General features: G+C 39.5%; 2 protein-coding genes, 2 non-coding genes and 1 pseudogene across 4 annotated transcripts; 3 read left to right on the top strand and 2 right to left on the bottom strand.

The window, feature by feature from the left end:
* The first annotated feature begins 18,131 nt into the window (after window positions 1-18,131).
* STBD1 (starch binding domain 1) lies at window positions 18,132-22,539 on the top strand. Its single transcript, XM_023222569.2, has 2 exons — window positions 18,132-18,463; window positions 20,600-22,539. Exons 1-2 carry the CDS (start codon window positions 18,244-18,246, stop codon window positions 21,454-21,456), a joined length of 1,077 nt encoding a protein of 358 aa, XP_023078337.1. The 5' UTR covers window positions 18,132-18,243; the 3' UTR covers window positions 21,457-22,539.
* Window positions 22,540-24,472: 1,933 nt separating this feature from the next.
* On the bottom strand, window positions 24,473-126,337 carry CCDC158 (coiled-coil domain containing 158). The gene is made up of 24 exons (XM_023222577.1): window positions 126,146-126,337; window positions 123,992-124,134; window positions 116,714-116,931; window positions 104,388-104,497; window positions 103,920-104,247; window positions 103,498-103,574; window positions 102,460-102,570; window positions 99,155-99,269; window positions 90,740-90,859; window positions 88,772-88,969; window positions 86,294-86,776; window positions 81,055-81,244; window positions 76,308-76,460; window positions 74,275-74,387; window positions 64,566-64,724; window positions 63,187-63,279; window positions 62,495-62,620; window positions 45,528-45,673; window positions 43,934-43,993; window positions 42,845-42,904; window positions 40,456-40,523; window positions 37,425-37,583; window positions 34,927-35,034; window positions 24,473-24,675 (listed from the first exon to the last, which is right to left on the bottom strand). The coding sequence occupies exons 2-24, from the start codon at window positions 124,059-124,061 to the stop codon at window positions 24,599-24,601; spliced, it is 3,342 nt and encodes a 1,113-aa protein (XP_023078345.1). The 5' UTR covers window positions 124,062-124,134; window positions 126,146-126,337; the 3' UTR covers window positions 24,473-24,598.
* On the top strand, window positions 54,115-57,180 carry LOC111549356 (annotated as a pseudogene).
* LOC111549415 lies at window positions 75,537-75,648 on the bottom strand. The gene has a single exon (XR_002733724.1). It is a non-coding gene; the product is annotated as a U6 spliceosomal RNA (small nuclear RNA).
* Window positions 122,933-123,007, top strand: LOC111549418. The gene has a single exon (XR_002733726.1). It is a non-coding gene; the product is annotated as a small nucleolar RNA SNORD50 (small nucleolar RNA).
* Window positions 126,338-136,722: the final 10,385 nt, after the last annotated feature.

Raw genomic sequence — 136,722 nt, 5'->3', positions numbered from 1 at the left:
GACTGTCAGCGGGGTCGGACAGAATAGAGCCATATTTTTCTTCCTGCAGGGAGTCTATAAACGGATGTGTGAGTAGGAGAAATATCGCTGAATTCTTTTCCCAGCAAAGAATTTTTTTTTTAATTTAATTTTATCATTATACTTTAAGTTCTAGGGTACATGTGCATAACATGCAGGTTTGTTACATATGTATACTTGTGCCATGTTGGTGTGCTGCACCCATCAACTCGTCAGCACCCATCAATTCGTCATTTATATCAGGTATAACTCCCATTGCAATCCCTCTCCCCTCCCCCCGCCATGATAGGCCCCGATGTGTGATGTTCCCCTTCCCGAGTCCAAGTGATGTCATTGTTCAGTTCCCACCTATGAGTGAGAACATGCAGTGTTTGGTTTTCTGTTCTTGTGATAGTTTGCTAAGAATGATGGTTTCCAGCTGCATCCATGTCCCTACAAAGGACGCAAACTCATCCTTTTTTATGGCTGCATAATATTCCATGGTGTATATGTGCCACATTTTCTTAATCCAGTCTGTCACAGATGGACATTTGGGTTGATTCCAAGTCTTTGCTATTGCGAATAGTGCCGCAATAAACATACGTGTGCATGTGTCTTTATAGCAGCATGATTTATAATCCTTTGGGTATATACCCAGTAGTGGGATGGCTGGGTCATATGGTACATCTAGATCTAGATCCTTGAGGAATTGCCATACTGTTTTCCATAATGGTTGAACTAGTTTACAATCCCAGCAACAGTGTAAAAGTGTTCCTATTTCTCCACATCCTCTCCAACACCTGTTGTTTCCTGACTTTTTAATGATTGCCATTCTAACTGGTGTGAGATGGTATCTCATTGTGGTTTTGATTTGCATTTCTCTGATGGCCAGTGATGATGAGCATTTTTTCATGTGTCTGTTGGCTATATGAATGTCTTCTTTTGAGAAATGTCTGTTCATATCCTTTGCCCACTTTTTGATGGGGTTGTTTGTTTTTTTCTTGTCAATTTGTTTGAGTTCTTTGTAGATTCTGGATATTAGCCCTTTGTCAGATGAGTAGATTGCAAAAATTTTCTCCCATTCTGTAGGTTGCCTGTTCACTCTGATGGTAGTTTCTTTTGCTGTGCAGAAGCTCTTTAGTTTAATCATATCCCATTTGTCAATTTTGGCTTTTGCTGCCATTGCTTTTGGTGTTTTTGCCCATGCCTATGTCCTGAATGGTCCCACCTAGGTTTTCTTCTAGGGTTTTTATGGTTTTAGGTCTAACATTTAAGTCTCTAATCCATCTTGAATTAATTTTCGTATAAGGAGTAAGCAGTTTCAGCTTTCTACTTATGACTAGCCAATTTTCCCAGCACCATTTATTAAATAGGGAGTCCTTTCCCCATTTCTTGTTTTTGTCAGGTTTGTCAAAGATCAGATGGCTGTAGATGTGTGGTATTATTTCTGAGGGCTCTGTTCTGTTCCATTGGTCTATATCTCTGTTTTGGTACCAGTACCATGCTGTTTTGGTTACTGTAGCCTTGTAGTATAGTTTGAAGTCAGGTAGCGTGATGCCTCCAGCTTTGTTCTTTTGACTTAGGATTGTCTTGGAAATGCGGGCTCCTTTTGGTTCCATATGAACTTTAAAGCCGTTTTTTCCAATTCTGTGAAGAAACTCATTGGTAGCTTGATGGGGATGGCATTGAATCTATAAATAACTTTGGGCAGTATGGCCATTTTCACGATATTGATTCTTCCTATCCATGAGCATGGTATGTTCTTCCATTTGTTAGTGTCCTCTTTTATTTCACTGAGCAGTGGTTTGTAGTTCTCCTTGAAGAGGTCCTTTACATCCCTTGTAAGTTGGGTTCCTAGGTATTTATTCTCTCTGAAGCAATTGTGAATGGAAGTTCATTCATGATTTGGCTCTCTGTTTGTCTGTTACTGGTGTATAAGAATGCTTGTGATTTTTGCACATTAATTTTGTATCCTGAGACTTCCAGCAAAGAATTTTAACAATTGATAACCCTGGGGAAGGAATGCATTCCCAGGGGTAGGCCTATAGATGACTGCTCTGGGAGTGTCTGTCTTATGCGGTTGAGATAAGGGACGAAATATGCCCTGGTCTCCTGCAGTGCCCTCAGGCTTACTAGGATTGAGAAATTCCAGCCTGGTAAATTCTAGTCAGACCGGTTGTCTGCTCGCAAACCCTGTTTCCTGTTAAGACGTTTATCAAGACAATGCATGCACAGTGCGACATAGGCCCTCATCAGTAATTCTAATTTTGCCCTTGCCTTGTGATCCTGCTCTGCCCTTTTGCCTTGTGATCTTTTATTACCCTTTGAACCATGTGATCTCTGTGACCCACTCTCTATTTCTTTTGAAATCCCTAATAAAAACTTGCTGGTTTTGCAGCTCAGGATCACCATCACAGTCCTACCAATATGTGATGACATCCCCGGAGGCCCAGCTGTAAAATTTCTCTCTTTGTACTATTTCTCTTTATTTCTCAGACTGGCTGACACTTAGGGAAAATAGAAAAGGACCTACGTTGAAATATTGGGGGCTGGTTCCCCAATACATAGATACAACACTAGTGTCAGCACCTTAACCAGCAGCAGCATCCATGTCCAGTGTGGGTTCTGCCTACTCATCTCAGGGTCTCCGATGAGGCACTTGACTGGTGGAGCCAGATCCATGCCTATGAGTGAGGTAGGCAGAGAAAAGTAGTATATGGCATTTCCAGCTCCTACAGTGTAAGGGGACTCTGCCCCTATAGGTCAGGGAGTTCAGGTGCCTCTTAGAATATGGAGTTCAGATTACTAGCCTTTTGAATGCCCAATATCAGTATCTACTTTTTTTTTCATAAAGAAAAAAAGCATAAGAAACAAACAAACAAAAAACACTTTTCTTCTACTGAGTACAACCATCTCTCTTGCAGAAGAGGACACAATCATGTTCTCAAAAGTGATGAGTTCAAAGTTTTATCCATTACTCCATCTGCCTTCAAATACAAAATCCCTGGGGGATGGCCTTTCATCCTCTGGGTCTATCATGACCTCATCTCAGTAATCTGTATGCTGAACTGACTACCTAGTAAATTTGACCACTGACAACACACCCTTAGTGGAGAAAGAGACAAGAGAAGAGGAAAAAACTTAAAAAAAAATGACATATACATGACATGGCAAGAAAGAAAATGCAGATAGATGCAACAGTATTCATTCATTTCTACAAATGATCAAGAGGCCATAGTTGCTATATATAATTTCCCTTCTCCACTTCCCATTTCACATTCTTTTCACCTTTGGCCAGTCCCTTAACTGTTAGGAAATATTTACTTAAGAGAATGACCTAAACCTTTATTCACAAAGGGCCTGAGCCTTGGTGGTCCTAACCAGCCAGGACATTTTTATTAGAAGACATGACAACACTAGGTGGAACTCCAAGGGGTCCTTTGATTTCCATGACTCTATTGTCAATCAATTTCCACTTGTTATTGATGATTCATATAGCTCTCTGTTTTTCTTGTTCTTTAGGGATCATGAGGAGTCCATACAATGACCATGTGGCAGTCTCAGATTCTAATTCAATGGAACTATTATTTGTTTTCTACTGATAGACACCTTGTCTCAAATTTTTAAATCACCAGAACCCAGTTCATGGGGCTAAGAAGTAACAATTTTGCAAGTGGTTCTGAAGGAGGTGCTCCTCCTGATGCTATACCCATGTATGCTGAATATGGGAAAAACAGCATGTATTGGTTGCTGGTACAGAATAAATAATGAATGTTGGTGTCAGCAGAAATTTGTTAGGCAGGGTCAGCAAATCCCAATCCAGAATAAGTTACTATTCCAGTAAAGATAAATTACTGCCCCTTTCATGATAATAGAAGCAGTCTGGGACATTCTTTGAACCCACTCTGTCAACAACCATTATGTCCCCCTTCTAGCTTGCCTTTCTACTGTAGAGGCTGGAAAACTAATGGCTGCATTTCCCAAACTCTCTTAATGTTTCAACTCATTAAAGTGCCCACATGTTTGGAAGTCCAAGGGAGCACCAAGGAGAGAGCTGATCCTCTGCAAGCCAGTCTGGCTTTCAGGTGCTGAGCAGCAGAGGCTACTGGAAGTGGTGGTCTGGAAAGAATTCACTTCTTTCTCCAAGCACATTGTTCCTGGCTTTGTTCCATTCAAGCCTAATTCAGATCAGGGACTTTAGTTTTATTTCCTGGACAAATAAATATCATACAGAGGCAGTGGCCAGATCAGGTTTGAGAGGGAAATCCAAGTTGCTGAACCCCTGCGCAGCCTGTGTTTCTGCTACTATGCCTACTTTGCTCATTGGGCAACACTGGAGTGCCTGCAGAAAGGAGAGGGTTGCAGGGGCCAGGTCAACCTCTTCTCTTGACTGTTGAGCACTTCCTCTCCAGTGGAGGCCTTTGGGTGGCATTCACAAAGAACCAAATATCCTCATACTCTGGATTCATTCTCAGAGATCCCATAGATACCTCTTCCTCCAAACATCCTTGGCGCCGGACTTGCATTCTTGATCCTTCCATGTCTTGGCTGCTGAGCTACACCGTCAGCTAATGACCATTAACTGGTGATATCTGTACCTCATACCAGTTCTCCTTTCAGACAAGGTGGTCAGCAAGATGAAATGCTTAAAATTCTGCCTTCTGGAAGATTCCCCTTTGTTGATCTTCAGGGCCACCCTCAAGTTGGGCTATAATGTTGCCGTCGTCCACTTGTGGCTGGTACTGTCATATTGTGCTGGTTGCTGTCTAGTCAGTTGGACTTAGAGAACATACCATGAAGTCAGAGGTGTAGGCTGAGGAAGAAATGGTAATGTGGTAGGAGTGGGAACACCTTGCAATTTGTTGTGTCTGCAATTTCTGCTCAAGCCCAATCTTATATAGGAAACTTTCACTTGATCATAAGAAGCAATACAATTTGGTAATTTAATATGTGTACTTTGAAGCCAGAGAGCCTGTGTTCTAACCAAGTCCTGCCACTTATTAGATATATGGCTATGGTCAAATTGCTTTTATCCTCTCTCTGCTTCAATTTTCTCATCTAAAATAGGAATGATTACAATAACAGTACTATTTCCCAGAAATGTGGTGAGGATTAAAGGAAATGTTACAAGTAAAGTACTTAGAGCAGAGTTTGGCACGCTGTGCACACACACTAAATGTTAGCTGACTTTATGGCGTGGTGGATCAGGTAGCCCCCAGCTTATGATGAGCACTAGCCATGAGATTAGGCTGCTGTATTTACCAGTGCCCAGCAACAAGCCAAGATCTGTTTCTCAAAAGAAGAAAAGTTACATGCCACAGAATCCGTGGCTTGCCTGCAAAACTCTGAGAGCCTGTGCTGAATGTTCCAAAGCTCTGTTCCAAAGCTGCATTCAGCAGCCCTATCTGCCACAGGCATTTCAATAACATCGGATCCACTGGATCAGAAGACAGAGCTTCCTGGAACAGCGAGAAAGCATACTCTTGCTTCAGGCTGCACTCAAAATTGGCAACCTCTCAGATTATTGAAAAAACGAGCTGAAATAGCATGTCTAAATCTGGCCTCCAAAATTCAAAGACAAGTGCAAGCAGCACACCGTTACAGCGTATTTCCAACACCCAGTTATAATATATATAAATAATCTGAGGAGCATAGATAATAATAAAAAGTTGTCAACTAGGAAGTGATGAGTTTGTAATTATCTTTGTTTTTCACATCATTTATTTAACTGTAAGTATATATAATTTGTTTTAATAACGGTTGTGTTTGGCAGTCAGCTCACTAAATTCTTGAAAATTTGTCAGTTGACCTTTGTGAGTTGGTACAACCTGTCTCTAGTACCTTGTTGACTGTAGAATTCAAGGCAATGAGGGAAGTTAGGAGCAAAGAATGAAGATAATTGGTTTCCCCTACCTCCAGTAAGGTTACTCCCACAAAGAATAACATTACAGAGTCTTCATGAAAGATGGAAAAAGCCTCATCATGAAGGGAGATTTTCTCTGATGAGGAAGGCTGCATTAATTCAGGTGTTCCAAGAAGCAGATGGCAAGATGGGAATAGATGTTCATGAGCTTTACTGAGGGAAGGAATGGGAAAAGATAGAGAGAGGCTTTAGACTATAATGCCTGTCTGATATCCGTGGAAGGAATAAGGAAAGAGGATTGGTATAAGAAGAATCTTGGACTGCAGTACAATTAAAATAAAGGTTTCACCAGTCCAGTGAGAAGTCCTCAAGCTGAAGTTGCCTAGAGGAGGAGTTTCACATATTGCCAGAATGGGACTACCTTGGTGCTTCTGGTATGCTCAGTCATTGGCTAGGGGTAGCCATTGAGAAGCATGGCCTCAGTGTGAGGGTGGAGGATCCAGGAAGGCAGCAATTTGGTCCACCAGCCAACGATGCTCTCTGCAGCAGATGATCTGAGTAGCATATTTTCATAGGGTTGGGAGTTTAGGGTACTTGGAGCCCGCCATACCTTCCCATATGTTCCCATTTCAGGATTCAGGGTCTCATTTTTTCCAAACAATGTTCTGTCTTCACATAAGGTATCCTACAAAGCTGTGAATTCAAATGATGTCTTAACTTGGCAAACTAAACAGTCAATTATCTCTCTCTCTCCCAGTTCAACAGTTTCAAGACATGATATTTCTTTAGAAAATTCCAAAGAGCCCCTGATTTGGGGATTTGTGTTTGTTTTAAAGTATGTCCATAAATTGGCTGGGCCCGGTGGCTCACGCCTGTAATCCCAGCATTTTGGGAGGCCAAGGCAGGTGGATCACGAGGTCAGGAAATCGAGACCATCCTGGCTAACATGGTGAAACCCTGTCTCTACTAAAAATGCAAAAAATTAGCCGGGCATGGTGGTGGGTGCCTATAGTCCCAGCTACTCGGGAGGCTGAGGCAGGAGAATGGTGTGAACCCTGGAGGTGGAGCTTGCAGTGAGCCAAGATCACCAGCCTGGGCGACAGAGCAAGACTCTGTAAAAACAAACAAACAAACAAAAAAAAAACTCCACAAATTATTTGATGCTTTTTCAAAATGTGGTGTCTAATTCCCTCCACTCAAGTGTAGTTAGTGACTGTAGTTAGTGGGCTGTACTTAGTGACTTGCTTCTAATGAAGACAATGTGGGAAAGGTGATGATGCCTGATTTCTAAGTCCCGATCACATCAGGTGAAATTGTGGCTTCCTTCTTGTTCTCACTTGGATCATCTGCTCTGGGAGTGCCTAGCTGCCATGTTGTGAGGACACTAAAGTTGTCTATGGGGAGGCCCACATAGCAAGGAGCTAAAGCCTTCTTCTAGCAGCCATGGGGCAAGCCATCTAGGAAGTGGATTCTCCAGTTCCTAGTAAGTCTTCAGATGAGACTGCAACCCCTGCTGACATCCTGGCTGCAGTCTTATGGGAGATCCTGAGCCAGAACCACTAAATTGTTCTTGAATTCTTAAATCACAGAAACCACTATAGTATTTGTTGTTTCAAGCCATTAAGTTTAAGATTTATTTGTTAAGCAGTAATAGGTAACTAATATTTTGTTACCTGGAAGTGGAGTGCTGCTATAACAGGAACCTAAAGTGTGGGAGGGAGAAGAACTGGGTAGTGGGGTGGAAGCTGGAAAATTTTGAGAAGAGTGTTAGTAAAAGCTTCAAGGGCCTTAGAAACACTGTTAGTAGAAGCCTTTGAGGAGGTGACAGCTTGTCGGAAAATGAGGTAAATGTTATTGGGAAGTGGGAGAAATGGTCTCCTTGTTATGAAATAGCATAAAGTTTAGCCGCATGGAATGTAGAAAAGGCAGCTGATGAGCTGGATGATCTAAGGAAGGAGATTTTTATACAGAATGTTGAAGATACTGCCTGGTTTCCATTTGCTGCTTACAGCAAAATGCAAGAAGAAATAGATAAGCTAAAGCAGGACAAATTAAAAAGAGGAACCAGGATTTTGTGGTTTTGAAAATGTCTAGCCTCTTGGATAGCAGATAATGTTTAAATGAAGGAATAGTTTGGGGCAAAGATAAAATCCAGGACATTGCCAGGAAAACATGGTCTAAAGAAGAATCCAAGGATGTAAGGATGTAACTGTTAAATCATTTGTTAAGACCTCAGAAAGATAAAAGTTGGTGCCTCAGCATACTGTTCAACTAGACAAAAGGCTCCCTAAAATTTTCTTAAATGTGCTACAGTTTCTCTTGATCAAACAAATAAAGCTTCCAAGAAGCTGAAGATGATTTTCTTCACCAGAAGCCCTGGTAGAGAAGGGCTTATCTTGAATTGATTTGTAGATTTGGCTTTTGAAAAATGGTGTGGACCCAATAAGAGTCACTGGAAATCTGTAAAGTTTTTCAAAGAATTGTATTGGCATAAAAACTGCCAGCTTGGACTAAAAGGGACAAAGACAGTATGAAATGAAAAGAGGCCTCTGGATCTCCATAATTCTATTGGCAGAAAGCAGACTGAGAGAACTTCTCAGCTACACATATGTGTTTCCATTATAGAACAGATGACTCAGAGGACAGAACCAAGAAGGTGGAAACAAAGGCCATGGAGAATTATTCCTAGTTGAACAAAGTTCTAATTGAGGAACTTCTGCAATTTCCTTGGCTGCTTTTCAGAATTGCCACAGAGCAGTGACTCCTATATGCCTCTATTTTCTCCTATTTTTGGAATAGGATTGTATATGGTGATTATATTGTGTCTGTTCTACCATTATATGTTGGGTGGTGTTACGGGGGTGGGGGTGGGAGGGATAGGCATGTACCTTTCTGTCTTCAGATTGAAAAGAAAGGTATTAGAATAATTGTACTTAGGAAGTACATGTAAGCAGTCTCATCTGTACCTGTGCCTGGTTTAGATTCTAACATTCTGGATTCCAAGCTGATGCTGTAAAGGAGTTATGGGAGGATTTTGTAAGGGTGGGGCTGTGGGGTAAGTATATTTTGCATATGAAAAGAATGTAAATAATTTGTGGCTAGAGGACAGATTGGTCTTGTCGTAAAATATGTTCACAAATTCTGTGATACTCTTTTCTTCAAAAGATGAAGCTTAATTCTGCTTCTCTTGAGTGTGGGCTGTACTTAATGGCTTGTTTCTAATGAATAGAATGTAGCAGAAGTAGCAATGTGTGATTCCAAAACTAGACTATAAAAGGCATTGTGTACCTTCTTTGCTTTCCCTGGCATCACACGCTCTGGTGCAGATTTTCTCAGCCCAGGCAATATTGATGTTTTGGATAGAATTAGTCTTATTATTCTTTGTTGTGAGGGGCTGTTCTGTGCTTTGTAGAATATTTAATATTATCTCTGGCTTCTACTCAACCAAAATTCCCAGAAGTTGAATTGCTGTGTCAAAGGGTATATGTACATGCAGCTACACACACACACACAACAGAAAACTGACTTAGCCCAGTTATCTCCTGGGGGACGAGCAATGGTGTGCTCACAGGGCCTGCTTTCAGTATGGGCAGAATAGGCAGTATTACACATTCTGGTGACAAGAGGTGGGGAAGCCCTTCTTTCCTCCATCACCCTCCAAGGTAGGTGTGCAGGATATAACATTCTTACATTAGAAATGCATTATTTGCCCACTTTTTAGTGGGATTATTAGTTCTTTTGCTGTTGAGTTACTTGTATAGTTTGGATATTTGTCCCTTGTTGGATGAATAGTTTGCAAATCCATAATGAAATCTAAGTTGGTCGTAGAATGAAATCCTATCATTTGCAGCAACAGATGAAACTGGAGGATACTATATTATGTGAAATAAGCCAAGCAAGGAAGACAAATATTGCATGTTCTCATTCATATCTAGGAGCTAAAAAAGTTGACCTCACGGAGGTAGAGGGCAAAATGATAGTTACTAGAGGCAGGGAAGGGTGTGTAGGGGTTGGGGGAGGAATAAAGAGAGAGGTTGGTTGGTTAATAAATACAGACAGTTAGAAGGAATTAATTGTAATATTTGATACCAGAGTAACAAAGTATTATATATTTCAAAATACCTAGAAGAGAGGACTTGAAATGTTCCCAACACATAGAATGCTGGATACTCTAAATATCCTGACTTGATCATTACACATTCTATGCATGTAACAAATACCACATGTACCCCATAAAAATGTACAAATATGACATATCAATAAAAAATGTATTCTTTTAGTTTGTCCTCCCTCTAGACTGATTTTATTTATTTATTTATTGAGACGGAGTCTTGCTCTGTTGCCCAGGCTGGAGTGCAGTGGCCGGATCTCAGCTCACTGCAAGCTCCGCCTCCCGGGTTCATGCCATTCTCCTGCCTCAGCCTCCTGAGTAGCTGGGATTACAGGCACCCACCACCACACCAGGCTAATTTTTGTATTTTTAGTAGAGACGGGGTTTTGCTGTGTTAGCCAGGATGGTCTCGATCTCCTGACCTCGTGATCCGCCCGTCTCGGCCTTCCAAAGTGCTGGGATTACAGGCTTGAGCCACCGCGCCCGGCCTCTAGACTGATTTTAAAATATCAAACAAATTCACTGTAAGGTATTGGTGACATATCAACTTTCTTTTTGACAAATGTTCACAGATAACAATATTTACAGTGCCATGGTTTTGGGTGGATGGGTGGAATCAGAAAGCAGTTAAAGAATAATACTGAGGCCGGGCATGGTGGCTCACACCTGTAATCCCAGCACTTTGAGAGGCTGAGGTGGGTGGGTCACAAGGTCAGGAGTTCGAGGTCAGCCTGACCAACATGGTGAAACCCCCGTCTCTACTAAAAAAAAAAAAAAATACAAAAATTAGCCAGGTGTGGTAGCAGGTGTCCTACCAGGTGTGGTAGCTACTCAGGAGGCAGAAGCAGGAGAATCACTTGAACCTGGAAGGCAGACATTGCAGTGAGCCGAGATTGTGCCACTGCACTCCAGTGTGGGTGATAGAGTGAGACTCTGTCTCACACACAAAAAAGAATAATACCGAAGAGGAAGAAGACAAGAAATGAGATAAAGGGACACCCCAAACTTTGCCCTCATGGTGGCTTTACTAGATCTGTCCTGGTCTAATCTACCTCATTCTCTCCCAAGAAGATAACTGTGAATTCTTTTAAAAAAAATCTCTTGCACATTTACATCCTATATTTTGGTAGTACATGCTAGTGCTTGACCATTCTCGATATTTGTTTATTCATTCACTGAACAAATACATATTTGAGCCTCTACCGTGTAGGACACTAGGCACCCTATAGTCACTGGGAGAAACCTATACATTCCCTGCCCTTGTGAGCTTACATTCCAGGGAGGGAAACACAACTTTAATCAAAGAAGATAATATGGAGAGTGACATGGGCAATTAATGGGGTGCAGGGATGGAGAATAGCAGGGGGCAGGCCTGCGAGAATGAGGGCGAGGGCCAACTTTGCTTGGGGAGGATCTCTCTGAGGAGAAATCTGGCCTACATTCTCTCCAGTAACAGTGTGCACCTGGTGGGAATTGGGAGTCTTTCACTCATTATTACAATTATTTGAATTGTATCTAATTGTGTGAGGAGCTGGAGTGCATGGCATGGCCCGGGAGGTCTGACTGGAGGAAGCAGAGATTGCCAATGGCACCCATAGGCTCTTCCCTTTTCTGTGTGCTGGGCCCACTGCCCTTGCCTTGGACGCTCCCTGACTCCACCCTTCAAAAATTGCCTGTTCTCCTCTTCCTTCCTCTCTCGTATTTCCCTCCATTCTTCCTCACTTCCTCTTTAAGCCTGCAAGGTTTGAGTTCACCTTATTCCTTAGTCTCCTTGCTACTTACAGTGAGGCCAACAGACCAATATCAACTGGCAGCTTGTTAGGAAAGCCGAATCCAGGCCCCACCCTGGACCTCTTTATTTATTCATTCATTCTTCTTTTATCCCAACTCCTATTCCTATGCTTTTGCTCACCAAAGCCACTTCCTTTAATGTGGTAAGAATTGTCCCTAAATATGCATGTATCTTTGAAGCCTCAGTGGTGCTATTTTGAGTGTTTATGTATTTTCAACTTGCATAAATATTATTGTACTGTAAGTCATTGTTTCTTGCCTTTCTAGTCACCATTATGTATTTAAGATTTAATTACATTGTGTGTAGATCTTGTTCATTGTTCTAACTACTGCATAGTATTTCATAGGCATCTACTGCATTTTACTTAGTTAATAACCTATGATGAACAGCAAGGGGGCCTCGAACTTGCCGTTGGCCCAAGTAACACTGTATGTCCCTTATAGTCTTGTGCACATTTTTCCCTGGGCCTACATGTTGAGGCATGGGATTGCACAGCCATCGGCTCTATGCATACTTAGCTTCACAACACTCTTCCAGAGCGTTTGTACCTGTTGACTCTCCCAACAGCAGCACCACGCATTTTCTTTCTAATATTTGTCTCTCTGGTGGATGTAAAATGGCATATCATTGTTTTAATTTGTATTTATCTGACTATCAATGAGTTTAAACATTTTTGTGTCTAATTTTATTCAGCCAAAAATTACTGTGCCTATTATGTTCCAGACATTGTTCTGGGCACTGAGGAAAGAGCGTCCCTCATCCATTTTTTATATTGGATCTTGTGTCTTTTTCTTGCCAATTTGTAAGAGTTTGTTGTAGAGCTAGGTATTAATCTCTTGTCAGTTTTAGACAACACAAATATCTTCCCGCAGTTTGGCTCTATCTGATAAGTGTATGGCACCCTTCATTGACCAGGTAGCATCATTTTGATGAAATCAAAAAAGTTTTTTTGGCCTCCTATGTTAGGCAATGTCACATTGCCAGTTTCCTGGATTTTGTTCTATTCATAGTTTTGCCATTTACATTTAGGACTTTATTTCATCTGGAGTTCATCATTTATGTGGTACAAAGTAGTAATCCAGCTTTATTTTTCTGTAGATAGTGAGCTAGTTGCCTAACACAGATCTCCTTTTCTAAAGTATTCATGACTTAACATGACTGATGTCAGCCTTGAGTCTATTCTGGAACTAAGATGAGTCAGAGGTTTGCAGACAGTTTCAGTTAGAAAATGTCTCTGTGAAACCCGAAACTGGGCAGCTCCAATGTGACTGCTTTGCAGAGAGGTTGTACTTGGGGTTAATGTTATGTAGTTTCCTAGGAGCCAGACATCTGACAGCAATGGACAGGTGCTGCGGGTGATAAGTGCATTCCCCTAATGGAGAGAGGGGTTGCAGAGAGTTATTACAGACCAAGAACAAGTCTGAAAGTCACCACAAACACTGAAACACTCCCATAAGGGTTCTCTAGTGTCACACATCCAAATTGGCACACTCACTTCTAAAACCTATGCTTTGAAATTTGACATAGTTTAAGAATCCTCAGATTTCAGTGAAGCTAGGGTTTCAGAGCATGGGTCCTGGGGGTCAGAACACCAGGTTCAAAATCCCAGCTTGGTCACTTATTAACTGTATGACCTTGGACAGATTACTTCCCTCCAAGCATTCCATTCATAAGGATGAGATAATCTTTATAAAGCACTTAGCCTGGTGCTGGCATATTTTAGTTATTCAATGAACAAAAACAATAAAAAGAAGGCCTATTAGATGATAGACTTGACATTCCAGGGAATACAAAGATGACCAAGCTGTGACCAGCAAGGGATTTATGATCTAAAGTGGGGATGAGACAAACCTCAAAAATACTGATACCATAAGGGAAAACCTGGTGTGATTGAAACTGTCCCATTAGGAATAACAAATCCCAAGGGTTCTAGGTTTTCTGTGCCAGCAACAAAAGGACAAGACCAAATCTCTTTCTTATTATAACCCACTGTGGAGAGGCAACAGGACTCCAGCAGAGACAGCTCTTCTACTGGCCATGTCTTCTCCCAGTGGTCATTATCTACTTTCTCTGCTTTTCTGAAAACTCCAGCCAGATTTCCTTTCTCACACTCAGCTGATAACCTCACTGACTACTTCCTTTATAGCACAAAATGTCCCTTATTTTCATTCTTTACTTTTTTCATGCCCTTCTCCTCTCTTTCCTTCATCCAAGGCCAGTTCTTCCACTGGCATTCCTGACCCATCTCCCTCTTGTGCCTTATGAAAGTCCCATGAAAAAAATATTTCCTCTGCTTCTCATGTCTTCAAGCTCAGTCTCCACTGGCTCTTTCCTGCTTCCACTCGTGCTTAAGTCTCTCTTGGTTTATAGGAACTGCCCTGAGTCCTGGTCTATTTTTTTTTAGGCTGGTGGGTGGGGGGGGGGGTCTCCCTCTGTTGCCCGGGTTGGTCTCAAACTCCTGGCCTCGAGAGATCCTCCCACCTCAGCCTCCCAAAGCGCTGGGTATCCTGTTCTATTCTTAAGCAACCCTTCTGTTTCTCTCCAACCTTTTGCCTCCACATTTCTCAAGAGAGAGATAACTCAATTCAGGACTTCTTATCCTTTCACAACATTTATACCTTAGCATTCTGAAATCCAACTCTCACCCCCACAAACACTGCAGAGCTACTGATGGCCTCTTATGTGCCAAATGCAACCATTTTCCCTTCAGTTCTCTATCCACTTAAGTTCCGCTAAGCAATGCCTCCATTCCCCCTCCCCCTCCCCGCTACCTTCTTGAACTGCTTTCCTTATCTGATTTTCGTTCTCCCTCTTCTCTGGTTCTTCCATCCCAGTCTTTAGTCTCTTTGACTTTGCAAACAGAGTTGCTTTTCATTGTTCTGTCCTCATCCCTCTAAGCCAGGATTAAGCAATCTTTTCTGGCATAAGTTTAAAGGAAAAAATATATAATAAAATAAACTTTAAAATATCCATCTATATCTATTCATACTTTATTAAATAGAATAATATCAATTAGAAAATGGGTTCTACATTATGGCCCATAAAATATAATCTCAAGACAGAATTGCAATATAAGTAGCAACACGGAGGCAACTTCCCAATCTTTCTTCTTGCAATTGTGCCAAGGGCTCATCCATCCTTCATTTCTCTTTATAACATTAATCTTTACTATGGATTTAATTACCACCTCTCTATGCAGAATTTCCAATATCTCCAGCCTTGATCCTCTTCTTAAACGAAAGAAACCCAGTTCCAACTTCCTGCTTGTGCCTCCAATTTAACACATCCCAGCAGAACTCATCATCTTCCTCCTTTGTCTGCACAAACGTGCTAGCTTTTTTGCTCCCTGACAACACTATCTTCCTAGGCGCTCTCAGTTTTCTCTATGGAGGCAAAAATGATTATTCTGCAATTGTATAGTGATAAGCATGGGTATCATCAGTGCGGCAAGAATGTTTTTAGGATATGTGGCTATGAACCTTTAATATATACATATGACTATGATTGGAGCATTTTTTTAAAAGAGCAGCAACACAGAAATCAACGAGCCAACACTTAAGTTTGGAAAAGCCAAAAGGAAGGCCAAATAATGTTCTTTAAAACTGTTGCATTTGCTTCTTGGGATTCCCAAAGAAAAAAGTAAATAAAAAAAAAATGTTGCATCATCCATATGATACAACATATTATGTAAAATAATTCTATAATTATTTTATAAAATTCTATAATTATTCTATAAAAATTATGTAAAAATAATTCTAATGGGTTGAGAAAATAATTTTTGGTATTATTTTAAATAAATGAATAGAAACTGGTGACAACATAAATATTAAGAACCTTTTAGGTATTATAAGTGAATAGCGGGGCTCACATCTGAAGGATTTTAGATTCTCTGGGATTTTATCCCTTAGACAGGAGTCCCCAAACCTTGGTCTGAGGCCTGTTAGGAAGCAGGCTGCACAGTAGGAGGTGAGTGGTGGGCAAGCGAGCATTACTGCCTGAGTTGCACCTCCTATCAGATCAGTAGCGGCATTAGATTCTCACAGGAGCACAAACTCTATGTGAACTGCGCGTGCGAGGGATCTTTTATTTTTAGCGGATTTTTTGAGATGGTCTCCCTCTGTCAACCAGGCTGGAGTGCAGTGGCATGATCACGGCTCACTGCAGCCTCCACCTCCCAGGCTTAAGTGATCCTCAGCCTCCCGAGTAGCTGGGACTACAAGCGCCACCGCCTTGCTCAGCTCATTTTTGTATTTTTCCATAGAGACAGGGTTTTGCTATGCTGCCCAGGCTGGAAGAATCTTATTTTATACAGTGACATTCATTCTCTTAAAAATACAGCTTTATGGTCACTTTTTATTATACATAAAATGAAATTTCAAGGAAAGGTAATATCCACGTGGACTAAAAATGCATATGGAATCTATGTAAGGAAAATACCAATAATGCTCTAGAGTGAAAGTATGTGGGGCTTTCCATTCATTCATTCAACCTGTACTTCTAAGCGCTCACTCTGGGAAGGTTACAGGTGCTAAGAAGTTAGCAGAGAACAAAGGACAATAATCCCTGCTGTCATTTACACTCTGAAGGGAGGAAAGAGAAATTAAACCACAGACATGCGGATTATAGAGTGTATTAGAAATGATACCCTAAGTGCTAATGAGAACAATGGAGCAAGGGAAGGATATAGGAAGTAGGATTGTAATCAAAACTGGGATTGTCAAGGAAGGGCTGGCTGGGGAGGGGGCAGTGGGGGCGCAGATAACACTTGTGCCAAGACCTGAAGGGGATGAGAGAGAGAGGATGTCTGCAGGAAGGATGACTCTAGGCAAGGAAGCCAGTGTGGCTGGAGGTGGCAAGATGGAGGTGAACGCACAGTGGTCACGGGGAACAGATCCTGCAGGGTCTTAAAGGTTTTTCTGTGTGATCTGGAGCAACTGGAGGGTCTGGAGCAGAGAACTGGGGTGTTTTAACAGGATCACGCTGACTGGTGGTTTGAAAGTGGCCTGTAGGAGCTTGCTGTGTTTTGTTTTGCAGCAATGGGAAGGATGTAGTTGCCACTTCCTGAGATGGGGAAAGTGAGGAGAGTAGTAGGTTTGGGGAGTTAGGTGGGGAGTTCAGGTCCGGATGAGTTGGGCTTGAGATGTCTATTAGACATCCACAAGGAGATGCCCAGTAGGCAGTCTTCACCCTCATCTCTCCTCTACCCTCCTCTCTTATGATTACAGAAGTTGTGGCCGCATCAAGGCGTGCATCAGCCTTCCAGTAACCCAAGTGGCAGAACCTTGCACCCCGTTAAGGGCTACTGTCCATTCGGAGCAAGGGGCACATTTGATAATTTGTCCTACCAGAGAGAGCAATTATAGTAATTACTCCAAGGCAGGTGTTTGGCATCTGTGGCCTTTAGCAGTTGAATATTGGAGTCCAAGGGAAAGATGGGAGCTGCAGACACAGACGTGGGGACCATCAGCTTGAAGCTGTTGTGCAAAGTCATCAGATCAGCAGAGGAATGAATGTACAAAGAAATGTATGTAACACCCCACAGGGTTATTGTCTTGTGAGGATTAAATTAAATACACACATAAAACATCTGGAATACAGACAGTGCTTAATAGAGAGCTGCTGCTTTTATTAACAAACTTATCTGTAGGAGCTTGTCCATGGACAACATCCAGTTCACACAGATGGGCGCGCATTTCAGTAGCCATACACGCCCAAAGAGGATGAGACTGGATGAGGTTGAGCTGACTGGCATCTTTAGATGGATGGTCCTCAGTCCAATCCTTTCATTTTCCAGGCGGGGAGGCGGAGGCTTGGGGAGGCTAAGCGCGGTGAGCTGGCGGCAAAGCGGAGCTTCCACTAGGGCTCCCAGTTTCCCTGCACCGTGCCCGCTGTCCTCCGGGCCAACCGTCCCACCCGAACGCGCCACAACTCTAGCCTGCGCTCCAGCCCGCGCGTCACCGACGCCCGCGGCCTCTCCCACCTCTAAGTTCCAGGAAGCTCTCGGCCTCTAGCTGACCGTTTGCTGCTGAGCTTCCCTGGGGAGAAGGCGCCGAGGTGCCCGGCGCTGGCCGAGGCAGGGCTAGGCCTCGCGGGCAGCAGGCGGGAGAAGGAAGGGCTGTGGGACAGGTCCCGGCTGCGCGCGGCAGTTGTGCGCACTTCGGTTCTTCACGCGGGACACACGTGGAACGCCGACCCCTGCGCCCCGGCCGCTGGCAACTGGCAGGGCCGGGAACAGAAAGTGTAGGGACAGAAGAGCGCTGGAGTCTTCCTCCGGAGGGAGCCCGGGGCCGCAGCCCAGGGGCGGGGAGCGGGGCGGGGCTGGGAAAGTTGAGTACTGGTCGCGCAGGGCCGGGCTCAGCCGGAGCGCCCGGCGCAGAAACCGTAAAAGGCTGGAGCGGGCGGGGTAGGTGTGGCTCTGCCTGCGTGACCTGAGCCCCGGCCCCAGTCTCTGTCGTCTCCCGCGGCCGCAGCCTCTCAGCCATGGGCGCCGTCTGGTCCGCCCTGCTGGTTGGAGGGGGTCTGGCCGGAGCACTTTTCGTTTGGTTGCTGCGGGGCGACCCTGGAGACACCGGGAAGGACGGGGACGCGCAGCAAGAGAAGGACGCCCCTCTTGGGGGAGCTGCGGTTCCGGGAGGCCATCAGAGTGGCAGCGGCGGACTGAGCCCTGGACCTTCCGGGCAGGAGCTGGTCACCAAACCAGGTATTCTTCCCCCCGTGACTCCAGGGCACATCTGCCAGAGCTTTGAGGTTAATCGAGGAAGGGAGGAAAGAGACAAACCCACCTGGAGCTTTCCTCCTGAGGACGGGCTTCCCTAAGGGAACTGGGCCGTCCCCACGCCCCTCGGTTTCCCAGGCTGTTTGGTATGCGCGGGCAGGTTTCTTGGCTGGTCCTCCAAGGGCCGCGCCCTTGCCGAGTGCCTCAGCGCCCGCGCCTGAGGACTCGGTCCTGCCCCTCCGGCGGGGATGAGCTCCCCCGCTTGGCGGCGCTTGGTGCAGTGCGGGTGGCTGCAGTGGCGGCGCCCCTTCCCGACCTTTGGAAAGGAGGGCTTAGGTTTAGGGGATCCTACAAGCCTCTTCGATCTCTGCCCAAGCAGGGACATTTTCTCAGTCCCAATCCTGGTAGTCTCACATCCTACCATCGCACAGCCCATGAAGAGCTGGGTTTGGGAACAACCGAGCTGCGGGCGCCTCCTGCTATCTGGACGCTTCTTTCGGAATGCAAAGTTCAGGTTGGACTCTGGCCATGAAGGCTGTGGCTGAGGCCCTGGGGCTGTGCCTTAGTCGCCCGTTTCAGCACTGTGGGCAGTCCCCCCCCCCACGCTGCCCCAGAATAGGGCCGGACGGTCATCCCTAGGGACTACTTAAATAGGGGACCCAACCCTGATGAGTAGAATTGACATCTGAGTTTAAATTTGTATATGTTAGGCACTATTTGCTAAGCAGAGAGCGAACACTGGCAGAAAACATTACCGTCCAGTGCCTTCCCTTGGCAAGCTGCCCATGCCTGGACAGAAGCCTAATGGTGAAAATGACATCTGTGAACTTTATTTTTAGCCCAGTGGTGTTCATGTGCAGCCACATGAAAATCTGCCCATGTGCCTTTACTGTGATTGGTCTGGGATGCCTAGACAGTTCACTTATCTTTTTTCTGAAGACCAATCTCATGCTTTAGGTTGAAAAGTTGGGAATCCAGAATAATATTTGTTCATTCTCACTTCCAACTCACCATCATCGAGGCGGGCAAATCACAAGGTCAGGAGTTCGAGACCAGCCTGGCCAATATGGTGAAACCCTGTCTCTACTAAAAATACAAAAATTAGCTGGGCGTGGTGGCAGGCACCGGTAGTCCCAGCTACTTGAGAGGTTAAGGCAGGAGAATCGCTTGAACCCGGGAGGCAGAGGTTGCAGTGAGCCGAGATCCCACCACTGTACTCCAGCCTGGGCGACAGAGCGAGACTCCATCTCAAAAAAAAAAAAAAAAAAAAGGATACAATGAAACAAGACTGTTGTCCCCATACCACCACCCCTCCCCCCACATAAAACCGCAGCTGTGCTGATTTTATGTATGATTTGGAGATTTCAATCTTGTAGGGAGCTATTTGGACTACCACTGGCCTGGCCAAGAAGGAAACTGCATTTTTAGAGGACTTGGATTTTGTATTTTTAAGAACATTTTTTAAAAAGTGCTTACTATGGAAGGGGGTACAAAACACCGTTTTGTTGAGGAGGTTCCTAATGCATATGGGATTGGCAAGGAGAAACCAGCCCCTTCCCCCAGTTCTCCCTCCACTCCTGCCCGGGGATGCACTACTGTTCTTTGTATCTCCCCACAGCGATGGCTTCTGCTGATCTGCCCGCAGATCTGCAAGAGCCAATCCCTGCCCTGCACACCTCCCCTGGGAGTACAAGTGTACTCTTCTGGTTTGTAAGGTAGCCACGCAGCCCTTTGCCCCACAGCCTGGACAACATTCTTTGATGATAGGAGCCAAGCAACTTAACTTGGCTGCATGCCAGTATGGCCTGGACTGTGGAGACTGGGGACTGTGATGGGGTTACATGTCTGCCTCTACAGCTTACCACTTCATTTACACTTGTGTTAGCACATTGATACTCCTGGATGTCCCTTTTATTGTCAGATATACATGTGTATTCTTAGAGCACAGTGTTGGGAGCATAAGTAGTTAATTAAGTAGTACTTTATTTTAATAGAGGCAGACTTTGTGAATTGCAGATTGATTAGTAGTAAAGCTTTCAGTAACTAAATCTATTTTCTCAGCCTAACTTTTTTCTTAAATGAACTACCTGACTCTATTACATTTTTCCTTTGATTTCTTAGAGCATCTTCAAGAAAGCAATGGACATTTGATTTCTAAGACCAAAGACCTTGGTAACCTGCAAGCAGCATCACGGAGATTGCAGAATCCTTCCAGGGAAGTCTGTGACAATTCAAGAGAATATGTTTCTTCTGGACAGTTTCCAGACACAGAAGCTTCAGCTACCTCTGAGACCAGTAATTCTAGGAGTTACTCTGAAGTTTCAAGAAATGAAAGCCTCAAATCTCCTATGGGAGAATGGGGATTCCAAAAAGGACAAGAGATATCTGCTAAAGCAGCTACATGTTTTGCAGAGAAGTTGCCTTCTAGCAACCTGCTCATGAACAGAGCTAAAGAAGCAGCGAGCCTCTCTCATTTGAACAGTCAGGACCGGGTTGACCACAAGGAGTGGGAAATGGTGTCTAGGCACTCATCTTGGGGGGATGTTGGTGTGGGTGGCAGTCTTAAGGCTCCAGTGTTAAGCCTAAACCAGGGAATGGACAATGGAAGAAGCACTCTGGTGGAAGCAAGAGGTCAGCAAGTGCATGGGAAAACAGAAAGGGTAGCAGTGATGCCTGCAGGGTCTCAGCAAGTTAGTGTCAGGTTCCAGGTCCATTATGTCACAAGCACTGATGTGCAATTCATTGCAGTAACTGGAGACCATGAGTGTCTTGGGAGATGGAACACTTACATCCCACTCCACTATAACAAGGATGGGTTCTGGTCTCATTCCATTTTCCTGCCTGCAGATACAGTGGTGGAGTGGAAGTTTGTGTTGGTAGAGAATGGGGGAGTTACCCGCTGGGAAGAATGCAGCAATAGATTCCTAGAAACTGGCCATGAGGATAAAGTGGTTCACGCATGGTGGGGGATTCACTGATTCAGTTTGCAAAGTATTGGAGAAGCTGTAGAACAATGTGGAAGAGGCTGAGGTTGTGGAACACACTGAATAAAATAAAGGCAGTGTGACTCCAAATTCAGCCATCTGAATTGTTTCAGATTTGCTAGTGGCCTTTGTCTCATGTGCAGAAATATATATGTGTGTGTGTATAACGCTTCCAGTGAGTGTGAACTTTTCTTCCCTGTGGCACGGACTGACGGACTTGTGCTGATCCATTATTACTTTAGGGCTTGATTCTCTTGGGGAGTGACTTGGCTAAGCTTCAGGCGTGAACTGTGGTCATGGAGCAAAAAAATTAACCAGCTGCCCAGGGTTCAAACTTGAGCCTTTAGGTGATCTTTAAACCATGGTAGCAAAATAAGCCTCACTCAAACATAGCTGACTTCCTATTGGTACAGCTTGAGAAGCACTTTTTACTACATACATATTTTATGCTTAAAAAGTTAACATGATACAAAACTGTGATTAGAAAATATCTGGTCTGGATGTGATTAGTGAGGGTACAAGATAATGCTGTAAGACTGCCTAATGCTTTTTGTTTGATTTTCCTCTGCCAGGCGTGGTTATGTGCTATGAGGGTAGCAAGTATGTCTTTGTCTTAATGATCTAAGGCTGGTGTAGAAACAAGGGGCCTAATGAGAACCAGTCGTCATGGAAGTCAGTCGCGGGGGCAGCCCATGAGGAAAGGGAACATGAGTGGGGGTGGGGGTAGGCTGAGTGAAGTAGCCTGAATGACACCTCTTAGAGGACTGAAGTACAGGCACAGCCCGACTACAGGGACAGACACAGCCATCATTTACCCATGGGAGCATCTGTAGGACCATCTCTCTTCCACTTCTCCTCCCCTCCCCCACCACATGCGGCTAGATGGACTGTCCTACAGTAACCGTTTCCACCTGTCGCCCTCTTCCCTCTCCTTTCATAGCACTCACTATCTTGGGTAACACATTTATACAGGACAGTGGTACAGAAGTACATCTTTGCCCTAAGAAGACAGCAAATATTTAAACTTTAAGTTATTATAACTGAACAAATAATAAAACCTGAATTTTAATATCTTCATTCGATGTCTGAACTATTTGTCTAAATTTTAGTATCATAATAGCCTAGATGTAAAATAAAATACAAATATTTTCCTCCACTAATAACAGACACATACAGAAAAGCAAATATCAAAAGGTACAGAAGACATGAAGATTCTGTTTTTCTCCTCTCTTTGGAGAAAAAGTTTACAATATTTATTTTCAAAGTTCACCTTTGACTGGAGGGAAATTCAGCATGCCTGTACTTGAAAATGAATTCTTACATGTTAAAATAACTTTTGATAAGTTTAACATCTATTAGTGAAATAATGTTTAATCCTGTTAAAAAGATGGTTTTTGCTGAAAAGAATAAATCCAACTGAAAATAGCATAAGAAAGGGCTTAAAAGAACTATGTTTAACAGTTTTTGGCTCATGGTACTTTTACGTTAAATTCATGTGTACTGTTTACAGACTTCATAATGAATTTTATATTGTACTAATAAGCTCTGCAGAAGGCATTCACCATTACTGCGTGGAATGCCCAAACATGCCCATGAGGAAAATTAAAGGTAAAACAATTTAAGTAAAAGTCTCTCTAGAATTCTATTACTGGCTATTTTATCACTACCTGGTAACATTATAATTAATCTTTCAGTAAAGCCAACTGATCTAAGAGATAAATACTACACTTTATATTTTAAAAATTCACTTAAAATTGGATGTGCTTACAGTTCTAACATTGCCCTTGAGAGCAGAAGCGTGAGGATCTTCTGGTGACAGCATGTATGCCCTACTCCATTTGTTGTCTGCATAGGTTAGGGCTGTTGCTAGCTGCTGTAACAGACACCATCCATTTAAGAAGGCTACAGCACCAGAGGCCGATTTCTTGCTCATGTAACTGTCAGCAGTGAGTCTTCCTGGCAGGAGGGCAGCTCCCCTCCTTGCAGAGATTCAGTTACCCAGACTCCCTTCTGCCCTGTGGCTCTACCATCCCCTATAACCCTCCTGTCTTCTGCATCCAGCCCATGGAGGGGAAAATAAAGTGAGGAAGAACACCCATGCATGTTAATACTTTGATCTGAAAGTGCCACATATTGCTCTGTCCACATTCTGTTAATGAGAACCCTCAGGCCACACCCACATACAAGGGGAGGCAGGATTGGGAAATAGAGACTCTTGCTGGGCAGCTGTTTCTCAGTGACAATTCCAGATTATACTACAGGAACATAAGATTTGTTTTGGACAGCTAGCCATCTGCCACATTGTCCCTAATGTTTTGACACAACGGATTCATTTTTGTATCTGTTCTTCTCTCATTTTATTTGGTTCACATATAAACCCCCCTAATTTATTAAAATATAATTAAAGCAGACTGAATAGATATAATCTAGAAGTTACCAACTTGCTAAAGAGTAACAAAATCGTTTTCTTTCTTTACTATTATTAATAAGCAAAAAAGGGAAACTTTTGTAAAAGTTTTGACTGGGGGCCCTGATGTTTGGTTATCTGTTTACCCTCACTGATATTGACAGAACAGTGAGTTCATAGTCACAAAATGAGTCCCTGTTAGTATGCTAAAGTTTGTCCTCTGTCCTTGGTATTACACCACATCTTTCACTTTCATGTGAAAGTAGTTTTTCCCCCAGCAATTTTTTAAAGCTACATTAGATTGAATAAAACACTTAAATTAAATTAAAATTTAAGTAGAATAAAATAAAATAAAATAAAATAAAATAAAATAGATTCTATTGTCTTGGGACCAGTAACAACAATAAAAAACTACAATTATTCCAGCATATTTGAATAAGCACAAATTATATCTTATGATTAATTACCTTATAAGGTAATTATAATACTTTATTACATAAGAATACTTTATAGGTATTAACTGTTATAATGTATAAATACTAGCTAGTAGATGTTTGAAGTTTTACCATGAGGGATTCAAGAATAGTTTATTTAAAAATAGAGTTTACAAGACAGGGCATCTTTTATTAAATTTTCACATAAAAAGAAAAAGTACACAGGGCACTAATTACAAGTAACACCACAATTAATTGGGCCTCATTCCTCTGTAAAGAATAGGCAAGCAACGAGTCATTTTAGTAACATTTTTTCCTGGTCTTTTACTTTCTGTATCCTCTTTTCTTGATTTCTGATCATTGAAGACATCACTGAAAATGTTGATAAAACAGTTAGAATAACAAAATCCACTCAGGCTGTAATTCTATAATGTGCTACTTAAAAGATTAGCTTGTTAATATAGAATAGACATGTTCTGAGCTCAAGACATTCTTAAAAAATCGTGATGTAGCATATTTTTGAAAAGGTTGGTGTTATGGAAGAGAGCTAAGGGTGAATCTTTAGTGGTTCAGATGTTTTATTTACTTATTTATTTTGTAGAGACAGGGCCTCTCTATGTTGCCCAGGGTGGTCTCAGACTCCTGGCCTCACGCAATCCTCCTGCCTCAGTCTCCCAAAGTGTCAGGATTACAGGCATACGCCACTGTGCCCAGCCTCAGTTGTTTTAAATGGGCATGAGAATTGTAAAAGTAATACTAATTATAAATAATTCAAACACCTCAGAAGGACACAAAGAAAGATGAAGGTCAGTCTTTGCCTCTGCTCCCTCCATCTGCTGGAATCTGCCTCCGCCTGAGAGGTCATTACCAGCAATTTGTTGAATATCTGCACATATACATGCATGTGCATATGTTTTATTCTTTACACAAATGAAAATATATGGTATAGATTGTTCAGTAGCTTCCTTTTTTCATATAACAAAATGTCAATAATTTTCCAGTTCAGCTTATGTTGTGTTGTAACTGCATAGTATTTACTAATATTTCATTATGCAAATTATTAGAATGTTAGTAAACAGACTAAAAAAGGTTACATCCTTTTCCTTCCTTCCTTCCTTTCCTTCCTTCCTTCCTTCCTCTCTCTCTCTCTCTTTCTTTCTTTCTTTCTTTTTCTTTCTTATAATAAATGCTTTTGTATAAACACTTCTGTGCATTTGTACAATCATTTTTTATAGAATAAATTGCCAGAAGTGAAATTTCTGGGTCAAAGCGTAAATGCACTTCAAGTTTTGACAGTCCTCCCAAAATTCCCCCTAAAAATACTTGTTTTAGAATTTTCAAGAGGTGTCCCATCCAGACACTGCATTCAGCAAAAAGGTCTTTTTATTTTGTAAACAAATATATGTCTTCCATGTGGATTATTATTTGGTGGCATACATCGGATAAACTCAGAAACATATGTCATGGTGCGAATAAAAATATGATCAATAAGATAATGCATCTTCCTTCAAAAAACTCACAATAGATGTGGAGAGGAAGATGGCAGATAGGAGACAGGGCTGACATGCAGCCCCAACTTGGATGGACAGAGAAACGTGTGGAGACCGTTGACTTTTGCTCCAAGAGCCACTGCAGGAACATAACAGGAAAACCAAAAGAATTTACAGATCCTTTAAAAGAAGCAGCATGCCACTGCCAATTCCACAAGACAGGTAAAAAACTGTGAGTTTCCAAAGTGTGAGAGGGGGAAATCCTGCCTCTCAACATATACCCCATTGGGGAACCTGAAAATCCAGATTACGGGAGAAGGATTTAACCTTACCTAGAACTGGAACAAATTTAGTGCAAAATATAAAAGTAGAAGGAGCAGTGGGAGGGGCCTTAGAGGCACTCCCATTCTCCAGCTTGAGCCCAGGGAAGCCATCCCTAACTATATCTCACAGGGGCCCTTGGGGAAGGTGGCTGGCAGAATTTGGGAGTGGTCACAGAGTGAAAGAAGCTTCCAACTGAACTCTGTAATAATTTCAACTGGGCACAAACTCTTTTGAGCAGAATCTGGGTGGTGAAAGGGAAATGCTACAGAAAGGAACACAGAAGCCACTGCTGACAGTGTGGGCAGAGAAGAAGGTGCAGGTGAGACCTGAAAGCCATACTTGCTTTCTCAGTGGGGAAGTTTATAACAGGGGGAAGGTCTGATCTGCCTGCAACCCCCAACCACTGCCCTGCACTGGCTGCCTGGAGACACTGGCGCTGTTAGAAGGGCATGGTGGGAGCAAGATTGGCCTTGCCAACTGTGTGGGAGGCTAGGTGAGGCCTACTGCACAGGCTTTCCCCAACTTCCTTGGCAAAAGAGGCAGCCAATTCACCTCTGGAACATAACCCCACTGGCCCAAGAACCACCACGCATACCCCACAGTGGCCACAGCAGGCCTCACCCAAGGAGAGTCTGAGCTCAGACCCACCTAACTCTGCCCTAATCCGATGGTATTTTTTAACCTGCACTGGTAGCTGATCACAAAACACACAAACTATTGAGAGCTTGATGGCCCCACACATTACCTGACAAACCCAAATACTTATCCTGGCCGACTTAGGGCAGGCTTATATTCCCCTGTCTACTATCACAGCTTGTGCTCTCTTGAAAGTGCCACCTCCTGGCTGGAGGCCAGCGAACTCAGGACATTATAGTAACTCATGATAGAAATGATAGAATAACCCTGTACGAAGGAAGGAGAAAGCGGCAGCTAATTCCACTGCCTGCAACATTCTGGCTACCCAGAGGTCCTGAGTCTGTCCATGTGAATATACCACTGCTAGCAAAACCAGTATTTGATAAAGCCAGGACACTAAATATATCTATAACCAAGGACTCTCACAGAGTATACTTTACTCCCCTACATCCTCTACCAGATGAGGTGCTGGTATCCACGACTGGGAGACCTGAAGATGAATCACATCACAGGACTCTTTGCAGACATTTCCCAGCACCAACCCTGAGCCTGGTAGACCCATTCAGTGGCTAGAAGCACAAGAACAATAACGATCATTGCAGTCCAGCTCTCAGGAAGGCCTATCCCTTGGGCCTTGGGGAGGATACCACATTAAGGGGTCACCCTGTGGGACAAAAGAATCTGAACCTTGAGTTCCAGGTTTTTCCACTGAAATAGTTTACTCAAATCAGAAGGAATCAGAAAAGCAATTCTGGAAATATGACAAAACAAGGTTCGATAACATCCCTGAAAGGTCATACTAGCTTGCCAGCAATGTAGCCAAACCAAGAAGAAATCTCTGAATTGCCAGATGAAGAATTCACAAGGTTGATTAAGCTACTCATGGAGATACCAGAGAAAGGTAAAAACCAACTTAAAGAAATTTAAAAAACAATACAGAATATGGATGAAAAATTCTCCAGAGAAATAAATATAAAGAAAAACAATCACAATTTCTGGAAATGAAAGACACACTTATAGAAATATAAAATGCATTGGAAAATGTCAACAATAGACTAGAACAAGTAGAAGAGAAACCTTCAGAGCTCGAAGACAAGGCTTTCAAATTAGCCTAATCAGACAAAGAAAAAATAATTTAATAAAATTGAACAAAGCCTCCAAGAAGTCTGGGATTATGTTAAACAGCCAAACCCAAGAATAATTGGTGTTCATAAGGAAGAAAATGAATCTAAAAGTCTAGAAAAATTATTTGAGGGAACAATTGAGGAAAATTTCCCTGGTCTCACTAGTGATCTAGACATTCAAATACAAGAAGCTCAAAGAATAGCCGTGAAATTCACTGCAAAAAGATCTTCACCTAGGCACATGGTCATCAGGTTATCTAATGTCAAGATGATGGAAAGAATCTTAAGAGCTGCAAGGCAAAAGTATCAGGTAACCTATAAAGGAAAACCTATCAGATTAACAGCAGATTTGTCAGCAGAAACCCTACAAGTCAGAAGGAATTGGGGTCATATTTTTAGCCTCCTCAAACAAAGTAATTGCCAGCCAAGAATTTTGTACCCAGCAAAACTAAGCTTCATGAATGAAGGACAGATTAAGTATTTTGCAGAGAAAAAAAAAGAAAAAAAAAAGTGCTGAGAGAATTCCCCAGTACCAAGCCATCACTAAAAAAATGCTAAAAGGAATTCTAAATCTTGAAACAAAACCTCCAAACACACCAAAATAGAACCATCTTAAAGCATAAATCTCACAGTGCCTATAAAACAATAACACAAAGAAAAAAAAACCCAAGGTATTCAGGCACCAACTAGTAGGATGAACAAAACAGTACCTCATATCTCAATACTAACATTGAATGTAAATGGCCTAAATGTGCCACTTAAAAGATACAGAATGGCAGAAAGGATAAAAATCCACCAACCAAGTATCTGCTGTCTTCAAGAGACTCACCTAATACACAAGGACTCACATAAACTTAGGTAAAGGGATGGAAAAAGATATTCCATGCAAATGGATACCACAAACGAACAGGGGTAGCTAGTCTTATATCAGACAAAACATACTTTAAAGCAACAATAGTTCAGAAAGACAAAGAGGGATATTATATAATGATAAAGGATCAGTCCAACAGGAAAATATCACAATCCTAAATATATATGTACTTAACACTGGAATTCCCAAATTTATAAAATGATTACTACCAGACCTAAGAATGTGATAGATGCTAACACAATAATAGTGGAGGACTTCAATATTCCACTGATAGCACTAGACAGGTCATCAAGACAGAAAGTCAACAACAGCAAAAAAAAAACATAAAACAAAAACAAAATGCACTTAATGCAATGAACTTAAACTATACCCTAGAACAAACAGACTTAACAGATATTTACAGAACATTCTACCCAACAACCAATGAAAAGAACAACAATACATTCTTTTCATTAGCCCATGGAACATTCTCCAAGATAAATCATATGATAGGCCACAAAACAAGTCTAAATAAATTTAAGAAAATCAAAATGATATGAAGTACTCTCTCAGACCACAGAGGAATAAAACTGAAAATTAACTCCAAAAGGAACCCTTAAACTATATAAATACATGGAAATTGAATAATCTCTCTAAGGTCACACCCAAGGAACTAGAGAAACAAGAACAAACCAAACCCAAACCCAGCAGAAGAAAAGAAATAACAAAGATCACAGCAGAATTAAATGAAATTGAAATAAACAAATAAAAAACAATACAAAAGACAAATGAAATAAAAAGTTTGTTCTTTAAAAAGATAGAATTATTAGACCATTAGTGATATTAACTAAGAAAGGAAGATAGAAGATCCAAATAAGCTCAATTAGAAATGAAATCAGAGATTTTACAACTTATACCACAGAAATACAAAAGATCATTTAGGGCTACTACGAACACCTTTATATGCACAAACTAGAGAATCTACAGGAGATGGATAAATTCTTGGAGACATATAACCCTCCTGATTAAGCCAGGAAAAAAACAGAAACTCTGAAGAGACTAATAACAAGTAGTGAGATTGAAACAGTACTTTAAAGAATGTCAGCAAAAAGAAGTCCAAGACCAGATGGATTCACAGCTGAATTCTATCAGGCATTCAAAAATAACTGGTACCAATCTTACTGAAACTGTTTCAAACATAGAGAAATACGGAATCTTCCCTAAATCATTGTATGAAGTCAGTATCACCCTAATACTAAAACCAGGAAAGGACATAACAAAAAAAGAAAACTACAGAGCAATATCCATGATGAACATAGATGCAAAAATCCACACATTCTATGAAGTCAGTATCACCCTAATACTAAAACCAGGAAAGGACATAACAAAAAAAGAAAACTACAGACCAATATCCATGATGATGCCAGACACAGTGGGTCACACCTGTAATCCCAGCACTTTGGGAGGCCAAGGTGGGCATATCACAAGGTCAAGAGTTCGAGACCAGCCTGGCCAACATGATGAAACCCCCATCTCTACTAAGAATACAAAAATGAGCCGGACATGGCTGGGCATAGTGGCTTACACCTGTAATTCCAGCACTTTGGGAGGCCGGGGTGGGCGGATCACGAGGTCAGGAGATCAAGACCATCCTGGCTAACACGGTGAAACCCTGTCTCTACTAAAAAATACAAAAAAGTAGCCGGGCATGGTGGCGGGTGCCTGTAGTCCCAGCCACTTGGGAAGCTGAGGCAGGAGAATGGCGTGAATCCGGGAGGCGGAGCTGGCAGTGAGCTGAGATTGCACCACTACACTACATATAAATATGTTAAACATAGATGCAAAAATCCACAACAAAATACTAGCTAACTGAATACAGTACCATATCAAAAAGATAAAACACCATGATTAAGTGGGTTTCATATCAGGGATACAGGGATGGTTTAACATACTCAAGTCAATAAATGTGATACATCACACAAACAGAATTGAAAACAATGATCGGCCGGGCGCGGTGGCTCAAGCCTGTAATCCCAGCACTTTGGGAGGCCGAGACGGGCGGATCACGAGGTCAGGAGATCGAGACCATCCTGGCTAACACAGTGAAACCCCGTCTCTACTAAAAATACAAAAAACTAGCCAGGCGAGGTGGCGGGCGCCTGTAGTCCCAGCTACTTGGGAGGCTGAGGCAGGAGAATGGTGTAAACCCAGGAGGCGGAGCTTGCAGTGAGCTGAGATCCGGCCACTGCACTCCAGCCCGGGCGACAGAGCAAGACTCCGTCCCAAAAAAAAAAAAAAGAAAACAATAATCATATGATCATCTCAAAAAATGCAGAGAAAGCATTTGACAAAATCCAACATTGCTTTATAATGAAAACCCTTGGCAAAATCGGCACAGATGGGACATACCTCAAGGTAACCAAAACCATCTATGACAAACTCACAGCCAACATTATACTGAAAGGGGAAAAGTTGAAAGCATTCTCCGTGAGAACTTGTACAAAACAAGGATGCCCACTTTCACCACTGCTATTCAACATTGTACTGGAAGTCCTAGTGAGAGCAGTCAGACAAGAGAAAGAAATAAAGGGCATCCTTCATTGAAGAGGAAGTCAAACTATTGCTGTTTGCCGATGACATGATCCTATGCCTAGAAAACCTTAAAGACTCATCCACAAAGCTCCTAGATCTGATAAATGAATTCCGTAAAGTTTCAGGATACAAAATCAACGTACACAAATCAGTAGCATTGCTATACACCAACAATGACCAAGCTTAGAATCAAATCAAGAACCCAGCCCCTTTTACAACAGCTGCAAGAAAAATAAAATACTTGGGAATATATCTAACCAAGGAGATGAACAATCTCTACAGGAAAAACTACAAATGCTGCTGAAGGAAATCATGGATAACACACACAAATGGAAACACATTTCATGCTCGTGGATAGGTAGAATCAGTATTGCGGAAATGATCATACTGTCAAAAGCAATCTACAAATTCAATGCAATTCCCATCAAAACACCATTATCATTCTTCACAGAACTGGAAAAAACATTCCTAAAATTCATATGGAACAAAAAAAAAGATCCCACATAACCAAAGCAAGACTATGCAAAAAGAAGAAATCTGAAGACATCACATTACTTGACTTCAAACTATACTACAAGGCTATCATCACCAAAACAGCACAGTACTGGTATAAAAATAGGCACATAGACCAATGGAACAGAATAGAGAACCCAGGAAGAAAGCCAAATATTTACAGTCAACTGATCGTTGACAAAGCAAACAAAACATGAAGTAGGGAAAGGACACCCTATTCAACAAGTGGTGCTGGAATAATTGGCAAGTGGCATGTAGAAGAATGAAACTTCAACTCAAGATGGGTCAAAGACTTAAATCTAAGACCTGAAACCACAAAAATTCTAGAAGATAACATCAGAAAAACTCTTCTAGATATTGGGTTAGACAAGAGTTCATGACCAAGAACCCAAAAGCAAATGCAACAAACACAAAGATAAATAGATGGGACCTAATTAAATTTAAAAGCTTCTGCATAGCAAAAGAAATAAGCAGCAGAGTAAACAGACAACCCACAGAGTGGGAGAAAATATCTGCAAACTGTGCATCTGACAAAGGACTAATATCCAGAATCTACAAGGAACTCAATCGAATCAGTAAGAAAAAAACAAACAAATAATCCCATTAAAAAGTGGGTTAAGTATATGAATAGACAATTCTCAAAGGAAGGAAGATATACAAATGGCCAACAAACATATGAAGAAATGCTCAACAACAGTAATGATCAGGGAAATGCAAATCAAAACAATGTGATACTACCTTACTCCTGCAAGAATGGTCATAATTTAAAAATATGACATAAGTGAAAAATATGACCAACAGATGTTGGTTGTGGATGTGGTAAAAAGGGAACACTTTTACAATGCTGGTGGGAATGTAAACTAGTACAACAACTATGGAAAGCAGTACAGAGATTTCTTAATGAACTAAAAGTAGAACTACCATTTGATGCTGCAATCCCACTACTGGAGGAAAAGAAGTCATAATGTGTAAAAGACACTTGTACACACACGTTTATAGCAGCAAAATTCACAATCTCCAAAATATGGAACCAGCCTAAACGCTCATCAACCAACTAGTGGATAAATAAAATTAGGCTGGGCGCTATGGCTCATGCCTGTAATCCCAGCACTTCAGAGGACAAGGCGGGTGGCTCATTAGGTCAGGAGATCGAGACCATCCTGGCTAACACGGTGAAACACCAGCTCTACTAAAAATACAAAAAATTAGCTGGGCATGGTGGCGGGTGCCTGTAGTCCCAGCTACTTGGGAGGCTGAGGCAGGAGAATGGTGTGAACCCGGGAAGTGGAGCTTGCAGTGAGCCAAGATCACGCCACTGCACTCCAGCCTGGGCGACAGAGCCAGACTCTGTCTCAAAAAAAAAAAAAGAACGAAAATTATTATCTATCTATCTATCTATAGAGAGTATTACATGGTGTGTGTGTGTGTATATATATATAGTATTACGTTATATATATATATATATATATATACACATACCTCACCCATCTCATCCTTCCCCCATACACACACACACACACACACACACACACCCCATGTATATTTACATGGTATATATATATATTTACATGGTGTGTGTGTGTATATATATGTGTATACAACCATGTAATACTACTCAGCCACAAAAAGGAATAAAATAATGGCATTTGTAGCAATCTGCATGGAGTTGGAGACCATTATTCTAAGTAAGGTAACTCAGGAAAAGAAAAACAAACATTGTATGTTCTCACTCATACGTGGCAGCTAAGCTATGAGGATGCAAAGGCATAAGAATAATATGATGGACTTTGAGGACTTGGGGGGAAGGATGGGAGGCGGGTAAGGGAAAAAAGATACATTGTATACTGCTTGGGTGATGGGTGCACCAAATCTCAGAAATCACCACTGAAGAACTTTTCCCTGCAACTAAACACCACATGCTCCCTACAAACTATTGAAATTTTAAAAAATAATGCTAAAACCCCACAAATTCACAATAAACTTAAAACCAAATATTTTTCCTAATGTTTATATACATAGGAATCTTGGGTTATCACAGGGACCTGGGATTTTCTTCAACAACAATTCGCTAAAGCCTTACTATATTAAAAACACGTGGATTGTGGAGTCAGAAATTGCAGAGGCCAAGTCCTTGCTCTACTCTTCACTGTGACTTGGAATTTACTGACTATTCTTTTATCTTCAGTTTCCCCATTTTCAAATGCTGTAATAACAGTACCCATTTCCCAATGTTGTTGTGAAGATCACATGAAAAAAACGTAAGTGAAGCTCTGAGTACAAGGCCTGGCACACAGTTGGGAAGTGCTCAATTAAGTGTTAATAGCAACTATTATTACTAACAAAGTTGTTTATTTTATGAAGATTTGTTCTTAGAAATGTATTTTCCTTTGCCCAGCAATTTATTGTTTTCTAGGGATAGAAAAGATAGAATAACAAATGTACTTCAAAATTCATTTCTCTCTGATAAAGGCCCCTAGAGTCATGAATGTGGGTTAGAAAAGTATGAACCATGAAGGCTCCCCCATATTCATGGTACTTAGAACTTACGCCCAAAAAGCTGCCAGTCTTCTGCAGATTAGAACAGTTTCTTATTCAAACAGTTTTAGCATTTTTAGAAGTGGATTCTTTTTATTTTGTGATTCATTGGGTGCCATAGTGTCTTATAGTGCTATGCTAATTTAAATCCTGTGTAAGAATAAATACCATTATTTTGCTTCCTTGCTATTGACTATACTCTTGCCTAGGCTATTATCGTATAAATGCTTGTCTACAGACCTAATAGCAACAAGAAAGACAGTGTGTGGGAAAGTCCCATGTGAAAAACCACTCAGAACCTCAAAACCACTCCTAAGGCATGGCCAGCAGGATTGTCATCCCCATTAGACAAGAGAGTACAGCAGGGCAAGAGTGACCTACCCATGGTCACACAATTAATCCAGGGGCTATTAATGGTTAAGACCCTTATATTTAGACTTCAGTTTATAGTTGCTAACTCAATACCCTTTCAGTAGGTCTATAGACAGGAGGCTTAATCTGAAAGGAAGGTGAACATGCTAATGAGCAAGGCAGATCTCTTCAAAAACACACACTGTACCTTGGTTCTTCATCTGTAAATCTTCCACCAGAGTTTGCAAGCTTTCTAGTCTGTTCTGAAGCTTCCTGCATGTTTTTCCTGTTGTTTCTATTGGCGGAGACTGTGAATCTATTAGAAAATTGCTTAGATGTGATATTGAAAGTCTATTCAACATTTCCTTTTAGAAATCTTTCAATTAAAGGCTAAACAATTTTTCTTTAAAATAAAGAGATCTTTTTTCATGACAAATTCTAAAAGAGCTATAACACTTAAAGGAAACTCTAAAACATGATTTTAAAACAGAGAAAAATGAGTTTTATCTAAATATTGCAATGCTAGCCTATTTGATTTTGTTCAAACCAATCTGATGTATCATTATTTAACTACATAATATTAAATAAGATGGGTAAAAAGAACACTTCAAGTTTCATGATACATTCTGCAATATAAATGACAGCTTTTCGTACCAAGCCTGAGTAGTTCCACTAACTACTCAGCGGGACTGCTGATTATACAGAAACTGCACCATTTTCAAGGTATGCGAGGCCAGTGCCCATGTCAGTTCTGTCACCTAACGGGAATGTATTATATGATGGCAGAGGGTGGCATGGATGCCAACATGATCACACTGAACCCAGAACGAATGTGGCAGCGGCAACTAAAGAGGGCCTAGGAGCATGTAAGCTATTCTCTTACCAGTGTGCTGTTTTGTCAACCTCTAAAAGTACTTAATTGGCAATCTGAAGACTTAAATTTTGATCTTAATCCCTGCCTAGCTGCATAATTTTGATAATATTTTTAATGGCTAATTTTCCTATCAAAAAATACCCTTTTCATTCAAGGCAATTATCTAGGAATTACTTCAGTTTAAGAGAATGAGAAACATTTTCTTGGAGAGTTTTTTTTTTTTTTTTGAGACAGAGTTTCGCTCTTGTTGCCCAGGCTGGAGTGCAATCATGGGATCTCGGCTCATCGCAACCTCTGCCTCCCGATTCAAGCGATTCTCCTGCCTCAGCCTCCTGAGTAGCTGGGATTACAGGCATGTGCCACCACACCTGGTTAATTTTGTATTTTTAATAGAGATGGGGTTTCTCCATGTTGGTCAGGCTGGTCTCAAACTCCTGACCTCAGGTGAGCTGCCCGCCTCAGCCTCCCCAAGTGTTGGGATTACAGACATGAGCCACAGCACCCGGCCAGAGGTTTTTAACATAAATAATACAAAATATATGTTTGATGAGTATGACAATAAGCGGGGGGTTGGGGGTGAGAAGAAGTGTCAAGCAGTATTGCTCTATTCCTGCAATAACCACAGCTTTAAAAGGTAATATGGAGGCCAAAGCAACTCCATCTTGGATGCTAATCTGCTAAGTTGACTTCTGATTAATCCCAGAACCAGGAAGGCATCCAAGATTTCCAGTTTCCTTGTATGGTAGGTAGCAAGTACCTGCCATAAATTCTACCCTTCAGCAACTGTCCTGTTCATCCTTTCTGAGGCATGTATACCCTTTACCTATGGTATACAGGCCCTGCGTCTGGGGGGATAGTGGTACAAGGATCCACCACCTTGTGTGACTGTTGCAAAGGCACAGACATGGCTCCATTCTTAAGTCCCTATTAAATGTTTCTTTCTGAGAAATTGGATTTGTCAGCCTCTTTCTTCAGCCTCTCAGCTTCCTCAGTCTTTGTGGGGAGGTTTGCACAGACTTGCCCACCACAGAACAGGAAAGTAATTCTATACTTAAAATTTAAAAAGACAGTAAATGAATAGCTTAGAAACATAAGAGATGAAAGAGGACACAAGTACAGAAAAAAAGATGTAAAAAATGTACTAATGTGTGATTAGGTATTTTTTAGGATCTAGAAATGTGTAAGGTATAGAATTTCAAAAGACTAAGAAATAACTTGATGATAATACAACTTTGTCTAGTTTCTCTCTTACAAAAGGGAATGATGTCATAGAACACCGGGGTTGTTTGGTCACTGTCATACATGATGGGAAATATTTCAAGTTCATTCAACACATATTTAACTCTCACGTACTTACCAGGCATTTATTCTAAATCAAACATTTTTTTCCATTTGTCTTATCAAACAACAAACTAACTTAAAATATTAAAAATGAGAAAATTTTGAAAAGTTTGTATGGTATGCACTTATAGTGACTAAAGCAGAGACTGAAGAAGAGTTATGATTTTAAAGAATGTAAATAAGAAAAGTAACTCACAGCATTTAAAAGACGATCCAAAATCTTTTAATAAAACAGAGGCAAAGACGTTCATTATTCATTTAGAGAAAAAGAGAGATAATGTTTACATATAATATCAATGTACATTTACTAAGGCTCGTATGGTACACAATAGCTGTTCTATTTAAATAAGACCTGTTTAAGTTACACAGAATCAGTTAGAGCTTACACATAAGAGCAGCACACAAAATCTTAATTCTGAGTCAAAAGAACTTAAGAGTTCAGTAGTGTAGGAAATCAATTAATCACATCAATGATATCAGATCTTTCTTACCTTTAACAGAATCAGATGAATGAATAGGCTTGGCGGACCTATACTGTGATGCGGAACCTATTGAACCTTCAACTGAACTAGTTAGGAGCGAGTGCACTGGAGACTTTTTAGGAGAAGAATTGAATGAACGAGAAGCTGAGTTTTTCACAGATGGACTTGCTAAAAGTTTGCAAGAACAAAAGTAAAAGGACAGAATTAATTAAAAATAGTACACTGCACTTCTCAAAAAGTCAAGCTTTCATGAGAAAATGTTCCCAATGGTGGAGGGACAGGCAGACATTCTTCTAAATACCCAAGATTTGGGGTTGGAACTGAAAAGGGTTATGCCTCAGGAATAAGGGTGAACAGGAAGGAGACCTGCCCTTGGGATCCTGAGGTCTAGCTTCAAATCTTCTTTCTAATGTGATTAAATTGACCTGGATGCCTTAGTTGTCTACCAAATGCAAGCATGAATGCTCTCTAGAGGAAGGTAATCTCATTCATAGCATCACTATGTACATCATCTGTACAACTTTTCATATATAACATGTCATACAATAAAAATAACCAGGCATATAAGGAGACAAGATGATATGGCAGAAAACCAAGAGGAAAAAAATACAAATAATGGCATAGATCTACAGGGTCCAGACAATGGGCTTATCAGGCATAGACTCCCATAGATTCAAGCAGCATTACTTCAGACTCCAAGTGAATTCTTACATGCATAAAAAAATAATATTTGCAGAAATGAATAAAAACTGCTAAAACAAACCAATCAAAAACAAAAACAATCTTAAAGCAAAAGGGGAAAAAAAGGAACAGACTGTGTTTAAATAAACAATAAACTTACAGCTGACTTCTTAGTAGAAACAATGAAAGAAAGAAAACAATGGGAAGTGATATCTTCAAAGTGAAGAAAAAAATGCCAATTTAGAATTCTATACTCAGCAAAAATATTCTTCAAAAATCAGGATGAAATAAACACATTTCAGAAAAACAAAAATGGAGAGAATTTATCACCAGCAGGTTTACATTAAAAGAAGCCTTAAAGGCATAAGTAAAATGATACCAGAAAGTTAAGTGTAAGTATGTGGGTACATCTAAATGAATATTAACTGTAGAAAACAATAAAAATAATTAAATGTGGTATTTATATTTTTATAATTCATATTTTTAATTAAAATATGTGATAATTGTATGAAAGTTGGAAGGATAGTGAATGGAGTTAATATATTCGAAGGTACTGCCAATGTATGAGAAAAGGTAAAAGCATTCATTTATATCAATCTAATAAGGCAAGGATAAATGTTTTACTGTCCTGAGTAATCATTGAAACAATAGTAAAAAACATATAAATGAAGTAAACCTGAAGGAATTAAGTTTACATAAATGTTCTTTTATTCAAAATGTTAGTTCCTGAAAGATTTCCCCCAACCCAAAGATGATTTAAAAATTAAGAATTTGCAATTATTTTATTTAAGAATATTACATTTTGATTATAAATATACAATCATAATTAACAATGGGGATATGTTCTGAGAATTGTGCTGTTAGTTAATTTTGTCATTGTGCGACCATCATAGAATACACTTTCACAAACCTAGATGGTATACAGGCTATATGGTATAGCTTATTGCTTCTAGGCTACAAACCTGTAGAGCATGTCACTGTACTAAATACTGTAGGCAACTGTAACATAATGGTAAGTATTTATTTATCTAAATATGTCTAAACATAGAAAAGGTAACACACTGTGGTATGACATTATCATAGCTACAACATCACTAGGTAACAAGAATTTTTCAGCTCTATTATAATCTTATGGGACCTCTGTTGTTTACATCATGGTCATTGACCAAAACATCATGCAGCACGTGACTGTATACTGACATTAAGAAAAAAAATGAAAATTTATCTTTTTCCCATCTCTTTTCAGCTTACCTCAAATTTCTCTATTTACAATACGGTCCAGATTTATAACTACATTTTTGTTGAATAATCATCGCAGTTTCATTCTTTCTCATTTATTTTGTTCTCTTCCATAGGAAGACCAATTATGTATCTGTTGGTTTGCCTCTGCCTTCCAAATATAACATATTCTGTGTAATTATTTTTGGTACTTATTTTTAAAAATTCCTTTTGTGTAATTTTCTCCATGGCTATAATTTCAGTCACATCTATTTTATTTTTCATTTTCTAAAGCTTTTCCCTGTGATGTTTTTAATCTTTCTCTTCCATTTCTAGTTTGAGTTATGCCACTTTGCTTGTCAACAAATTGTGTTGACTTTCAATCTCTTCTTTCTGGAGCTTTTTAAAAATGAGATCATCTTATCTATAATTCTTTGGAAATTTTATGGAGAACTGTCCATCTCGATTATTCTCCTTTTCCTTTCGTCTATTCAATATTTATTCAGTACCTGCTATGTGCCAGGAAGTCTCCAGGAACCTGGGATATATCCAGGAACCAAATGGCTAAAGACATCTGCCCTTGCACAGCTCTTGTCTCACAGGGGTGACACAGTATGTGAGAAGATACTAAGAGTAACTGATAAAAGGAAGAAGGAGCACTTGGAAGTGTGGGAAAATTGTGATTTTTATTTTATTTTAATTTTCTTTTAGAGACAGGGTTTCGCCATGTTGTCCAGACTGATCTCGAACTCCTAGGCTCAAGCAATCCACTCACCTTGGCCTCCCAAAGTGCTGGAATAACAGGCATGAGCCATCACACTGGCTGGTTGTGATCTTTAAATGTGGTGATGACAATTAAGTCCCACTGGGAAAGTGACACCTGGGCAAAGGCTTTAAAGGAGCTGAGGTTTTAGCAACACAAGTTAACACGGCATAAAAGCCCTAACATGGAAGCTGCCTGACATGTTCAAGGAACAGTTTGAGGGTGGATAAAACAAAATGCATGAAAGAGGGAGTAGCAGGAAATGACGCCAGAGAGTTAACAAGGAGTTGGAAGATCCTGCAATGACTTTGGCTTTTACCCTCGTGGAAATGGGGAGACATTGTAGGCTCTATTTCTGTGCTTTCGTTGGAAACTCACCTGCAGATGCGAATGTGAAACAACCAGAGGGATCTTCCATGTCTCCTGCATTCAATGTGACCGGCTCTCTGGAAGCATAAGAATGGTAATGTAAGCATTCCATTTCACAAACACAGTACTAAGATTCATAGATAGAAGCAAGCGAACACAGGCAAATGTGATGGCTTAAAATATAACCTCAAGATGGCAATCATAACCCTAAAGTCCTAAAATACTCTAAGAGGTAGGTTCAAAGTTGCATTATCTTTTTGTATTCAGAATCCATGAATATTTTACAGAATGAAAATATATAATCTTCATTAGAAAATCCATTTTTGTGTACTAATAGCTATAAAATCCACAACATCTGTTCATGGATTCTAAGAGTTGCAATCTTAATGACTCATTTAGAAATAAAGAAATCTGACCGGGCATGGTGGCTCACACCTATAATCCCAGCACTTTGGGAGGCTGAGGCTGGTGGATCACGAAGTTAAGAGATCGAGACCATTTGGCCAACTTTGTGAAACTCCGTTTCTACTAAAAATACAAAAATTAGCTGGGTGTGGTGGCATGCACCTGTAGTCCCAGCTACTCGGGAGGCTGAGTCAGGGAAATCACTTGAACCCAGAAGGCAGAGGTTGCAGTGAGCCGATATCACGCCTTTGCACTCCAGCCTGGGTGACAGAGAGAGACTCTGTCTCAAATAAATAAATAAATAATGATAACAACTCATAACATTAGTAGTATCAGTGTACAAAACTATAAGTTGAAGTAAACTACATAGTTCTCTGTGAGTTGGGTACCAATATGAGAATAATATGGCAGCAGTTCTCAAGGTGGTTCCCTTTCAGGAGGTTTGTGAGGTCAAAATTATTTTCATTATGATATTAAGTTGTTATTTGCTTCGTAACTTTCAGTCTCTCACAAATGTACAGTGGAGTTCCCCAGAAGCTCCATGATAGTTGATATGCATATGAGAATCTAGCTGTATTTTATTAACCCAGTTACTGAAATGTAAAACATGTTTTCTCAATGACTTTTTGGAGCATATAGTTATTTTTTATAATAAAGAAAAAGTTATTTTTCATAATTTCAGAACAAAGAAGTATTACAGTACTTTCATTGCTGAAGGAAGCAGATTTTTCTAGTCATGAAGAAACTACTGCAGAGCTTTAATTATCTCAGGGAAGTAGCTTCTTTTTTTCCCATGCCTAGGACTGGGCTCCAACTCCAGTAGCTCAGTGTGGGTACCCAGAGGCAGTACACAGTGGTCATAAACACGGGCTCAGGAACCAGCTAAACCTGAGTTCAAATCTGACCTCCATTGTTTTCAAGCAGTATGACTTTGACAAGTTGCTAAGCAATCTGAGTCTTCATTTCTATGGGAAAATAATGCTTGCCTCATACATGAGATTAGACTAATAAGACAAGTCTAAATCAACTGGAAAATAAGAATTTTTATTAAGAATAATAAGAATAAAACATATGCAGTTGATAGTTGTGGTTATTAATAGGTATGATGTAGTATCATATACCCAGGTGAGAAGGAAATAAAAACATCATTTCTCTTAGGCTATAAGAAAGATTTACACTTGGTCAGTCTGCATCCTGGGTTCTGCAATCACAGATTCAACCAAATGAGAATTGAAAATACTTGGGGAAAAAGAAGATGGTTGTATCTGTACTGAACATGTACAGGCTTTTTTTTCTTGTCATTATTCCCTAAACTATACAATATGACAACTATTTACATAGCATTTACATTGTATTAGGTATTATAAGTAATCTAAGGATGGTTTAAAGAATATGGGAAGATGTGTGTAGGTCATATGCAAATACTATGCCATTTTATATAATGGACTTGAGCATCTGTAAATTTTAGTCTCTGTAGGGATCGTGGAACAAATGCCCCCATGGATACCAAGGGACAACTGTGTTTAGAAAGATTCAAATTCACTGTATTTTGATCAAGTAGCAGAGACAGTAAGAAAATATTTATAATACTATCTTAATCCATTCACTAAACAAATATTTACTGAATGGCTACTAGGTGGCAGGCATTACACTTGGTGCTGAAGACACAGCAATGAATTAGTCCCTACTCTAACTAGATCTTAACATAGAATTCACGTTCATAATTTTTAATATATACAGAGGGCTCGGATATCTCTGTTTATTTAGGTGGTGAAAATAGAAAAGATAAAAATAAATTTTTCCAGGCAGTCCGTCAAAAGACAGACCTCATGATTGTAAGTAACTTGAGGACAGGGCCCATATCTGTCTTGCTCACTATATTCTAAGGGTCTACTGCAGTGCATGGCACATTACAAACAGTTAAAGATCTTTTCAATTAATAACGAATAATCGTAAAAGGGACATTTTGAAAATAGGGGCTGGTGTTTCCTACCTACTAAGAGTTTCACTTGATTTGCTTCCTTCAGTGGAGTCCCTCAACGAGTTGTTGCTTCTGTTGGTAGAGGGATGGGAGAAATCACAGTTTACACAATGTTATTTTCTTACCAATGTAACAAAAGTTTGTGAGAAAAATAATGTATTCTTATGTAGGGTGAAATGATATCATTTGACAGCTGGATAAATAAATCATAAACATTAACTTAATGATAAAATTGCTTCTCTCAACATTACTTTTAGATAGATATGGATTCAAAAGAGTGAGACTGGGGCATTGGCTCTTCCAGGTGGAGGAAACAGAATGGAGAAAAAGCTTGAAGACAAAAATAAATGAACTTTTGGGAATCAGGAGGAGTCTGGTTTGATTAGAGGATAATACAGGAGTGAAAGCAGAGTGGTCACAAGGCAGATTTGTGTGACCACTCTGGGAGATTCTTCAGTGTCAGACTGAGGGACATGCACTTAATGTAGTAGGCAGTGAGGAGCTACTGAAGATTTTCGAGTAATGGCCATAGTGTCTTATACCATGATAAATAATGAATTAACATTAGCCTTTTGTCTTTTTTGGCTAAAGTCAATTTTTGAAAGCTGTCTTTGATTACAGTCTTATTTGGAGGTATGGATTTCATTTCTTTTTGCTTTAAAAATTTTTCATTTAAGAATTCAGCTATTCCATTATTGATGAAAATAGGATTGTTTTCGATAAGGTGCTTATAGTCCTAAACCGAAGTTTTTATAGTTTCCTTCTGAACCATACTTTTCTCAAAAGTTATGTAAGCCATTGTAAATATGTGTAAATGTAGAAAAAATCTTCCATTTTTTGGTATGGCATACCATATTAATAGCTTCATATGGATAAATATCAGCAAATTTTAAAGAAAAAATGTCTATTGAGTTGATTTCTAGAAACTAAATTACTTCAGTACATTTCACTGAAATCTTTCTTAAAGTCAGTTAAACAATGAACCCAATATGCCCATTAAGTGTCATGTAAACTTATGTCCAAACAGACTTCTCAAATTACAAAGCCACATATAAAACAGGTGGACAATTAATTTGATCCAGAATCTCAGATTCTTCTTACCTATGGCACATGTCTGATCTCAGGCTGGATTCAGTGATGCAATCTCTTACCCTATCCTCTCTGTATAGAAAATACAACTCTCAGTTAATCATATAAAGCACAATTTCATCCATGTCTTTTTAGACTAATCAATTGCTTACATATATTCAATTTTTCTTTTAGTGACAGCTGTGGATTTTAGGCCTCCAAGCAAATTTTGCAAAGGGCTCTGGAGTTTATCAACTGAGAAATGCTTTCCTCCCATGAATTCTTAAAAGCTTTAGGCTGAGTTTAGGCTTTAGTGACAAGGTCATTTATAGGATTATAGCAAATTAACATAAACTCTCTAAAGGTAGGGACCAAATATATTCATGTTCAATACTACAGTCCAATAGTGTCCAAGCCCATCATTAGTGGCTAGAGTGGTGGAAGCTGATCAGGGAAGACCTGGTAATCCCTCAGAATGATCAGTGCTGGGAGCGGGGTCTCCAACTTTTACTTCTGGCTTTTCCTCTGCTTTGTAGGAGGAGGAATGTTAATCTATGCCTAAATTTACAAATCTGTCAAATAAGTGTAATAATACTGCCCTGGATTGGAAGGCATATTATAGTTATGACAAAAATGGAAGTGCTCTGAAAATGAAAATGTTCATTGGAGTTGCTAGTGGAACAGTTCCAACGTTATGTGCTTCAGATAATGTAATGTTATACTAAGGCAACTGGGCTGTTACTAATGTTTTACTATTATTACTAATAATTAACTATTAGATAAACTCAGCTAATATTTTGCTACCTCAGGTAAATATATACAAATTGAACATCATAAGAAGCTGGAGATTATTTATATATAGGTATTATTTCAGGAACTATTACTTTTAGGTATTTGTCATATAATCAGAAAATGAATATTACAATAATGGGCTATTATAACTCTAAAATATATATACCATATCAAAATGCTGTAAGATAAGCTAAGCTAAATGATAACACACAAAAGTAAAACCCACTCTCTGAAAGAATAGGAGACTCTCATTGATGTCTGTAGCTGTGTGCAAGGAAGGGCTGCTGAACTGGCTGAATCCTTTTTGGATCTAATCTTTTACTAGTATGATATAATCAAATCAAGTCATTGGCATGAATGCAGAGAAAACGAAGTATTTCCTATTATCTTCTACTTGGAGAGTATGTAGTTCTCAATGTTCTAGTTTTATCTTCACCATTGAACTGTGTGGCTACAGACATGTCGACCTTTTGAGATGTGTTTTTCTCATTTACAAAATGGGATAAATAAACCCTGCTCTGCCTTGTCTCAACCAATAAGATTATGGTTATAAAATCTTTTGAGAATTAAAATTTACAAACATAACTTTCGGTGACACCTTGCACTAAGTATTTTCTGAATAGAATGACTGTATTGTTTTCTCTTAATGTCAAGTTGTTTTACATTTGCTTAACTCCTCCATTTTCATATTGTTTTATGTGGTAACTTCAGATACCTTTTAAAGTTATTTAAATCTCACCCTCCCAGAGAGTAACATGTGAATAACTCAATGGCAAACCATTCAAGAGATGAGCTTTCCCATTCTGTGTGCACACAGCCTTACACAGCCACATACAAGGCTCCCAGAGATGTTCTTCCATCTTCCTCTGTCTTGCTCAGAGACACAGCTGGCTCCTCATTGATCACGCTTCTCAACTCTTGGAGAAGCTGTTTCAGGTCCCTTGTTGGATCTTCCTTCAGTGTGTTAGCTTTCGTAGAGTGCTGAATTAAAACAATTTACAAACAAAGACACTTATTTTTTCAGATTGCTATGCTATTTCCTATCACAAAATTAATACAACTGGTAAACAGAAATTATGGAAAAGCAAGAAAAGGAAAACAAAAACATCACCCATAAGTTTATTACACAGAGATAATCAATAATAACCAGGAAATAATCAATAGAGTACTATATCTAATTTATATGTGCGTGGACACATATACACATGTGGGGCCAAACTACATACGTTTATTTTTAAACTACTTTTGTTTTAAAACGTTAACAATTTAGTATGAACATCCTTACTATGTCATTAAATATTTTCAAATATTTACACATGGACAAAATAATTTTCAATACTTTGTTTAAAGCTAAGCTGATTTGATAGAGCAGTGGAACTTGAGAAGTAAGAAGCTCTTTAGAGATGAGTTAATCTACCCCCCACATTTTACTGATGAGGAAAGAAACATCCAATATTTTCTAACTGTGTTAGTTGGTGTTTAAGAATAATATGAGATTTTCAGAATGATAGTGTTCCCCAATAAATCTTTATAATATAATAAGGAATACAGACATTTTTAACAGGCACATCAAGAGGGGAAACCAAATGATCAGAGTGCACTGAGGAGCAGGTAGACTCAGGCTATCCCTGAGCTATTCTAGCTGAAGGAGTCCATCCCACTGAAAAGTTACACCTGTCACACAGATTGGCTGCTGAGGGATGAACACTGCAGATTTTTTATCCGTTGGGCTTTAATTTTCTAGGGTTTATGCCAACGAAGAGCTGATGTTACTGGTATAATATAATCCTCATATTCTCCTCTTCTCAACTCCACTAACAAACCAATATAATGTCCAACTGAAGATACGAAGAGTTCTGACTAACTGAATGTGTACTAAGTATGTCTTCCCAGTTTACTGATGGCTATCTTACCTGGAAATTGTCATGATGAGGCAGTCTAAAGTTTCATAAATTACACTCCACTCAAATATTAAATTTGACTCCATTTGCTTAAAAATATAAGGATGTGAATCACTTTCTCAATTGTGAATAAAAACATTTGTCTCTAAAAAGATGATCCAATTTTACCAAACACTGGTTTTGTTCTTGCCCTCACCGTAATATGCATAATACCCAATATGGGATAAAACCTCATAAAGTTTATAAAGAAAATCTTACCCTATGGCAATATTCACTCACCTTAGTTATAACCTGGACTTCTTATCTTCCCATCTTCTGCCCACCAGAAAGTTTATCAAATAAGCTTTGGCAATTACTGTTAAAATTTTTGAGCCATTGACATTTATTATAAATGAGCAATGTAAAACCCATAAACATATATAAACATGTTGTTCTCCCCTGTCATTGTGACACCTAGGTTCTTTGAGAGTAACTGATGCTTTACAATATGTAAGTTTTGTTTGTTTGTTTTTGAGACAGAGTCCCACTCTGTCACCTAGGCTGGAGTGCAGTGACATGATCTCAGTTTACTGCAACTTCCATCTCCCAGGCTCAAGCAATCCTTCTGCCTCAGCACCTCCAGTAGCTGAGGACTACAGGCATGCACCACCATGACCAGCTAACTTTTTTGTAGAATGGGGTTTTGCCATATTGCCCTGGATGAGCTCAAACTCCTGGACTCAGGCGATCCATGCATCTCGGTTTACCAAAGTGCTGGGATCACAGGCGTGAGCCACTGTGCTGGCTGACATGAGGTTTGAAAAAGCATTCAAATGGCCAGGTACAGTGGCTCACACCTATAATCCCAGCACTTCGGCAGGCCGAGGCGGGCGGATCACAAGGTCATGAGATTGAGACCATCCTGGCTAACATGGTGAAACCCCGTCTCTACTAAAAATATAAAAAATTAGCCAGGTGTGGTGGCAAGTGCCTGTAGTCCCAGCTACTTGGGAGGCTGAGGCAGGAGAATGGTGTGAACCTGGGAGGCGGAGATTGCAGTGAGCCACGATTGTGCCACTGCACTCCAGCCTGGGAGACAGAGTGAGACTCCGTCATAAAAAAAAAAAAAGCATTTCAATTTACCATTCACTTAGAAATTAATTATAATTAGTCCTATGACATTCTTTTATTGACTTTATCCCAATACTTACCTTTCAAACTTCTATGTGTGTTTCCCCTCCAATGAAAATGTAAGCTCCACAGAGGCAAGGACTTGATTTGATCATCATTGTCTTTATATATTCCATTACATATAACCCATACTTTGGTTGGGTATAAAAATCACAAAAATATCAAGGCTGGAGGGGTCCTGAAAATCATTTGGTTCTAGTCCAACTCCCATATCAGAAGCGATGAAGAATTCTCTTTATGGCATTCCAGTAATATGCTTATCTGGCCTTTGCTTGATCACCAAAGATCAAGGAAGGCAGTTTAATTTTTATATAGTTTCACATCTTTTAAAGAAAAGCTTCCCTCCATACCCATACACTTTCCAACCCTTGTCACAGTTCTAACACCTAGGATCATAAGAAATGAGCATAACATAACCCTTTAAAATTGATACTTATTTTATCATACACTCATACACCCCCTCCTTACTTCCCAACACACACCTCAGGCTAAATTTACTCAGGAAAAGTCTGAGCAGAGCAGAGAGCTGTCCCCCTTGCTTGATCTGGATGCTATCATTAAAACCTTTTTTGGTTGCCACACAATAACACCAACTGAGACTGAGCAGGCAGTCAACTGAGAATCCTTATGTCTTTTCCAGAAGTTCTCAATAAGCTTCCTCTTCTGTGTCTTATACCTTGTACTTTGGGGTATTTACTATAACAATAGAAATGTCTTTCTTTCCTCTCTCTGAGACAGAGTTTCATTCTTTCACCCAAGCTGGAGTGTGGTGATGCGATCATGGATCACTGCCGCCTTGACCTCTCAGGTTCAATTGATCATTCTGCCTCAGTCTCCTGAGTAGCTGGGACTATAGGTGCACGCCACCACACCCGGCTATTTTTTTTTTTTGTTTGTATTTTTTTTAGGGATGGGGTTTTGCCATGTTGGCCAGGCTAGTCTCCAATTCCTGGGCTCAAGCAATCTGCCTGCCTCGGCCTCCCAAAGTGCTCCCATGTGAACCACCATGCCTGGCCGATTTACGTTTTATTTAGTCAAAATTATCAATCTTTCTTTTTAATGTTTGTATAGCTTATAATAGTTTTATTAATTCATGTTAAATACTTCATTGGTTAATTCATAGGAAATACACTTTGATTTATAACATGAGCAAAATACACTTTTTAAAATTAGAAAATAGCACTGCTGGGTGCGGTGGCTCATGCCTGTAATCCTTGCACTCTGGGAGGCCAAGGCGGGTGGATCACCCAGGTCAGGAGTTTGAGACCAGCCTGGCCAACATGGTGAAACCCCATCTTTACTAAAAATACAAAAAATTAGCTGGATGTTGTAGTGCACACCTGTAATTCCAGCTACGTAGGAAGCTGAGGGAGGAGAATTGCTTGAAACCGGGAGGCGGAGGTTGCAGTGAGCCGAGATCGTGCCATGGCACTCCAGCCTGGGCAACAAGAGCAAAACTCCATCTCAAGAAAAAAAAAAAGAGAAGAAAAGAAAACAGTTAGGAAATAGTTCTAAAATATAGTTACATACAACTCTTATCAGGCTTGTAAAGAAATAAACACATGCTCTTCCTGAAGTTACCAGAGCCCAACAAAGGATCCTGCTCTCCCCCACCCCAGTCCTTTGACCCTTAGAACAAGGGTCCCCAAGCCCTGGACCGGTACCGGCCCATGGTCTGTGAGGAATGGGGCCGCACACAGGAGGTGAGTGACGGGACAGTGGGTGAAGCTTCATCTGTATCGGTAGCTGCTCTCCGTCACTCACATTACTGCCTGAGCTCCGCCTCCTGTCAGATCAGGGGTGGCATTAGATTCTCATAGGAGTGCGAACCCTCTTGTGAACTACACAAGCAGGAGATCTAGGTTGCACACTCCTTATGGGAATCTAATGCCTGATGATCTGAGGTGGAGCTAAGGCAGTGATGCTAGTGCTGAGGAGTGGCTGCAAATACAGATTAATATTAGCAGAAGCCGGGTGCAGTGGCTCACACATGTAATCCCAGCATTTTGGGAGGCTGAGGTGGGTGGATCACGAGGTGAGGAGTTCGAGACCAGCCTGGCCAACATAGCAAAACCCCGTCTCTACTAAAAATACAAAAATTAGCTGGGCATGGTGGCATATGTCTGTAGTCCCAGCTACTCGGGGGGCTGAGGCAGAAGAATCGCTTGAACCTGGGAGGCAGAGGTTGTGGTGGGCCAAGATCATGCCACTGCACTCCAGCCTGAGCAACAGAGTGAGACTCCGTCTCAAAAAAACAAAAACAAAACAAAAAACATTAGCAGAGAGGGTTGACTGCACAAAGACCATAATAAATCAATTGCTTGCAGACTTATCAAAACCCTATCAGTATGTGGCAAGTAACAATTAAGCTGCATCTGGTGGCTGGTTTTATAGTGGTAAGTGAGTTGATGTACTTCAACTGTACAGCTGCACCTGGTGGCAGGCTTTAAGTCAGAACTAGACACTGATTTTAGTCCATGTGTGTCCTGCCCATTATTTGATTTACCACTTTGCCTGCACCTCTTTCCTGCACTGTACACTCGTCTCAGTCAGTTTTGGTAAGCCCACAAGCTAACCCTAGCCAAAATGGATAAAAACAATCATCACTGGAAAGCTTCTTTGAAAAGGGGGAAAGACCGAATGATGAGACAGCAGAAGGCTCTAAGACTGCCAACAAAAAGAAAGCTGCATTGAAAAGAAAGCTGCATTTAAAAGAAAATACCAAGAGTCCTACTTAAATTACAGGTTCATTGCAATACGTGATTCACATTCTCCAAGCCCTTTTTTAATAATATGTGGTGACCGGCTATCCAATGAAACCATGAAACCTTCAAAACTGCTTTATCACATGGAGACAAATCACCCTACATTAAAAGACAAGCCTTTGGAGTTTTTCAAAAAAAAGAAAAAAAGAAAAACAAATGGCGAACATGAAGAACAGAAGCATTTATTGAACACCACCACTCCGTCAAATGTGTCTGCACTGAGAGCATCATTCTTAGTGGCTAAACGCATCGAGAAAGTGAAGAAGCCCCTTACTATTGGCGAAGAGATGATCCTGCCTACTGCTAAGCACGTTTGTCGTGAACTCTCAGGAGAAGCTGCAGTTCAAAAGGTGACATGTGTTCCTCTTTCAGCTAGCACCATAACTAGACATATAGATGAAATAGCAGAGGAAAGTGAGGCACAATTGTTAGAGGGTTAACGAATCACCATGGTACACAATCCAGATTGACAAGTCTATTGATTTTGACAACAAGGCAACAATGCTTGTTTTTGTGCTACATATTTTTCAGGAGGATGTGCAGGAGCACATGTTATATGTGCTTTTGCTGCCAAACAACACCACAGCTGCAGAACTATTCAAGTCTTTGAATGATTACATATCAGGGAAACTAGTCATTTTGTGTTGGTATATGCATGGACAGAGTGGTTGCCATGACTGGACAGCTTTCTGGTTTCACTACTCAGGTCAAAGAGGTTGATTCTGAATGTGAGTCTATGCACTGTGTCATCCATAGAGAGATGCTGGCTAACTGGAAAATGTCACCTGAACTTAACAATGTTTTGCAGGATGTGATTACAATTATTAACCACAGTAAAGTACATGCCTTTAACTCGTCTGTTCACACAGCTCTGTGAGGAGATGGACACAGAGCATATACGTCTTCTCTTTATATGCAGAAGTGAGATGGCTTTCTAAAGGTAGATCACTGACTAGAGTTTTTGGGTTATGAGAGCCACTCCAGAGATTTCTTTTAGGAAAAAGTCACCACTGGCAGCACATTTCAGTGACACAGAATGGGTCACAAAACTTGCTTACTTGTGTGACATATTCAACTTACTCAACGAAATCTGTCACGTCAGGGGAGAATAACAACTGTGTCCAAGTTGGCAGATAAAGGGGCTGCATTCAAAGTCAAACTGGAATTATGGAAGCAACGAGTTAACACTGGAATTTTTGACATGTGTCAAAATTATCAGAGATTTTGAAAGAGGCTCTGCCAAGGCCTCCTTTCTCCCAGCTAGTGCATGATCACCTATCTCGGCTTTCGAAAGAGTGTAAGCATTACTTCCCAACCACAAAAGACCCCCAAACTGGAAAGGAATGGATCCGTCACCCATTTGTCAATAAACCAGGTGCTTTGGCTTTGTCCATGCTAGAAGAGGATCAACTGCTTGAGATTGCAAATGACAGTGGCTTTAAAAGTATGTTTGAGACAACTTCAAATCTCCCTATGTTCTGGATTAAAGTCAAGGCAGAATATCCTGAGATTGCTACAAAAGCATGGAAAAGCCTGCTTCCATTTCCAACATCCTATCTTTGTGAAGCAGCGTTTTCGGTCGTGACAGCAACCAGACGAGATTAGGGAGTAGACTGGACATAAGCAACACACTTCGGGTGTCACTGTCTCCCATCACCTCCAGATGGGACCATCTAGTTGCAGGAAAACAAGCTCAGGGATACCACTGATTCCACAATATGGTGAGCTGTATAATTATTTCATTATATATTACAATGTAATAATAATAGAAATAAAGTGCACAATAAATGTAATGCACTTGAATCATCCCAAAATCATTCCCCACCTCAACCTGTTCCATGGAAAAACTGTCTTTCATGAAACTGGTCACTGGTGCCAAAAAGGTTGGGAACTGCTGCCTTAGGATACACATTAAGGCTATTTCTAGGGCACATATATTTGCAGGGTAAAACTTATACAAGCTTTTTGTGCTATGGGAAGAATATAAGCTTATACATTAAGTTGTGAAGCTTAAGGTTTATTTTGTGGTTTGGTTAGTTTCCTATTACATTCTGACTCTGAAATCATTGACTTTGAAATCATTTTATGTTAGACTTGTTTCTAAAATTTTTCATAAATTATATCTTTAATGTACTTCTATCTTCTCCAATACTGCTTTTTCTAATGGCCTTAAGTCTATTACAGGCAAACTTACAAGTCATGATGTAAGATAAGTAAGGCCTAGGGAGAGTGTACTCCTCAACAGTTCTGTCTCCATTCTCCAAAGACAAAAGATAAATGAAAAAGCTAAAAATAACAGCTTGATCTCATTCAGTTTGAATTCAACCACTCTATTTTGAGAATGTCTACCCCAAACCCATCTCTTATATTTATATTCCTTTTAGAGTATAGTTATAAAATGGAATATAAGTACACTATTTACATAATATATTAGGAATAGATGGGCAGGAAACAGGAAAAAGGTTATGAAGCGTTGCTAAAAATCTTGCCCACATCATGTGTATTCCATTGGCAAAGATCAAGCGCAGCAATAACAAATGGTAGTGCATAGGAATAGAATCTGATACACAACCAAAATCAATTCTAGCATCCTAGATATATTTTACTTATGTTAAAATAGCCACTATTTGAAATATTAATCTAAAATGCTCCTATATCAAACTATCAGTTATATATATGTGTATATGTATGTATATGTCTATGTGTGTACACACACAAAGATACAGTACATACATGTTCTAGGTGTTTGAGTTTGGGCCAAATTACACAATATTACTTTTCTGGTTTTCCTACTTTCTTACTTTTAACACAGGAAAATCACCTGGATAATTTCAACTGCCTTTGAATCTTTAAAACTGTGTGATCCTCATTCACAAAGACTAATGAAACACAATAATAGTTCATATAGGGTATCTATTTACATCATCAACTTAAAATTATTTTTATAAACATCAATCTTCTGTATAATGTAGAGAAATAGTACAGTATAACAGTTAAGGACATAAGTTCTGGACTCAGGCTGTCTGGGTAAGTCTTGCCGAAATTATTATTACTATTATTATTATTATTTTTTTTTTGAGAGAGAGAGTCTTACTCTGCTGCCCAGGTACTGCAACCTTGTACTCATGGGCTCAAGCAATCCTTCTGCCTTGGTCTCCTGACTAGGACTACAAGCAAATGCCAATATGCCTGATTAATTTTTTTTAACTTTGTAGAGACGAGGTCTCACTACTTTGCCCAGGCTAGTCTCAAACTCCTGGTCTCAAGCAACCCTCCATCCTCAGTCCCCACAAAGTGTTGGAATTTCAAGCATTAACCACAGTGCCCAAACTCAAGTGTATTTTTGCTGTGTAAACCATGTGTAAGTCACTTAGCTTCTTCAAGCCTCAGTTTCCCTGTCTGTAAAATAGGGATAATAATAGCACTTACCTCATGTTAAGTAGTTGTGAGAAATGAACTAATCTCCATAAGTACTTTGCACAGTGCCTGGCAAAGGAGTTTTCAGTAAATCTAAGCTATTATTAGAGTTGTAAAATAAAGAGACTAAAATCAAGATAAATAATAAATGAAGGGGCAATGTAGAACAATGCAAACAGTAATATTCTGCTTCTAAACTTGGCATTAACTTCTGTACTATCCTAAGCCCCATTTTAATGACACTAAAGGAATTAAGAAGGATAAAGAGGAAAGGACAGATAACATTAGATTAGTAATGTTAACAAAATTTTGGGAGGTGGCAGGCAAATGGATAATTCATAATTAATTTAGCAAAACAAAGTTAAAACTTAAAGTACCTGCACAGAAGCTGCCAATGTGAAGCAAGCTACTCTGCCTCTCAGTATTCCAGGAAGGCTCAGGAATTGGAGGTCTCATGTATTTAAAAGTCCAGGGTAAGAAATAGGGCAGAAAAATTGGAGAATTGGCTAAGTCTATAGCAGAAGCCGTTAGAATCCCAGAAGCTGTCTCCATATACTCAGGTGATTACTCATTCTTTCCCCCAAATGAATTTAGAGGCTTAACCTTTGGGTAAGGTTGAACCAAAGGACTTTGGACTCCATAGAGATATCTATCTTGTATAGCAGGAGTAAGGTTGCAAATGTTAAATATGAGTATTAAGTGAGACTGCATAGATAGATATATATTAATAGTTACCCTAGACTTCCTCTCCCACTCACTTAACAGAATTCTGACAGACTTATACCTCTAAGTCAGGAATAAGAGATCCCTCTTTGGGGAAACTGATCAGCCCAAGACTAAAGACCTATAGATAACTTTTGGGTCCCTCAATAAAAAAGCAATACCTAACCATCTACCAGTTGAAAAGCCCCGACAATCTTACACAAAGCTTTCAATAGCTTTTTACAGCCTCAGTCTTAAATATGAATGGATATCCAAGAGTCACCAAGCATTAAAAGAAAGTCTCTACAAAAACAAAACAATGAATTCCAAGAAACATTGATAATTCAGGTAATACAAAAAATTATTTAAAAACCAAAGTTAATATCCTTAAAGAGAAACAAGAAAGTATTGACTGGACATGGTGGCTCATGCTTGTAATTCGAATAGTTTGGGAGGCTGAGGTAGGCAGATCACTTGAGGTCAGGAGTTCAAGACCAACCTGGCCAACATGGCGAAACCCCATCTCTACTAAAAATACAAAAATTAGCCAGATGTGGTGGAGGTGCCTGTAATCCCAGCTGCTCAGGAGGCTAAGGCATGAGAATTGCTTGAACCCAGGAGATGGAGGTTGTAGTGAACCGAGATCGCGCAACTGTACTCCAACCTGGGTGACAGAGTAAGGCTACATCTCAAAAAACAAAACAAACAAACAAACAAACAAAGTGTTGTATTCATGAAAGAACAGAAAGCTACATAAAGAGAAGACTTTAGAAAACAACAACAAAAAAAAATGAGCAAAAGCTGGAAACATTCCCTTTGAAAACTGGCACAAGACAAGGATTCCCTCTCTCACCACTCGTATTCAACATAGTATTGGAAGTTCTGGCCAGGGCAATCAGGCAAGAGAAAGAAATAAAGGATATTCAAATAGGAAGAGAGGAAGTCAAACTGTCCCTGTTTGCAGATGACATGATTGTATATTTAGAAAACCTCACTGCCTCAGTCCAAAATCTCCTTAAGCTGATAAGCAACTTCAGCAAAGTCTCAGGATACAAAATCATTGTGCAAAAATCACAAGCATTCCTATACACCAATAACACACAAACAGAGAGCCAAACCATGAGTGAACTCCCATTCACAATTACTTCAAAGATAATAAATTACCTAGGAATACAACTTACAAGGGACGTGAAGGACCTCTTCAAGGAGAACTACAAACCACTGCTTGAGGAAATAAGAGAGGACACAAACATGTAACCCATTAAACCTTTTGAAGAGGCAGCTTTGCTGGTGGTATTGTCTTGTGCCACAGTGAGTCGTAAGTGAAATCTGAACCAAAAGTGAGTTTATGAAGACCGGTGGGCAGGAGCTCAAGAACTGCAGGGTTGTCCTGCAGCCAGTGCCTGATGTGCCCCAGCTGGGAAGCTGATGAATAGCTGAGATCTGTATCTGTGGACCTGAATGTTGATCCCTCGCTTCAGATTGACATACCTGATGCACTCAGTGAGAGAGATAAAGTCACATTTACAGTGCACACAAAGACCACACTGCCCACGTTTCAGAGCCCAGAATTTTATGTTACAAGGCAACATGAAGACTTTGTGTGGCTACATGACAGTCTTATTGAAACAACAGACTATGCTGGGCTTATTATTCCACCTGCTCCTATGAAGCCTAACTTCAGTGGTCCTTGAGAGAAGATGCAGAAACTGGGAGAAGATGAAGGGTCTATGACCAAAGAAGAATTTGCCAAGATGAAACAAGAACTGGAAGCCTACGTGTTGGGCGGAAAAATACTAAAGAGATGTTTGGTGGCTTCTGTAAAAGTGTGGTGAAAAGTGCTGATGAAGTCCTTTTTACTGGAGTCAGGGAGGTAGATGACTTCTTTGACCAAAAGAAGAACTTCCTTATTAACTATTACAATAGGATCAAATATTCTTGTGTGAAAGCTGACAAAATGACCAGATCTCATAAAAATGTTGCCGATGTCTATATCCACACTGCAGTCTGCTTACATAGCCTGGCTTTAGAAGAGCCCACAGTCATCAAAAAGTACCTATTGAAGGTTGCTGAGCTATTTGAAAAACTTAGGAAAGTAGAGGATCAAGTTTCATCAGATGAAGATTTGAAGCTAAGAGAGCTCCTCTGATACTACATGCTCAACATCGAAGCTGCTAAGGATCTCTCATACAGATGCACCAAAGCCCTCATTGATTATGAGAACTCAAACAAAGCTCTGGATAACACCCGGTTAGAGAGCAAAGATGTCAAGTTGGCTGAGGCACACCAGCAGGAGTGCTGCCAGAAATTTGAACAGCTTTCCGAATCTGCAAAAGAAGAACTGATACATTTCAAACCGAAGAGAGTGGCAGCATTTAGGAAGATTCTAATTGAAATGTCTGAACTGGAAATAAAACATGCTAGGAACAATGTCTCCCTTTTGCAGAGCTGTATTGACTTGTTCAAGAATAACTGATATGCCTTCACTCAGAAGAAAAGAAATGAATGTGAAAGAAAACCAAGCATCACTTGCACTTAAGGCATTACCATGGAAGATATATTAGCTTTAACTTTAGTTTAAAATTATGTGAATAAATATTTTGATTTCTACAAATCTTAAAAAAAAAGAGGACACAAACAAATGGAAAAACATTTGACGCTCATGGATAGGAAGAATTAATATCGTAAAAATGGCCATATTGCCCAAAGTAATTGGTAGATTCAATGATATCCCCATCAAGCTACCATTCACTTTCTTCACAAAATTAGAAAAAACTACTTTAAATTTCATATGGAACCAAAAAGGAGCCCACATTGTCAAAACAATCCTAAACAAAAAGAACAAAGCTGGAGGCATCACGCTACCTGATTTCAAACTATATTACAAGTCTACAGTAACCAAAACAGCATGGTACTGATACTAAAACAGATATATAGACCAATGGAACAGAACAGAGGCTTCAGAAATAATGCCACACATCTACAACCATCTGATCTTTGACAAACCTGACAAAAACAAGCAATAGGGAAAGGATTCCCTATTTAATAAATGACATTGGGAAAACCGGCTAGCCATATGCAAAAAACTGAAACTGGACCCTTTTCTTACACTTTATACAAAAATTAACTCAAGACGGATTAAAGACTTAAACATAAGATCTAAAACCTTAAAAACCCTAGAAGAGAACCTAGGCAATACCATTCAGGACGCAGGCATGGGCAAAGACTTCACGACTGAAACACCAAAAGCAATGACAACAAAAGCCAAAATTGACAAATGGGATCTAATTAAACTAAAGAGCTTCTGCACAACAAAATAAACTAGGCTGGACGCAGTGGCTCACACCTGTAATCCCAGCATTTTGGGAGGCCAAGCTGGATGGATCACAAGGTCAAGCGATTGAGACCATCCTGGCCAACACGGTGAAACTCTGTCTCTCCTAAAAATACAAAAATTAGCTGGGCATGGGGGCACACGCCTGTAGTCCCAGCTACTTGGGAGGCTGAGGCAGGAGAATCACTTGAACCCAGGAGACGGAGGTTGTAGTGGGCATGTAGAGATCATGTCGCTGCACTCTAGCCTGGTGACAGAACAAGACTCTGTCTCAAAAAAAAAAAAAAAAAAAAAAAAGAAAAGAAACTATCATCAGGGTGAACAGGCAACACACAGAATGGGAGAAAATTTTTGCAATCTATCTATCTGACAAAGGGCTAATCTCCAGAATCTACAAAAAGCTTCAACAAATTTACAAGAAAAAAACAACTCCATCAAAAGGTGGGTGAAGGATATGAACAGACATTTCTCAAAAGAAGACATTTATGCAGCCAACAAACATGAAAAGAAGCTCATCATCATTGGTCATTAGAGAAATGCAAATCAAAACCACAATGAGATACCATCTCATGCCAGTTAGAATGGTGATTATTAAAAAGTCAGGAAACAACAGATGCTGGAGAGGATGTGGAGAAATAGGAATGCTTTTACACTGGTGGTGGGAGTGCAAATTAGTTCAACCATTATGGAAGACAGTGAGGCAATTCCTCAGGGATCTAGAACCAGAAATACCACTTGATCTAGCAATCCCATTATTGGGTATATACCCAAAGGATCATAAATCATTCTACTACAAAGACACATGCACACGTATGTTTATTGCAGCACAATTCACAATAGCAAAGACTTGGAACCAACCCAAATGCCCAGTAATGATAGACTGGATAAAGAAAATATGGCACATGCACACCATGGAATACTATGCAGCCATAAAAAAGGATGAGTTCATGTCCTTTGCAGGGACATGAATGAAGCTGGAAACCATCATTCTCAGCAAACTAACACAAGAACAGAAAACCAAACACCACATGTTCTCACTCATAAGTGGGAGTTGAACAATGGAAACACGTGGACACAGGGAGGGGAACATTACACACTAGGGCCTGTCCAGGGGTAGGGGTCTAGGGGAGGGATAGCATTAGGAGAAATACCTAGTGTAGATGGCAGGTTGATGGGTGCAGCAAACCACCATGGCACATGTATACCTATGTAACAAACCTGCACATTCTGCACATGTATCCCAGAAGTTAAAGTATAATTTTAAAAAATTAAAAGAAGAAAGAAAATTGTCTAGAACCCAAAATTATCCTGTAATTTTTTCACAGACAGTGTCCAGACTCAATTATTTAAAGAGGAAGCAGAGACCAAACAACAACGTGACTAGAAACCAAGGGAAAAAATCGACACAGGCTCAGAGGGGATTCAAATAATATAATCATCATGTGCCAATTTTTAAAACAGCTATTTTCTTACTCTGGGTTGTTATAGGGAAGTATCTTAGACTGGGTAATTTATAAACAGAAATTTATTGTTCACAGTTCAGGCTGGGAAGTGCAAGATCAAGATGCCAGCAGATTCAGCATTTGGTGAGGAGCTCTTCCTCATAGATGGCATCTTCTATGTGTACTCACATGGGAGAAGGGGCAAACAAGCTCTCTCAAGCCTCTTTCATAAAAGTGCACTAATGCCAGGCATGGTGGCTCATGCCTGTAATCCCAGCACTTTGGGAGGCTGAAGTAGGCAGATCACGACGTCGGGAAATTGAGACCATCCTGGCTAACACGGTGAAACCCCGTCTCTACTAAAAAAAAAAAAAAAATTAGCTGGGTGAGGTGGTGGGTACCTGTAGTCCCAGCTGCTCAGGAGGCTGAGGCAGGAGAATGGCATGAACCCAGAAGGCAGAGCTTGCGGTGAGCCAAAATCGCACCACTGTACTCCAGCCTGGGCAACAGAGCGATACTCTGTCTCAAAAAAAAAAAAGACACTAATACCATTTGTGAGGGCAAAGCCCTTATGACCCAATCACCTCCCACAGGTTCCACCCTGGGGTTTAGATTTCAACATATGAATCTATGGGAAAACACAAACATTTGGACCATAACATATACTTAACAATACAAAAAAGTAAAAGATAATATTGAGAATTTCTGTAAGGATCTTGTTAAAAAACATGAATTAAATGGAAACCTAGTACTAAATACCACAATTTCTAAAATGAAGAACTTAATTGATAGGTTTAATACATTAGACTCAGGTGAAGGGAGAATTAATTATCTGGAAAATAGGCCAGAAAAGCACAGAGACAAAAGGATGGGCAAAAGTGAAAAGAATATAAAGACATAGAAGGAATGATGAAAAAACAATTAATACATGGGATTAGAGTCCCAGAGGGAAAAAAGAAAGTAGAGAAAACAAACTGAGTAGATAAGTGATGAAAATTTTCTCAAATTGATGGAAATTTCAATCCATGCATCAGGAAAACCACCACCCTTAAGAAAGATAGATACAAAGACCAGCACATCTAGGCACATGATAGGCAAACTGTTATACACCAAAACAAAGAGAAAATCTACCTCCAAAACAGTCAGAGAAAAAACTACCTCCAAAACAGCAACAAGATTTACGATTGACTTATCAGTGGAAATAATGGAAACCTGAAGACAATGTTCTACAGTGAATTCATTCATCCATGAGATAAATATTTATTGAATATATGCTAGACACTGTTACAGGTACTCAGCAAACATCAGTGAACAAAACAAAGAATGAATATTACTTTTATTGTGTAAAATTATATAATAAACATTTTTAAGAGAAGGAATTAATTGTATAAAGCATGTCTGATGGTACATTTTTTAAATCTAGTTCATTTTTGCTGTTAGAATTATTGTTTAAAAACTTAGGTTGAGGCCAAGAGCAGTGGCCCCCACCTGTAATCCCAGCACTTTGGGAAGCCAAGGTGGGAGGATTGCTTGAGCCCAGGAGTTTGAGACAAGCCTGGGCAACATGGTGAAACTCTGTCTCTATAAGAAATACAAAAATTAGCCAGAAGTGGTGGCATGCACCTGTAGTCCCAGCTACTAGGGAGGCTAAGGTAGGAGGATTGCTTGAGCCTGGCTGGTTCAAGCTGCAGTGAGCATGATTGCACCATTGCACTCCAGAATGAGTGACAGAGCAAGACTCTGACTCAGGAAAAAATAAATAAATAAACCAGTAAATATTTAAGTTGAAATTTAAAGTTAAACAAGCTAATGACTAGTACTTTTTCAGTGATGGATGACATTCTTTATAATCAAGCACAATCTATATATTAAGCTGCTAGGAAAAATCTAATAGATTTTGGGTAATTAAAAATCACAGAATTTCATAGCTAATCTTTCTTGGTGACCCTAGAGGTCATCTTGTCCAGACTGCTCATTAGAGAGGAAAAGATAAAGATGCAATATGTTTAACTGACTTGCCCAAGGTCACACAAAGAGTTAAAAACATGGTTCCAATGACTCCCGGTCAAATGTTCTTTGTTGTTGTTTGATTTGCAAAATTAATTTTGGAAAGGGGAGGGTAATTTAATTTTTATCAATGGAACATGTACATATTTTAAAAAATAAAATGATTTCATAACACTTAAAAAGCAGCAGTCTCCTGCCCTTGCCCTGCGCATCTCTGAATTCCAGTCTCCAGAGAGAAACATGCTTAACTTCTAACACTAATATTATTATTCTATTGTTTGATAGACTACTCTTTGTTGTATGATAGCTTATTTTTCAGTGCACACATCTTAAGTGTGTGAGAGGACTCCATTTTAGTCATTTAAACAGTATACAATTTTCATGTAAATGGTACAGGTGAAACAATAGATTACTGGTGATCCGGTTGCCATATGTAAGATAGGACTTTTAACTAATTTAATTGATTTTCATGTGTGATTTATGGAATATCTTATTTCTTTACAGTTGAATACTGGTTGCAAGGGATTTGTGATTTCATAAATACATATCTTCAGGGAAGACAAGGCTTGAATTTTACATTGCACATATTTTTTATGAGCATTAAAAGCATAAAAGGTTAAACTAAAAAATTTCCAAAGTTTCTAATATTTTAATGAAAGGGAATAAAAGTGTCTTATAATTAATAAAACTGTCATAAATAAGTTAACAAAGAAACTACATATAGCAAATAATTTTCATTTTGGTAGAATATTAAATATACTACCAACTTGCCTTTGCCTTTTGAAGTGATGTTTATTTTAGCCATCTCACTATTTGCTTTGTAATTTGGAAATTCTTGTGATGGAAACAGCCAAAGAATTGAAGATAAGAAAACACTAAATAGTGAAGAAAATATTTTTATTCACCTGGACTCCACTGAATTTATAGGAAAATGTATAAATCTAAAATCTAGTAATTGAAAATGCTATGGATATAGAGATATTATTTTTAGTGTAATTCTTTCCAATTTAAAATTACTTACATATATGTCATTTGCATAATGGATCATAAGACTGGTTACTTACATGAGACAAGAAGCTGGCTGTAGACTGGGAAGATGGTACATTAGAATGAGAACGAGTAACAGATGCTGGCTGGAGAAGGCGTGGTTTCAATGAAGAATTTGAGGTGTATCCAGGGCCCTGAAGTTCCTGGAAAACAATATAGAGGTGAGCAAAATAACTGCCAGCCTACAATTATAAAGAATTGTGAAATCGAAATGTATTTTTTGATTTCACAAACAAAATCCATTATTGAGATTTTAAACTATGTCTGTAGCTTTAAACTATACTTCTTAAAATAAACACATAGTTCAGTGTAAAATGTATGATTCAAAAAAAACATGTTTTGTCATGTAGATTACATCACTTTTGCTATTCCCCAAACAAGCAAATATATTTGCACTTAGGGTTTTGTACTCGCTTGACTCCTGGGCATGGAAAACTCTTGCTTTGGGTATTCCCACGCAGATACTAGTAAACTTGTTTGTATTTTACTCACTTATTTTAAACTAAGGATAGTGGTGCTTCTATCTGTTACCATATATGAAAAGGATAGGTATGGTATATAACAATGCACAGAGCTTATCATTGCTATTAATACTATCAGGTAATGCTGAAATATACTTTAATGTGTATCTATGGTACACGAGAGAATATAAAAGCATATCAAAGAAAGGCATTATTTTTGCTTGAACTACTATTTATGATGACCTTACTTTTATATCCAAAGTATGTTGAAGTTTTAAGCGCACTGATTCTTGCTCCTGACGCTGTATTATATCTTGACATTCTGCAAACTGCAAAGATGCCTACAAAGGAGCAATCATAAATGGCTTATCTTCCATTCTTTATGCACTTATATTTTATTAACCTATAAATGCAGAGCTGCCATCTCTTCAAGAAATCTTCCTGCCCTTCCACCAAACTATATTACAATGATCTATTTATCTGTTTTATTCAATGAACTGTGAGCAACTGGAGGCCACATTTTTATCCTCTATACCCCCAGAAAATACATAGCTTTTAGTATGTGAAGGGCAAATAATGAATGAACTAAGGATGAAATGAGCAAACAGTTTTACCAAAGTATACAAATTTATATTAAAATAACCACAACTGGCTGGGCATGGTGGCTCACGCCTGTAATCCCAGCACTTTGGGAGGCCGAGGCAGGCAGATCTTGAGGTCAGGAGATCGAGACCATCTTGGCTAACACAGTGAAACTGCCTCTCTACTAAAAAGACAAAAATTAGCTGGGCGTGGTGGTGCACACCTGTAGTCCCAGCTACTTGGGAGGCTGAGGCAGGAGAATCGTTTGAACCCGGGAGGCAGAGGTTGCAGTGAGCTGAGATCGTGCCACTGCACTCTATCCTGGCAACAGAGCAAGACTCTGTCTCAAAATAAAATAAAATAAAATAACCACAACTGAAATTCACAGAGTCAATACAGCATGTTTTAAGAAACAAAGGCAGCAGAGGTGAGATTGCAAATTGTTGTATCTAACCATAAAGGCGCTGCTTTCTTAGCAATCAAGGATGGTTTTGGAACAATTTTAGGCTTCCAGACTTTCTAGGTGACAGGAAGAGATATTTATTTTTCTACAGTAAATGGCAATGAAAAACAGTATCACTGATCCTTCTCATTCTTTAAGCTATGTTTCCTAAATGTACTTTCTGGACCCCACGAAGTGCCAGCCATTAGCATTACTGTATCATTTTATTGACATTGTTAAGAGACTGTCTTCTACCAAGTGCCCAAGTCACTTTTTGGTGGTAAGTCAGGTGCTCATGGAGACATTTTTACTTATTCAGATCACTAAGGGTATCAGGAACATCTTACATCTTTGATCTTACTGCCCTGTGACTATGTTAGCCTGAAAAAGAAAACTTGGCAAAAAGCATGCATTATGATGACATTTTAAAATTCAGAAACGCCTTCACTATAGGATAGGTATTTCCTTTGTGCTAGGTGATTGGGATACAACACCAATTGATACATTCAGTTCCTGTCTACACAGAGCTTTTGTTCAGAACAATTCTATTTGGTTAATAACTATTTGGTTGATAATTACTTTATATGTTTAGTTAATAATTACCTTATCCAGAGCAACTTCCATATTAGTAACCTTTTCTTTCAAACGGCGTTCCTGAGATCGCAGAACTTCCAACTCCCCAGCCATCTTGTTTTTTTCTGTGGCAACAGTACTCAATTCCTGACTGAGTTTACTCTTCTCTTCTTTCAGAAAATGTTTCTCCTACAATTATATGAGAGAAAAATATCAGAAATCATCTGCTGATGTAGATGCTGAAAGGTAACAGAAATATAAAATTTTTGTTTAAAGGACCCTGGACTAGATAAGTTTAATTTATATGCCATTTAATTGCTTCTGAGTTGTGGTTGGGAGCTGATGGGAGTATGTTATTACGTACTCTCTCCTATTTTAATCATTGCTGGTATTATTACTTCTTTCTAGTCTTAATACATCTTTGATAAAATCTACAAAATATGAAACTATATTGTCCTAAAAAGACAGTGTTTTAGTGAATTGGGATCAAATACTCGTATATTGAATTTTACTAAAATTTATTTTAAACAACAGAGATTTTTAAAATATACATTACTTGAAAGTTTTATGGATTTCTATTTTGTTTCAAGGTTGAATATTCATTTCACAAATACCTACCGCAGACCCTGTGACAGAAAAACAAATGAGACATATAGTTCCTGCCCACAAGTCACTTAACAGCCCAATGATGACAGTGAGCTTACTGATCTAATAGTCTCTGCTATTAAACAACATTTCATTAAAATTAGTTCATCCCTCCAAAAAAGCACCATGGAATATGCATACAAAAATAATAAATGTATAGTTGTCAAGTTAAAATACAGACATCAGTTTGTTGAGTCTACATTTATTTAAATATGTATTTTTTCATAGCGAAAAACGTTTATTGTAAATAAGGTAGAAGGTGTTGCTACTCTAAAATGCAAAACAGTTTTCCTTTTCTGATTAGATTAGGTAGAAAAGGCTTCAGAAGGAAAGAGGGATTAATTGTATAGGCTTTGTCCTTTTCGTTTGGAGGGAATATCATAGAGCTATGATGAATATTTTCTTTTCGGCAGGGCAGGCATCTTTGTCGACAGCAGGCAGTAACCTCTTAAAGCCTTAAGTGCCATCAGGAAGGATAAGCACTGCTTTAGGTTCCCAAAGGCAAAAAAAAAAAAAAAAGGAGAAAGAAAAAAAATGAATTCAGGATAAGAGAAAGGAAGGGAAGAAAAAATTGGAAAGAAGAAATAGAGAAAGAGGAAGTAAGTCTACATGATAAGGGGTATGCACAAATGTAGGTTTATACCTGTTAATATTTAGTTGCAAATACTCTGAAGTATTTTGATAGCTCATCATGGATAGTAAATTAGCAATTACTTTGGTTGCACTTATTTTCTACTTGTTATTTACTTTATCACCTCTGTTATAGTCTGTTCTGTTATAAATCTTCTTCCAAAATACACACTTTTTCCAAAGTAATGGATATACCAGGGAACATTTGAGTATTAGGCAAATTTCATGGTTGCTTATTCGTGAATGAGTCTCATTCATGACAAACACCAAGTCAATGCAGAAAACTCAACCTAGCTAAACACAGTTGCACAGGAATACACAAGAAGCATACATGCACACCAACACCCACCTACTGGCTACCTCAGTTTTACCATGTGTTACGAACCACATCCATGCACATGCGGTGTTACAGGAAACTCTCCTTCTACTCCTCCACAATAACATACAAGCTGCATATACACTTAAGAAAACTTCTGGTCATTTTCAAGACAAAGAGCTATACTTATTGTTGTATTTATATATTTCTTAACAATTTAGTATGTGTAAAACTGCTATTGTTTTTATTAGGTTCCTATTTTTTTATGCATCACAAATGAAATTTGTTAGTGTGGTGCTCCTGATCCCATTGTTCCCATAAGCCCTGTGGTTTTTATTACACAATTTTGCATAGCACAGCAATTTTAGAAACATGTATGTCACATTATAATGGAACTCACTGTATTTTGTTTATAATCATTTCTTGCCTCTACCAAGAATGTTCTTTTTCCCATTTCCCATGTTTTTTTTTTTATTTTGTTTTGTTTTGTTTTGAATTCTGTCGTTCTTTTATCCAATAAAGAGAATATTCAATACATGGAATAGTTATTATATAAACACTGTGTGCCCAGATTTGAACTAGATTCCATGGAATCTGACAGTGTCTCATATTTACTTTATTTTGCATTTTATAATTAAGCAGCTAGCAATGTTAACAGATTTTCACATGTATATTGATATATTTGTATTTCTTCTTTTATAAACTTTCCATTCATGTTTTTTGATCATTTGCATTATTAGTCTTTTTTTAAATTGATTTTTAAGGCCAAATCAAATGCTGATTTGATCCTGATTCAAGTATAAGAATATTCTGAGAGCTTTAAAATATTATACAAGTGTTGATTCTGGTTGGTTCTTATTTGAACTGATTCACTAATTGTTTTATTCATCCACTTAGCCACCATTCATCAGGCCTCTATTACATGTTCAAAATCAAACATTCTCATAGGCACCGGGAGATATAACAATAAGCTGCTGTTTCTACTGTCAAGTTGATCACAGACCTGTAGCAGAGAAAAATAATGAGACAAGCGATTGTAGACAGGATCATTTTGCCATTAAACAGATGTAGATTTTTTTTTCTATTTGGCATTCATTAACTTGCCTTTCCTAGTAAATAATGCTTTCCTTTTATTTTTTTTTTTTTATACTTTAAGTTCTAGGGTACACATATGTGCACAATGTGCAGGTTTGTTACATATGTATATATGTGCCACGTTGATGTGGTGCACCCATTAACTCGTCATTTACATTAGGTATATCTTCTAATGCTATCCTTCCCCCCACCCCCTCCCCACAATACGACCTGGTGTGTGATGTTCCCCTTCTTGTATCCAAGTGATCTCATTGTTCAATTCCCACCTATGAGTGAGAACATGCGGTATTTGGTTTTCTGTTCTCGCAATAGTTTGCTGAGAATGATGGCTTCCAGCTGCATCCATGTCCCTACAAAGGACATGAACTCATCCTTTTTTATGGCTGCATAGTATTCCATAGTATATGTGCCACATTTTCTTAATCCAATCTGTCACTGATGGACATTTGAGTTGATTCCAAGTCTTTGCTATTGTGAATAGTGCTGCAATAAACATATGTGTGCATGTGTCTTTATAGCAGCATGACTTATAATCCTTTGGGTATATCTCCAGTAACGGGATGGCTGGGTCAAATGGTATTTCTAGTTCTAAATCCTTGAGGAATTGCCACACTGTTTTCTTTTTTTTTTTTTTTTTTGCTTTGACACCTCTTCAATATTTTTTTTTTTTTTTTTTATTATACTTTAAGTTCTAGGGTACATGTGCATAACGTGCAGGTTACATATGTATACATGTGCCATGTTGGTGTGCTGCACCCATCAACTCGTCAGCACCCATCAATTCATCATTTATATCAGGTATAACTCCCCAATGCAATCCCTCCCCCCTCCCCCCTCCCCATGATAGGCCCCAGTGTGTGATGTTCCCCTTCCCGAGTCCAAGTGAGCTCATTGTTCAGTTCCCACCTATGAGTGAGAACATGCGGTGTTTGGTTTTCTCTTCTTGTGATAATTTGCTAAGAATGATGGTTTCCAGCTGCATCCATGTCTCTACAAAGGACGCAAACTCATCCTTTTTTATGGCTGCATAGTATTCCATGGTGTATATGTGCCACATTTTCTTAATCCAGTCTGTCACTGATGGACATTTGGGTTGATTCCAAGTCTTTGCTATTGTGAATAGTGCCGCAATAAACATACGTGTGCATGTGTCTTTGTAGTAGCATAATTTATAATCCTTTGGGTATATACCCAGTAGTGGGATGGCTGGGTCATATGGTACATCTAGTTCTAGATCCTTGAGGAATCGCCATACTGTTTTCCATAATGGTTGAACTAGTTTACAATGCCACACTGTTTTCCACAATGGTTGAACTAGTTTACAGTCCCACCAACAGTGTAAGAGTGTTCCTATTTCTCCACATCCTCTCCAGCACCTGTTGTTCCCTGATTTTTTAATGATTGCCATTCTAACTGGTGTAAGATGGTATCTCATTGTGGTTTTGATTTGCATTTCTCTGATGGCAAGTGACGATGAGCATTTTTTCATTTGCCTGTTGGCTGTATGAATGTCTTCTTTTGAGAAGTGTCTGTTCATATCCTTTGCCCACTTTTTGATGGGGTTGTTTTTTTCTTGTCAATTTGATTGAGTTCTTTGTAGGTTCTGGATATTAGCCCTTTGTCAGATGAGTAGATTGCAAAAATCTTCTCCCATTCTGTAGGTTGCCTGTTCACTCTGATGGTAGTTTCTTTTGCTGTGCAGAAGCTCTTTAGTTTAATTAGATGCCATTTGTCAATTTTGGCTTCTGTTGCTGTTGCTTTTGGTGTTTTAGACATGAAGTCCTTGCCCATGCCTGTGTCCTGAATGGTATTACCTAGGTTTTCTTCTAGGGTTTTTATGGTTTTAGGTCTAACATTTAAGTCTCCAATCCATCTTGAATTAATTTTCGCATAAGGAGTAAGGAAAGGATCCAGTTTCAGCTTTCTACTTATGGCTAACCAATTTTCCCAGCACCATTTATTAAATAGGGAATCCTTTCCCCATTTCTTGTTTTTGTCAGGTTTGTCAAAGATCAGATGGCTGTAGATGGGTGGTATTATTTCTGAGGACTCTGTTCTGTTCCATTGGTCTATATCTCTGTTTTGGTACCAGTACCATGCTGTTTTGGTTACTGTAGCCTTGTAGTATAGTTTGAAGTCAGGTAGCATGATGCCTCCAGCTTGGTTCTTTTGGCTTAGGATTGTCTTGGCAATGCGGGGTCTTTTTTGGTTCCATATGAACTTTAAAGCAGTTTTTTCCAATTCTGTGAAGAAAGTCATTGGTAGCTTAATGCGGATGGCATTGAATCTATAAATTACCTTGGGTAGTATGGCCATTTTCACAATATTGATTCTTCCTATCCATGAGCATGGTATGTTCTTCCATTTGTTTGTGTCCTCTTTTATTTCACTGAGCAGTGGTTTGTAGTTCTCCTTGAAGAGGTCCTTTACTTCCCTTGTAAGTTGGATTCCTAGGTATTCTATTCTCTTTCAAGCTATTGTGAATGGGAGTTCATTCATGATTTGGCTCTCTGTTTGTCTGTTACTGGTGTATAGGAATGCTTGTGATTTTTGCTGAAGTTGCTTATCAGCTTAAGGAGATTTTGGGCTGAGATAATGGGGTTTTCTAAATATACAATCATGTCATCTGCAAACAGGGACAATTTGACATCTTCTTTTCCTAACTGAATACCCTTGATTTCTTTCTCTTGCCTGATTGCCCTAGCCAGAACTTCCAATACTATGTTGAACAGGAGTGGTGAGAGAGGGCATCCCTGTCTTGTGCCAGTTTTCAAAGGGAATGCTTCCAGTTTTTGCCCATTCAGTATGATATTGGCTGTGGGTTTGTCATAAATAGCTCTTATTATTTTGAGATATGTTCCATCAGTACCGAATTTATTGAGAGTTTTTAGCATGAAGGGCTGTTGAATTTTGTCAAAGGCCTTTTCTGCATCTATTGAGATAATCATGTGGTTTTTGTCTTTGGTTCTGTTTATATGCTAGATTACGTTTATTGATTTGCATATGTTGAACCAGCCTTGCATCCCAGGGATGAAGCCCACTTGATCATGGTGGATAAGCTTTTTGATGTGCTGCTGGATTTGGTTTGCCAGTATTTTATTGAGGATTTTTGCATCAATGTTCATCAGGGATATTGGTCTAAAATTCTCTTTTTTTGTTGTATCTCTGCCAGGCTTTGGTATCAGGATGATGTTGGCCTTGTAAAATGAGTTAGGGAGGATTCCCATTTTTTCTATTGATTGGAATAGTTTCAGAAGGAATGGTATCAACTCCTCCTTGTACCTCTGGTAGAATTCGCCTGTGAATCCGTCTGGTCCTGGACTTTTTTTGGTTGGTAGACTATTAATTATTGCCTCAGTTTCAGAGCCTGCTATTGGTCTATTCATGGATTCAACTGCTTCCTGGTTTAGTCTTGGGAGAGTGTAAGTGTCCAGGAAATTATCCATTTCTCCTAGGTTTTCTAGTTTATTTGCATAGAGGTGTTTACAGTATTCTCTAATGGTAGTTTGTATTTCTGTGGGGTCGGTGGTGATATCCTCTTTATCACTTTTTATTGCATCTATTTGATTCTTCTCTCTTTTCTTCCTTATTAGTCTTGCTAGCGGTCTATCCATTTTGTTGATGTTTTCAAAAATCCAGCTCCTGGATTCATTGATTTTTTGGAGGGTTTTTTTGTGTCTCCGTCTCCTTCAGTTCTGCTCTGATCTTAGTTATTTCTTGCCTTCTGCTAGCTTTTGAATGTGTTTGCTCTTGCTTCTCCAGTTCTTTTAATTGTGATGTTAGGGTGCCAATTTTAGATCTTTCCTGCTTTCTCTTGTGGGCATTTAGTGCTATAGATTTCCCTCTACACACTGCTTTAAATGTGTCCCAGAGATTCTGGTATGTTGTATCTTTGTTCTCATTAGTTTCAAAGAACATCTTTATTTCTGCCTTCATTTCGTTATGTACCTAGTAGTCATTCAGGAGCAGGTTGTTCAGTTTCCATGTAGTTGAGCAGTTTTGATTGAGTTTCTTAGTCCTGAGTTCTAGTTTGATTGCACTGTGGTCTGAGAGACAGTTTGTTATAATTTCTGTTCTTGTACATTTGCTGAGGAGTGCTTTACTTCCAACTATGTGGTCAATTTTGGAATAAGTGTGATGTGGTGCTGAGAAGAATGTATACTCTGTTGCTTTGGGGTGGAGAGTTCTGTAGATGTCTATTAGGTCCGCTTGGTGCAGAGTTGAGCTCAATTCCTGGATATCCTTGTTAACTTTCTGTCTCATTGATCTGTCTAATGTTGACAGTGGGCTGTTAAAGTCTCCCATTATTATTGTATGGGAGTCTAAGTCTCTTTGTAAGTCTTAAGGACATGCTCTATGAATCTGGGTGCTCCTGTATTGGGTGCATATATATTTAGGATAGTTAGCTCTTCCTGATGAATTGATCCCTTTACCATTATGTAATGGCCTTGTCTCTTTTGATCTTTGATGGTTTAAAGTCTGTTTTATCAGAGACTAGGATTGCAACCCTTGCTTTTTTTTTTTTTTTTTTTTTTTGTTCTCCATTTGCTTGGTAGATCTTCCTCCATCCCTTTATTTTGAGCCTATGTGTGTCTCTGCATGTGAGATGGGTCTCCTGAATACAGCAAACTGATGGGTCTTGACTCTTTACCTAATTTGCCAGTCTGTGTCTTTTAATTGGACCATTTAGTCCATTTACATTTAAGATTAATATTGTTACATGTGAACTTAATGCTGTCATTATGACATTAGCTGGTTATTTTGCTCCTTAATTGATGCAATTTCTTCCTAGAATCGATGGACTTTACATTTTGGCATATTTTTGCAATGGCTGGTACCTGCTGTTCCTTTCCATGTTTAGTGCTTCCTTCAGGATCTCTTGTAGGGCAGGCCTGGTGGTGACAAAATAAGCATTTGCTTGTCTGTAAAGGATTTTATTTCTCCTTCACTGATGAAACTTAGTTTGGCTGGATATGAAATTCTGGGTTTAAAATTCTTTTCTTTAAGAATGTTGAATATTGGCCCCCACTCTCTTCTGGCTTGGAGAGTTTCTGCTGAGAGATCTGCTGTAGTCTGATGGGCTTCCCTTTGTGGGTAGCCCGACCTTTCTCTCTGGCTGCCCTTAACATTTTTTCCTTCATTTCAACTTTGGTGAATCTGACAGTTACGTGTCTTGGAGTTGCTCTTCTCCAGGAGTAGCTTTGTGGTATTCTCCGTATTTCCTGAATTTGAATGTTGGCCTGCCTTACTAGGTTGGGGAAGTTCTCCTGGATGATATCCTGCAGAGTGTTTTCCAACTTGGTTCCATTTTCCGTCACTTTCAGGCACACCGATCAGATGTAGATTTGGTCTTTTCACATAGTCCCATATTTCTTGGAGGCTTTGTTCATTTTTTTTTCTCTTTTTTCTCTATGCTTCTCTTCTCACTTCATTTCATTCATTTGATCTTCAATCTCTGATACTCTTCCTTCCAGTTGATCAAGTCAGTTACTGAAGCTTGTGCATTTGTCACAAAGTTCTCGTGTTATGGTTTTCATCTCTATCAGTTCTTTTAAGGACTTCTCTACATTGGTTATTCTACTTAGCCATTTGTCAAATCTTTTTTCAAGTTTTTTAATTTCTTTGCGCTGGTTACATAGGTCCTCCTTTAGCTCTGAGAAGTTTGATCGACTGAAGCTTTCTTCTCTCAACTTGTCAAAGTCATTCTCCATCCAGCTTTGTTCCGTTGCTGGCGATGAGCTGCATTCCTTTGGAGGGGGAGATGCGCTCTGATTTTTTGAATTTACAGCTTTTCTGCACTGCTTTTTCCCCATCTTTGTGGTTTTATCTGCCTTTGGTCTTTCATGATGCTGACGTACTGATGGGGTTTTGGTGTGTTTGTCCTTTCTGTTTGTTAGTTTTCCTTCTAACAGTCAGGACCCTCAGCTGCAGGTCTGTTGGAGTTTGCTTGAGGTTTACTCCAGACCCTGTTTGCCTGGGTATCAGCAGCGGAGGCTGCAGAAGATAGAATATTGCTGAACAGGAAGTGTTGCTGTCTGATTCTTGCTCTGGAAGCTTCGTCTCAGGGATGTACCCAGCCATGTGAGGTGTGAGGTGTCGGTCTGCACCTAGTGGGGGATGTCTCCCAGATAGGCTACTCAGGGGTAAGGGACCCACTTGAGCAGGCAGTCTGTCCATTCTCATATCTCAACTTCTGTGCTGGGAGATCCACTGCTCTCTTCAAAGCTGTCAGACAGGGACGTTTACCTCTGCTGAGCTTTCTGCTACTTTTTGTTTAGCTATGCTCTGTCCCCAGAGGTGGAGTCTACAGAGGCAGGCAGGCCTCCTTGAGCTGTGGTGGGCTCCACCCAATTCGAGCTTCCCAGTGGCTTTGTTTACCTACTTAAGCCTCAGCAATGGTGGGCACCCCTCGCCCAGCCTCGCTGCTGCCTTGCAGTTAGATTTCAGACTGCTGTGCTAGCAATGAGGGAGGCTCCGTGGGCGTGGGACCCTCCGGGCCAGATGTGAGATATGATCTCCTGGTGTGCCATTTGCTAAGACCCTTGGTAAAGTGCAGTATTAGGGTGGGAGTTACCCAATTTTCCAGGTGTTGTGTGTCTCACTTTCCTTTTGCTAGGAAAAGGAATTCCTTTCCCCCTTGCACTTCCCAGATGAGGTGATGCCTCACCCTGCTTCAGCTCTCGCTGGTCAGGCGGCACCCGCAGACCAGCACCTACTGTCCGACATACCCCAGTGAGATGAACCCGGTACCTCAGTTGAAAATGCAGAAATCACCCGTCTTCTGTGTTGCTCACGCTGGGAGCTGGAGGCTGGAGCTGTTCCTATTCGGGCATCTTGGGCGCGACCCCCCCCCCAACTGCCACGTTTAAAATAGTAGCTGTCTTTCAACATTCTGCTCAAATGCTTTTCTAGGAACTTTTCCCTTGTTCTCTCACCTAGAAATAAGCTTTCCTTTTCCCCTTGCACTTTGCATCTCTGCTTCATCTTATTCTGCCTTGTGGTCTGTCCGTGAGTGAACATGTTGGTTTCCCCATTCTGAGGACAGTGACCCACCTTATTTGCATTTGTCATTGCCTCTTCCAAAAACTGTATCTTGCTCTGAAGGGCATCTATCTGACCTCTTTTGGCTGTGATTTGCTTTTGCATCCCCATTGCCACTTTCATAGCTGGAAAAAAAAAAAAGAGGCAAACTATGCCTTAGGTTCTTAAGTTTGAGAGACTATGGTAATTTGATGGTTAAACTTTATGAGAAGGTAACAAGTAAGATCCTCCAAGGTATCTGGGCAGTTTCAAGGAAAAGATCATGGACAAATGTCTTTGGTTTTCATAATATTGGAATATAATAACTTTTAACTACTACTAGAGATTTTTAGCTGGGAAACATACATATAATCATGTTTTACAGGGTTTTTGCCACTGGGATTAATTTCATTGACCATGATACTTTGCCACCTTTCCAGTAATAACAATAACATTGACTAAACTCATACTTACACATGTAGGGAAATATATAATATATAATACGTGTGTGTGTGTGTGTAGATATGGGGGGTGTCACATAAAGAATAACATATATTGTTTTATTACTAAAATGATTTTTCCAGAAACTCATACTTAAAATACTGCATGAGACATCTAGTGTATCTTTTTAAAGGGTCCGTGATATCACAAACCCTCCAATTTTTATTCTCATGATTGTTGTCATGTGCTTGGAACTCACTACCCTCTCAGCAACCAAACTGCCAGCATAAGCATATGTGATTTTTTTTTTTCTTATAGTCAGCTGAGGAAAAAGGACTGAAAATGCCACAGCTTAGAGTCCAGTCTGGCTATAACTTAGAGGTTAAAAAGAAAAATGAAAATATACCATTCATTATAAACAAGCCATCAGAGTGAAAGGTCTGACTTCTCATTAACAAGATATAGTTCTTCTATCTAAACTGTCAAAACAGGGACTGTATATTGATTTATTAATAGGTTAAAAGTCTGACATCATTTGCTCACCACTTTGAAGAATTATGGGCTGATTAAGTGGATTATGGTTGGCCATGAAAGGTAATTTTCTCAAACAAATGTTTTTTTTTTTTTTATTTAAAGTTGATTTAAAAAATAAAAACAGGAATTTGAATGAGAATACAAGGGTTCTCTAAGTAACTTAATAATTGTAATGTCCCTGGGGTGGTTCTGAAGATGCCCGACAGTGAGACAGGGTTGCTGTCTGGGGAGTAGGGGCAGCAGACCGCAAAAGACCTCTTGAGCGACTTCTCCAAACCCAACGAGTTTATCTGTGTTAACTAGTAAAGGGCCAAACCACACAAAATATGAAACACATCAAAATTTGTGGTCATCCTTGCACAGAGACTATGGTATATGGTAATCTTCTTTATATTGTTCTAATTTTAGTATAAGTGCTGCCAAAGCAAGCACAAAAATAAATCTTCTGATATTAAAAATACTGAGAAATGGAAAAATGTACACTTTAATTAGATAAATATTAATTCCTATGGTCAGCTAATATGGTCATGTCAACAATTATATGAATAACATGAACTGGAAGATAACCTTTTTATCTCTCTGCATTAATATGGGCAGCAAGGTAAAAGGGGAATAAGTATAGGTGGTGAGAAGAGTCCCCTCACCTACCAATTCAATTTCCAGGATTCCTTCTCTTTTTTATCACAGTGAAGGAATCAAGAACTGCCAACTAGCCACAGACCTACAGTTTATATAATGTACATGTTGAAAAATAAAGGGTTGAATGGAAATTACTGGTAACTTGTATTTATATCCTTAAAAATAATTACTTGACATTAATAGATACTGAGATCTGTTAGAAATTACTGAAATAGCCACAGGAAAGGAAAGATTCAGATAGTTTAGGGATTAAATTAACTCCATGGCAATTTCCCTAAAAACAATTAACTACTGCTACATAACATCTATCATCAATACCTACTATTGTATATTTCTCATATCATTTAGCACTGTGAAGAGGTGGTAGGTAATGTATTTGGGTTTGTGTTTTAATGAATTTAGACCATTAAATTAAAAACAGAAGAAAAAATTTTACATCTAACAGAGCATACCATGACCATCAGATCCTTCCATTGACTTTAATGTATTTCTTGTCTGTTCTAGCTCAGACTGTGCAGATTTTAACTGCATTTTCAGCTTATTTGTAGTCATTTCCATTTCTTCACTTTTGTTTCGGAAATTCCTTTTTAAGACTTCATACTCCTCTATACAATGTGATAATCAATAACAGATGGTTACTTTTTTCTATCCCATTGTTAATTAAGTACATTTTATCTGTAATTAATGATCACAGAATTTTAGAACTGGAAGAGAACTCATTTAATTACATCTTCCTTTGTTACAGAAATGAAATGTACATACACAATTCCAGGGATATGACTCCTTCTTTTTAACCTGCTTGGGTGGATCCTATTCCTCCTTTATCCACTTACTACTCATTGTTTTTTCCCAAACATTGTAATTAGTTTGCAGTTATTTCATCTTAAACCTTCTTCTTGGATGACCATGTCCACTAGAGTAGATTTAACCACCATCTGCTGGTAGATTAATCTCCATAACACTATAAGTAACCTGAGGCTGCCATCTGTTTTATCTGACTTATCTCCAGTATCTATGAAAATACCTGGCACAAGCTCATCATTTGATATACTAGAATACACACACACACACACACACACACACTTATTTATATGTATCTACTTATATGATCAGATTTATATGTAAAAGGATCAAAGCTCCAGCTCCCTTTGTTCAGACATCTCCATGTAGATGTCCTCGTGCCACCTGAAACCAACTGCTTCACAGTGACTACATCTCATCCTCCAGCCCTCAAGCCTGCCTTTCCTTCTGGTTCCCTCTCCCAGTTGCTGATGTTGATTTCCCAATACCACAAACTAAAATCCTGAAACCTACACTTAATCCCTGCAACAACTAAGTCCTGTTGATTTAACCTCCAAAAATATTCTTAATTCTTTCCTTCCATTCTCACTGCCACTGCCTTAGTTCAAGTCCTCATTCTGTTTATCTGGGACTACTGCAAAAATCCTCCTTAACTGCTTGGTCTGCTTTTCTTTTCTCTAATTTGCTTACTAACGCAGTCCATCTAAAATCTGACAAAAAATCTGCTACTTAATATCCTTTGTGGTCTCCACATTACCCAGCTCTACCTATCTATTCTGCCTTATTTCTTAGCCCTCATTCGTTTGTACTTTTGCTCCAGCTAGTACTTCTCAGGTCACATTTTGATATTACATGGCTTCATGCATTTGCCCATAATGTTCTCTCTGCCTGGAATGTCCCTTGCACTTCTTTTTCACCTGCTGAATTCCTTTTCCTCTTTCAAGCCCAGTACAGACGTCACTTCCTACAGGAGGTAAATTCTGTATCCTCTGTGCTATCTTTGTACTCAATACACTTTCATTGTGCCTCACACACTGGTTATTCACCCATTTCTATCTAGGTTTATCTCCCCACTAGACTGTGAGCTTCATTGTGGGGTTTCCAGGTTCTATCACAGTGTCTTGCACATAGTAAATGCTCAGTAACTTCTGACTTCATGAAGTACATGATACTTTATACCATACTAATATGGTTTGGCTCTGTGTTCTGACCCAAATCTCATGTCCTGTTGTAATTCTCAGTGTTGGAGGAGGGGCCTTGTAGGAGGTGATTGGATCATGGGGAAGGATTTCCCCCTTGCTGTTCTTGTGATAGTGTGTGAGTTCTCACGAGATCTGGTTGTTTGAAAGTGTGTAGCACCTCCCTCTTTGCTCTCTCTCTCTTTCTATTGCTACCATGTGAAGATGTGCTTGCTTCCCCTTCACCTTCTACCATGATTATGTTTTCTGAGACCTCCCAGCCATGCTTCCTGTGCAGGCTGCAGAACTGTGAGTCAGTTAAACCTCTTTTCTTCACAAATTACTCATTCTCAGGTAGTTCTTTATAGCAATGCAAAAATGAACTAATACAGAAAATTGGTACCAGAGAAGTAGGATACTGCTCTACAGATACCTGAAAATGTGAAAGTAGCTTTGGAACTGGGTAACAGATACAGGTTGTAACAGTTTGGAGAGATCAGAAGAAGACAGGAAGATGTGAGAAAGTTTGGAACTTCCTAGAAACTTGTTAAATTGTTGTGACCAAAATGCTGACAGTGATATGAACAATGAAGTCCAGGCTGAAGAAGTCTCAGATGGAGATGAGGAACTTATTGGGAACTGAAGTAAAGATCATTCTTGCTATGCTTTAGCAAAGAGATTGGCAGCATTGTGCGCCTGCTCTAGGAATCTATGGAACTTCGAACTTGAGAGAGATGATTTAGGGTATCTAGCAGAAGAAATTTCTAAGCAGCAAAGTGTTCAAGATGTGACCTGGCTGCTCCTAAAAGCCTATGCTCATTTGCATTAAAAAAGAAATAACCTGAAGCTAGAACTTATATTTAAAAGGGAAGTAGAGCATAAAAGTTAAGAAAATTTACAGCCCAACCATGCAGTTGAAAAGAAAAATCCATTTTCTGGGGAGAAATTCAAGGCTGCAGAAATTTGCATAAGAGGAGCCAAATGTTCATAGCCAAGACAATGGGGAACATGTCTCCAGGTCATTTCAGAGACCTTCTCAGAAGCCACTCCCATCACTTGCCTGGAGGCCTAGAAGGGAAAAATCATTTCGTGGGCCGGATCCAGAGCCCTGCTGCTCTGTGCAGCCTTGGGACATGGTGCCCGGCATTTCAGCTGCTCCAATTCCAACTGTGGTTAACAGTGGCCAAGGTGCAGCTCGGGCTGTTGCTTCAGAGAGTGCAAGCCCCAAGCCTTGGCAGCTCCCATGTGGTGTTGGGGCTGTGGGTGTACAGAGGGCAAGAGTTGAGGCTTGGGAGCCTCCACCTAGATTTCAGAGGATATATGTAAATACCTGGATGTCCAGGCAGAAGTCTGCTGCAGGAGCAGAGCCCTCATGGAGAACCTCTACTAGGGAAGTGCAGAGGGGAAATGTGGGGTTGGGACCCCCACACAGAGCCTGCACTGGAGCACTGCCCAGTGGAGCCATGAGAAGAGGGCCACTGTCCTCCACACCCCAGAATGGTAGATCCGTAGATCCACTGACAGCTTTGCACTGTGTGCCTGGAAAAGTCACAGGCACTCAGTGCTAGCCCATGAAAGCAGCCACGGGGACTGTACCCTGAAGAGTCACAGAGGCAGAGCTGCCCAAGGCTTTGGAAGCCCACTCCTTACAGCAGCATGCCCTGAATGTGAGACATGGAGTCAAAGGAGATTATTTTAAAGCTTAGAAATTTAATGACTGCCCTGTAGGGTTTCGGACTTGCATAGGCCCTGTAGCCCCTTTGCTTTGGCCAATTTATCTCTTTTGGAACAGGAACATCTACCCAATGCCTGTACCCTCAATATATCTTGGAAGTAACTAACTTGTTTTTTATTTTACAGGCTCATAGGTAGAAGGGATTTGCCTTGTCTCAGATGAGACTTTGGACTTGGACTTTTGAGTTAATGCTGGAATGTGTGAAGACTTTGGGGGACTATTGGGAAGGCATGATTGTGTTTTGAAATGTAAGAAGGACACGAGATTTGGGAGGGCCCAGGGGCAGAATGATATGGTTTGGCTCGGTGTCCCGACTCAAATCTCATGTCCTGCTGTAATTCCCACTGTTGGAGGAGGGGCCTTGTGGAAGGTGACTGGCTCAAGGGGGCGGATTTCCCCCTTGCTGTTCTCGTGACAGTGAGTGAGTTCTCATGTGATCTGGTTGTTTCAAAGTGTGTAGCACCTCCCCCTTTGTGTGCTCTCTCTCTCTCTCTCTCCTGCTGCCATGTGAATATGTGCTTGCTTCTCCGTCATCTTCCATTATTTCAAGTTTCCTGAGGCCTCCAAGCCATGCTTCCTGCACAGCCTGCAGAACTGTGAGTCAATTAAACCTTATTTCTTTATAAATTACCCAGTCTGGGCTGGGTACAGTGGCTCATGCCTGTAGTCCCAGCACTTTGGGAGGCTGAGGCAGGTGGATCACGAGGTCAGGAAATGGAGACCATCCTGGTTAACATGGTGAAACCCCATCTCTACTAAAAATACAAAAAATTAGCCAGGGGTGGTGGTGGGCACCTGTTGTCCTAGTTACTCAGGAGGCTGAGGCAGGAGAATGGCATGAACCTGGGAGGCGGAGCTTGCAGTGAGCTGAGATCGCACCACTGCACTCCAGCCTGGACGACAGAGTGAGACTCTGTCTCAAAAAAAAAAAAAAAAAATGAAATAAATTACCCAGTCTGAGGTAGTTCTTTACAGCAATGCAAGAAGGGACTAATACACATATCAATCACAAACTGGAGTGTTTCACTGTTTAACGTTAAGGCCATGGATTTTTCCTTTCAATAAATTCACATGTCTATTTTCACATATCACTTAGTAAACCTCTAATCAAGCTATTTGACTCAAAGGACTCAAGGTTTCCACTTTCATAAACACAAAACTGTGCAAACAATGTGATTTATGTGAACACCTGTTTTCCTTTTGGAAGCCTGGACTCTGGATACCTTACACTTCTCTTGGAAATTCAGTACAGAATTTCCAGTATACCGAGGGCCGACTACAGTTAAGGTCAGTAAGTGTAAGATGTGGAAGCTCTTCATGAGAACTATGAGATTTCATGCTATGAATAACTCCATGGGGGCAACATAACAATTTATGTTTGTCATGTGAGTGAGACACCCTTCTTTTGCGATTGTGCTAGGGTCTACATTGGCTTCACTGATAAGACTCTTATTTTTTAGTAGGATTTGCACTGAAGCAACATACCTGAAAGACTGTTTAATTCATTCCTACTTGTTTTCACCTCATTTAATAATTGATCTCTCTCTTGTTTGATGTCTTTCACTGCACGGAGTCGCTCAGAGCCTGCATTCACCAGCTTCACCTTTTCCAGCTCCAAGTCACTCACTCTGGCCTCAAGCTCCCGGATCTTTGCATCTTTTTTATCTTTTAAAATCTAAATATATGGATAAATACAAAAGATAGATATAGAAGTAAAAAATATGTACATGTATAGCTATAATTGATATCTGCTAACAATATCTGTCCTAATATCTGTCCTAAAATCTGACAACAGTCTCCTACTTAATATCCTTTTCTGCCCTCTATCTGTATTCCATCTATATTTATTATCTTTTCATTACTTCTCAGGACACTAAATTTGTATTTTATTATAAAGCATCAATAGAAAGTGGGAAAAATATTTCACTTTCTTTTAGCCTTAGATGTCAATTCCTAGCATTGCTTGAAACAACCCTTCATTATTCCTATTCTATCTCCATTCATTCAAAAAATACATATTAAGAACCTTCTTTGTGGCAGGAACTATTTTACATGCAAGGGATACAGAAGCAGGGCTATGACCAGGGTAACACAAGTGAGGCAGCCAGGTGAGGGCCTCCAACCTGGGCATCTGACTTACCTTACCCTAGTCCTGGCCCTGGATAGCAATAAACAAAACAATGTCTTTGTCTTCATGGCCTCCTTTAGTAAGAAGAGAAGAAAAACAAATATTTAATATGTCAGGTAAGAGGAGTGGCAAGAATAATAATAAAAGTTGGTGAGGGGTACAGAATGAATGCAAGGGAGGGGTTGCTACTCAAGGTAAGCTGGTGTGCAGAAAGAGTTCACATAGCAAGTTTGGGGGCTCTCCTTAGAAAGGCCAGCTTACAAGGTTGGCCCTTGACTGTCATCTGGGAACTTGGATTTTGGGAGGGTTCCCACCACCCTAATAAGAGTGGCTCAGTGTGCCTAAACTGTTTGTGCAAACAATGTGGTTTATGCTGAACCCCCGTTTTCCTTCTGGGAGCCTGGAATCTGGATACCTGCCAGGTAGAGGGGCCTATGGGACCAATCTCCAATATAAAAACCCGGGCACTGAGGCTTTAGTGAGCTTCTCTGGTTAGCAACACTTGACAGGTGTTGTCACAGTGTCTTGCTGGGGTAGGGAGTGGAGTAGGAAGTAAGCATGTCCTGCATAACTCTACTAGGAGAGGGCTGTTGGAAGCTCAGCCTGGCCTTATCTGGATTTTGCCCCATGTGCCTTTTCCTTTTGCTGATTTTGCTTTGTATCCTTTCACTGTAATAAATCCCAGCCTTGTGTATGATTATATGCTGAGTCTGGCAAGTCCTCCTAGGGAATCATCAAATCTGGGGTTAGTCTCGGGGATCCTGCCACAGTTGGCAAGGAAAGGCCTCTCTGATGACATAACATCTAAGCAGATGCTCAAGGAGCATAAGGACAAGCCACATGGACAGTCTGGGAAGAGCTCTGGGTACAGGTAATGTGTCTGGGGAACAGCAGGGACATCAGTAAGACTGGAATGAAGTGAGTTTGAGGTAAGTAGGAGATGAAGTCAGAGAGGGACCAAGGGAAAGATCAGGTTGCTTAGAGGCAATGTAAGAACTTGAGCATTCACTGTGAGTCAAGAAGTCATTGGACAGTTTTGAGTATGAGAGTGATGTAGTGTAATGATTTAAAAATACAACTCTGGCTCTAGTACGAAGGAAAACAGTGGTTGGTGTGGGGGTTGGGGGAGAAGCATGTAGACCAGTGAGAAGCCAACTGGAAGACCAAACTAAAGAGGTGGGAGCTTAGACTGGGGTGGTTTGTGGTGGTGAAAGTATCTGGTCCTTTGAATAGAGTAGGGAATGTGAATATGACAACTCTAATTCGGCGTTTCCAACTGTCAGAAACCCCCAGCATGGCATGCTTCTGCAGACGCTGACCCAAACATTCCTATTCCTTCTTCAGAGGGCTTTCCCCTACAGTCCTTTCTGACTCTTCTCTGTTAGAGGCACTACCATGTTGCCAGTCTAAGTTTGAACTCACAAAGTTGCCATGTCTTTCCTTGTCCTTCACCCCTCATACCTGGCTGTTGACCAAATCCTGTCCAACCTCCAGGTCTGGATTGCCATCACTTTGCATATGGACTGCCACAGTGCCTCCTAACTTTCACATTTCTTTGTATGTGTCTACTAGAAAACTTAAAATTATACATGTCACTTACACTGTATTTCTGGTGGACAGAACTGACCTAGATCCTTCCAAATAAGTGACATTTGAAAAAAAAAAATTGACTTTCTTTAGTCATCAGATTGTTTCCCCAAATTATCCCCCTACTGGCCTTAGTATCCTGACAGATGCGATTTGACTGCTATAGTAGCAGTTTAACTGCAGAGACCAGTGGTACATCTGAAATATAGCCACATGACAAGTTTTTTGCTGTTCAAAAAGGATTGGCGGGGAGCTCCAGGCTTGTCTCACTACCCGCCTGTGATGGGTTTGGGAAGTAAGGGCCCTAATCTGGGCTATCTGATCTCTGCCTAGCTACTCCTGGCAACTGTCACACTAAATCCAGCTGGCCTCATGCAGTAAGGCAGGGAAGGGATTTCCCTGGGACAACCTAAGGCATCACAACACACATAGGATGAGTGCTGCTCCTGTTCCACCTCTTGAGGCCAGCTGATAGAATTCATCCTTTCTTAGTCTTATTATTTATTTGTTTTTAAGAAAGGTCTAGCTCTGGGGCCCACAGTTATTGAAATAAAAGTCACTCTGCTTCTCTGCTGTCAGTGTGTGCGGTACCCACTCTGAAGAGGTGACAGAAACCAGGAGAGAAACCATACCTTCTAGGGCTACAATTCCCCCACCTTTTTTTCTTACCAGATCACAGAAGGAAGTGGATGTGGCTTTAGGACTTGAGTTTTAAACTTATGTTCTCTGTGTCCATGTGAAACTCTACTTACCTAGGAAATTATTCCCTGAAGCTGCTCCAGCTCCATATTTAGGAACTGAAAATTAGTTTTACTCTCTCCAAGCCACTTCTGCATACTGATGCCAGATTAATCTGCTTCCAACACTGCCTTCTTCATGTTACCCCCTCCTTCCTACCCCTAAACCTTTAATGTCTCCCACACCATCTCTAGGCTAAATTACAGACCAGGCTTCTCCCCTGGCTTGGAACGCCGTCCTTCCTTCTCTTTGCCTAGTTTTTGCCCAGTTTTTGCCCATTTCAGGTTCCCAGCTCTCTCTGAAGCTTTCACTGACCCTTGAGTCATGAGCTCCACATTCCTTTGAGGCACTAACACAGATCCTGATGGATGCTCTCAGGACCAGCAGTATCCACATCATCTGGAAACTTGTTCAGAAACACCAAATCTCAAACCCCATCCTAGTCCTGCTGAATCAGAAACTCTGGGAGCAGGCCAGCAGTCTGTGCTTTAAAAAGTCTTCCAGGTGATTCCAGTTCTCACTGAGAAGCACTGCACACAGTAACATCTGCTTAGCCTGCCTAGGTTCAAACCACAAGGTAGTGCTGCTCTCCAGCAAGTTAAACTCTCTGTGTCTCAGTTTCCTTAGCTGTAAAATGGGATAATAATAGTGCCTCCCTCATAAAGTTGTGTGAGGATTAAATTGATTTAAATTTTAGAGTATAAGAGTGGAATTCTCCTGTTTAGAACCTTAACACACTAGCAATCCACTAGCGATCTTCCTAAGCAAGGTAGAACCATCCTTTCTCCTCTGATATGCTCTGCCCTGCATCACACCTATTCTAAGGGTTTCACTGTAGGACTGGCCATTGAGAATCCTTTCTATGTCCCTTTTCATGGTGAGTTTGGCCATTTAAAAATGTATATAATCACCGGGCACGGTGGCTCACGCCTGTAATCCCAGCACTTTGGGAGGCCGAGGCAGGTGGATCACAAGGTCAGGAGATCGAGACCATCCTGGCTAACATGATGAAACCCCGTCTCTACTAAAAATACAAAAAAAAAAAAAATTAGCCGGGTGTGGTGGCACATGCTTGTAGTCCCAGCTACTTGGGAGGCTGAGGCAGGAGAATGGCGCGAACCCTGGAGGCGGAGCTTGCAGTGAGCCAAGATCACACCACTGTGCTCCAGCCTGGGCGACAGAGCGAGACTCCATCTCAAAAAAAAAAAAAAAAAAAATGTATATAATCAAGTAAAAACTTAAGCAATTGAAAATTCTATTTTTTTAATGCAATGAACTTGTGTATTTCCATAAGATGGATAATTATCTATTGCTGGCCCTATTTTTAGAAGCAGGAAGTTGAGGCATCTACAGTACATGTGATTTGTCTCCTACTACTCACCAAGTCAGACATAAATCCTATGAAATCAATTTAAAAAAACATAAAATCGTGTTAAATTTTGATAAATATTTATCGAGCACCTTCTGAGTGCAAGGCACAAAAATATGGGGCAGAAGGTACAAAGACTAATAAGATGTGTACCCTGGTTGAAGAAGTCTACAATCTTGTAGGGAAAAGGAGACACTGCTACGTAAAGACACTCATACAGACACAGACACACACACACACACACACACACAGAGATACGGCAATATAGAATGTGAACCAGGTTTTACCAGGTACAAATAAAGTATGAGAAAGTTCAGAAGGAGACCAAAACAGGGGAAAGAAACTAATATTTATTAAATTTTAAATTATTAAGTTATTTAAATTTTAAATTATTAAATAGCCAGAAACTATTAATAGGCTCACTCCTTGATATATATTTTCTGATTTAAGCCTCACAGTAACCCAACAGGTTGTTGGGGGTTTTTTGTTTTGTTTACTTTTTGGTTTGGTTTTGTTTATCAGATATAGAAGCCAAGATTCAGCGCACAGTCCAGTGTTTCACCGTTAACTAAGCAGTGAGTGACGGGGTTCAAATTTAGGTCTGTCTGAAGAGGGAGAAAATACTTCAAACTCTGGTATCAGGAAAGACTTCATAGATTTTTGTGATCTTTTTTCTCTCGTACCCATGATTTTGAGCCGTTTTCGAGTCATCCACTCCTTCTGTAATCTGATAAAAGTATTTATCCTTTCTCACAAAAACACACATATGCACATAGAAACAAACACCTTCCAACAGTTTCAGGGTGTCCACAGATACCAAGAACCACTTTCCAGTACAGGTCATACCTGGTCATAAGAGAAATGATATTTCAGAAGTTAAACCACGAAAAAACTCTACAAACCTTAAGTTCCTTCAGTTCCATCCGCCTATCATTAATTTCTTTCTCCAGTTGTGCTTTTTCTACTTGCATAGCTCCAGCAGTTCGTCCATGCTGGCCCACCAGCTGCGTCATGTTCTCAATCTGCTGTCGCAGAATCTCGATCACCTTGTCCTTCTCTGTCATCTGCAGTTTGAGGGCCTCGCATTCTGTTTGCACATTTCTGAGGTGATCCCCTTCATTTTTCAAGTGTTGCAGCTCCTGCAATTTCAAGTCCACCCGGGAGCGGAGCTTTGTGATCTCTGCATTGGTAGCCTCGATGGCTCTCTCTTTTTCCTGGAGAGAAGTGGTCAGGTCTGATATTGTCCTCTCTGAGCTCTCCAGAGTCATCTTCTTGGCTGTCAACTCTTCTACTACTTTGCGCAGCATCTCTTTGGTGGATTCAAGCTGAGCAGTCAAGGAAGATACTTTTTCTAGACTTTCATTCTTTCCTTGAATTGCCGCCATCTGATTGTTAAAGAAAAGAGAATTTCATAGATTTGGGAGGATAGGTATAGGCAACCTCGAGAGATACAAGTTAACTTAAAAGCATGCAATCATGAATTAGGCAATGTTTAGTAAGATCTTTTTTTTTTTTTTTTTAAGAGATGGGGGTCTCACTACGTTCCCCAGGTTGGTCTTCTCAAATTCCCAGCCTCAAGTGATCTCCTGCTTTGGCCTCCCAAAGTGTTGGGATTTCAGGAATGAGCCACTCTACCCAACCATGTCTAGTTAAATTAACTCAATCATTTTGCTGTCAGAACTCTAGCTCTTATAACATATGTAAGACTGACATACGCTAATTAGACCAAGGTGGAGATGGCTTAATTAAATAATAATGCTCCTCCACAATGGTGTTCTAGAGTGCGGTCTTGGGAAGTTTCCTTTGTGGATGTTTTCTGTACTGATTTAGATTAACATAACCCTGGCAATGGGGGGAAAGGTGGTGGAATTTACAATAACTACCCCTTTACTTTTAATTTCCCTCCAACTTTACCTCTAATTCTACCTCTGAGGAAAAAAAAAAATGAATAATGGCTTTTATCCACACACACATTCATATTCTCTGATCCTTGTTTGGAAAAGCTGAAAATTCTGACTTCTAGTTGGTCCTTTCATCTTTCTTCTTGCCCAGGTTAAGCCAGAGAGTAGGTTAATGGCTTTGCCTGGTCTGGTCCCAGGACCAGACTGGTCCCTTGGTTTGCTTTCACATTCTGAGAAGCTTACACTTTTGTGGGATGCTTTTTATGTCCCTGTGGCAGTAACTAGCATTAGAACTATGTATTCCTAGCACAGAAAGTACACTGCTATTAAGAAGGCATTTCCATGTTTTGCTATTGGTGGGTGCACCGGAATGGAATGCACTCATCAGTCTCAATCAGTGCTGAGTCTCGGGGGAAGAGAGGAAAGTCTCTTTTGGGAGAAAAATAAAGCAAAAAAATCTGTTAGAAACCTTCAACCCTGTTGTTCCTCAGGCTGCCCAATAATTTGATGCTTCTATGCAGCAGAAATAAGCAATTATTAGGTTACCAATTTTTAGGTAAAAGTGAAAAGACAATTGGATAGGAGTTTAGTTTTTCAACAATGTACAAGTGAGATAAAGCTTGACACATTTAGTTTAATTAGTGGATATATATATATATATATAAAACCCAGCATGGTGGCTCATGCCTGTAATCCCAGCCCTTTGGGAGGCCGAGGCAGGTGTATCACCTGAGGTCAGAAGTTCACGACCAGCCTGGCCAACATGGTGAAACCCCATCTCTATTAAAAATACAAAAATTAGCTGGGCGTGGTGGTGCATGCCTGTAATCCCAGCTACTTGGGAGGCTGAGGCAGAAGAATTGCTTGAACCCGGGAGGCAGAGGTTGCAGTGAACTGAGATTGTGCCACTGCACTCCACCCTGGGCAATAAAGTGAGACTGTGTCTCAAAAAAAAATATGTATATACACACACACACGCGTGCGTATATAGGCCGGGCGCAGTGGCTCACGCCTGTAATCCCAGCACCTTGGGAGGCTGAGGTGGGCAGATCATGAGGTCAGGAGATCAAGACCATCCTGGCTAACATGGTGAAACCCCATCTCTAATAAAAATTAAAAAAATCAGCTGGGTGTGGTGGCACGCGCCTGTAATCCCAGCTACTTGGGAGGCTAAGGTAGGAGAATCGCTTGAACCCTGGAGGCGGAGGTTGCAGTGAGCTGAGATTGTGCCACTGCACTCCAGCCTGGGTGACAGAGGGAGGTGCGATCTAAAAATAAATAAATAAATAAACAAAAAATAAAATAAAATAAAAAATAAGTGTTAGGTTTTCATAAATTGCTCACAGAATCCATAGCTTTATTTTAGGAGCCATTTTAGGTCCATATATGTTAAAAATAAAAAGCTCTATTTAGACATAATATATATTTTTCCCCCAGAGGAGATTTTTTGGCGATGGCACAGCCTGTGCAGGTGCTGACCTGCCGCTCCATCTGGCCCTGACACTCGCTCTTCAAGGCCTTGAGCAGGGCTTCCAGGCGCTGCACCTCCATGTTCCGGTCGTCCAGTTCCCGCCGTAGATGGTCAATGGTGATGCTGTTGCCTGTGTCTCGGTCCCACAGACGCTTATTCTGCTCCTTCTCCAGACTCAGCTCCTTCTCCCTTTTGTGTAGATCAGCCTAAAAAAAAAGAGGAATGCTTTTTTCCTCCCTGCTATTAAATAATTAAGATAAAACATATTGTGTTTATATTATATTTGGCGTTTTTATGTGATTTCAGACACCTTTGATTTTGGAATCTGATTCCTTTTTAATGGCTTAAGAGCAATTATTTCCAAGAAAAATAAGTTAACATTTTGCTTAAAATTTCTAGCATTACAAGTCTATCTCGAGGGACTAGACCTCAAATAATATACAACGAAAAGGAAAATACAGTAGATTTTAAAAGTGTCCTGTTTTTAAGTCTTGCATTTTCTAAGAAAGACATTATACCTCACATCAAGTATGCTCCTATAATAAAGAAATGCTCAAAAGCATAAAGGAAAAATGATAAATAATGGAGAAATGGCAGAATAGTAGCTGGTACTGGAATTGGAGTAGCATCTGGGCTGTGAATAGAATTACCTCCCTTTTTAGTCGCTTAAAAAATACAGTGTTGAATAGGAGCAAAAACTCTACAGTCAGACTAGTAAAAGCAAAGATCTATCTACGCTCAAATGACTTATGATCCAAGAGAAAGTTAAGACATAGACATAGGTAACTGGAAGTGGTTTTTCATTAAAAGGACAAAGATAGGGAATAACAGACAGAATCTCACTAAAGGGATCAAAATGCTTCAAGATAGTATTTGAGTTAGACCTGAAGATGCAGAGATTAGGAAGAAGGGACAGGAAAGGGGCCTGTGTGTTTGCATGGTGCACTGGGTCCAGGTAGAGAGAAAGGATTGGAAAGGTTAGCCGGGTTATGGATCATGAACAGTACTGAAAGGGAGAGTGTCTGATTTTACGGAGAAAGTAATTTTGAGTTGAAGAGTGACATCAAAGAGTAATTTTGAGTAGAGAGATGTATGTGGCAGCCCTTTACAGGAAGGAGTGAAGAGGAGAAAAACTGGAGTTGGGAATGTCAGTAAGGAGACTGCTGTGCTCCAGGTGATGAGTAATGAAGGGCTGAAAGAGGGGTGGTGACGGTAAGAATGAAAAGGGAGGCCAGGTTTGAGGATCTTTCAGACATTCAGTCTCCAAGATTTTCAAATTAGATAGGAGAACACTGAGAAACATGCAAATGTTAGATAAAGAACTGAAGAATTACGCCAAGGTTAAGAGCTTCTCTACACAGCCCTCAGTTCTATCCTTACCTCAGCTCATCAAACCCTTGTCAGCCTGCGAAGGATGGCTTTAACAGCAAAGAGCACAATTCCCTGGAATGGGGTTTGGTAAGCTGAGAAATTTATTCTGTTATACCACTAATACCACAAAAGGGAGTTCCAAACATTTCCTTTCCTAAAATCTCATCCTATAGTTTCTCCAACAGAGGACAGAGTTGCTTCATTATGAGCACCATCATACTGTCCTTTTCTTTCAAAACAACTTCACCTAACCGTCCATTCCAAATTTCTATATACACAATTTGTATGTGTTTTGAATGTTATTTGGCCTTAAAATGAACATGTGACACGACTTCAATTTAATGGAATATGGTATCTACTTGAAAGACTATGACTATGTCAAGATCTCCTTCACCTAATACTGTAATAGCTCTGCTTAAGAAAAAAATTAAGTATACAGAATATATTTTATATGCAAAACTTGAATTGTGTCTAAAATAATCTGTTGCATGTATGCCAAATATTTTATAAATTGGTAATTTTATAAAGGAAACAAGTTTTGTGATATATTTTGGTAAAAAACTTGCCAGAATTAATCTTATTCATATTTTAAAGCATAATCTTACCAACAGCTTTTGAAGTTGATCATCTAAATTTCCAGATTCCTGACTGAATTGATCACGCTCTGTCCGGGCTTCAGTTAGCTCTGAGTTGGCAAGGACTAACTGCTTTTCCAGCTCTTCTATCTGAAAGGAAAGTACAAATTGAACAGTGCCTGATTATGACAGTGGGTAATATAAAATAAATTATAGACTTTGGAAAACAAACGGTATTATTTTGAGAACAAAAATAAAAGTTTATTGTGAGGCCAGGTGCAATGGCTCACGCCTGTAATCCCAGCACTTTGGGAGGCCGAGACAGGTGGATCACCTGAGGTCAGGATTTTGAGACCAGCCTGGCCAACACGGCAAAACCCCATCTCTACTAAAAATACAAAAATTGGCCAGGCGTGGTGGCGGGCACCTGTAATCCCAGCTACTTGGGAGGCTGAGACAAGAGAACCGCTTGAATCCGGGAGGCAGAGGTTGCAGTGAGTCAAGATCATGCCATTGCACTTCAGCCTGGGTGAAAAAGTGAAACTACATCTCAAAAAAAAAAAAAAAAGTGTATTGTGATGTGTTTTGTAAAGTTTTTTTTTTTTTTTTTTTTAGAAAATCTATGCTGTATTTATCCAGGGAAATTAGACAAAATGAAATATTTAGTACTGTTGAATTTGGGAACTGCCTGTAATACATCCGTCTCCTGTTTTCTTTTTCTTTTTTTTTTTTTGAGGCGGAGTCTTAATCTGTCACCCGGGCTGGAGTGCGGTGGCCGGATCTCAGCTCACTGCAAGCTCCGCCTCCCGGGTTTACGCCATTCTCCTGCCTCAGCCTCCAGAGTAGCTGGGACTACAGGCGCCCGCCACCTCGCCTGGCTAGTTTTTTGTATTTTTAGTAGAGACAGGGTTTCACCGTGTTAGCCAGGATGGTCTCGATCTCCTGACCTCGTGATCCACCATCTCGGCCTCCCAAAGTGCTGGGATTACAGGCTTGAGCCACCGCGCCCGGCCTCCTGTTTTCATACTATTCAAGATTTATCTTCTGTGAAGACATGTTCTATAATCTGGTATTTAAGAAAGCTTGAGGGTTGGCCTATGCCTGTAATCCTTTGGGAGGCCAAGACAGGAGGATCCCTCGAGCCCAGGAGTTCAAGACTAACCTAGGCAACAAAGGGAGACCCCATCTCCACAAAAAATATTTTTTTAAAGATTAGCTGGGCATGGTGGTGCACACCTGGGGTCCCAGCTACTTGGGAGGCTAAAGTGGGAGGACTGCTTGAGCCTGGGTGGTTAAGGCTGCAGTGAGCCATGATTGCGTCCCTGCACTCCAGCCTGGGTGACAGAGCAAAACTGTTTCAAAAAAAAAAAGGAAGCTTGATATGGCATAAATAACATGCTGCAGAGCCTACACAAATGAACTGTATTATACTTAGAAGAGCTATTTTGCTTCAGAATATCAAAGTTTCGGTAATAAAAGGCATTGAATATAAAAGAATGAATGGTAACAAGTTATTAGCTATTGTCATTATTTTATATTCACTACTTTTTTAAAGGATGAATATATATATATATTTATATTTACAGTCAGACAATTTAACCATTCTAACCCTCATTTTGTTCAACTATTAATGTAAAATGGGAATAAAAGTACCAATTTTAGAGGATGTTGAAGTGCATTTTATTCCAACAAGGCAGCTGTTTGATCTGTTTAAATATGCATTTCTATGACACATGCCATAAAATGCATCACTGTTAATAGCATTTCTATAGTTCTTTTTTTTTTTTTTTTGAGACGGAGTCTCGCCCTGTCACCCAGGCTGGAGTGCAATGGCATGATCTTGGCTCACTGCAACCTCCACCTCCCGGGTTCAAATGATTCTCCTGCCTCAGCCTCCCAAGTAGCTGGGATTACAGGTCCCCACCACCACGTTCAACTAATTTTTGTATTTTTAGTAGAGATGGGGTTTTGCCATGTTGGCTGGGCTGGTCTCGAACTCCTGACCTCAGGTGATCCACCTGCCTCGGCCTCCCAAAGTGCTGGGATTCCAGGCGTGAGCCACCGTGCCCGGCCTCTATAGTTCTTAATGTCTAGGTTCAGTGTATGCTAAGAGGCTAGGATCTCAGACTGTGGAGACTAAGGGTTTATATTTTAGCTGAGCCACACAATATCATAACTTAGATAATAAGATATTAAAACAATGAGAACATGTTGATACTTAGTTATACGGTGATACCTTATCTTTAGGTATCTACCATTACTATTTTATCATCTACTTTCTAGTAACAGGAAATCTTTCACGTCTGCATAAATGCTACATATTCCTTCTTACCTTTAAGGTGTCTATGTAGTAGGTTTCCAATCTGCTGTCAATAATAAAACCTGGTTTGGATGATGTACTATGATAAAACTTTCTTAACTAGAGAACATTTGACTAAGACTAACTTTTTCTCGACAACTTTCTAGTTTTACTATTATTTATTTTTAAAGATCTTCACTTATTCAACACATATTGAATTATATTATCTATACATACATATACACATCTCTTTAATAATAATCAAATAATAGAAGTTATACATATATATCTACATATATGACTAAGAAAGTACTAATACAGCACTATCAGTTTCCCATTTACCTACAGAAATCAGCATATAGACTTTAATATTTATATTGGCTATATTCCTAAACTGACTTTGTATCTGGCTGCATGCTAAGTATAAAAAGTAGTTCACAAGAATTAGGTACACATAAAATATTAGATTACTGTCTAAAATGTATTCCTAGACTCTAATAATCCAATAAAGTACTTTCCAGGAGGCTGAGGTGGGAGGATCACTTGAGACCAGGAGTTTGAGACCAGCCTGGGTTGCATAGTGAGACCCCATCTCTACAAAAATAAAAATAAAATTAGCGTGGCATGGTGGCGCACGCCTGTAGTTTTGGCTAGTCAGGAGGCTGAGGTGGGAGGCTCGCTTGAGCCAGGGAGTTTGAAGCTGTAGTGCGTCATGATCGTGCCACTGCACTCCAGCCACGGCAACGGAGTGAGACACTCTTAGAAAAAACAAAAAAGGACTTCTTGTGCTCCTTTTGGGGATATATAGGAAAATAAATGAAAAAGCCCCATAAAAATTCAAGCTCTGTAACACAGGTAACTTCCTAAGAAAAATGAAGGAACAATATCAGTTGATAAAATCTCTTCACTTTTATTATTATCAGGAAAGACTAAATCAGCACACACTTAGTAAATACAGTAAGGGGAAGAACCACAAACTTTACTGTTACACAGTTATCATGTTTGCCTGGCAAGGAATGGGTACATGAACACGATCTGACAGGCAACATGATCAGGCGGAGAGCCAAACACCTTAGGTTCTTGTCTAGTTTCTGTTACATAACTTCTCTGTGTTTCCATTTTTTAAATCTATAATTGGAAAGAGTATTCTAGATGATCTCTCATGTTCCTTTCAATTCTAATGCTTTTTTTCCACGAGAACAGTATTAATAAAGCTGAAATAATTTATTTTCCACCTGTCTTTTGAGCTATAAATTCAACAAGAACATTTCCAATTTGAATTAATCATATGATTAAAATAAACGTTTTCTACTCCTAGCCTGGCATAAACCATTGCTATCCTTGAGCAAAGAAAATAATTTGGATATATGCTTTAAAAGCTTAAATTAAGATTTTCTCTTTTGTCTGCTTTCACTTAAAAAGAAAAACTTCTGGATAATCATTTCATAACATCAAACTTGACATGAGACCAAATTAAAAAAACAAAGAAAAAGAAAAGAGCCAAGTCTTATCTTTCCATCTGTTTATTAAGTATAAGAAGTTCCTCCAGCCCCCTGCAGGAACATTTGTTTTGTGGTTGTCAGTACTGACTCAGCTGCTATAGCTCTGCTTTTACCTTTCACTTTTTAGAGTAAAAACATTTATATTAATCAATTAAAAAGATAAATAGTGAAAGGGAAAACCATTGAAGTAGCAGCTGAGTTGATATAAACAGCTGTAAAAAACACTATAAAGAAAAGCCTTTTAAAATATCCAGAATAAATACTGACATCTGAGATGTATTAAAGATTTTTTTTCTTTTGCTTTTATTTTTACATAGTAGCACTGGTTTTCCCTTTCACCATCTATGAATGCACTTTTTGGTTTGGATCACTGGACAAATGAGTATTGGGATTTCATTCTAATCTCACATTGATTTTAGAGATATTGCCAATCATATCAAATCACACGAGGTTTGGTTTGTCTGTTGGTGGTGGTGTTTTCTGTTTTTCTGTGCTCAAAAAGACACAGCTATGGAGTAATAAGGGATGCTACAGGCCAGCATGGCGGTGCATTGGCAGAACTATGCAGAGGTTTGCACAGAATCTTCCTGCACAGTATATAGCTCCAGCCAGTGCTACTAAATCATCACTTTTTTAATAGAAAATTCAGCCCCAACTGCTTTCAAAGTAGTAAAAATAAACGTTGAATCAAGATCATGAGCGAAAATCAGTGTCCTGTTTTCCTCTTTCTTCTAACCTACTGCTCCAAATAGCTAAGGTGTGAGAAACTGACTACAAGTGACAGAACTGTACGTAAATTGTCTCTGCATGGCTATCTAAGGGTCTCTTACAGGTAGGATGACTAAATATAGACTTTATCTTCCAAATGGGGACACTATGGAGATGAGAGGTAGCATTCATAAAACAGGACACTAGGCTAGTCAAGATCAGGACACTTGTTGTCAAAAAGCGAAAGTTAAGAGTAAAGCCAAATCTACAGAGCCAATAGTGACAGCTTCTACTGGTCCAAATTCGTAAAGGGGAATTCTGGAGGTTCTCCTAAAATGGAAAGAGAAGAATAGAAAACAGCATTACAGTAAAACACTTTTGTAAGCTACAAAAGCTACATCTCAAATTTTTTTTGAAGTACAATTTCTATGTTTACCGGCATAAAATAATCGTGTTAATCTGAAGAGAAATATTAACTTCCAAAACAAGTTTTCTCTTAATTTATGCATTCTAGTTGGAAAAGTTTTGTTCAGACCGCCATGTCATCAATTTTTAAAAGTAAAAACACTTTTTAAAATGAAGAAATCTGACCTCGGGAGAAAATACTAATACTGCCCCTCATAAAACATGTTGATGTTTAATATCAATACACCTTTATTAGTTTCCTTTCACACAAATCTCACCTTTTTTTTTTTTTTTTTCCTGAGACAGGGTCGCACTCTGTTGCCCAGGCTAAAGTTAGTGGTATGATCATGGCTTACTGCAGCCTCAATCTCCCAGCCTCAAGCTATCCTCCCATTTTAGCCTTTCTAGTAGCGAGGACTACAGGCTCACACTACCATGCCCAGCTAACTTTTTATTTTTGTTTTTATTTTTGTAAAGACAGAGTCCCACTATGTTGCGCAGGTTTGTCTCAAGCTCCTGGGCTCAAGTGATCCTCCTGTCTCAGCCTTCCAAAATGCTGGGATTATGGGTGTAAGCCACTGCACCTGGCCATGAATTTCATTTTAATCACAGCTTTTATGTATTATTTCCTTTGATATTTTTCCTTATTGTTATTTGAATAGTACATACCAAAATATGCACTGAAGCAACAGAGAAAAATAGATTTTAAGGTTTTCATAAACTTTAGCAATATCAAGTCACATGAAAATAAAAATTAAGCAGAATAATTTGTTTTTAGATTTTATGTTCAATTCATTATAACAAAAACATTTTGTAACAATACTATTCTTTATGAGCCAAAGTGAAATCCTTGTTATTCACTTGTTTGATTTTCCTTGCTCAGCTACACCATGTAATTAACGTCACCTTAGGCCAGAGTGTACTTAGCTATATTTACATGGCAGTCATCTCTCAGTGCTCCCTGACCAAATCAAAGGGAGTTACTGTTAAGGCAATCTAGTTAACCATCAACTAGGTGCCAACTCTATTTAGGGTCACTGTGGTGTATTATAAATCTCAGTGATTTATTAAAACTAATGAAGCTGATATGCCCTCCTTATTTCCGTTAGCTGTTTACTATTTAAGATTGTCAAAAATTCTTGCTGAGCCACTATTTACATTAGAGCAAAATCAGAGAATGATTCTAATATCATGTTTGTATCTATATGACTCCAAAACATTCATGTAAAAAGCTTGCAGTCATTCATTTGGATCTCGTGCTTCTACAATGCCAGAGATTTAAATGCTTATAAAAACTTAGAAATTCTTTTTATATATTTTAGATGGATATTTCAGAATTTGTGAAAAAATTTCCCAATATGTCCAAATCAGCATGATACTATATATTGGGCCAAATGCCAATTAGCAAACAATGGGTGAGGCTTCTGAAAGGATAATTTTTCCAAACAACAGTATAATAGAAAGCTATACCAGTTACCAATCATGTAAGAAACCACAGGTGAGTTGAGCTTTATTTAGTACTTTGGTGGCTTTTCATAAAGTTTGTCAATAGACAATGGGTACTTAATTTTTCCAAAATGATTTGTGATTATTCATGAATATGCATTACTACATTGGACTGTAACACAACAGCTCTCTTATTCCCTCTCTCACTGTCAGAATGTCAGCTCTCACTTCTGCCAGAGTGGCTACCTCCACTAGACCCAAGTGAAAAAGCACCCTCCCACCCCATGGTGCACTGAAATCAGCCCCTCCTGCCGTTGTCTGCAGGGTGCAGTCATGACCTTTTGGTATAGGCTTGGTCTGCCCAGACTGCTATCAATCATCAGGGGAAAAGCTTGTCCTGAGAAAAGAAACTAGAACACAAAAAGCAGGCTTCAGAGAGGCGGGGAAAAGCGTATGCTCCTCTCTGACCTTTTGTTTGTCAAGTGTACCCTTTAAGCAGTCTAAGGTCCCTTAAGGTTGCTCAGAGGTGGCACTGGTTGAAATAACATTGCCACAAGGATTTAGGTTAAGGGTTATGCAAGGAGGTTTACAAAAGGAGGCAGTGTTATTGAAACTGCAACCCACCAATAAATTATGAAATCAATTTAGTGAGCTTCAAATCAGCATCTGAAGAGAAGAGAAAATAGCCAGCATCACATGTAATAGGAGTAAATATTGCTTTATGAATCTTGCTTCAGTTGCATGTGTGTATTGGATCATAAGATGAACTATATTTCTTACTGTGAGTAGCAATGGAAAATATTTGGAAGACACTGCTGTAAAGGACCCACACCTATAACTGAGATTATACAGTTTCGTGTTACTCTCTATGGCTTAGACTTTAGTAAAGTCATGTCTAAATTCCACCCTCAGCTTAGATAAAGGTTGAGGTATCTTATTTCCATGCTCAAACCAAGGAGAAACAGCCCCCTCCTGTGGCCGGCTGGAGTGATAATTAAAATGAGGGGTTGCCCAAAGAAGGGCAAATGTCTGGAAGAATTCGTGTTGCAATATATAATTCTTCCCATATGGAGCTTTCCTCCATGTACTGTTACCCTATAGAATTGGTTTCATTTTATAAAGGGTATATGGCAGCTTCCTTATACTTTCTTTCTTCTAACCTACTGCTCCAAATAGCTAAGGTGTGAGAAACTGACTACAAGTGACAGAACTGTACGTAAATTGTTTCTGCACGGCTATCTAAGGGTCTCTTACAGGTAGGATGACTAAATATAGACTTTATCTTCCAAATGGGGACACTATGGAGATGAGAGGTAGCATTCATAAAACAGGACACTGGGCTAGCAGGTGCAAACCGAGACTGTCCTAGGCAAGCAGCCTTGGGTAATCACCCTTCTTACAGGGAATGAAGAACACCACTCCTCTTAATGGCAGCTCCTTGTTTGTTTTTTAGGGTCTTACTGCTATACAAATGATTGAAATGAACAAAATCCTAAGCTCTGGATAAATAGATGACAATGATACTGAATAGCTTCTCATTAGCTATGGAAAGTGAAAGAAAAAAACAGAGTATCAAATGTTAATTAATGTGGTTTTAAAGTGAATTACATGATGAGAGATGAAGACTTATCTTCCTAATTAATTTTTATGTAATTAATTCATTTAATTATTCTTAAAGTTAATTCAGTTTGGTAACTTCACAATGATTAAGAGTTAGGAGTTGAAGTAAGAGAGGAGTTAGGCCCCAAAAATATTGAGTAGCAGGGGGATCAGAGCTGGTATGGAAGTATATGCTAATGGTTAGAAAAGTAAAAATAATTAAGATGGTCTTATTTTTAATGTTTTTTTTAGAAACTTACTTGAACTATGCAAAAAATGTTTTGCTAAGAATGAATCAGAGTACATAATTTAAATAAAAATTGTTTATAGCTTAAAATATAATTTAGCATGCTCTTACTCCAGCTTATAAACTGCTTTTAATTTGAAATGACTTTGATTCCTTATTCTCAAATAAACTATTAATAAAATAATATTGATTCTGGCTATTATAGTCTCTAGAAGCAGAGCAGCAAAACCTTAACTCACCTTGTCTTCATACATCCTTTTGGCTTCCCTTAATTCAGAACGTAGCTGAGAAACAGTAGATTCCAGATCGCTGAGCTGACGCATATACATAGAGTTTTGATTTCTTGCTTGCTCTCTAAGAAGAGTTTAGAAGGAGAATAAATGCAAATAGCAAACTAAGAATAAGAGTAACACCTGAGTATTCTAGCTTTTTGACACTACCACTAGTTATTTTATATGGCATTATTAAGCCAATAGTCTTTTATTTTCCAAAATTGACTCAAAAGCTTCTGCTCAAATATACTGTAAACCGCAGAAGCTGGGTGACAGCTGTATGGGAGTGCATCACACTATTTTCTCTCTACTTTTGTATATGATGGAAAATGTACATATAAAAAGTTTTAACATACAACTCAAATAAAATTATTTCTATGCATATGCACACATTTTACTTATATTCATATATATTACACACACACACACACACATACATACATACACACACACACAGATATGGTTTGGTTCTGTGTCCCCACCCAAATCTCATGTCAAATTGTAATCCCCACATGTCAAGGGAGGGCGCTGGTGGGAGGTGATTGGATCGTGGGGGCAGACTTCCCCCATGCTGTTCTCACACTAGTGAGTGAGTTCTCACAACATCTGATGGTTTATATGGCACTTCCCTGCTTTCCTGCTCAGTCATGGTAAGACGTGCTTGCTTTCCTCATAATTGTAAGTTTCCTGAGGCCTCCCAGTCATGATTACTGTTAAACTTGTGGAACTGTGAGTCAACTAAACTTCTTTTCTTCATAAATTACCCAGTCTTGCGCAGTTCTTTATAGTAGTGTAAGAATGGATTAATACAGAAAACTGGTACCAGGAGAGTGGGGCACTGCTACAAAGACACCTGAAAATATGAAAGTGACTTTGGAACTAGGTAACAGGCAGAGGTTGGAACAGTTTGGAGGGATCAGAAGAAGACAGAAAGATGAGGGAAAGTTTGGAACTTCCTAGAGATTTGTTGAATGGTTGTGACCAAAATGCTGATAGTGATATGGACAATGAGTCCAGGCTGAGGTGGTCTCAGATGGAGATGAGGAACTTCTTGGGAACTGGAGTAAAGATCACTCTCAATATGCTTTAGCAAAGAGACTGGTAGCATTTTGCCCCTGCCCTAAAGATCTGTGGAACTTTGATCATGACAGAGATGATTCAGGGTATCTGGCAGAAGAAATTTCCAAGCAGCAAAGCATTCAAGATGTTACCTGTTTCTGAAAGCATACAGTCATATGTATTCACAAAGAGAGGTCTGAAACTGGAACTTACGTTTAAAAGGGAAGCACAGTGTAAAAGTTTGGAAAATTTGCAGCCTGACGGAAAAGAAAAACCCATTTTCTGGGGACAAATTCAAGCTGCCGGCTGTAGAAATTTGCATAAGTAAAGAAGAGGTGCAAGACAATGGGGAAAACATCTCCAGAGCGTGTCAGAGATCTTTAGGCAGCCCCTTCCATCACAGGCCTGGTGACTTAGGAGGAAAAATGGTTTTGTGAGCCAGGGCCCACTCCACTGCTCTGTGCATCCTCAGTACCTGGCACCCTGTGTCCCAGCTGCTCCAGCTCCAGCTGTGGCTAAAAGGAGTCAAGGTACAGCTCGGGCTGTTGCTTCAGAGGGTGCAAGCCCCAAGACTAGGCAGCTTCCACATGGTGTTGAGCCTGCAGGTGCACAGAAAGCAAGAGTTGAGGTTTGGGAACCTCTGCCTAGATTTCATAGCATGTATGGAAATGCCTGGATGTTCAGGCAGACGTCTGTTGCAGGAGTAGAGCCCTCATGGGGAATCTCTACTAGGGTAATGTGGAAGGGAAATGTGGGGTTGGAACCCCAACACAGAGTCCCCACTGGGGCACTGCCTAGTGGAGCTGTGAGAAGAGGGCCACTATCCTCCAGATCCCAGAATAGCAGATCCACAGGCAGCTTGCACTGTTCACATGGAAAAGCTACAGACACTCAATGCCAGCCTGTGAAAGCAGCCGCAGAGGCTGTACAATGCAGAGCAACAGAGTCAGAGCTGCCCAAGGCCTTGGGAGCCTCCACCTTGCATCATGTGCCCTGGATGTGAGACATGGAGCCAAAGGAGATTATTTTAGAGCTTTAAGATTTAAGGACTGCCCAGCTGGATTTTGGACTTGCCTGGGTCCTGCAGCCCCTTTGTTTTGGCCTATTTCTCCCATTTGGAATAAGAGCATTTACCCAATGCCTGTAACCCAATTGTATCTTGGAAGTAACAAACGTGTTTTTTATTTTACAGGCTCATAGGCAGAAGGGACTTACCTTGTCTCAGATGAGACTTTGGGTTGTGGATTTTTGAGTTAATGCTTAAATGAGTTAAGACTGGGGGACTGTTGAGAAGGGATAATTGTATTTTTTTTTGAGACAGAGTCTTGCTCTGTTGCCCAGGTTGGAGTGCAGTCTCGGCTCACTGCAAGCTCTGTCTCCCAGGTTAATGCCACTCTCCTGCCTTAGCCTCCCAAGTAGCTGGGACTACAGGTGCTCGCCACCAAGCCCAACTAATTTTTTGTATTTTTAGTGGAGACAGGGTTTCACCGTGTTAGCCAGGATAGTCTCGATCTCCTGACCTCGTGATCTGCCCACCTCAGCCTCCCAAAGTGCTGGGATTACAGGCATGAGCCACCGTGCGTGGCCAATAATTATATTTTAAAACGTGAGAAGGACATGATATTTGGGAGATTACAAATCTGAATTGTAATCACGTGTCAGGGGAGGGGCCTGGTGGGAGGTAACTGGATCATGGCGGCAGATTTCCCCCATGGTTTTCTTGTGATAGTGAGTGAGTTCTCATGAGATCAATGGTTTAAAAGTGTGGCACGTCCCCACTCTCTCTCTCGCTTGCTTTGCCATGGTATGATGTGCTTGCTTCCCCTTTGCTTTCCATCCTAATTGTAAGTTTCCTGAGGCCTCCCACTCATGACTCCTGTTAAGCCTGTGGAACTTTGAGTCAATTAAATCTCTTTTCTTCATAAATTACCCAGTTTCAGGTAGTTCTTTATAGCGGTGTTAAGAATGGACTAATACAAATACTTAAAACAGCCAATCCCAGGAGCTCCAAATACTTGCAAAAATACTTCTTATATGGTCAGATAATGTTACCTATGTTAAGCAATATTTCCTGTTCATTTAAATGTTAGAAAAACAGTTTCATTTTCTTATGAAATCTTACCAAGCAAATTCTAAAAGATTATAGAAGAGAAAGTTAATGAAAATAATATCTCTAAAATGAAGATGAATGACTAACAGTTTAAACCACATACTGAATGATTTCCATTTGACTCTGGATACTATTGGCTTGGCTTCGAGCACTGCTAGCTTTCTCAGTAAGTCCTGTTATTTCAACTTCATGTTCACTTATTAACTGCTCAATCCTATAAAAAGAATGTGGTGATTGTTATTTGATACAGAAGATTTTCCTATGAATTATTTTAAAAATGAATGATTTTCAATACTCTCAAATTTAGTATTTTGCTTTGCTTTTGTACATGCTACTCTTTTAATAACAAGTGCCTACAACAGATCCAAAATCCTTTATCCAAATCTTTTGAGAGTCACCTAGTTTTGGAATTCAGAATTTTTTTTAGTTTACCATGGTAATAAATTGCAAGTACTATATATTATATGACACCCCAAGTGAGATGTAAGGAAGTGTCCCATTAACCAAACATATTATGAATGCAACAATTTGCAAGTATTCACACTAAATCATAGACTATGGAAAGGTTTTCATTAGCTCTGGTCAGGTTTTTCCAACAAATGAGTGACAAAAACTGTCTCCTTCACCAAACTTTGGTCAGGCTCTTCTGAGGCCTCTTTTCAACTATGCCTCAACCTTTGGCCTGCCTAGCCCAGACCTAGCAAGAATCTTGCTGAGTCAGTTTAGTCCTCCCACCTTCGATATCTGGTCAAGTTCTTCATCCCCTGCCTTTGACATCTAAGCCCTTGGCCTGAGTTCAGTAAGAATCCCCCTACTCTTGATGCCTTTTCTCAGTAATTTTCCATCCACAGAACCCCTCACCATGCCCCGTGGCTATAAATCCCTATTTGGCCTTGTACTGGAAGCTGAGCTTAATCTCTCTCTCCTATAGCAATACTCCTACTATAATTGTCTCAAATAACACCCTCCTTACCATTTTAACTAGGGCAGGAAAATAAAATTGTAACATGAGTTTCCTATAAACCTATAAAAAAAACTTACGTGTTTCAGAGTGGTTTAGATTTTGGAATTGAGGCAGAAAACACTGTAAAACTGTGGTTTAGTTTCACTAGGCTTTTCCATACCTCAGTCAGAAACCTACCTATCTTGATGTTGTTGCAGAAGTAGTTCCATTTTGTTCTGTGATTCAGATTTCAGTGCTTCAAGTTGATCCTCTACCTGGTTTTTAAAAAGAGATCCTGATTTAGTTACTGGTAAATATAAGGCTTGGAAAATCTGGATATTTTCAACTAAAAGAATGCTTTAAATGCAAATAGAAATAATACTAAAATCAAATACATTCTATCCCCATATTTTATTAGCTCTTTTACTTTGTCTATACTCTCATGAAGCTATACAGGTAAACCAAGGTAGTTCCTATTATGAGAGATTATTGTGGAAGTAACTTCTGTTATTTCAGAAAAATGAGAACTTAGTTTAAGAATTTTAAAAATTACGCATCTAATGCTATTCTCTTAATGCATTTTAATATAAAATTATTTAAGTAGCATTCTCACCACTTACTGGAAATATCCTCCCTTTAAGAAAAGAAATCTCCGTGTCTAATTCTCTTAGGATTTTACTAATAGCTGAGCCCAAGCTGCGGAAGTGCAGAGTAGACATGCTGTCATGTTCATATATTTTTTTGCCTGAGGCTTCTTCAAAGTCAACCAGGATTGACCGGATTTCTTGAAGCACTCCCTCATGACTAAGCATCATTTTTCGTAGTTGCTCTATCTGTGTGTTGCTGTCTTTCAGCATGTCCTCCTTAAGGCATTTGGCAGCTTCAAGCTCATGAACTGTATTTTGAAGCTGATTTCTTAAATCCTCCTGGGACTGACTCTCCCTTCGTCTATGAAATAAATGAAAGAAAATAAATAACATTGATAAAACTCATATTCACACAAGTAGTTTTACTACAAAGAGTAAAACTTTAAAATAATTTTACATAATGAAAATATGTGACTTTAAAATAATTTCACAAATCCCAACCTGATGTCAGCCATAGCATCTCTCTCCATTTGCATCTCCTGAAGTTTTGTTTGCAAATCAATGACTGACTGCCTCAAATAAAACTTTTGTTTCTCATGCAATTCATTGCTCTGAAAAAAAAGCCATGCAAATTAATCATTAGAGAAACACATTTCCTTATAGCTAGTAAGTTCCAAAAATCTATATATATTTTCAATTCATTTTTATGTCTACTTCCTTCCCTCACTGCTGCAGTTCAAAGCCTAATTAATAATTTCTCACTTAGATTACGAGAATACCTTAACTAGTCTCCCTGTATCAAGCTTGACCCCGTTTAATCCATTCTGTAAAACCAAAACTCTGCTTCTAAAACAAATCTTACTTCCAGCTCAACATGGAGATAGGAATACATTTTTTACACGAAAACATGAGAATTGGTTGAAATTCTGTACATAAAAAAGTCAATCCCTACCTCCTACTCACTTAAAATACCTGGCAGCAGACACCACCACCCAAAACTCCAGGTGTCCTACTACAGAGAAATACACAAAGATTTCTAAGATCAGGCACTGAGGGATCTCCCAGCACAGAAGATGCTGTAGGAGATGCTCCCGTATATAGTTGATGCCGTACCTAATTCTCCCAAAGCAAAGCCATCAAGTTCTGCCCATGAATAGAGAATTTGCCATCAGCCTTTTTATTACCTAATTCTTGAATATAAACAGAAAACCAAAAACTGCTGAACACTTGAAGAAAAATCACAAAGTAATAAATAGATTAATATCAAATAAACAAGCAAACACCCAGAAAAAAAGAGAACCAGAGAAAACAAAGAAAGATAATGCAAGGAATAGAAGAATACTTCAAAAACTTGTATTCACAGAGAAATTCAAGAGACATTATCAGCATAAAGCAAGAATAAGATGCTATGCCACAGAAGTGATCAGAGGAGAAAGGGTCATGAAAATTAAAAATATGGTTGTAAACGAAAAAGTTCAATTCGATAGAAATGTTGCAAGTCAAGAAATATCCTCCAAAGGTAGAAAAAGTAGACAAATTTTTGAAACAAAAAGTAAAAGATGTAGAGATTTAACTGAGGTGAAAGTATGTTGCCAACAGGAACTTTGGAAAGACAGAACTGAAAAAACAGAAGAAGGGAAACTGCCAAAGAAAAAATGCAACCGAATTCCTCCAAACTGAAAGGCACACGTCTACAGACAAATAGGTCTACTGAGTCCCTAGCATGGTGAATGAAAAAACAAAAATTCATACCTAAGTACATTATGGTGGCATTTCAGAGACAAAGAAAAGATGTTAAAGATGAAATTCAAGTAAGTAAAAAATAAAAAATCATCTACAAAGGAACAAGAACCAGATACACAACTCAATAGCGATACTGAATGCAAAAGCACAATATCTTCAAAAGATTGGGATAAATTACTTTCAACTTTACCAAGCCAATTATCAATCAAGTGTGAGTGTAAAATAGAGTCACTCTCAGATATGCAAAGATTCATAAAATGTATCTCTTTCTTAAGAATTTAACAGTTTATTAAGAATTTAACAAAGACGTGTTTTGACTAAATGAAGAAGTAGATCAAGAAAGAAGACAGGAGAGGCTGGAGGCAGAGCAAGATGGCAGAATAGAAGCCTACACCATTCATTCCCTCACACCTGCCATCCCCAATGGGAACATCAAATTTTAAAAACTATCTGCACACAGAAAAGCACCATCCTAAGAACACAAAAGTCAAGTGAAAAATAGTGAGGCAGGAAAATAGGGTCTGGAGGCAGGGAACATAAGGCTGATTCACACTTCAGCTGTAACAGGAAATATCCTCTCCTTAGGGTGTAGGATGTAAATGACTTTGTAACTTTATTTCATTTTCCCCATTTACATAGGGCATACCCCCAAGTAACCAATGGAATCCTCTAGGGAGTATTTAAACTCCCAGAAATTCTCTAACGAGGCTTTTGAGTTCCTATGCTCAGGAACTTTTGAGTTCCTATGCACAGTGTATGAAAGTACACTGTGGAGTGTACTTTCATTTTCAATAAATTCCTTCATTCCTTCCTTGGTTTGTGTGTTTTGTCCAATTCTTTGTTCAAGACGCCAAGAACCTGGACACCCTCCACCATTAAAAATAGTACCTGGTTTTAATTCATATGGTGGAAAGAGGCATTGAGGAGGGCAGGAGAGACAGTCTCGAATCTCCAACGCCACTCCTTTCACCATCCCCCAGCAGTGGCTATGCAGAGGATCTGCGTAGGGGAGGGAGAGCACAGCAACGGGGGATTTTATATTTAATTCAGTGCTGCCCCATCAGAGGGGAGAATCAAGCCATGCTGGGCTTAGAGGGAGCATTTGAACCAGCCCTAGTCAGAGGGGAATCGTCCATTTCAGTGGTCAGAACTCAAGTTTCTCAGCAAGCCTCACCACCACATGCTGAAGTGCACTGGGGTCCTAGGTAAATTTGAAAGGCAGCCTAGGACACAAGGACTGCAATTCTTAGGCAATTCCTAGTGCTAGGCTGGGCTTAGAGCCAGTAAACTAGGGTGGCATGTGACCTAAGGAGACCCAAGCTGGTGTGGTTAAGGGAGTGCTTGCACAATCCCTTTCCCAACCCCAGACAGTGCAGCTTGCAGCAACAAAAGTGACTCCTTCCTTCTACTTGAGGAGAGGAGAGCAAAGCGTAAAAAGGACTTTGTCTTGCATGTTAGATACCAGTTCAGCCACAGCAGGGTAGGGCAGTGGGCAGAGTCATGAGGTCCCCATTCAAAGACCTACCTCCTGGACAACAATTCAAGATATACCCTGGGCCAAAAGGGAACCCATTGCCTTGAAGGGAAGAATGCAGTCCTGGAAGGGTTCATTACCTGCTGACTAAAGAGTCCTTGGGGACCAGGCATGGTGGCTCACACCTGTAATTCCAGCACTTTGAGAAGCCGAGGTGGGCAGATCATTTGAGTTCAGGAGTTCGAGACCAGCCTGACCAACATACTGAAACCCTGTCTCTACTAAAAATCCAAAAAATTAGGCTGGGCGAGGTAGCTCACGCCTGTAATCCCGGCACTTTGGGAGGCCGAGGCGGGCATCATGAGGTCAGGAGTTCGAGAACAGCCTGGCCAAGATGGTGAAATCCTGTCTCTACCAAAAATACAAAAATTAGCCAGGTGTGGTGGCATGTGCCTGTAGTCCCAGCTACTCAGGAGGCTGAGGCAGAGGTTGCAGTGAGCTGAGATTGCGCCACTGCACTCCAGCCTGGGCCAGCCTGGGTGACAGAGACAGACTCTGTCTCAAAAAAAAAAAAAAACCAAATCAAAACAAAAAAATTAGCCGGGCATGGTGGCGCATGCCTGTAGTCTCAGGTACTTAGGGGGCTGAGGCAGGAGAATCATTTGAACCTGGGAGTCAGAAGTTGCAGTGAGCTGAGATGGCACACTGCACTCCAGCCTGGGTGACAGAACATGACTCTATCTCAAAAAATAATAAAAATTAAAAAAATACAAATAAAGAACCCTTGGGCCCTGAATAACCAGCAGTGATACCCTGAGAGTATGCTTTGGGCCTTGGGCTTTAAGATGTGCTGGCTTCAGGAGTGACCTAGCACATTACCAGCTATGGTGGCTACAGTGAAAGACTCCTTCTGTTTGAGAAAAGCAGAGGGAAAAGTAAAGGAGACTTTGTCTTACACCCTAGATACCAGCTCAGCCACAGTGGGTAGAGCAACAAGCAGGCTCTTGGAGTCTCTAAGTCCAGGATTATGCATTTGGACAGGGCAGCATTTCTGGACCTGTCCTGTGTCAGAAGGGAACCCAGTGCCCTAAAGGGTGAGTCCCAGGCCTGGCAACATTCACCACAAGCTAATCAAAGAGCCCTTGGCTTTAAGTGAACATCAGTGGTGGCAGGGCAGAAACCCCATGGACTAGTGGTGGTCGTGGCCACAGGGAGAAGCTCCTCTGCCTTTGGAAAGAGGAGGAAAGAATGGGAAGGACTTTGTATTGTGGTTTGACTGACAGCTTAGCCGCAGTAGAATAGAACATAAGGTAAACTGCTAAGGTATTTGGCTCCAATCCCTGGCTCCCGGACAGCATGTCTGGACATGTACACGACCTGGGGGATCTCACCACCCTGAAGGGAAGGACCCTGGACAAGACTCAGTGCAGTGCTGACTTCAGGTCTGACCCATTACATTCCCAGTGCTGGCAGCCACAGGAGTGCTTGCATAACCACACCCCCAGTTCCACGTGGGTCAGCACAGAGAGGGAGACAGACAGAGAAACTCCATATGTTTGGGAGAAAGGTAAGAGAAAAGAACAAGTCTCTGCCTGGTAATCCAGAGAATTCTTCCAGATCTTAACCAAGACCACCAAGGCAGTACCTCTATGAGTCTGCAAAAACCACAGCGTTATTAGGCTTGGGGTTTTGAATACTGGAAAGCCTTCCTGAGAAGGCTAGGCACAAATAAGCTCAACTGTGAAGACTACCACAAATAACTAACTTCAATGCCCAGACACCGAGGTACATCTACAAGCATCAACACCATCCGGGAAAACATGACCTCACTAAATGAACTAAGTAAGGTACCAGGGACCAATCCTGAAAAAAACAGAGATATATGACTTTTCAGACAGATAATTCAAAATATCTGTTTTGAGGAAATTCAAAGAAATTAAAGACAACTCAGAAAAAGAATTCAGAATTCTATCAGATAAATTTAATAAACAGATTAAAATAATTACAAAGAATCAAGCAGAAATATTAGAATTGAAAAATGCAATTGATGTGCTGAAGAATGCATCAGAGTCTCCTAATACCAGAAATGATCAAGCAGAAGAAAGAATTAGTCAGAAGACAGGCTATTTGAAAATATACAGTCAGAGGAAACAAAATAAAAAAGAAAACAAAACAATGAAGCACACCTACAAGATCTAGAAAATGGTCTCAAAAGGGCAAATCTAACTTATTGGCTTTAAAAGGGAGTTAGAGAAAGAGATGGGGTAGAAAGTTTATTCAAAGGGAAAGTATCAGAGAACTTCCCAACCCTAGAGAAAAATACCAACATTCAAGTACAAGGTTACAGAACATCAAGCAGATTTAACTCAAAGAAGACTATCTCAAGGCAGTTAATAATCAAACTCCCAAAGGTCAAGGATAAAGGATCCTGAAAGCAGCAAGATAAAAGAAACAACATACAATGAAGTTCCAGTACATCTGGCAGCAGGCTTTTCAGTGGAAACCTTACATGCCAGGAGAGAGTGGCATGACGTATTTAAAGTGCTGAAGGAAAAAGACCATCTACCACAGAATAGTATACCTAGTGAAAATATCCTTCAAACATGAAGGAGAAATAAACACTTTTCTAGAAAACAAAAGATGAGGAATTTCATCAACACCAGACCAGACCCATCCTACAAGAAATGCTAAAGGGAGTTCTTCAATCTGAAAGAGAAGGATGTTAATAAGCAAGAATAAATCATCCAAAGGTACAAAACTCATTGATAATAGTAAGCACACAGAAATACACAGAATAATATAACACTGTAATAGTGATGTGTAAACTTCTCTTAAGTAGAAAGGCTAAAGATAAACCAATCAAAAATAATCATAACAACTTTTCAAGCCATAGATATTACAATAAGATTCAAATAGAAACAACTAAAAGTTAAAAAGTGGGGGCACAAAGTCAAAAGTGTAGAGTTTGTATTAGTTTTGTTTTTATATGTTTGTTTGTTTATGCAATCAGCATTAAACTGTCATCACTTAAAAAATGATGGGTTTAAAATAATGGCTTATAAGAGAGTATTGCAAGCCTCATGGTAACCTCAAAGGTGAAAAACATACAACAGATATGCAGAAAATAAAAGCAAGAAATCAAAGCACGGTAGTTAGTTATCAGACCTTACTAACATTAGTGTCACTAGATTTGGTATAAAACCAACTGCTAAATTTGACTGGCTTAAAAATAAAGAAATCAAAGCATACCAACAGAGAAAAATCACCTTCACTAGGAGGAATACAGGAAGGAAAAGAAGAAGGAAGAGAAGACTACAAAACAACCAGAAAACAAATAACAAAAATGGCAGGAGTAAGTCCTTACTCATCAATAACAACATTGAACATAAATGGACTAAACTCTCTAATCAAAAGACACAGAGTGGCTGAATGGATTAAAAAACAAGACTCACTGATCTGTTGCCAACAAGAAACACACTACACCTACAAAGACACACACAGTCTGAAAATAAAGGGATGGAAAAAGATATTCCATGCCAATGGAAACCAAAAAAGAGCAGATGTAGCTATACTTATATCAGACAAAACAGATTTCAAGACAAAAACTATAAGAAGAGACAAAGAAGTCACAATATAATGATAAATGGGTCAATTCAGTAGGAGGAGGTAACAATTTAAAATACATATGCAGCCATGACTGGGGCATCCAGATATATAAAGCAAATATTATCAGAAATAAAAGAGAGATAAGCCTCAATACAATAATAGCAAGATACATCAACACCCCACTTTCAGGACTGGACAGATCATCCAGACAGAAAATCTACAAAGAAACATAAAACCTAATCTGCACCATAGACCAAATGGAGCCAATAGATATTTACAGAACATTTCATCCAAAGGCTGCAGAATACAGCCTTGTATACACACAGCAATAGACACAGGAATGTTCTGGGCAGAATACATTTCTCAGCACATGGATGATTCTCAAGGAGAGACCATATGTTAGGTCACAAAACAAGTCTTAAAACATCCAAGAAAACCTGAAATAATATCAACCATCTTCTCTGACAACAAGGGAATAAAACTACAAATCAATAACAAGAGGAATTTTGGAAACCATACAAATACACAGAAATTAAATATGCTCCTGAATAACCAGTGAGTCAATGAAGAAATTACGAAGGAAATTAAAAATTTTTTTGAAACAGATGATAATGGAAACACAACATCCCAAAACCTATGGGATACAGTGAAAGCAGTACCAAGAGGGAAATATATATCTATTAAGTGCCTACTTCAAAAAAGAAGAAAAACTTCAAATAAACAATTTAAATGATGTATTTTAAAGAACCAGAAAAGCAAGAGCAAACTGAACCCAAAATTAGTACAAGAAAAGAAATAATAAAGATCAGAGCAGAAATAAAATTAAAATGAAAATAATACAAAAGATCAATGAAACAAAAAGTTGTTTTTTTGACAAGATAAACAAATTTGACAAACTTTTAGCCAGACTAAGAAAAAAAGAGAAGATCCAAATAAATATATTCAGAGACAAAAAAGAATACATTACAACTGATACTGCATAAATTCAAAGGATCATTAGTAGCTACTATGAGTGATTACATGCCAATGAACTGGAAACATCTAGAAAAAAAGGACAAATTCCTAGACACATACAACTTACCAGGATTGAACCCTGAAGAAATCTAAACCTGAACAAGTCCTAGTAAAGAAAAGCCCAGAACCTGATGGCTTCACTGCTGAATACCAAACATTTAAAGAACCAACACCAATTATACTCAACTGTTCCAAAAAATCGAGGAAGAGGAACTTCTTCCAAACTAATTCTACAATGGCAGTTATTACCCTGATACCAAAACCAGACAAAGACACATCAAAAAAAGAAAACTACAGGTCAGTATCTCTGATGAATATTGATGCAGAAATTCTCAACAAAATACTAGCAAACTGAATTCAGCAATACATTAAAAAGTTCATACATTATGACCAAGTGGGATTTACCCCTGGGATGCAAGGATGGTTAAACATATGTAAATCAATCAATGTGATACATCATATCAACATAATGAAAAACAAAAACCATATGATTATTTCAATTGAGGCCGAAAAAGCATTTGATAAAGTTAAACATCTCTTCAGGATAAAACTCTCAAAAAAATGGGTATAGAATAGAAAACAATGCAGCATACCTACAAGATCAACATAATAAAAGCCATATATGACAGAACCACAGCTAGTATTATACTTAACGGAGAAAAACTAAAAGCCTTTCCTGCGAGATCTGGAACACAACAAAGATGCCCACTTTCACCATTGTTATTCAACATAGTACTGGAAGTCCTAGCTTGAGCAATCACATAGAGAAAGAAAGAAATGACATTCAAACTGGAATGGAAGAAGTCAAATTATCCTTGTTTGCAGATGATATAATCTTATATTTGGAAAAACCTAAAGACTCCACCAAAAAACTATTAGAACTAATAAGCAAATTCAGTCACACTGCAGGACACAGTCAACATACAAAAATCAATAGCATTTCTCTACGCCAACAGTAAGCAATCTGAAAAATAAATTAAAAAAGTAATCCCATTACAAGTTCCACAAATAAAATGAAATAACTAGGAATTAATCAAAGAAGTGAAAGACCTCAACAATAAAAACTATAAAATACTGATGAAAGAAATGGAAAAGGACACCAAAAATCGGAAAGGTATCCCATATTCATGGATTAGAAAAATCAATATTGTTAAAATGTCCATAAAATCCAAAGCAATCTACAGATTCAATGCAATCTCTATCAAAATACTAATGTTATTCTTCACAGAAATAGAAAAAACAATCTTAAAATTCATATGGAGTCACAAAAGATGCAGAATGGCCAAAGCTATCCTGAACAAAAAGAATAAAACTGGGGGAACCCATTATCTGACTTCAAATTACACTACAGAGCTACAGTAACCAGAACAGCATGGTACTGGCATAAAAACAAACACATAGAACAATAGAATGGAGAACCCAGAAATGAATCCACTCACATACAGAGAATTTATTTTCAACAAAGGTGCCAAGAACATATATTAGGGAAAAGACAGTTTTTTCAATAAATAGTACTGGGAAAACTGGATATCCATATGCAGAAGAATGAAACTAGACCGCTATCTCTCACCATATTTAAAAATCAAATCAAAATGGGTTAAAGATTTATATATAAGACCTTGGCCGGGCGCGGTGGCTCAAGCCTGTAATCCCAGCACTTTGGGAGGCCGAGACGGGCGGATCACGAGGTCAGGAGATCGAGACCATCCTGGCTAACACGGTGAAACTCCGTCTCTACTAAAAAAAATATTAAAAAACTAGCCAGGCGATGTGGTGGGTGCCTGTAGTCCCAGTTACTCGGGAGGCTGAGGCAGGAGAATGGCGTAAACCTGGGAGGCGGAGCTTGCAGTGAGCCAAGATCGCGCCACTGTACTCCAGCCTGGGCGACAGGGCGAGACTCCGTCTCAAAAAAAAAAAGACCTCAAACTATGAAACTCTATGAGAAAACATTGGGGGAAACTTCCTAGGACACTGGTCTAGGCAAAAATTTCTTGAGTAATACCCCACATGCACAGGCAACTAATACAAAAATGGACAAATGGGATCACATCAAGTTAGAAAGCTTCTACATAGCAAAGGAAACAATCAACAAAGTGAAGAGAAAACCCACAGAATGGAAGGAAATATCTGCAAACTACTCATTTGACAAGGGATTAATAACCAGAATATATAAGGAGCTCAAACAACTCTATAGGAAAAAAATCTAGTAATTTGACTAAAAATAGGGAAATGATTTGAATAGACATTTTTCAAAGAACAAATACAAATGGCAAACAGGTATATGAGAAAGTGCTCAATATCACTGATCATTAGAGAAATGCAAATCTGAACTACAATGAGATATCAACTCACCCCAGTTAAAATAGTTTTTATCCAAAAGTTAGGCAATAACAAATGCTGGCAAGGATATGGAGAAAAGGGAACCCTTGTACACTGTTGGTGGGAATGTGAATTAGTACAACCACTATAAAGAACAGTTTGGAGGTCCCTCAAAAAACTGAAAATAGAGCTACCATACGATCCAGCAATCCCACTGTTGGGTATATACCCCCCAAAAAGGAAATCAATATACCAAAGAGGTATCTGCACTCCCATGTTTGTTGCAGACTGTTCACAATAGTCAAGATTTGGAAGCAACCTTAGTGTCCAACCACAGATGAATGGATACAGAAAATGTGGTACTTATAAACAGTGGAGTACCATTTGCCATAAAAAAGAATGAGATACTGTCATTTGCAACAACATGGATGGAACTGGAGGTCATTACGTTAAGTGAAATAAGCCAGGCACAGAAAGACAGACATCACATATTCTTGCTTATTTGTGGGATCTAAAAATCAAAACAATTGAACTCATGGAGATAGAGAGTAGAGGGACAGTTATCAGAGAGGGTGGGAAGGGTAGTGGGGGAGTGCCAAGGGGAGGTGGGGATGGTTAATAGGTACAAAAAAGTACAATGAATAAGACCTAGTATTTGATAGCACAACAGGGTGACTATAGTCAATAATAATTCAATTGTACATTTTCAAATAACTAAAAGAATATAATTTGATTTTTTGTAACATGAAGTATAAATGCTTGAGAGGATGGATACCCAATTTTCCATTATGTGATTTTTTACACATTGCATGCCTGACCAAAATAGCTCACATACCCATAAATACATACGCCTTTTTGTTTAATCAAAAAAAAAAAAAAAAAAAAAGAAAGAAGAGCGAAAACAGTGATTCCTGGAAACCATGGATCCAACATGGAAAGTAGTGGCAGAAGCCTTAGGAAAAGAGTTATACAAGAGACCTAAGAGAAACTAATCTAGACTGGGCAAAAGGTCAGAAGATGCTTGGAGTGTCCTGGGTCAAAGGAGGATATAGAAAACCTATATGATGTATTTTTTTCTAATAAGGATATGATAAAGGCAAATAGTATAAGGAAAAAGAAAGGCAATTAGGAACCCCAGTAAAAACAAAAACCTACACAAGAAGGAAATTTACTGATTTAACACATATTTACTGAAGGCCAATAAAGTGTCATATACTGTTAGGGGATAGACATAGAAAACAAATTAAGACACTGTTTCTTCTCCGCATTGGTACCTCTGTGCTTTCTTTGTCTATATATACATCTTCATTAGTGTACTTATCATGGGGTAATTCCACTGTTTATATGACAAGCTCCCCTTCCAGACTATGAATTCCTTGTAAGTCCTATCTTATTCATTTTTTTATCCCTGTGCATACTGGGGTACATAATTTTCAACACTAAATAAAATTGTAGATTTTTTTTTCCTAAAAATGTTCATACAATCTGATGAGGTAATGTGGTAATGAGAAAAATTAGATGTACTAAATACTACAATAAATGTGTATAAATGGCAGTAACTGTACAGAGGAGAGTACATCTAATGTCATCTAGAGGAAAGGCTTCAGAGAAGAAAATGCCTGGGCTGAGTCTTGGTGCACAATAAGAGTTTGCCAGGCAGATAAAGTAGAGAAGAGAAAATGGCCTGGGCAAAGGCATGCAGGTCTGGAATAGCACGGTATCCAGGGATGAGCAAGTGGCCTGATACTGCCAGAATAGAGGTACCTATGGAGAATGGGTAGCATATGAGGCTAAAATGTACCAGGGCGAGGTTAGAGCATGAAGAGCTTCGGATGTGACAGTAAGGAGTTTGGCTTTTAGATTGTTAATTACTGGGACCCAATATGCAATTGTAAAGACAGTTTGATTCTACATAATGTCCACTTGAATTTTTTTTTTTTTTTTTTTTTTGAGACGGAGTCTCGCTCTGTCGCCCAGGCTGGAGTGCAGTGGCGCGATCTCGGCTCACTGCAAGCTCCTCCTCCCGGGTTCATGCCATTCTCCTGCCTCAGCCTCCCGAGTAGCTGGGACTACAGGCGCCCACCACCTCGCCCGGCTAATTTTTTGTATTTTTAGTAGAGACGGGATTTCACTGTGTTAGCCAGGATGGTCTCGACCTCCTGACCTCGTGATCCGCCCGCCTCGGCCTCCCAAAGTGCTGGGATTACAGGCGTGAGCCACCGCGCCCGGCCGAAATTTTTAGCAAATAACTTCTAGATGCTATTTAGCTATGATGCATACAAACATATCTAAAAACCTACCCTCTGTCATTGTTTGTAAAGAGAAATCAGGTATCATGTTAGCAGGACAACAAGTCTACGCCAATCATTAATTATAACTGCAGATAAATGCTACTTATAATTTTGAGTTATTCAAGTTTTGTTAAAATTTACATTGTGAAACCAACGTGCTTTAAATAATTATTAAAAAAAGAAAAATAAATATGTAGACTTTTCATTAGCCCAATTTTAATACTGAAAATAGAAGGCACAGGTCAAATTAACAAATTTAATCAATAAACCCATTGTTGGTTTTTCTTCCAGGAAGTTGTATAACTGGCTTTACAACTACATATTGGACCTCACTGTTGTCTCCCAAATAGCATCAGGTACTAGAAGAGAAGGCAACTCACTTCATTTAGTCTTCTCTGTAAATCTTTGACTTGATGTGAATATTCTTCTAAAACACGTTCAAAGTGTTCCTTTCCAGGATATTGGATGATTTTTCTAGGAGAATCAAGTTCCACTTCATATTTAGGGAAAAAAGGAACCTGTGTCAAAGTCCCAGCTGAAGATGTGTTTTCAATTATTGTACCACGAATAGATGACACAAAAAACGGACTTGAAGAACCTAAATATCAAAGAATTCATTAATTAACTTTTTTTTTTTGCGAAGGAGTTTCGCTCTCGTTGCCCAAGCTGGAGTGCAATGACGCGATCTCGCTCATTGCAACCTCTGCCTCCCGGTTCAAGCGATTCTCCTGCCTCAGCCTCCCGAGTAGCTGGGAATATAGAAGCAAGCCACCATGCCCAGCTAATTTTTTGTATTTTTAGTAGAAACAGGGTTTCACCATGTTAGCCATGGTGAAACCATGGTCTGGTCTCGAACTCCTGACCTCCTGACCTCAGGTGATCTGCCCACCTCGGCCTCCCACAGTGCTGGGATTACATGTATGAGCCACTGGGCCTGGGCCATTAATTAACTTTTTTATAAAATAATTTTGTGCACAGTTATGCTAACTGATTCCCTTACTGAACCCCAAAGAAGTTCAAGGTCTCGGGGGAAAATACACACGTGAAGGGATAAAGCAATTTGGGCCTTAAACTGGTGCTGTAGCAGGATGAGACTATTAGGGGCCTTCTTGGGAGAAGGTGAATGTATTTTGCATGTGAGTGAAATGTAAATAATTTGTGATCCGGGGCAAACTAGTGGTGGTTTTAAAATATGTCCAAAAATTCTTTGATATTCCTCCCTTGAGGAGGTAGAGGTTAATTTCCCTCCTTTTTGTAAGAAAGGGGAAGGAAGGGTGTATGTGTTTATGTGTGTTTGTAGCATTTGCTTAATTTTGCAAAAAACAAACAAAAACCTGGAAGAATAAAACAAACTCATAAAACAGTTATCTGTGGGGTATAGGGATAAGTGGAAACAGAGTGGTACAGATAGGGATGGCAGCAAGACTCTATTTAGAGCATACTGTTTACAAAGTTTTTATTTCTGAGCCATGTAAATGTTACATGTATTCAAAAATAAAATTAAAAACAAAATGAAAATAAATTAAATACTAACAAAAACAAGTAAACCTAAGTAAATAAGGACATCGATAACCACCTCAAAGAGAAAAGAAGATTGTTCCTTCAAATAACATTAGAACACAGTGCTAACGTTAGAACACAGTGCTAACGTTAGAACACTGTACAGCCAGCCTTGGTTATTGAGTAAGTGGTTAATGTTGGTAGTGTTGTTATAATTCTGAAACTAGTTCATGTGTATTATAGAAGAGAGAAAATGAATAAATGTACTGAAGTCTTTGGAAATTAGGGTTTTCATTGTAGGAAAGACACAAACACGAATGATAAGGAAGAACTCTATGATATCGGATTTGAATTTGAGTTATCAGTGCTTCTAACTTATGATTTTTAAAAACTGACTTCCAAGCTTTAGCCACTGAATGGTCCGAGACACAATGGCACCTCAGTAGCAATATGCATGCCAGATCTTGATTTCTGAATATGATTCCCTCCTAAAAGGAACAAGGGCTTCCTAGCAAAATGGTTGAATCCAGGTCTGAGGGAACAGGCAAAATACAAGGTGAGCCTGAAACATTTTGATATGCCAGAAAGCAATAAATTGGGGTAATGCCTTTAAAAAGACACAGAAGCCAGCTTTAAGCGGCTGGTCAAATTTGATACACTGAAAATCAAAAACAGTAGTGACAGCAATGCATCATAGCACTTTAAATTAAAAAAACAAAAGATGGTTCTATAATGATAACAGGGAAAGCTGTTTTATTCCTGAAGAATGTCAGCTAATAACTATGATAAAATTAGAAAATCATCAATGTAATAATAGATTTAGGCACGGATCTTTACTTGACACTAAAGCCACTGGATGAAGGATTATTTAGTAGCAGGATATTCACAGGGTTTCAAAAGATACGCTAAAGATTACATTTTAATTATAAAAGGAGAAATGTAACTTTCAATTAGTGGGATGTGGCATTATGTGTTCCCTGGGGGTATGCCGTAAAAGTATACATCACTTGGCTGGGCATGGTGGCTCATGGCTGTAATCCTAGCACTTTGGGAGGCCAAGGCAGGTGGAGTGCCTGAGTTCAGGAGTTCAAGACCAGCCTGGGCAACATGGTGAAACCCCGTCTCTACTAAAAATACAAAAAATTAGCCAGGCGTGGTGGTGCGTGCCTGTAATCCCAGCTACTTGGGAGGCTGAGGCACAAGAATCGTTTGAACCCGGAAGGCGGAGGTGACAGTGAGCTGAGATCATGCCACTGCACTCCAGCTTGGGTGACAGAGCGGGACCAAAAAAAAAAAAAAATGTATACATCGCTTATGTAAAACTCTTGTCAAATGAGTATAATCTAAATCTGAACATGAGAAACAATTTTTAAAATTCTAGAATGGGGACATTCTACGGTACATTCTGTAATAACTGTTCTGAACTCTTAAAGCCAATGCCATGAGAAACATGCAAGAGAGAGAGAATGGTTATAAATTTAAAGAGAATAAGGAGATGAAACAACCAAATACAATTCATGATCTTTGATTTGATCCTAGATTGGTAAAAATACCTAAGACTTTTTGGGAGGACAACTGGAGAAATTTAAATATGAACACATTAGATGATACTGTATTGACAGTATTTATCTTAGATATAATAATGTGGTTTGAGAAAATCATCCTTAATCTTAGGAGACGTACCATTCAGGTTTTAAAGCAAGAATCATGATGCTTTAAACTAATTTTCAAATAGTCTGGCAAAATGAGATACATATTATAGGTACACAGATAAAGCAAATATGACAAAATGTGGACAACTGGTGAATCCAGTTGGAGGGTATATAAAGTGAGCACTGTATTGTTCTTTCCATTTTTCCACAACTTCAGAAAATTTCAAATAAAAAACTGTTTGGGTGGGGAACATCGCACACTGGGGCCTATTGGGGTGCAGAAGGAGAGAGAGCGTCAGGATACATGGCTAATGCATACAGGGCTTAATACTCAGGTGATGGGTTGATAGGTGCCGCAAACCATGATGGCACACATATACCTATGCAACACACCTGCATATCCTGTACATGTATCCCAGAACTTAAAATTAAATTAAATTAAATTAAATTAAATTAAATTAAATTAAATTAAATTAAGTTAAATTAAAAATAAATAGGCCAGGCGCCGTGGCTCACGCATGTAATCTCAGCACTTTGGGAGGCCAAGACAGGTGGATTGCCTGAGTTCAGGAGTTCAAGACCAGCCTGGGCAACACGATGAAACCCCATCTCTACTAAAACTACAAAAAATTAGCCTGGAATGGTTGTGGGTGCCTGTAGTCCCAGCTACTCGGGAGGCTGAGGCAGGAGAATGGCATGAACCCAGGAGGTGGAGCTTGCAGTGAGCCTAGATCGTGCCACTGCACTCTAGCCTGGGCGATGACAGAGCAAGACTCCGTCTCAAACAAAATAAATAAATACATAAATAAATAAATAAATAAATAAATAAAAAGCAGTTCATTGGACTTAGCAAAGAGGGGGAATCTGGCCACATTGGCCAGAGTGATTTCATTGGAATACTGGGTGCAAAAGCTGTAAGGCAGTAGCTTGTAGAGTGAACAGATGGTTAGGAAACGTAGCTAGGGAATACAGATTTTTCTTTTAGAAGGTACAACTATGAAGGAGAGATCAGGAAGGGATAGGTCGGGGAAAAGGGTTTTTGTCATTTTGGTTTGTGTGTTCTATGTATTTGTTAGTGTTTTTAGATTGGGAGAGACTTCGCAAGGTTTTTCTGATGCAAAGGTGCAAACTGAGAGAAAGAGGCTGAAGATACGAATGAGCAGGGGTAATTTCTGAGCCAGATCTCTGAAGGGGCAGAGGAGTTGACAGTGGGGAGAGAAAAGAAAAACATGGTTAGTGAATTAAGAAGCTGACTCTTCCACTGAGCTACCGGAGAAGGAGGCATGGACTGCGAAAAATAGTGGGCCTTCAGTACAGGATATGAGAATAAAACAGAGGACCACCATAGGGCTTCTATTTTCTCTAGAAATTAGGAAATAATGTTATCTGAGAGTGAGAAAGAAGAAGACAGGGAAAGGGAGTTAAGAATGGTGTGATTTTCATATGTTTATTGCGGCACTATTCACAGTAGCAAAGACTTGGAACCAACCCAAATGTCCATCAATGATAGACTGGATTAAGAAAATGTGGCACATATACACCATGGAATACTATGTAGTCATAAAAAAGAATGAGTTCAAGTCTTTTGTAGGGACATGGATGAAGCTGGAAACCATCATTCTGAGTGAACTCTCGCAAGGACAGAAAACCAAACACCGCACGTTCTCACTCATAGGTGGGAATTGAACAATGAGAACACTTGGACACAGGGTAGGGAACATCACACACTGGGGCCTGTTGTGGGGTTGGGTGATAGGGGAGGGTTAGCATTAGGAGAAATACCTAACATAAATGACGAGTTAATGGGCGCAGCACACCAACACGGCACATGTATACATATGTGACAAACCCGCACATTGTGCACATGTACCCTAGAACTTAAAGTATCATAATAAAAAAAACCTCATACTCCTCCCTCTGCACCACCCCTCACAACCAAAAAAACAAAACAAAAAAAAGAATGGTGTGATTTTGAAATAAGTATTATGGAAAACTGGAAAGATACCTGGCTAAGATCATGAGAACAATTTCTTAGCAGCATCCAATTGAGGTAAGAGACTGACTTTGAAGTGGAATACACAATACACAAGTGGAATACACAAATGTGTATTTTCCCTAGCAAATTCAAAATCTTGCAGCAGCCCACTGAATAACAGGGAAGGCAGTCAGCCTGATAAGGATTTGGTTTTTCCTGTATGAGTGCAAGAGAATAATAAAGGGGAAAGGAAGTTGAGAATACTGGCAAGTGACTGGCTGAAACAAGGAAAGACACAAAAGAAAGTGAAGACAGAAAGAGGCTGATAATTTTGGAGAAAATGGCAGAACCTAAAGCAGTTGTTCTCAACCTTTGCTATAAAAATCAGGATCACCTGGGGAGCTTTAAAAAAAATCCAGCAGTGCCTGATCTCCACTCTAGACCTACTGAATCAGAGTCTCAAGCTGTGGATCTAAGCCATTTAAGTGTTTAAAATCTCAAAAAGTGATTTTTGACATGGGTCCCCCACCTTCATGTGCAGAAAACAGGTGTACTCTAGGAATAAGGGAGTGAGACTGTTGAAAGATAGGAGGTTAAAAGAAAAACAAACTTCCTTTCTTTGCCAGTAGCACTCCCACAAGCATGGTAAATGTTCCTAAAACCCACAGACTTTCTGTAGAAAGTGTGACAAGCACCAACTCCACAAAATGACACAGTACAAGAAGGGCGAGGATTATCTGTATGCCCAGAGAAAGCAGCATGATGACAGCAAGCAGAGTGGCTATGTTGGGCAGACTAAGTCGATTTTCTGGAAAAAGACTAAAACGATCAAGAAGATTGTGCTGATGCCCTGAGTGCACTGAACCCAGCTGCAGATCTAAGAGAATGCTGGCGACCAAAAGATGCAAGCCTTTTGAACTGGCTTGAGATATGAAGAGAAAGGGCCAAGCGATCCAGTTCTCAGTGTCATCTTTTGTTTTATTATGAAGACAATAAAATCTTGAGTTTATGTTAAAAAAAAAAAAAAAGACAAGAGGTTGAATTTCAGAAGTCTATCAGTTCTTGGTAATAAGATCCACAATAAGGGAGTGGGTAACTAGAGTAAAGGTAAAATAATAAGAATTTAAGAGGTCAAAAAGCTGTAAGTCTAAGATCTTAGATGGGTCACCCATGAGGATGGTATTACAGGATGATGATGCACCTGAGCAGGGAGGGACAACCCGTGATCTAAGTGCCAGTGCCAATAATGAGTATGAGGATGTGGCTATGTAGGAAGTGAGCAAGTGGAGGTGGGCAGAGGAGATGAATGTAGTAAGGTGGAGATGACAATGGCATTTTAGGATGTATGCGCATAGTGAGAAGCAGAAATGTTTATACAATAAGGGTGCTGAAAGAAATGTTTCTAAGCAGACCAGTAAAACAACAGATCAGTATGTGAGAATAATCTCTGCATGCACTAAAAGAATGAGTTACATCTGTGATTATCCTATTTCGAATCTGAATTTCTACTAGAAAAAAAAAACTTGTATGATTCTGGCTTCTGAGATAGACCATTAAATTGAAAAGAAAAAATGAATGAGGAGAGATGGGCAAGGAAGGGAAAGTGCAGGTCATTTGCCTGATTGTCCTTGAAGGCATTCGCTTTCCTTCCCCTTCTCTGTTGAGTGTTGTAGGTTCCCTTTCTAGTTCTCTTCCAGGAAGGTTTGCAATGGGAAGAGCTGGCAGAAGAGCCGGAGGCAGCAGAAAGGGGGAAACCAAGGTCATGGTCCTCTCACTGTCTCAAACGGGGATCTGGTAGTTAGTGGTGGCTTCAGCTCCTTCCAGGCAGCCCTCTCCGTGGTTCTACCTCTAGTTTCCACGGCCTTGCAACAGCTGCTTTTCTCATTGTCCTTCTAGCCAAAGGCATGATTGGTAGCAGCTTCCTGCAGCTGGTAATTTCTGTGTTGTTTCATCCCTTTAGGCTTTGCAGCTCTTTCAACACCCATGTAACCATTCCCTGTATTAAATTCCAACCATTTATTCCATCTGTGCCTGTTTTCCTGACATAGGAATCACTTTTTGATTGAAATAATTTGGATCAGAGGTGATGGGGCCCTGAACCAGAATACCAGTAACGGAAATGGAGAGGGAAAAAATGAATTCAAGAGACATTTCAAAGGTAAAATCAGCAGGGCCTCAGTACCTGACTGGATGTAGCAGCAGGTAAGGAAAAGGAAGTGAAATGATACAAAATTCTGACAGGGTAGACCAAGAGACACAGGAGGAAGAGAAGGCATTAGGAAGGCATGGTGCATGTTGAGGCTGAAGTACCTCAATGTAGAAACATTTTTTAAAACAAAAAATTCCTTAAAAGACAAAGGAATTTCTTCTTCAAAAAGTAGAATTATAAACAATATGGTAGACATTCATGACCATGGTCTGCAACCTCCATGGTTAAAAACAAAACATACTAGAAACAGCAGCTTGAATGAATATCATGAAGATTGGTTAATTCTAATTTTTTCCCATTTTGTTTTATAAACAGCACATACCTTCATTAGATGTCACACCACTACTTGATAAAATATCTTCATTATTTGATTCACAAGCTTTTGATTCCATATTAAATATTGCCACCTCTTCTTAGAGATCTTGAAGTATGAATGGTTCCCTCTTTGGTTCTTTTGGTTCCTGTCTATGAAAGACAGAGATTCAATCTTTATTAATAAGGTACGATGTAAAAAAAGTTCATAGAGGAACAGGAACTGACTTTTTAACATTTGAAATTTAGTAATAATTTCTTCTCCAGAAAAATAATTATACAGAAATATATTATATTACATAAAATTAATAAGTGAATACAATCTTATGGTGAAAGTTATTGATTTTAATGACTATTAAAGACAATCTGAAAATAAGAAACTAATAATTATTGTGGTAATTAGTGCTCTGATTTGGGGTAGAGGTTTCTCATAAAGTTACACCATCGAATAATGGAAGAAAATATCTCCTTAGCAAACACCACAAATCATCAAAATAGAAGTCACTAGTAAAAGTTGAAGAACTTCTTTGATGTCAAATAGTGCTCACAATTTTCGTTTGAACTAAGAGGAGAATTCTAAATGTGGAGAACAATGTTGGTGGTCTGATTTCAAATCTTCCTCTCATCCTCCCAAATGGCCATAAAGTCAACCAGGCACTCCACACCTCTAGCATCACTAGAAGACAGAGAGTACCACAACCTTCAAATAATCTGCAAGTAGAGGGAAAAGCTTTTTCCAGAACGATTCCTACAGCCCACCTACCAACACTACAAGCCTAAGGGTACAGAAAATGGGAGGGAAGAGGTAAGCAGAAGACAGAAAAAGTACAGGTAAATTCACCCCCAGATGTGAAAAAGTAAAGGTCAAAATATTAAGCACAGGTTAGAACCTGATAGTCCACAGCCCTGACAGTGGAGTAGGTATTTGAAGAAGTAGTGGCCTCAGAGAAGCAGTGTTTCTTGGGGCAAATGAGATACAGAGAGAAAAGATGGTCTCCCCTAGGGACACGGCAGTCAAGGGAAAGAAGGAAATGAGAGAGAAACACTAAGGAACCAGCAGAAACAAAACACAAGCTACATATACCACCCTCCTTCCACCCTTCCCACCTAATACCACTAACCATAAAGATGTTATTTGAGACATAACAGTCTCAAAGTAAGAACCTTGTCCACAAAATGAATAGGAATAGATAAAAGCAGACTACATCTACTGCAAAATGTCAGAAAACATGAATAAAATCTTTTCTGATGATGAAAAGTCTCTCCCACAAACAATAAACATGAAGCCAAAGAAAACTGTAACATAATACTCCAAACTGAATCCAGTATGCTCAAACACGCATTTAGGGGTATGAAAAATCCCCCCTGAATTAGAAATGTAAAGTCAAAGAATAAAAATGGACAAGAAACAAAACAAAAAAACAAACAAACAGGAAGAGATTAAATGAGAGTTGATTAAAGTTAGGAAAGACAGAGAAATAAAAAACAAAATTATATCAGAAATAAAGACTGAATCACAAAGTATACAAGCAATGACAGGTTGTAATAAAAATTTAATAAAGGCACTGAAGAAAATCAGGAAAGCCACCATTAGAATAAAAAATAAAATAAAGAAGTAAAAAGGGTGAAAGCCGGGCCTGGTGGCTCACGCCTGTAATCCCAGCACTTAGGGAGGCAGAAGCAGGAGGATAGCTTGAACCCAGGAGTTCAAGACCTATCTGGGCAACAGAGCAAGACCCCATTCTCCACAAAAAGGAAGAAAAGAAGACCAAAAAAAAAAAAAGAGTGAGAGAGGATTGAAATGGAAGACAAGTAAATAAGGTTGAATATAACTGGGTTTCCTAAAGGAAAAACAGAACAATGAAACAGAACTATTATTTAAAACTATAATCCAAGAAAATTTTCTAGATACAAAGACCTGAATCTACACATTTTCCATACTAGGGAAAGGTGACCAAGAATGATCAACTCTGAGACTTACACTATTAAAACAATATTAAGACTTTAAAGATAATGAAAAAATTCTCAGTACCTCCAGGCAAAAAAGAAATGAAATAATTTACAAAGGCAAGAAGATTAGACTGGCACCAGGTTATTAAAAAGCAACACACACAGTAAGGCAAGAGTGTAGTAGTACTTTCAAGAAAGAAAAGAAAGGACGAACCAAGGATATTACAGCCAGCCAAGATGTCCTTCAAAAGGTCTGAAGCCACAAAAAAAGCAGTTTTGACTGTACCGGAACACTGTGCCGTGTGCCTCTGCTGAGGATTCTGCTAGAGAAGATGAGCCTCATATACCCAAAAGACCACTGTAAAATGTGGCAACTGGTGAAGATCTTCAAGGTTTCGTGTAGGTTCTAAATTTTCAAAAGTAAATTTGGAAAAAAAGGATAAATACAAACATTTAAAAAACAAGACTGCAAAAACTGCAAGGAGACTGATGCTGAATATTTAAATATTCAGTTATAGAGTTGAGAAAAACAAAGGTGAGGTAATGGCACTGAGTAGTGATATAAATATTATGTGCATGACAAAGGAGAATAAATGTAACTAAAAACGGAAGGAAGAGGAAGAAAAGCAGAAAGTAAAAGACCATTGACTGTTATAAATGGAATAGACAGTAGTCGAAGGACACCACTTAAAACTGACAAAAAGTAAAAGGTCAAGTAAGAAAAAGGGGTTTTAAAAGTGCACTATAAAAAGCATAAGTACAAAAGTAACCACTAGAGTAAAAATACAAACCTTCTTAAATGACAAAGAATTCTAAAGGGAAACATAAAGAAGAAACACCAAATAAAGAAACTCTAGCAAATATAACACATTCAGTAATTACACCCACAAGATAATATAATGGTGTGAAAAAAATACCACAGAATTTAGACCAGTCATGTTGATAAATGTCAGAGGACTTAACTTGCCTATTGGAAGACAAGGATTTTCAAATTGGCTTTTAAAAAAAACAACTCTTCTAAGTACAAAAAAGTATGCCTAAAATCATACAGATTCAAAAAGATTTAAAATAAAGGGATGAACAAAAATTTTCCAGGCAAATGAAAACAATAAGAAAGCACCGGTTAAAATCCTGATACCAGACTTCAAGCCAGAGAGCATTAACTAAAACAAAATGCAGTGCACTTGAAGTTAAGAGCCACATTCCACAATAAAGATATGTACCATATAACACAGCAATCACTTGGATAAAGCATAAATCCACAGAAGATATGCTAAGAACTGCAAACACAGTAATAATGGGAGGCTTTAACAGACAATTAGTATTACACAGGCCAAGTGGACAAAAAATAAGTAGAGATATAAAAGATTTAGAAGAACTAATCACTAAGGTAGACCTTCTGGCTATATATTAAACACTATACTTTGATAACAGACAATATACTTTCCTCACCAAGGGCACATGACACATTCACAAAAATCAGTCACATTCTAGGGCACAAATAAAAGGTTGGTAGGCTCCATAAAGTAGAAATGTTAAAAACTACACCTTCTGGTCACAGTATAACAAAGCTAAAAATTAAAGTCAAAATCTCCAAATTAAAAAGGTCTTTCCACTTGGAAATTAAAAGGCCTTCTATTAAACAACTCTTGTGTGATAAGGGAAATACAAGCTGAAATTAAATAATTTCTGAAAAATAATAAATAATAAGGAAAATAGTACATATCAATCTGTGACATACATTAAAATAGTAAAAAGATGAAAATTCCCAGCCCTGGACACATATATCAATAACAATGAAATAATAAAAGTAAATTAAGTCTCTAACACAAAAACATAGAAAAATGGGTGAACCAAAAGAAAGCACAAGTAGGAAATAATAAATGCAAAAGCAGAAATTAATATAGAAAAAAGAAAAACAATTGGTCAAATTCATGAATCAAAACCTTGATTCTTTAAAAAACAAAACAAAACAGATGTGGGTGAGGACCACTAACGTGATGGGAAGAGGAAGATCAGGTAACACATTGCTTATCATTTTTACATTAATTCATGATTGTAAGCATAAAGTGCTTAAAATTTTTTTAAAAAAACTCTGAGCATAACAGTTTTTATTAAACTGAATTCATTTTTGTTATACTCACATTTTCTTCCTTTTGATTACTGAGATGCCACCTGTCAAAACTACAATCAACGATAGAACATATCTACCTTAATATGTTTCGTGCTATCATTTTTTAGGAAGTAAGTAGTAGGCAGGGAGATATTCCATAAAGAATTATAACAAATAGAATGTTAGTCAAGATTGCTAGGCAATTTAAATGTTCTAAATAGAAGAGACTGCTACTTGAGAAAAAAAACCTTGCCTATTGAAAGAAAAGGATTTTCAAATTGGCTTATAAAAAACGACTCTATGCTGTGTACAAGAAGCATGACTTCTCATTTAAACGAGTTTCACTGTGAATGTTTATTGTATAATTTTATTGATACACTAAAATGATACATTTTGGGATTCTTCAGGATAACGAATGACACTAAGAAAGTTCAAATTGCTGAGTACTGTTATCATGAATTAGAGATCAATCAGAAGCATAAAGAAATGAGTAGGAGAGGTATAGAACCACAACCAAATACTGGCAAATCATATAGTAATTCACTATCAAAGACTTTAGTATTAAGCAGGAAACAGAATCTAAGACTGAGGCAGAACTGAAACTAGAAGTTAGAGAGTAGAGAAAAGAAGAAAGAGGAAGGTTTGGCTTTAGAATATTCTGATGTTGAAAACCACACTTGTTTACTTCGATGTAAGATGATGAATGCTTGTGTTATCATAACTCAGTATGAATGCTTGTGTTATTCATAACAGGCTGTTGGAAAGCAGCAGTCCTTCAAAGGGGAATTTTTTTCTTAGAAAATTAGTAGTGTACAGAAGACAGCACAGGTTTATTCACTTTAAAATAGAGTTTTAAAGCAACCATTCATTTGTGAAGAGGAGGCTTAGTACCTCTGTTGCCAATGCTGGTAGTTATTTTGTGTGTGTATTCTAGAGTAATGAAAATCTGCATTTAAATAATATTTGTAATTCATTTTCACTATTTTAGACTGACCATATATCCTCAATTTGGTCAAGACATCAGTGTTTCTCTACTTTTGTGACACTATAGGAATTGAAATAGTTTTTCTATTTTCAGGCATATAGCTTATGAAATGATTAAAGATTTCTAGAAAAAGCAAGGTTTTTTGCTTTGGTAAATCATAAAACTGTCTAAAAAAAGCTCTGCACTTGGTTGAACTGGGGATCATAACATGAACTTACATGTGTTTATTTTAAATCTCTGAGTAAAATACAGAGGTGAGACCTTGGCCTCTCTGATATGCCCAAGGTCTATTTTGAACAGTTCTGCCTGATTTAAAATTATGAACAAGTTCACATTAAAAGGAGCCTTATATTTCTAAAAAGTAATATCTAGGCCGGGTGCAGTGGCTTACACCTGTAATCCCAGCACTTTGGGAGGCCAAGGTGGGCAGATCACGCGGTCAGGAGATAGAGACCATCCTGGCCAACATGGTGAAACCCCATCTCTACTAAAAATACAAAAAATTAGCCGGGCGTGGTGGTGGGCACCTGTAGTCCCAGCTACTTGGGAGGCTGAGGCAGGAGAATGGAGTGAACCCGGGAGGCGGGGCTTGTGGACAGCAGAGATCGCGCCACTGCACTCCAGCCTGGGCAAGAGCGCAAGACTCTGTCTCAAAAAATAAAATAAAATAAAATAAAAAGTAATGTCTATGTAACTATTCTACTCTAGTTATTTGATTGGAATGTTGCAGAAAAAAAAAAAAAGAGTCTAAGAAACCACAGACCACAAAGAGGGAACTTTTGGAGGAAAATTACCTAAAGCCTTAGGCTTTGTTATATAGTTGAGATAAAACATTTAAAAGTATCTCCTGGGTTCTGACTCCTCCTCCTTGGATTCAAAAGACCCTGGTAAGTATGCACTTATACTTTTCCTAGTGTGAATAATCCTCACCTTGATTTCTTTTCGTATGGCTACTAGTTAAGGCAGACTTCTCATGTGACTATCATAGAATGAATAACTGATTTAGAATCCGTTTTTTTTTTTTTTTTTTTGAGACAGAGTCTTGCTCTGTCGCCAGGCTGGAGTGCAGTGGTGTGATCTTGGCTCACTGCAACCTCCACCTCCTGGGTTCAAGCAATTCTCCCACCTCTGCCTCCTGAGTAGCTGAGATTATAGGGATGTGGCACCATGCCCAACTAATTTTTGTATTTTTAGTAGAGACAGAGTTTCACCGTGTTGGCCAGGCTGGTCTTCAACTCCTGGCCTCAAGTGATCGCCTGCCTCGGCCTCCCAAAGTGCCGGGATTGCAGGTGTGAGCCACCACGCGTGGCCCAAGCTCTATTTTGATTGGGTACAGATGACTTATGATGTATGTTCTATTTAGATTCCTGGATTCTTCAACTGACTCAAGCTCCTAGGATGATGAACCACCCTACCTTCCACAGAAACCTGAGACTGGGGATCTTACAGAACTGGTCTGTATTCTTTCAGAACCAGTCTGCAGGTATGTTTTCCTTGGGAAATTCTGAGGTACCTCAAGACTGATTCAAATGAACATATCTGGCCTGGTACAATCTCAGAAACACAATAAGGAGAACCATTCATGCTGAACAGCATTGTACTACCTGAATTGCTGTTAGCTGCTTATTAACTTCACATGCTCTCAGTGTCTGTTTTCTCAATCACACTTTTTCAAGTCTCTGGATGTTGCAATCCTAGCTCTGTGATCTACTAGCTGTGTTACATTGAGAACAATATTTAACCTCTGTATGACTATACGGGAGAGATAAAAAGTATACAGTTTAAAAGGTAAAAGGGTATATACCTTAAAAGAATAAGAGTTAACTGAGATAACTCATGCACAGGCCTTCCTACATAGTAACTGCAGGCCTTCCTATATAGTAACTGCCTCAACACATATAAAGTACCAAACAATTGGATAGCAATAACATGAATAAAAAGAATAAGAGTTAACTGAGATAACTCATGCACAGGCCTTCCTACATAGTAACTGCAGGCTTTCCTATATAGTAACTGCCTCAACACATATAAAGTACCAAACAATTGGATAGCAATAACATGAATAACAATACTATCTGGCAGGGCGCAGTGGCTCACGCCTGTAATCCCAACACTTTGGGAAGCCAAGGTGGGCGGGGATCCCTTGAGCCCAAAAGTTAGAGACCAGCCTGGTTAACAGAGTGAGACTCTGTCTTTACAAAAAAATGAAAAAATTAGCCGGGCATGGTGGTACTTGCCTGTAGTCCCAGCTACATGGAAGGGTGAGGTGGGAGGATCCCTTGAGCCCAGGAGTTCAAGGCTGTAATAAGCCATGATTACCACTTCACTCCAGCCTGGGTGACACAGCAAGATCCCATCTCAAAAAAACAAAAACAAAAAAAACACCCCCAAATCCCAATACTATCTTTATAACCTAAGCAGTGTATGTAAACTAACTCACTTTCCCATAATAAAGCGCTATATTACGTTACATATAGGCCCACTAACAGAAAAGAAAGTGGGTTTAATCTGCATTGACTAAACACAGGGACTAGTATAATGTAATATGGAATTAAGCTATTTACGATCACATTTCACCCATACATAATACCATCTAGTAAGGAGGCAATATGGAAGAAGCACAGAACTTAGAATCAGGAAACTTAATTCTGTCATCAGTTAACCGTGAGGGCATGGGCAGACCTTTTCATATCTCTGAGTGTCAATTTCCACCCTTACTAAATGAAATTATAGTTGTGTTTTTCAAACCCTTCTTAAGCAGTGGAAATGTTTCTTTAAATCTTCTGAGCCCCACATACCCTCCTCTCTGCCCCAGAAACACCTCTATGAAACACAGAGGGCTCCACTGAACATAGTCTGAAAACCACAAAGATAAAGCTCTTGCAGCTTTTATATTGAAGGCCTATGATATATTTATATTCTGGCCCAGACATCCATCAAGTTCAAGGCTTTAGGTTTTCTAAAATAAATCAGATATAGATACAGATAAAATAGTGTATCAGTTGTATATGTTCACAATTCTTAAATATAACTAGAAGTAAAACAAAAGTTACCTTAACTTCTGGATATTCTTATTTTCACTTATTCTATTAATCCCTGAAAAAACAAAATATTTAAAATCTGCTCATTTATATATATTTCATTAACTGAAATTTATTATTTCAAAAGTTCAATTTACAAATTCATGTTCATCACTGAAGATCCTGACAATATGTAAAACACACATATAACAATGGCAAAAGAAGTGTTATTTTTTTCCTTTTATGTGAAAGTACATTTTAATAGCCTACAGCCAGGCATGGTGGCTAATACCTGTAATCCCAACACTTTGGGAGGTTGAGGTAGGAAGATTGCTTGAGGCCAGGAGTTTGAGATCAGCCTGGGCCACATAGTAAGACCTTGCCTCTACAAAAAAATTTTTAAAAAACAGCCTATAGGCCAGGCGTGGTGGTTTACGCCTGTTATCCCAGTACTTTGCGAAGCTGAGATGGGCGCATCACTAGAGGCCAGGAATTTGAGACCAACATGGGGAAACCCCATCTCTACTAAAAATACAAAATTAGCTGGGTGTGGTGGCACATGCTTGCAATCCCAGCTACTTCGGAGGCTGAGGCAGGAGAACAGAACGAGACTCCATCTCAAAGAAAAAAAATAGCCTATAGCACTTATCTAAATCACGTTTTTACAACAAAATGTGTTTAATTATATGCTCTCTATTGGCCCAATTCTACTTTTACTGGTACAGATCTCACTGGCACTATCAAGATAATGTAGCAAGTAAACCTATAGGCACATATGACCTAATATCAATATTCTCAGACCTGACCTTTCTCCAGGTACAGTCCAAACTGACTTAAATAGAACAGCTAAATATCTTCTGACCATTTTAATTGTGTTTCACTGTTTGGAAATGCTTTTGACCAGGCAACATCACTTGTGCTTAGAGAAGTAATTGGGTAGAGAAACTTCTGTCTGGTGAGTCAAAACAGGTCTATATATTTTAAGCAGGTATACCGAAATGATAAACTACCAAGTTTTTTGGAATATCTTGGTGGAATGTAAGCAGCTTTTCCATATTTAAAAAATGAATGAGCCTGTAATACCAGCACTTTGGGAGGCCAAGGAGGGAGAATTGCTTGAGCTCAGGAGTTTGAGACCAGCCTGGACAATATAGTGAGATCCTGCCTCTACAAAAAATTTTAAAAATTAGCTGGGTATGGTGGGCCATACCTGTAGTCCCAGCTCCTCAGGAGTCTGAGGTGGGAGTATCACCTCAGCCCAGGATGTTGAGGCCACAGTGAGCCATGATCACAATACTGCACTCCAGCTTGGGCAACAGAGTGAGACCTTGTCTCAAAAAAAGAAAAGAAAAAGAAGCCGGGCGCGGTGGCTCACGCCTGTAATCCCAGCACTTTGGGAAGCCGAGGAGGGCGGATCACAAGGTCGAGAGATCAAGACCATCCTGGCTAACACAGTGAAACCCTGTCTCTACTAAAAATACAAAAAGTTAGCCAGGCCTGGTGGTATGGGCCTGTAGTCCCAGTTACTCGGAGGCTGAGGCAGGAGAATGGCGTGAACCCGGGAGGCAGAGCTTGCAGTGAGCCGAGATGCGCCACTGCACTCCAGCCTGGGTGACAAAGCAAGACTCTGTCTCAAAAAAAAAAAAAAAAAAAAAGAAAAAGAAAAAAATGAATATATTCTATGTGCAGAATTCAGACTAATGAACAGAAGTAAAGAGAGGCAGAGTTTAGTTCAAGGTGGAGATGGATTTTCTAAAGACTACAGTACCCTGAATATACACCTGGAGGGCTTCCTCGAGAGGTGCTGAAGATAAGAATGGGTGAGCACTTGTTGAAACGGCAACTGCCACTGGTATTCTTTCTTGGGTAGAGTGTTGGACTAGAAAATCTCTAAAAGCTTCTCCAATTTGGACATTCTATGATTTCCCATGGAAAACATCCAACAAAAAACTGACCCAAAATATGACTTCTCACAGGTGATGTCAGTCAACAGCAAAGCTAGATAGGAACAATTCTACTGCTTCCAGCAAGTCTCATGCTATTTTGTTAAAAATGTTTGGCTCTAGATAAATTATAATAAAGTTTTTACTTTTTTTTGCTTTTTTTTTTTTTTTGAGATAGGGTCTCACTTTGTCACCCAGGCTGCAGTGCAGTGGTGGCTCAAGCGATCCTCCCACCTCAGTCCCCCAAGTAGCTGGGATTACAGCCGCACACCACCACGTCTGGCTATTTTTTGTATTTTTAGTAGAGACGGGGTTTTGCCATGTTGCCAGGCTGGTCTTGAACTCCTGAACTCAGGGGATCTGTCTGTTTCAGCCTCCCAAAGTGCTAGGACAGGGATGAGCCACCATTCCCAGCTAAGTTATTTTCCTTTAACATTTCTGCATATATATTTACAGTAGTATTAAATTCATCTTATCCCAAATCTGCTCTCTTCATCTCCTCACTAAACCTTCTTTCTTGGGTATTTCAAATATCTTCATCAATTCAAATTCCATATCCAATTAATCACCATATTCTGTTAAGTTTAAATATGTAATATCTTTTAACTCAGTAAAGAAGACTTAGGTGGGGTCACAAGTCATAAGGACAGAATCCTTGAATATGCAACTTAGTTCATTTTACTCACATTGTATTTTCATGCTTTCATCAGTTCTTAACAGGCCTACTACAAAGTATCTCAAAATGATCTTTCTAGTTTTAGTCTCTTAAAATCATTAAACGTTTCCTATAAAACCAGAGCCATCTTGCTGTCTTGCTCAAAGACTAAGGTTTGAACTAAGACTAGTACTCTTAGGCTTGCCCTTTAGATCTGGCCTAACCCACTTACCAGTTCATTCTCTGGCCACTCCCTGACATACACTGTGCCCCAATAGATGTCTTACTTGCTGTGCCCTCAGTGGGTCATGCTCTTTTAGGACTCTGCTTTTATTTGTACTGTTCTTTTTGTCCCTCCTTACCCTCTTGGCCAAAACCTCTCCAGTTTGGCTTTTAGGGATATTACTGGTGGCAATGCACATTGATCCAGTTTTAAATTTCAGCATTCTAATAAGAAAAAAAGAAAACTACCCAATGTCTCTGAAAAAATAATGCAGAGGACTATATTTGAAGGACATGCTCCCCTTACTCTTCCCATATCAAAAGTGGCAAGCTTCAACTAAAGAATTCATGCATACAAAGCACTTAGCACATGGAGCGGCGCACGTAGCAAGCCTTTGATAACTATTAATTACTGTTGCTGGCACTTAGATAGTTTACAATATGTTATTGCTATGAATATAGTGTTTCTATAAATACTAGAAATAGAGCTGTTTAAAATCAAGACCAATCAAGTTTCTATCCTCATGAATTTATATTCCAATGGGGAAAGAAAGGCACTAACGGGCAAAAAAATCACAAATATAATTTTGGGGAGTTGTCAAGTACAATAAAGAAAATAACACAGGATAGTGGTATACAGAGAGATGGAGTTGAGACTCCTGATATGGTTTGGCTGTATCCCCACCCAAATCTCAACTTGAACAGCATCTCCCAGAATTCCCACGTGCATGGGAGGGACCAAGGAGGAGGTAATTGAATCACGGAGGCCGGTCTTTCTTGTGCTATTCTTGTGATAGTGACTAAATTTCATGAGATCTGATGGGGTTATTGGGGTTTCCACTTTTGCTTCTTCATTTTCTCTTGCTGCTGCCATTTAAGAAGTGCCTTTCGCCTCCCGCCATGATTCTGAGACCTCCCCAGCCATGTGGAACTGTAACTCCAATTAAACCTCTTTTTCTTTTTCCCAGTATATCTTTATCAGCAGCATAAAAACGGACTAATACAGTAAATTGGTACCAGTAGTGTGGGGCATTGCTGAAAAGATACCCGAAAATGTGGGCGCAACTTTGGAACCAGGTAACAGGAAGAGATTGGAACAGTTTTGAGGGCTCAGAAGAAGACAGGAAAATGTGAACTTCCTAGAGACTTGTCGAATGGCTTTGCCCAAGATGCCAATAACAATATGGACAATAAGGTCCAGGCTGAGGTGGTTTCAGATGGAGATGAGGAACTTATTGGGAACTAGAGCAAAGGTCACTCTTGCTATTCTTTAGCAAAGAGGCTGGTAGCACTTTGCCCCTTCTGTAAAGATCTATGGAACTCTGATCTTGAGAGAGATGATTTAGGGCATCTGGCAGGATAAATTTCTAAGCAGCAAACCATTCAAGAGATGACCTGGGTACTGTTAAAAGCCATTCAGTTTTATAAGGGAAGCAGAGCATAAAAGTTTGGAAAATTTGCAGCCTATGTGATAGAAAGGAAAAATCCATTTTCTGGGGAGAAATTCAAGCCGGCTGCAGAAATTTGCATAAGTAGCAAGGAGTGTAATGTTAATCCCCAAGACCATGGGAAAATGTCTCCAGGACATGTCGGAGACCTTCATGGCAGCCCATCCCAACACAGGCCCAGAGGCCCAGGAGAAAAAAGTGGTTTCGTGGGCTGAGCCCAGGGTCCCTGTGCTGTGTGCAGCCTAGGGACTTGGTGCCCTGTGTCCCAGCTGCTCCAATCATGGCTGAAAGGGGACAATGTGCAACCCGGGCTGTGGCTTCAGAGACTGGAAGCCCCAAGCCTTGGCAGCTTCCATGTGGTATTAAGCCTGCAGGTGCATAGGCCTCAAGAATTGCGGTTTGGGA

This window comes from Piliocolobus tephrosceles, chromosome 3 (genome assembly GCF_002776525.5).
Source record: "Piliocolobus tephrosceles isolate RC106 chromosome 3, ASM277652v3, whole genome shotgun sequence".
NCBI lineage: Eukaryota > Metazoa > Chordata > Mammalia > Primates > Cercopithecidae > Piliocolobus > Piliocolobus tephrosceles.
The sequence above is the reverse complement of the archived record's forward strand: the minus strand, read 5'-3'. Positions and strand labels throughout refer to the sequence as shown.

What these genes read in the sequence shown, in the direction of transcription:
- CCDC158 (XM_023222577.1), bottom strand. Translation starts at nt 124,061, where the DNA reads ATGGAATCAAAAGCTTGTGAATCAAATAATGAAGATATTTTATCAAGT. An exon ending in GATGCTATGGCTGACATCAG is followed by an intron (nt 104,248 to 104,387) that starts GTTGGGATTTGT and finishes TTTATTTCATAG; the next exon opens with ACGAAGGGAGAGTCAGTCCC. An exon ending in AGATCAGACATGTGCCATAG is followed by an intron (nt 42,905 to 43,933) that starts GTAAGAAGAATC and finishes CTCTACCAACAG; the next exon opens with AAGCAACAACTCGTTGAGGG.
- STBD1 (XM_023222569.2), top strand. Translation starts at nt 18,244, where the DNA reads ATGGGCGCCGTCTGGTCCGCCCTGCTGGTTGGAGGGGGTCTGGCCGGA. An exon ending in GGAGCTGGTCACCAAACCAG is followed by an intron (nt 18,464 to 20,599) that starts GTATTCTTCCCC and finishes TTGATTTCTTAG; the next exon opens with AGCATCTTCAAGAAAGCAAT.